The sequence below is a fragment of the Diceros bicornis genome, chromosome 1 (assembly GCF_020826845.1).
Source record: "Diceros bicornis minor isolate mBicDic1 chromosome 1, mDicBic1.mat.cur, whole genome shotgun sequence".
In the NCBI taxonomy this organism is placed as follows: Eukaryota; Metazoa; Chordata; class Mammalia; order Perissodactyla; family Rhinocerotidae; genus Diceros; species Diceros bicornis.
In genome coordinates this window covers 66,152,374-66,296,552 of record NC_080740.1, presented here as the reverse complement: position 1 = coordinate 66,296,552, position 144,179 = coordinate 66,152,374, and the positions used below count along the sequence as shown (strand labels likewise).

The 144,179-nt window shown below is 43.8% G+C and overlaps 1 protein-coding gene across 5 annotated transcripts; it reads left to right on the top strand.

Moving 5' to 3' along the window:
* Positions 1-33,908: 33,908 nt before the first annotated feature.
* Positions 33,909-93,597, top strand: SH3TC2 (SH3 domain and tetratricopeptide repeats 2). Of its 5 annotated transcripts, none has more exons than XM_058543647.1 (17): positions 33,909-34,069; positions 43,603-43,701; positions 47,195-47,304; positions 50,814-50,919; positions 52,594-52,737; positions 53,873-54,095; positions 54,883-54,956; positions 56,199-56,394; positions 64,309-64,442; positions 67,221-67,262; positions 67,387-69,084; positions 69,192-69,372; positions 82,899-83,049; positions 85,168-85,290; positions 86,519-86,669; positions 88,896-89,092; positions 90,732-93,597. In XM_058543647.1, exons 1-17 carry the CDS (start codon positions 34,018-34,020, stop codon positions 90,921-90,923), a joined length of 3,873 nt encoding a protein of 1,290 aa, XP_058399630.1. In that variant the 5' UTR covers positions 33,909-34,017; the 3' UTR covers positions 90,924-93,597. The 5 variants fall into 5 exon arrangements, with proteins under 5 accessions (XP_058399630.1, XP_058399639.1, XP_058399619.1 ...); XM_058543656.1 differs by having other exon boundaries at positions 47,195-47,322; positions 53,894-54,095; XM_058543636.1 differs by having other exon boundaries at positions 47,195-47,322.
* The last annotated feature ends 50,582 nt before the right edge of the window (positions 93,598-144,179 follow it).

The window sequence follows — 144,179 nt, the reverse complement described above, 5'->3', positions numbered from 1 at the left end:
GTATTTTTTAATGATTGTATTTACTTTTTTTTTTTTTTTTTTTTTTTTTTTTTTGTGAGGAGATCAGCCCTGAGCTAACATCCACCAATCCTCCTCTTTTTTTTTTGCTGAGGAAGACGGCCCTGGGCTAACATCGGTGCCCATCTTCCTCCACTTTATATGGGACACCGCCACAGCATGGCTCACCAAGCAGTGCGTTGGCGCGCGCCCGGGATCCGAACCAGCGAACCCCGGGCCGCCGCAGCGGAGCGCGCGCACTTAACCGTTTGCGCCACCGGGCCGGCCCTAGATATACTTTTTTGACTTACAGTTTTTAGTGGTTGCTCTAGGGTTTGAAATATACATCTTTAACTTATCAGAGGCTACCTTCCTATAATATCATACCACTTTATATATAGTATAGGCACCTTGCCCTTCAAAATTGAAGGAGAAATAAAGACTTTCTCAGACAAACAAAAATTGAGGGAATTTATTGCCAGTAGACCTACCTGGCAAGAAATATTAAAAGAAGTTCTTTAGATATAGAAGGAGAAAGGAACAGAAAAGGACTACTAAAACACTGAGGAAAAAAAAGTTAAAAAATGGCAGTAAGTACATACTTATCAATAGCTACTTTAAACGTCAATGGACTAAATGCTCCAATTAAAAGGCACAGGGTGGCTGATTGGATAAAACAATAAGACCCATATGTATGCTGCATACAAGAGACACACTTCAGAGCTAAAGACACTCACAAACTGAAAGTGAAGGGATGGTAAAAGATACTCCACGCAAATGGCAATGAAAAGAAAGCTGGGGTAGGAATACTCATATCAGACAAAATAGACTTTAAAACAAAAACTGTAAAAAGAGACAAGGGCACTACATAATGATCAAGGGAACAATCCAACAAGAGGATATAACACTTGTAAATATCTACACACCCAATGTAGGAGCACCTAAATATATAAAGCAATTATTAACAAACATAAAAAGAGAAATAGACAGTAACACAATAATAGTAGGGGACTTTAACACCCCACTTACACCAATGGATAGATCATCCAAACAGAAGATCAATAAGGAAACATTGGCCTTAAATGACACACTAGAACAGATGGACCTAGTAGATATATACAGAGCATTCCATCCAAAAACCAAAGAATACACGTTCTTTTCAAATGCACATGGAACATTCTCCAGGATTGATCACATATTAGGCCACAAAACAAGTCTCCATAAATTTAAGAAGACTGAAATAATACCAAGCAGCTTTTCTGACCACAACAGTGTGAAACTAGAAATCAACTATAGGAAGAAAATCAGAAAAGCCACAAATATGTGGAGATTAAACAAAATGCTACTGAACAACTATTGGGTCAATGAAGAAATCAAAGGAGGAATCAAAAAATACCTGGAGACAAATGAAAATGAAAATACGACATGTCAGAATTTATGGGATACAGCAAAAGCGGTTCTAAAAGGGAAGTTTATAGCAATATAGGCCTATCTCAACAAACAAGAAAAATCTCAAATAAACAATCTAACAATGCACCTAAAGGAACTGGAAAAAGAGGAACAAACAAAGCCCCAAATCAGTAGAAGAAGGAAAATAATAAAAATCAGAGCAGAAATAAATGAAATAGAGACCAAAAAAACAATAGAAAAAATTAATAAAACCAAGAGATGGTTCTTTGAAAAGATAAACAAAATTGACAAACCTTTAGCTAGACTCACCAAGAAAAAAAGAAAGAAGGCTCAAATAAGTAAAATCAGAAATGAAAGAGGAGAAATTACAACAGACACCTCAGAAATACAAAAGATTATAAGAGAATACTATGAAAAGCTATATGCCAACAAATTTGACAATCTGGAAGAAATGGATAAATTCTTAGAATCATACAACCTTCCAAAACTGGAGCAAGAAAAAATAGAGAATTTGAATAGACCAATCACCAGTAAGGAAACCGAAACAGTAATCAAAAACCTCCCCAAAAATAAAGGCCAGGACCAGACAGCTTCCCTGGTGAATTCTACCAAACATTCAAAGAAGACTTAATACCTATCCTTCTCAAACTCTTCCAAAAAATTGAGGAGGGGGGGAAGCTCCCTAACTCATTCTATGAAGCCAACATTACCCTGATACTAAAACCAGACAAGGATAACACAAAAAAAAGAAAACTACAGGCCAATATCACTGATGAACATCGATGCAAAAATCCTCAACAAAATACTAGCAAATCACATACAACAATACATTAAATAGATTATACACCATGATCAAGTGGGATTTATTCCAGGTATGCAGGGATGGTTTAACATTCGCAAATCAATCAACGTGATACACCACATTAATAAAATGAAGAATAAAAATCACATGATCATCACAATAGATGCAGAGAAAGCATTTGACAAGATACAGCATCCATTTATGATAAAAACTCTGAATAAAATGGGTATAGAAGGAAAGTACCTCAACATAATAAAGGCCATATATGACAAACCCACAGCTAATATCATCCTCAATGGTGACAAACTGAAAGCTATCCCTCTAAGAACAGGAACCAGACAAGGATGCCCACTCTCAACACTCCTATTTAACATAGTACTGGAAGTCCTAGCCAGAGCAATCAGGCAGGAAAAAGAAATAAAATGGATCCAAATTGGAAGGAAGAAGTGAAACTCTCACTATTTGCAGATGACATGATTTTATATATAGAAAACCCTAACGAATCCACCAAAAACTTTTAGAAGTAATAAATGAATATGGTAAAGTTGCAGGATACAAAATCAACACACAAAAATCAGTTGCATTTCTATACACTAACAACGAAGTAGCAGAAAGAGAAATTAAGAATACAATCCCATTTACAATTGCAACAAAAAGAATAAAATACCTAGGAATAAACTTAACCAAAGAGGTGAAAGATCTGTATACCGAAAACTATAAAACATTGCTGAAAGAAATTGAAGAAGACATAAAGAAATGGAAAGATATTCCGTGCTCTTGGATTGGAAGAATTAACATAGTTAAGATGTCCATACTTCCTAAAGCCATCTATAGATTCAATGCAATCCCTATCAAAGTTCCAACAACATTTTTCATAGAAATAGAACAGAGAATCCTAAAATTTATATGGGACAGCAAAAGACCCCAAATAGCTACAGGAATCCTGAGAAAAAAGAACAAAGCTGGAGGTATCACACTCCCTGATTTCAAAATATACTACAAAGCTATAGCAACCGAAACAGCATGGGACTGGCACAAAAAGAGACACACAGATCAATGGAATAGAATTGAAAGCCCAGAAATAAACACACACATCTATGGACAGCTAATCTTCGACAAAGGAGCCAAGAACATACAATGGAGAAAAGAAAGTCTCTTCAACAAATGGTGTTGGGAAAACTGGACAGCCACATGCAAAACTGTAAGTAGACCCTTACCTTACATCATACACAAAAATTAACTCAAAATGGATTAAAGACTTGAATGTAAGACCTGAAACTATGAAACTTCTAGAAGAAAACATAGGCAGTATGCTCTTCGACATTGGTTTTAGCAACATATTTTCAAGCACCATGTCTGACAGGGTAAGAGAAACAATAGAAAAAATAAACAAATGGGACTACATCAAACTAAAAAGCTTCTGCACAGCAAAGGAAACCATCAACAAAACGAAAAGACAAGCTAACAATTGGGAGATGATATTTGCAAACCATACATCTGATAAGGGGTTAATCTCCAAAATATATAAAGAACTCATGCATCTCAACAACAAAAAAACTAACAACCCAATTAAAAAATGGGCAAAAGACCTGAACAGACATTTCTCCAAAGAAGATACAGATGGCCAACAGGCACATGAAAAGATGTTCAACATCATTAACTATCAGGGAAATGCAAATCAAAACTACAATGAGATATCACCTCATGCCCGTCAGAATGGCTATAATTAACAAGACAAGAAACAACATGTGTTGGAGAGGAAGTAGAGAGAATGGAACTCTCATACCCTGCTGGTGGGAGTGCAAACTGGTGCAGCCACTATGGAAAACAGTATGAAGATTCCTCTAAATATTAAAGATAGAACTACCATATGATCCAGCTATTCCACTGCTGGGTATTTATCCAAAGAACTTGAAAACACCAATGCGTAAAGATACATGCACCCCTGTGTTCATTGCAGCGTTATTCACAATAGCCAAGACTTGGAAGCAACCTAAGTGCCCATCCAGGGACGAATGGATAAAGAAGATGTGGTATATATACACAATGGAATACTACTCAGCCATAAGAAATGATGGAATCCAGCCATTTGTGACAACATGGATGGACATTGAGGGTATTATGCAAAGCGAAATAAGTCAGAGGGAGAAGGTCAAATACCATATGATCTCCCTCATTAAGTAGTAGATAATAACAACAACAAACAAACACATAGAGACAGAGACTGGATTGGTGGTTACCAGAGGGGAAGAGGAGAGGGAGGAGGGCGAAAGGGATAATTTGGCACATGTGTGTGGTGATGGGTTGTAATTAGTGTTTGGGTGGTGAACGTGATGTAATCTATGCAGAAATAGAAGTATAATGATGTACACCTGAAATTTATACAATGTTATAAACCAATGTTACTGCAATAAACAAAAAATTAAAAAAAAAATAAATAAAAGCATCATGTACTTTCTGCTCTACTGAATACAGAATCTGAGAAAGTCAGAGCCAAGGTGCCTTTGGAGATCCGCTGACCTCACTCTGTCATTTTAACGATGAAGACACTGAAGCCCAGAGAAGGGAGGGGCTTGCCCGGGGGCAGCTTTCTGGATGCCCAGGCCAGCCCCCTTTCCCTGCAGGGCCATGGACCTCACAGGCAACTCCTAAGGGGTATGGAGGTGATTGGTCAGGGCCTTGCAATCCAGCCGCCTCCTCATGCCCAGCTGAGCTGAACAGAACTTCTCCATAATGACACCAAAATGTTCTGCTTGGTAATTACAGACTCAACAGGCAGGATGAGCCACAGCACATATAGAAAAGGCTACAAAAAAGCAGTGACAGCATGACACAAGAAAAGGCTCCCCCTACCCCCCCAAAAGAGTTGGCCAGCATTCACTCTTAATGTTAAATGATGAATTCTTTAGACAGTCACATATTTCTTCAAGATAACTCTGAAGGAACTCTGTGATAATTTGGCATCAATATCCAACTTATGTTACCTAACATATTTTAGCAGCGACAACTCCCTGCGTGCGATATTCTATATGGACAGATCTACGGTGATTGGTGAAGTACAATATGTACAAGTACAAATGTTTCTAGGAACAGACCTTTATGTAAATACGTGATATTTTATACAGAATCCATGCTACCTACATACACAGGTTGCTGTAATAGTTGTGTAAACAGATTTACCTTGGAGAAGATAATGTTTGTCCTTAAAATGAAAAAAAAAAAAAAAGAAGTTCTTTAGAGAGAAGGAAATAATGTAGGTCAGAAACTTGGACCTACATAATGAAAGGAAGAGCACTGAAAAAGAAATAAGTGAAGGTAAAATAAAACCTTTTAGTTTTCTTATTCTTAATTTATCTAACAAAAAATAGTTTGCTCAAAATAATAGCGATAACGTAGTCAATTATGTATGCTTATGTGTATATCATATATATGCTTATATAAAAGTGAAATGAATGATAGCAATGATACAAGCAACAGGAGGAAGGAATTATGATTATTTTATTATTATAAGGTACATTACCTGTGAAGTGGTATATTGTCATATGAAAGTGGATTTGGATTAGTTGTAAATGTATATTGCAAACTCTAGGGAAATCACTAAAAAAAGTAAAAAAAGAAGTATAACTGATATGATAAAAAAGGAGAGAAAATAGAATCATATAAAATGCTCAATTAAAACAACAAAGGGCAGAAAGAGTGGAAGACAAAAATAGGAATAAAGAACAAAGGCAGCAAATAGAAAATGAATAGTAACAAATATGGTAGACATTAATCCAACGATATCAACAATCACTTTGAACGTCAATGGTCTAAATGCACCAATTAAAAGTCAGGGATTGTCAGAGTGGATTAAAAAACAAAACCCAATTGTATGTTGTCTACAAGAAGCCCACTTTAAATATAAAGTCACATGTAGATGCAAAGTAAATGGATGGAGAAAAATAGACCATGCTAATCCTAATCAAAAGAAAGCAGGAGTAGCAATATTAATTTCAGACAGAATAGACTTCAAAGTAAGGAAAGTTATCAGGGATAAGGGCATTACTGATAAGGAGGTCAATTCTCCAAGAAGACATAGGAATTCTTAACATGTATGCACCTAACAATAGAGAGCCAAACATGAAGCAAAAACTGATAGAACATCAAGGAGAAACAGACGAATCCACTATCGCAGTTGGAGATTTCAACACCCCTCCCTCAGAAATGGACAGATCCAGCGGATAGGAAATCAGTGAGGACCTAGTTGAATTCAACAACACTGTCAAACAACTCGATATGATTGACATCCATAGACTAATTCATCCAACAACAGCAGAATACACATTTTTCTTCAGTCCACATGGAACATTCACCAAGAAAGACCACATTCTGGGCCATAAAACATACCTCAACAAATTTAAAAGAATAGAAATCATACAATTTCTGCTATTAGACAACCATGGAATTAAACAAGAAATCAATAACCAAAAGACAACTGGAAAATCCCAAAATATGTGGAGATTAAACAACATTCTTCTAAATAACACATGGGTTAAAGAAGAAATCTCAAGAGAAATTAAAAAATATTTTAAACTAAATGAAAATGGAAACATAGCTTATCAAAGTTTGTGGGATGCAGTGAAAGCAGCGCCTAGAGGGGAATTTATAGCATTGAATGCACATATTAGAAAATAAGAAAGATCTAAAATCAATAATCTAAATTTCCACCTTAGGAACATAAAAAAGAAGAGCAAATTAAATCCAAAGTAAGCAGAAGGGAAGAAATAATAATAACTAGAGCAGAGTGAAGTTGAAAATAGGAAATCAATAAAGAAAATCAACAAAACCAAAAGCTGATTCTTTGAAAAGATCAATAAAATAGATAAGCCTCTAGCCAACTATGAAAAACTAACTACAAAACTATGAAAAATAAAACCTAACAATTAAAAAAAAGAGAGAGGACACAAATCACTAATATCAGAAATGAAGAGGGAATATCACTACAGATCTCATGAAAATTAAAAGGATAATAAAGGAATACAAAAGGATACTAAAGGAATACTATGAACAATTCTATGCCCACAAATTTGATAACCTAGAAGAAATGGGATAACTCATTGAAAGACACAATCTGCCAAAACTTACATAAGAAGAAATAGGTGATCTAAGTAGGCTTATATCTATTAAAGAAATTGAATCAATAATTAATAATCTTCCCAAACAGAAAACACCAGGCTCAGATGGGTTCACTGGTGAATTCTACCAAACTTTTAAGGAAGAAATTAAACCAATTCTCTACAATCTCTTTCAGAGGATAGAAGCAGAGGGAATACTTCCTAATTCATTCTATGAAGCCAGAATTACCCTAATACCAAAACCAGGCAAAGACATTATAAGAAAAGAAAACTACAGACAAACATCTCTCATGAACTTAGATGCAAAATCCTCAATAAAATGTTAACAAATCAAATCAAAAAAAGTATAAAAAGACTTATACAACTATGTGGGATTTATCCTAGACATGCAAGGTTAATTCAACATTTGAAATCAATTAACGTAATCCATTGCATAACACATGAAAAAAGAAAAATCACGTGATCATATCAATAGATGCATAAAAAGCATTTAACACCCATTCATAATAAAAACTCTCAATAACTAGGAATGGAGGGGAACTTTCTCAACTTGATAAAGACTATCTACAAAAAGCCTATAGCTAATAACATACTTAATGGTGAGAAACTTGAAGCTTTCCTGCTAGGATCAGATACAAGGTGAGGATGTCCCCTCTCACCACTTCTTTTCAACATTGTACTGGAAGTCCTTGCTAATGCAATAAAGCAAGAAAAAGAAATAAAAAGTATACAGATTGGGAAGACTTAAAACTGTCATTGTTCACAGATGACATAATTGTCTATGTACAAAATCCAAAAGAATTGACAGAAAAACTCCTGTAACTAATAAGAGATTATAGTAAGGTTATATGATACAAGGTTAATATACAAAATTCAATTGCTTTTCTATATACCAACAATGAACAATGTGAAAATAAAAGCACACTACTATTTACATTAGCACTCCCAAAAGTGAAATATTTAGGTATAAACATAACAAAATATGTATAAGATCTGTACGAGAAAAACTGTAAAACTCTGATAAATGAAATCAAAGAAAAACTTAATAAATGGAGAGAGAGTCCATGTTCATGGATAGAAAGACTCAATATTTTCAAGATGTCTGTTCTTCCCAACTGGATCTACAGATTCAGTGCAATCCCAATCAAAATCCCAGCAAGTTATTTTATGGATTCTAGGGTTTATATGGAGAGGCAAACGACCTAGAATAACCAATACAATATTGAAGGAGAAGAACAAAGTTGGAGGATTGATGCTACCTGACTTCAAGACTTACTATAGAACCACAGTAATCGAGACAGTGTGGTATTGGTGAAAGGATAGACAAGTAGATCAATGGAACAGAATAAAGACCCCAGGAAATAGACCCCCATAAATATAGTCAATCAATCTTTGACAAAGAAGCAAAGGCAATACAATGGAGCAAAGATAGTCTTTTCAACAAATGATGTTAGAACAACTGGACATCTGCATGCAAACAAAATGAATCTAGACACAGACATTACACCCTTCACAATAATTAACTCAAAATAGATCACAGACCTAAATGTAAAATGCAAAACTATAAAACTCCCAGAAGATAACATAGAAGAAAACCTAGATGACCTTGAGTATGGTGATGATTTTTTAGATATAACACTAAAGACATGATCTATGGAAGAAACAACTGATAAGCTGGATTTCATTAAAATTTAAAACTTCTGCCTCTGTGAAAGACAATGTCAAGAGAATGAGAAAACAAGCCACAGACTGGGAGGAATATTTGCAAAAGACACATCTGACAAAGGACTGTTATTCAAAATATACAAAGAACTCTTAAAATTCAACAACAAGAAAACAAACAACCCAATTAAAAAATGGGCCAAAGACCTTGACACTTCACTAAAGAAATACAGATGGAAAATAAGCATATGAAAAGATGCTCCACATCACATGTCATCAGAGAAATGCAAATTAAAACAACAATGAGGGGGCCAGCCCCGTGGCTTAGCGGTTGAGTGCGCGCGCTCCGCTGCTGGCGGCTTGGGTTCGGATCCCGGGCGTGCACCGATGCACCACTTCTCTGGCCATGCTAGGCCGTGTCCCACACGCAGCAACTAGAAGGATGTGCAGCTATGACATACAACTATCTACTGGGGCTTTGGGGGAAAAAATAAATAAATAAAACAAAAACAAAAACAAAAAAAAACAACAATGAGATACCATGATACAACTATTAGAATGGCCAAAATCCAGAACACTGACACCACCAAATGCTGGCAAGGAGCAACAGGAACTCTCATTCATTGCTGGTGGGAATGTAAATGGTACAGTCATTTTGGAAGACAGTTTGGCAGTTTCTTACAAAACTAAACATACTCTTACCACATAATCCAGCAATGGAGCTCTTTGGTATTTACCAGGTGTTGAAAACTTATGTTCAGACAAAAACCTGCACACAGATGTTTATAGCACTTTTATTCATAATTGCCAAAATTTGGAAGCAACCAAGATATCCTTCAGTAAGTGAATAGATAAATAAACTGTGGCACATCCAGACAATGGAATATGATTCAGTGCTAAAAAGAAATGAGCAATCAAGCCATGAAAAGACATGGAGGAACCTTAAATGCTTATTACTAAGTGAAAGAAGTCAATCTGAAAAGGCTACATACTGTATGATTCCAATTATACGACATTCTGGAAAAGACAAAACTATAGAGATAATTGTGGGGTGGTGGTGGTGGTGATGAATAGGCAGAGCACAGAGGATTTTTAGGGCATTGACAACACTCTGTATGATATTACAATGATGGATATATATCATTATACATTTGTCAAAACCCATAGAATGTACCACACCAAGAATAAACCCTAAGATAAACTACGGACTTTGGGTGATTATGATGTGTCAACATAGACTCATCCTTGGTAAAAAATGTACCACTCTAGTGAATGATGTTGATAATGGGGAGGCTATGCTAGTGTGGGGGAAGTGGGTATATGGGACATCTCTGTACCTTCCTCTCTTTGTTGTAAACCTACAACTGCTCTAAAAAAAATCAAGTCTTTAAAAAAAATGAACAGAGCCTCAGGAACATGGGAGACAATAACAAACGATCTAACACTCTGTAATTGGAGTCCGAGAACGAGAGGACAGACAGAATAGGGCAGACATTTTCTCAAAGATACAAATTCAAGAAGCTTAGAAGATAAATTAGAAGAAAACTGTATTTAGTCACATCACGGTGAAAGTGTTGAAAACCAAAAGTAAAGAGAAAATATTGAAAGAGCTAGAGAAAAAGACACACTACACACAGTGGAATATGACAGACTCTCCTTTGACCAGACTTGAATCAAGCTCCTCTGAGTTCTCCTTCTGACTAGGCCCCAACCTCAGGCTCTGTTCCACTCAGCCTGGTTTTAGGAAGACTCCTGCTGAGTCAGTTTAGCAAAAATCTCCCACTCGGTATCTGATCACCCTTGGTATCTGATCGAATTCCTCATCCCCTACCCTCAATATCTTATCACCCAGGCCTGCCTTCAGCAAGAATCCTGTTGAGAGGGCTAGCAATAATCCCTCTATCGCTGATGTTTCCTCTTAGTGATGTTTCATTACTGACCCCCACCCTGCTCCACGGCTGTGAATCTCCACTCATCCTTGTTGTATTTGGAGTTGAGCCTGATCTCTCTCCCCTACTGCGAAACTCCACTGCATTAGTCTCTTCTTGAATATCAGGTCTTCCTTATCATCTTTAACAAGTGTCATGAATAATTTTTCTTTAAAAATATCAATTCCAAAGACCTCTGACTTCTCATCAGATACCATGGAGGCCAATTATAGTGTTGTAAAACAACACTATAATTAAAAGGGAGAAATTGTCAGAATTGATTTTAAAAAAGTGAGATGCAGTTGTACGCTATTCACCAGATATATACTTTAAATAGAAAGCAAATGAATTGAAAAAGATACTATGTAAACTGTAAGCATAGGAAGGCTGGAGTGGCTGCCCGGTACAAAAAGGACATACAATCATTAACGTGTGTGCTGAATAATAGATCTTTAAAATATACAAAGAAGCAATTGAGAGAATTAAAGGAGAAATAGAAATACTACAATCACGGTTGGGGATCTTAACACTCTCTCTCAGCAATTAAAAGAACAAAAAAAGTCACACACAATTGAAAGAACATAAAAAATCGGTAAAAATAAAGATGATCTGAAAAACACTCAATCATCGTGACATAACTGATATTTATAGAGCACTATATCCCATAACTATAGAATAGACATTTTTTTTCTCATGTACATGGTACATTTACCAAGATAGACCAAATTTGTGGGAGAATATGACCCAGCCTCAAACTCACACCTCATCTGCAGATGGTCTAGACACCACAACCAAATACATCTTCGCAAGGACGTTAACATTGACCATGACATTTACTTGCTTGCAAATCTTCCATCACTTTCCATTGCCTGCAAGGTTAATTTAAATCTCTTCAGGCTGACATACCTCCACCCTCTCCCCGCATCATGACTCATAATACTCTGTCCATATAATTCTTTTGGCCATAGTTGGTATGGACTCTGTGTTATCTGCCAAACATTGCACATTTGACTGCCAAGTCTTCATCCATTTCTTTCCCACTACTTTTTACGCCCTCCCTCACGTCTTCGCTCAGGATTGGCTGCGTCCTCCACGGTTCAGCTCAGTTATCTTGCCCTTCATGGCACCTCCTCTGATCCCTGAGGCTGGAGGCCCTCTGTCTCTTTACTGAGCTCCGCTGAATTGAGTTTCTGTCACTTGTCACACATTGGTTCTATTGGCTGATTCTTGATGAAATGACCTGGCTTTGAGAAGAAGGGACGTTTGGACCATGGCTAGTTACAGTCAAAAGCAGAAATTCGGGCAAGCACGGAGCAGGCGGGCCAAGAGACAGCCACGTCCCAGCGCAGCCATTCTGTAGGACTTGACATTAAGGAATTAATCTTGCTTCTAAAAATTGCAATAAGTAAATTGCTGAAGAGGATGTGGATGGTTGGCTTTTTAAATATCTCAAGTTGCCTGTAAATAAACCTAAAGCAAATGTTAACCATTCGTCTGAAATGTCATGTGAAGAATTTGGCTTCTTTGTCTCCAGGGAGACCTTTCTTTATTAGATAACCAATCAAGACTGACAGACAGTTATTGATCACCTACTAAAATGCAAGGAACTGAGATAGATGTGCAGTTGATGGTTTTTTAAAAATAAGAAAGTAGTCTTGAGCAAGAGCCAAAGTAGCAGTTCACAGTACAAAATTTGCAGATACTCTATGCCATAGCTTTGGGAAGGCAATGGGGGAATTATCTGCTTACAGCAGGCTCAGGCTGCAGGGTTTTCCAGAAGGTAAAGAAGGACTTTGCGGCACAGCACCTGTAGCACTGTGGTGGGAAATGGTTCACTCACATTCTCCAGGGAGAACAACTCATGATAGGGAAGTTACAGTTACAAAGCAAAACCAAGCAAAGCCAGGAGATGCCACTTGATTTGATGCACATTTTAAATCTTCCAGTAAATGCCAGCTCCACGCAGACTTACACAGGAAGTGACCTTGTGCAGGAGTGGAGGGTCAAGATGGCTCACGGCTGGAAGGAAAAGGGAGTGATTTTTCCACTTGGAGTCCTGGTGTTTTTTTGTTCTTCACCCTAAACACCTCCTCCAGTGGACATTACGGATGCTCACTATTCAAAGTGTGCAACTCAGACCTACTGAAAACAGAACCTGCATTTAACAGGATTTCAGACAATTCATTTGCACGTTAAAGTGTGCAAGAAGCACTGTTATAATACACACCTAAGGGCCACATCTGGGCAAAAAATAGCCAGAACAGAAAGAAACAGGTGTTTGCCTCTTAGAGAGCAAGCCTAAAAGGAGGCAAACATCAATACAGATAAATCGTGATTATAAGTGCGCTTAAAGGACTAGAAATTATTAGACTTCTAGAATTTCATAGTTTTCAGTCTGCTTTTTACAAGAAGACACTTACTGGGCACAGAATGAGAAAGAAGGTAGGTGTGGGCTGTTGAAGTAAATCCTGGCTCTTATGTGTACTGCGTGTTGTCTATTTTATGGGAATTTGAGCCCGAGGCAGGAAATTTTAAGGCAGGCACCAGGAAACTGCACTCAACTCTGTAAGTCTGGAGCATTCTCATCAAGGATGTTTTAGAAGAGGGTGAATTTGGTTCAGACATCTCCTTATTCACGTAAGGAGATCCAGCATGTTAATAAATGCAAAGATAATTTTTAAACAACTTTTAGCTCCAAACTGATACTTAGAAAAGCTCATTCATTTTAGAAATTTTCTACCTGCCCCCACCCCCAACTTTCTCATGTTCTTTTGACCCCAGTTAAGTGGGGTCAGGCTGGGACTGAGGTCTGGCAGGATGACAGGTCCTGGTGCTCCTGATAGCTCTGGAACCCCTGCTGCTCCCTTCCCCCAGAGAGAGGCCCTCCTGGGAGAGGCCCCACTGTCAGGCACTAAGGGTGCGGTTATATTGCTGGTATCCTGCCACATACCCCTTTCCCCATGAAGAGTCCCTGTTGGGCGAAGTACACATACAGGGAGCGACAGATCACCAGCCTGGTGAGTGGAGATTACTCACTGATATAGGTCTGTCTGCTGAAAGCTTAATGTATGAAGACAGCATTGGCCGGGAGACCAAAGAGAGACATTTCATTCTTTTCTGCCTTGAGTCAGAAGGGCTGGTCTGAGGAGCAGATCCATCCATCTGACCAGTCATCAGCAGATGGCCAGCCTGCTCCACCCGCCTTGTCACAGAGGGGTGGAGCTTCGGAATACTGCCCAGTCTCCCTAGGGTGACATTTGAGTTCAGCTTTGCACAATGTCAGATATTTCAGCAGATGCGAAAGGGGAAAGGAGGTCACAGGGAGGAAAGTGAGGGGATGTTGAGGAACGACTCATGTTGGTCGGGAGGCAAGTTACCAGGAGGGCACTGGTACGGCCAAGGCTCAGTGGGGTCATGGTGTGGAAGATGGGAATGCCTGTGCCAGGATGGTCATGAGTTTAAATGGGCTCATACATGTAAAGCACTTAGAATGGTGCCCGGCATGGTGTGTGTGTGTATGATCAATATATGTTAGCTTTTGTTGTGGTTATTACTGATGGTTACCTTTGACAGACAATTTTAATTGGATGGTGGGAGAGGTGTCAGATTTTATAATTTTCTTATGGGCTTCTGCATCTCAGCCAGCAGTTCCTTAACATAATCTCCAAGTTGGCTGTTGGAAGAGAGTTTAGAAACATGCCTGCTGCTCTGTTTGCAGAAGTGAGGCAGCCTCAACCAGGTCTAGTTTCACTGGGGCCTTTTCGTGCTGGAATGGATTGTCTACACTGGCACTCCAGCATGGGTCACCTGTGGGACCCAGTGCACCGGAAATTTCACATTCACTAGGGGAGGGGAAGTGAGCCAGGAGACAGGGAGGGTGGAAGAAGGAGAGGAGAGGGTAACTGGCTTATTGCACACCCCCCAAAGCACTCTCTACATGACAGACATCCCTGAAACACAACAGTCAGAGGAAACCCCCACAAATAAACAGGCCACAAGCAGCAGCCAGTGTCTGGAGTCCTGGGCATCATCTCTGTGTGCTATGCTGGGGTCTGGCCACCAGGTGTCACTCTTAGTCCACGTTCATTTGGTACCAGGTTTTGGAAGAAGGTCCAGCATTTTGGTCTCCATCCTCTTCCCACTGGGTCCCTCCCTGTGCTGGTGTGCCTCCCCTGGAAGGCTTTGCTGACCACAGAGGCAGTACACTGAGAGTGAAATCACCCCAGTAGTAGACTTCTGATCTGCACACAGGAAAGCAGCCTGTCTTGTCACGGAGGCAGAGTCCAGCATCAGTAACTAACTTGATAGCAGCAGTGGTAGCTTGAAACCGAGCTCTTAAAGCATGGAAATATTTCATTATTTTTATCATTCATCATTGTTATTTCCTTCTTTCTTTATTCTTTTTTATTTTGTTAATTAATGTTCTTATTTTTATTTAATTCTTTCATTCTATAAAATTGAACATTTAGATGAAATGGAAATTAAACCCAGAAAGGATTGGGAGAAAAACCTGAACACACAAAATCTTTAAAGAAATAGAATCGTGTTTAAAAAGAGCTATTATTTTTATTTACCCTCTTCAGAACTTGGTGTGCTTTTCAATCTGAAGATTCATGTCCTCAATTCTGGAATATTCTCAGTCATTTTCCTTGTGAATACTGACGCTCCTTCTGGAAATTCTAATAGATTATGTTGGGCAGCTCATTCTATTTTCCGTTTTCCTTGGTTAATACTTTCATAGTTTCCAACTTGTTTCTCCATGCCACATTCTGGGTAATTTCTGCAGATCTGCGTTCAGGTTCACTAATTTTCTCCTCTGCTGAATCTTTTGTTTAACCTACCCAGTGAGTCCTTCACTGAAGTGCCCTTGTTTTTTGTTTTTAGGAGTTGTATTTGGTTATTTATCGAAGTTGTCTGTTCCTTTTTCCATAATGCCCTATTCTTTCATTATGGTTCCTAATTTTTAAAATCCTTTAAATTACTTATATTTGCTTATTCTAGTTCTCTTTCATTTCCTTTTCTTTTATTTCCTACTCTTGCAATGATAATTCACTGGCTGGTCGCATCTGCTGGTTTTCCCTCTCGGTAGTTAATTTCCTTGTATGATTTGTATCTCTTTAACTACGAACTACTCGGAACTACTCTTCAACACTAAAAAAAAAAGGGCTTCTCATGAACCCTACGGTGTGAAAGTATCCTCATAGAGTAGTTTTTGTGATCGTTTCTGTTGTCTTCCTAGAGAATTAACATCCAGGGACCAGCGTTTGTCACTCACTCCCGTGACTGGGATTCTTGCAGAGTGCGGGGTAAATTCAGATCCCGTATCTTCTCAAGGCGCAGCCTGGGTGTCTGATTTTCCATACAATGCCTCAGACAGACGCACAGCTTCTTCAGGGTGTCCTTGGAAGGTGGAAGGAAGTTTTCTAATTCCTTGTTGACGGAAGAGCAACGCTTCCAGACTTCAAGCTTTATGCAGGGAGCAAGTTTCCAGCTCCCTGCTTCACACCGGCCCAAGGTCACCTCTAGTAAGAGCGGTGAGCACTAGAAGGCCAGCCCAGCTCCGAGGACCAATGTTCCGGCTGAGAACCCCAGGGTCCCCATGGCATCTGCTCCCACTTACACACAGGGCTCTGACTTCTGTGCTTATTTCTGAAACCCAGGAATTTCCCTTCTTTCTTTAAAGCTAAATATGTTTTAAAAATATTTATCTTTGTCATATTTTATCCTACTTTGACCTTGAGGGATTCAGTTTATCTTCTGGTTTTCTTATCAGAGGTTTTCAAATGGTCATCTGAGCTGTGGGGGAGACAGAGAAGTGACAGGGCTACTGATATCTTCCTCATTCTAAACTCTCTCTTCTCTCCGGCTTTAGACGGGGAAGCCCTTCTTGAGTCCTGTTCTACAACACCCTAGCTGTGTGACCCTGGCAAGTACTTCATCTTTTCATGCCTCAGTTTCTCCATCTGTAAAAAGGGAACCATAATAGTACTGCCTCACGGGACTGTTGTAAGGATTAAATGAGATAATACACACAAAGCACTCAAGTCAGTGCCTGGTTCAAAACAAGCACTCAGTAAGTGATCTTTGTTGTCAATTATTGAGCTCCAAGTTACATTTCTTTTAAAAAATGTTTCTGAACTAAAAAAAAAAGTCTTTTTAGATCTAGATGGGGCTTTAAAAACTATTTGATACATTCTAGACTGGAGACTTTCTAAAAGAACTTCTAGTTTGAAAATTCTTTACTTCTACGTCAACTCCACAGTAAGAACATTCGTTTTAGCCAAGCTTGGCTTATGCCTAGCAGGGTGGGCATAAAGATCTCTATTGTGTATGATCATTTTGTTCCAGCCCCCTGACATTCCTTCAACCCCACTTCCCATCCCTTAGCAATTCTATTCTTTTCTTAATGATTCACAATGAACTTCTTGCAACAGTTGTGCACACTTCCTGCTGACTGGAGTCAGCCTTGCTTCATCGCTTCTCAATGTCGTGTCACCTGTCCTAGATTTTTTGCTGAAATCGCACGACTATAAAGAAATTTTTTTAATGGTCCCTTTCTAATCTTTACATTTATGGTCACCTCTTTCACATTTCCCATGAAAGTGGGGACCACGTAGTCTCAAGGAAAGGATAGAGCTAAGGGAAAGACTTCACTTGGTTTCATGAGAGAAGGTGCTATTGGGAGGCCATTTTCATTACCACTTCATTACCACTGAGTACCTGAGTAGGTACTCAGCAATTGTTCAGCCCAGTTCTGCCCTGATGAGCTGGTGACAGCTCTTCTTACTTGGGAGCATGACTACATTATGACCCAATGAGATGATGAGTCAGGATTCAGCCAAGAGCAACGAGGGGTGAGGGTCTCCCACCACATCCCAATGTGAAGTGCAGAAAGTGGCGGGTCTGAGGCCTTACACTGACTCCCTCCCACCCCCTCACCTTGGGCCTCAATTCAGGTGCAAGTACTCTACCATTTTCAGTGGCAAGATGAGATGCTCTCTTAAGGTCCAGGGAAGTGGTAGGAAATCAGAGCGGGCCAGCTTCTCTGCAGGTTACTCACATTGCTCACATTGATATAACATCTGCCTACCGGCTGACTGTATGTTCCTAGTATCTTCTGAAGGCCCAAGATAACTAGGGCCTTTTTAATTGTGAATAAGGTTGTTCCAATCTTATCCATGAATTTGTAGCTATGGTCACAATTGAATTGATGACTTGGATAACCATTGATTGGTACAACTGGTATGAAAAATTCAGGGTGACATAGAGCATGTTGTTTTATGGCCAGTGGAAGTAGGAGGAACAGTGAGCCAGGCCCATCCAACCTCTTACCTCTGCTGAGGTTTGAGGATATAATGTGGTTGAGAGGAGGACAGGGGTCCCTCATCAAGAGAAGGCTGTGACTATTTTACCTCAGCAAGGGAGGATGGTGACCATTTCAGCTTACCATGGAGTTTCTCAGCTCACCGCTCAGTCTCAGCAGCGAGTTTGACATTCTAATACTTGAGAGAGGGTGGTAAGAGCCAGTCCTCGGATGTTATAAATATCATGTCAAAGGCAGGGAAGCAGGGAAAGTCTGGGCCCTTTCTTCCTAGTCCTTTTAAGGGACAAAGCCTGACACTTTCTTCAGAAGCCAATAGCTGCCTCATTGCCAAAATGAATCAGGGCCTCATTAGTCAAAGGCAATGCTATGTTTCCATCACTGTGAGTTAATTTATATGTGTGGTGTGAGATAAGGATCCAACTTCATTCTTTTGCAGGAGGCCATACAATTGTCCCAGCACTATTTGTTGGAAGCCTATTTCCTCCATTGACTTGGCACCTTTGTGGAAAATTGATTTCCCATAGGTATATGGGTTTATTTCTGGACTCTCAATTCTATTACAAGGATCTATCCTCATGGCAGTACCACACTGTCTTGATTACCATTCCGTTATAGTAACTTTTGAAATTGAGAAGTGTGAGTTCCCCAACTTTGTCCTTTGTTTTCGAGACTGTTCTGGCTATTCTGGGTCTCTAAATCTCCATATGAATTTTAGTATCAGTTTGCCAATCTCTAAAAACGAAGCTGCTGGGATTTTGATAGAGATTGCTCTGACTCTGCAGATTAACTTGGGGAGTATTGCCATCTTAACAGTGTTACGTCTTCCAAATCCACAAACATAAGATGTTTTTCCATTTTTTTAGATCTTTAATTTCTTTCAGCAATGCACCTTTTGTAGTTTTCAGAGTATAAGTTTTGCACTTCTTTTGTTAAACGTATTTCCAAGTATTTTATTATTTTTGATGCTATAGTAAATTGAATTGTTTTCTTATTTTCATTTTTGGGTTGTTCATTGCTAGTACCAAGAAAATAATTGATTTTTGTATTTTCTTATATCCTGAAACCTTGCTAAACTGTTTATTAGTTCTAATAGTTTCTTAAAATTGGATTACTTTTGATTTTCTATATATGAGATTATGTCATCTGAGACTAGAGATAGTTGTACTTCTTCCTTTCCAACCTGAATGCCTTTCTATTTCATTTTTTGCTCCGGTTGCCTTTAAATCTTCCGATCTTCCGACCTCACTCATCACCTGGAGGTGAAAAAGCAGTCTAGTGCCAGCTCTGTATCCTCAGGTGCTCTCTCCCTCTGCTGTCCCCTCTCAGCCTGGGCTGAAGCCGTTGGCCTTGAAGGCGACTGGACTAACAGGCGCAGGTGAGAGCAGGAAGGAGGCGGCGGCAGAGAGGACACGGGCGCCCCGGTCCTCTTACCCCTCGGACCCGAATCCCGGGCAGAAGCGGGGCTGGCAGCGCCTGCTCGCGCGCACCCCCGACTATTCCAGCCCGGCGGCCCGGGCGCCCAGAGGGGGTGTGGACCACAGGGAGGCAGGGCGGGGGCAGCGCGCGGGGCGCCGGGCTCCGCTGGGCAGCGCGGCCCCGCCCGGCCTCCGCCAGCAGCGACCCGCCCCGGGACCCACCTCTCGGCCAGCGTCGGGAGCCAGAGGCCCCTGCCCGGGCCCCTGAGGCCGGTTCATGAATCCTGCTCCTCGTCTGGGGTCTCGGATTCCAAGGCGAGCAAAGCGAAATAGCAGAGCTCGCCATCCATGATGCGGGCTCGCGGGCGGCAGCGCGGGGGGCGCGGCCGCTCGCTGCTGCCACCTGCTGGACGCGCCGGCGCGTGTCCGGGCCCCGCCCCGCCCGGGCTTCTCCCTGGGTCCTGGGTTGTGACGCGGGCGCTGGAGGGGCCTCTTGTGTCCTGGGGCCGACAAGGGGGTGCTTGAGGGCCTATTTCCCCTCCCTCAGTACTGGAGTCTAAGGGCTAGACAGCGACAGGGAAATCAAGTAATGTTGGAGGGGCTGTGAAGAAAGGATTGGCTTTGCTGGAAGACGGTGTTCACTTCGAACTCTGCTCCTAACAAGCTCTGTGTCGTCTAGTCTTGAGCAGGTCGCTGCTGTCTCTGCCCCGTCTTCTTCATGTGTAGGAGGTGGCGGCTGGACAAGTGGATGAGACACTGGGGGCTCCTCGAGCCTGCTATCTTATGCCCCCGCATTTTCTACCACTTTACCCTCTCGCCCTTCCACTCCCACCGCCAATTAATTTGTTGCTTATTTATTTCTCTCTTCCACGAGAAGTTAGCTCCATGACAGACTAGATGGTGTCTGTCCACTTTACTACTGTTCTCCTTTCCCCCTCCAACCGGAATTAGTGCTTGCCCCATAGCTGGTGCTTAATCAGCAGCTGTTGAAAGAACCCCCCAGGTCACCTTCAGGATTTCTTCCTCTCTCCATACTCCAGGGCTCCATAAATGTAGGTTGCATTATTCTTTGCCAAAAACAATAATTGGGGAATCTCCATGGTGCCCTGGTCAGGACCCCAGCTCTGGACTCAGCCTGCTGGCTTCTGAGTCCTGGCTCCTATCACATGAGAGCTGTGTGACCTTTGGAAATTTACTCAGCCTCCCAGAGTCTCAAATTCTTCATCAGCAGATGGAGATAATGACAGTACCTACTTCACTGGGTGGTTGTATGTATTAAACAAGTAAATCCATTAACATACTTAGTGTAGTGCATCCATCTGAGGCCCTCAGTGTATGTTAACTATCATTATCATTGTTACTTACACCTCTCCAAGTGACAAGCCCATCATTTCTCCTTCTCCACGTGCAAGCCTGCTGCACCTTTCCACAGCTCGTTCCTTTCTGTTAGCATTTCCCAGCCAGAAATGTATGGTGAGCTCTGTTGCCACGGGAATTTCAGGGTGTGGTCCTTCCTCTGGGCCAATTACAATGATGCTAAATGAGGCTGGGCTGAAGCCCTGTTTCCATGCTCTTGCAAAGAAGTACTCTGGCAGGGACCAGGCAAAGGAGAACAGGCTTCTGGTTGCTTCCGATATCAGTCTCCGGCCCCTCTCTTGCAAATGCAGTAAAAATTTAACCCTGTCTCTTTATTTCACAGGCCTGTGAGGATCTGAATGAAAGTGCTTTAAAGCAGCATAAATTCATACACAAGGGTGATATGGTCTTGAATCCTTTCCCTTTATTCCAGACTGAGATTAATTTCCATCTCTATGACCAAACATTTTCCGCTTTGTGTGAACTCAGTTTAGTGAAACACACACAGTGCTTCCCAGTGCCTCACCATTAACAAAATGCTTCCAGGGATCTTTCTAGTTTTCTCAGCACAGTCACTCTGTAGAGCCCACAAGGCAGGGGTTTCATTGCCATTGGATAGCTGAAGAGCCCCGCCCTTGGACAAGCTGCCCACTCCCTCAGCCTCACATGAGGCAGGGGCAACATCAGGCTTGAATGGGGGGCCCCTCATTTCCTTGTGTCTAGGGTCCTTTCACCTTCCCCAGCTTGATGATGACAAATTAGGCTCTTAGGAGAGACCATTGAACCTTGGACCATTTAAAAGCCCCATATAGCTTCTATTGGGAAAACAATTTTCTTTTCCCTGCATAGTGATGAAGACATGAAGAAAGGGGTCAATAGAAATCAACTGCTACACCCACGAGGACGTCCACAACATTGATGGCCACCAGGAAGGAGCAAGAGGAGGTCTGGGTGGGATTCTCTGTGCGCCCGGGCTGGGCAAGTCGTCAGAAGACGAGGATCCTGGCTCATTCCTCTCAAGGGAATGGGATTGAGACCTGGGAGCAGAGGACCCCTTTGTTTAGAAGTTTGTTTTGGACTTTGTTTAGACTCCAGGAAGGGAGATTTACAACTCTCGCCCGGAAATGGGAAAATATTCCTAGATGTTGGAAAACCATGTGGCGAAACCATTGGGATGCTCTTGTTTTGCCTTTATCAGCGGGAAAGAGGAAACCTTTCTGGGCCAGCTTCCCCGTGGCTGTCGCCTCACCCTCCACAGGCTGCTGCCGGGTGCCCTCGCTGAGGCTCTCTTCTCCACAGGAGCTCCCATCTTCCCTGCTTGAAAGGTCCAGCCACAAGTCAAGTGGAACAGGTCACGTCACAGTGTCATTCTCACAGTGTGGGGTAATTCCAGTGCAGAGAGTGAAGCAGTGAGCAAATTAATATATGTAATAGATTACATATATTAGGTGATCTTATTTAGGTGAACTTATTTAGGAATATGCATATATATATATATATATATAATCTTTCTTACAGATATGAGATCACATACACGTGTGTCTGGAATGCAGACCCGAAGTTCTGGAAGGATACTCCAAATTGCCATTGGTTGCTTTCAGAGAGGGGACTGAGCTTTGGGTAGGGGTGAGGTGGTTTGAAAGGGGACTCGCATTTTTATTTAATATATAGTTTGAGTTTTTCATGCAGATATTACTGCTGCAATGACACCATTTTAAACAGAATGCCTGGCTTTCCTGCAGGACAGTATGTCCCTCACCACGCTCTGCAGGGGCTCCTTCTGGCCCTGCACCATTATAAACGCCATCTCTGAAATTTGCCTCCACACCCTCCACCCAGCGGCTCTCCTACTCCCTGAGTCCTCCTGAATCTGCTGGACTTTCTTCTTATGAGCTCGTGTCACAGTCTGTCCCTGCTCTCAGATGCCCTTCCACCCCCTTGGCCTCCTCATCCAGCCTGACTCCGCGGTCACCCGTTTCAATGACTCTCTCACCAGCCCCCTGGATTCTGTCACCAGAGTGTCCCCCTGCCACACCTGCTCTGCCAGCTCTGAACTGTCTGCTGTCCTTGCTCCGTTTTGAGGCTATTAGAAGAAAGCCGTAAACTCCCGTGACTGGGTCTCTGCGAACTCCTAGCAGCCAGCCCAGCTCGCCCCTCAGTGTGCCCAGCAATCCTCTTACTCCCTTCTAATTGGCTGCTTATGCTGCTGCCTGCCCTGGACCACTTTTTCCGCTTCTCTCTTTTATATTGTGAACTCTGAGGCCTTCACCCGTGAACTGCTCCAGATGCCCACCTCCCTCCTCCTTCCTCTCGACCCCTTCACGCATCACATTCTCCTGCTGGCCCATCTCGGAAGAACCCTGTCTCCAAGATGGGCTCTTCGTTCACACCGTCAAGTCCATCCCAGTTTCCTCCCTCTGAACTCGTCTACATTAGTGTCCTTGTCTCTTGCATCTTTAGTCTGTTCCTCTCTAGTTCATATTGGTGTGGCACAGACTCTATCTTCAGCTTAGCTCAATTTAATAGTTTCTTTTCCCTCAATGACTGAGGAAACAGAAGGCATGCGTGGTGAGTGTTGTGAAGTCTGCCTGGATTCCTACCCATCACGACTGGCCCACTCCTGCCCCAGTGGCTGGAAGCGTTCAAGGTTGACAGCTTTCAGTGGAGTCCCTCTCTGGGGCTTGCCTAGAACTGAAGAGCACCATTCCCAAGTCATGGCCCCTTCTGAGGCAGCCTGCCCTCAATGACTGGTTTTTACAGGGATGTAACCAGTCCAATGATTGGTTGTTACCCTTGTCCCAGTTAGGGACAATTCTGAAGGGCCATGCCCACTCCCTGTAGGAACCAGCTGAGGACTTATTGGGTCTGCATTGGAGCCCACTCCTCCCTCTGCTCAGTCCTCCTTCCCTCATCCCCCACCTATGAGAATCCTGTGAGCATGTGCCTGTAAGCTTCCTGCCTGCAGATCTTTGTCTCAGAGTCTGCTTCTTGGAAACTGACCTGCTACAGCACGGTTTTCAGATTTGGGGAGAAATCTTGAACATGGAGGGGAAAGATTGATAATCAGATTGATTTTATCTGCTTGGAACATAGAGCCCAGACTGAGAAGATAAATCTCCTTGGATGCAAACTTTTGGATTATGTAGCTTAAAGAAAATTCAGTTGTACAAATACAAAATGTGAGCCATTTTGGCAGGCATTTGTTTGAAAAAGAGCTAAGGGGTTCCTTAAGATTTTAGTTCATTCATTCATTCATTTGTTCATATGGGAGTGCCTATTCTGTGCCAGGCACTGTGCTGCACAGTGGGGGTGGGGCAGCAGAAACATGAGGAGGGAGACAATAAGAAAACACCCAGACTTATAATTATAATCTGTGAAGTAAATAAACAGGGGGCAGAAATAGGGAATAAAAGGTACCTCTCAGAAGAGGTGACATTGAAAGTAAGACTGACAAGAGAGCTGCACCACTTTCAGTGGGGACAGATGCTTGGGCAGTCGGAGGGAAGGCACTCAGGGATCTGCAGGGTCACTGCTCCCCTCCCATGCTAACTGGAGGCCTCCAGACATGGAAGGAATGGGGGAGATGCCAATGGCCTCGAGGCTGAGTGTGGTCCAAGGAGCAGCACGCAGGCACCACCAGCAAGCTCCCATTAGAGCTTCTCATCCCTTCCTAGACCGGGGATTAGGATCGGCATTTTACCAGTTCCCAGGTGTATTTGTTTCCCGGGGCTGCTCTAACAAATTACAGACTTAACAGCTTAAAACAGAAAAAATTTATCATCTTATAGTTCTGGATGTCGGAAATCTGCAGTGGGTCTTACCAGGCTAAAATCAAGGTGTTGGTGGGGCTGTGTTCCCTTTGGAAGTTCTAGGGGAGAATCCATTCCTTGCTTTTTCCAGTTTTAGAGGCTTCCCACATTCCTTGGCTCATGGTGCCTTCTTCCATCTAAAACCAGCATCATAGTAATATCTTCAAATCTCTTCCTCTGATTCTGACCTCTGCTTCTAGCTCTGTTGTCACATCTTCTTCTGACTCTGACCCTCCCACCTCCCACTTAAAAGGACCCTGATGATTACATCTGGATAATCCAAACACGCTCTCCTTCTCAAATTCCTCAACTTGGTCATATCAACACAGTCTCTTTAGTTATGTAAGGTAACATATTCACAGGTTCTGGGGATTAGGACATCCTTGGGGGTCCATTATTCTGCCTACCACACCAGATAATTCATATCCATATTAAAGTTTGAGAAGCCCTGGGCCACTGTATTTAAATGGTTTTTCTTTCCTACTTTCCCTGGCTGATCACGTATTATTGGGACTTTGTAAGTTAAGGGCATGGATGATAAACTTGTTTTGCTTGTTGGCTTGACCCCTATACATATGTGGTTCTGTGCAGGTTAAAATCATTCTGATCTTTATTATTAGATAAATGTTGCTTGAGGAAGGGGTTGGGGATTGGGGTTCTGTGTGTGTGTCTGGTTCACATCCTCCTGGATGCCTTAAGTGGTGAAAGCTACTGTATGTGCCGGTGCTGGCTGGAATGTTCGGGAAGATCCATCTCTGCCTATTACTACCAATAAGACCTTGGAGAAATCATCTGACTTCTCTCAGACAACACTTCATCACTTACAAAATGGCGGGTCCAACCCTATGTCATGGAAGTGGTGTGAGGATGTAGTGAGATGGAGGATTTCATGAACGAGGACCCCTGTACAATTACAAGTCGTTCTTTGGTTATGTGTGGATGCGGAACCTTGAGGAATGAAAGAGACCCTCAGATTCTTTTCACTGAGAGCAGGAATGTCCCTACATGTGCTGCCCCCTTGTGGTTAAGGCTTTTAATTAACTTTGGCGTGGGTCAGAAGATTAAGAAAGGAGAGCTGGGCATTTAGACCCCTGAAATCTACACCTGGGCCTGTCCCTCATCCCTGCGAAAGAAACCGTGGCGCATTACTTGCAAAAATCTGGATGCACGTTAGAATTACCTGGAATGGGTCTAAAAGAAGACCTCCAAGGACCCTGCCTCCAAAGAGAGAGACTTCTGAATTTTGATAAATCCCTCTAATTGAATAGAATGTGAGTTATCTCCTGACTTAGGAGGCTGAAGTAAGCTTAGGATCCATTAATAGAAGTAGATCAAGTGGAACAAAGGAGGGGACAGTGCCTTGGAGCTGTGTACAGAATATGCAGCTGAATTGGACAATGGGATGGAGATATGGATACCCCACTTCCAGAGGAACTTGGGCAAAGTCTTCACAGGAGCAAGACTCAAATGGTGTGGGGACGCTCCATTACATAAGGAAAAGGGGAAAGCTGAAGGGGAATGGCTGACTTGCCCAAGGTCACCCAGTGAAATTTGCCAATGAAATCACCTAGAAAAGAAAAGAGAGAGACACACATACACACTTCCTTTTGCTTTTAACAGGTTTATTAGATCACAAAGCCAAATACCATAATGATGAAAATAGTTGAGTAAGAGATTTCATTTTTCTTTCTTAAGTAAACAGCTTGCAAAACTCATGTCTGTTGAAAATGTTGGAGTTGAGGCATAAGGACAAAGATGCAGCTAGGGCAGCCGAGGCTGGGTGCCTTTGCCTGCCGTAACCAAAGGGAATCTTTCTGATTATCTCTGAGGATGGCGGATCTGCTTTTACTTGGATGCATTTCCCTGTAATCTCTCTGGGTGGAACTGAGACTGTGTCTCCGTCACGGTTGATGGGCACATTCTGCTCCCCTAGGGTGCCCTTCCTCCTCAGAGTCCTGCGAGCTCCAGGTGCATGGAAAACACTCCTAAGACAAGTAGAACAGTGATTGCACACGCACACCTGCAAAATTTGCACAAGTAAAAAACAAACACCTATAAACACCTTTTTAAATCCTCACAACCATTTTGTGGGGTAGAACTTTTTTGTTATTGCCATTTAATTATTGTTATAATTATTGTTATTTACAAAGGAGGAAATATGCCAAAAAGCAGACAGCTTGAAAATGGCAGAGCCAGGATTTGAACTCAGGTCATCTGAGCACAAATCTAATGCCTAAATGGACCACCGAGAGGTGAAAACTCATCAGAGGGTGGTAAGATTTCTGTTACCCTAGTGGCCAGGAGCTTGTCTTACCAGTTCTTCTGCCCAGAGAAGACATGCCCAAGGACGGGGAGGTGCCAGGGTGGGGAAGGGTGTGTCCCTCCGTGTCCGTCCATGTAAGTAACTGCAGTCTGCTCTCAGTTAGACTGTCTGAGCACCTTCAAGAAGAGAAGAAACTTCCTCTGCTGTTACCCGGGGCTCCCAGCAACAGTGGGGGCCCTCTAAACAGGTTGCTGGTCAGATGGAGGCACTTGATCAGCGGAGGACAGTATAAAGGCTCTGTCTGGAAGGCCACGTTCACAGAAGACAGTGCAGTTAGTTTCATGGCATCAGCCCCAGGAGGTGATCCTGGTATTAAAAAGTTGCCGCCTCTAGGAGCTGTGACCATCTACAGGCAGTGCTCTCTGAGGGCCATCAAGAAACTGTGGGGAGTTGTGGGACCTTCTATTACGGGAATATGTCTTCTTCCTTCTAAGGTGCTATGGACATCGTGTCTGGCACTCTCCAATTGGTATCGTCCTTCTGTGACGCTCGGTAGGAGAGACCACTCCTCAAGTCAGGTCCAGAGTGTGACAGCTCGACAAAGACCCTGGGCGCCCTCGCATGAGCACCCTGACACACTGTGCTTACGTGGGCATTTCTCCTCCTCCTCCTCCTCTTCCACCGTCTTCTTTTTGCTTATATATTTTTGTATTTATTATGACATCACTATGAAACTTTCCAGCTGGAAATCTTCCAATAACACAGAAGTACGTGAAATAAAAAGACATCATGTCCCTTTTCCCCTTGCCCCCTCCCCCACCCCCTCCCTTCCCCGGCTACAGGAGGGCAGGGATGTTGTCTGCGCTGCTCTCTGCTGCTGCCCTCACCCAGCACAGCGCCGGGGCCAGGGGAGGGCATGCGATGCACATCTGTGGAGAGAATCAACAAATTGCCATCGTCAGGATGATGTGATCCTGTTTCTGTACATTCAAAGTCACGTATAGAGTTTACTTTTGTACATACTGTGTGTACTGCATGCAAGTTTCGTTAGTTTTTGCTTCATAATATGGCTTGGAGATCTTTCCTTGACTCTATACCTAGGCCTGCTTCGTTCTTTTTCACTGCTGACTGAATACACCATCACTATTGGACCACCTCCGTATTCACGGGTGTCTAAGTTCCTTCCATTTCTCACTATGTCCAGCCACGCTGCTGCACGGGCCCGGCGGAGCCCAGGTGCGAGTGTCTCCAGGAAAGACACCTGAGGGGACTCGCTGGATGGAGGGCTCCTCCTTCCTCTCTCATTCACTGCGTCGGATGAATTTCCTGCAAACCTGAACTTCCCTGAGAGACAAGCTGGGCTGAGGAGAAATTCCTTTCCCTGGGAGTGGTGGGGAGTGTCAGTCCTGGGCTTGTGTCCTGTGCTTGGCAAACACACACACACACAGACATACAAACATACACACACACACACACACACCCCATCCTCTCCCAGCATGCTCACTAGGGAACTTAATTGTAAAACATGACCCAATTAGCGGTAGGATGTTGTGTGGAAGCACTGAACTGAGAGTCTGCGGTTTGAGTTTAGTGCAGGATTTGTCACGAACGTCCCAAGAAAATGTAGAGCAAGTGGCACAGCCTCCACGGTCTTCAGTTTCCTCACCCTAAGATGGGTTGGAGGAGAACAACACGTAGAGGAGGGGACACACTACCGTTTAAGCAGCTTTCGCTGCTGACCTTCCAGGGCGAGGCTTCGGTTCTCTGCCCTTGACCCCAGGTTGGCTGTGGGAGCCAAGAAACGAGGAGCTGACGTTTTGGAAAGAGCAGTCGGCTCTCCCAGGTGAGGACAGAGCCAGCAGCTTGGTGACCTCTGCCCCCGTCAGCGGGTCAGCAGCCCCGCCTCCCCCTCTGCCTCCTAGCAGCTTTGCTAATGGCTTTTCCTCCATCTGGGATTCTCTTCTCACCTATTTCCGCCTGTCAAAATTCCATCCTTCAAGGCCTCCAGTCGCATGCTACCTCCTCCACGAAGCTTTCTTTGCTTTTCCCATTGGGATGTGCTAACTTCCTCCTCATCTCTCCAATGTATCTCTATAGTGATGATTCCCAAGTTCATGTTTCCAGTAGAGGCCTTCCCCCTGAACTCCAGACTTGTGCATCCTTCTGCCTAGTCAACGTCTTCAGATGGAGGGTGAATAGTCTTCTCATAATCAACATGTCCACCCTGTCCACTAGCCAAGCTTGCTCCCCTGCAGGCCCCCATCTCAGGTCACGGCTACCCCACTCCTTCCAGGTGCTCAGGCCCAAACACGGCGAGCCATCCTTCCTTCCTCCTTCTCTCACACCCTACATCTCATCCATCAGGCGATTCTGCCTCTACCTCCAAAATAAGCCAGACTCTCGCCACATCTCACTACCTCCACTGCTGCCACCCTGGCCCCAGCCACACTCTCCTCTGGCTTGGATTACCACAATAGCCTCCTACGGCTATGATTCTTTCAAATCCTAAGTCATATCATATCATTCTTCTGCTCAAAACCCTGCAATAGCTGCCATTTTACTCGAAGTGAAAGTCAACATCCTTAAAACAATCTGGCAAGCTCTGCATCCCAGGCCCCTGTTAGCTCTCTGACGTCGTCTCCTACTACTCTGCCCGGCAGGGTTGTCTTCAGCTATCCTTCGAAATCCACTCTCCACTCTTCTCTGCCCTGCTCTGTGCCCCCAGGAGGCTGGCCCTACAGGCTTCCTCAACATTGCTCTCTGAGCCTTTGGCTTCCAGTTGTATTCAGTCGATGGGAGGATGGGAGGTGAAAGGATGGAGTGTTCATTCCTCTGGCCCCTTGCACCCCTGGCCTTGGCTAGGCCCTGGCTGTGTTCCTCTGTTAATGACACAGCTCCTGTCGTCAGCCCCGCAGACAGCTCTTGCTAGGTTCCAATAATCACTCTCTCCTCTTGTCCCTTCACGCTTAGGGGTGTTCATGCTCCTTAGTATTCCTAGCCCTGGGGTGCCTCGCCCTCTCTGCTGGTTTTCTTTAACCCTGCCCACACCTTTGTGAATAGCTCCTTCTTTAAACTCACTTTACTCCTTTGAGGGCACCCTCTGCTTCCCGTCCCTTTCTCACTCTGCTCAAGTTACTCTCTCCTCTGCTCTTCCTCTAGCATGCTGGGCATGCTGCTGCCTCAGGGCCTTTGCACTGGTGCTTCCCTTTTCCTGGCAGGCTCTTTTCCTGGATGCCCATGATCCCCTCTCATGTCCTTTCAGTCACTTAGTTGTCACCTTCTCAGTGACAACTTCTCTCCCTGCCTTTTGAAAACTGCAGCCCCTCTTCTCTAGGAGTCTCATTCTTTTTTTCCCATAACATTTTCCACTATTTATCATATTACATAATTTACTGATTTATTCTTCCCTCACTAGAATGTAAGCTACATGAGGGAGAGATTTTTGTCTGTTTTGTTTACTGCTGTATCCTCACAACTTAGGTCAATGCCTAGATGTAGTAGACGTCTATAAATATTTGTTCACTGAATAATGTGCTTGAATGAGTGACATGTTGTTCTCATCTCTGATGGGGTCTGCATTAGTTTCCTGTGTCTGACCTAAAAAAGCATCACAAACTAGGTGGCTTAAAACAACAAAAATTTATTGTCTTCTAATTCTGGAGACTAGAAGTCCAAAGTCAAGGTGTCTGCCTGGCTATGCTCCCGCCAAAACCTACAGGAAGGATCCTTCCTTGCCTCTTCCCAGCTTCTGATGGCTTGCTGGCAATCCTTGGCTTCCCTTGGTTAGCAGCTGTATCTCTCCAGTCTCTCCCTTCATTGTCACGTGGGCTTCGCCTTGTGTGTCTATCTCTTCACACGGTGTTTTTTATAAGGACACCAGTCACATTGGATTAGGGGCCTACCCTACTCCAGTATGAACTCATCTTAAATAACGATGCCTGCAACAACCCTATTTCCAAGTAAAGTCGCATTCTGAGGTACTGGGGGTTAAGTCTTCAATATATTATTTTTGGGGGCACAGTTCCACCCATAACATCATAAGTGGTTTTCAATTTTTCCCTTGAATTATAGTACCCATGAGCATGTCTTATTATCCCAACTAGATTGTAAATCTTCCAAGAAAACAAATTCAACTTTACATCTGAAGGGGCAAACTGGCTTTTCTTGGGCTGGGTTTGGCCTGCAGGCGTGTGGGTCTGCCCTGAAGTACTGGCCCACACAGTGCTTAGGAAGATTATCTCAATTAGTTTGTGAACATTTAAAGGTTTGGAAACTTCACCTGAAAATCTGGATGTCTGGTTTCCATGACAAGTCAGAATGTCTGGTCACATACCAGAGGAACGTTGCACCATGTTCCTCATGGCCTGGAGCCTAGTGGGGGCTTCTGCTTAGACTGGGCAGTGCCCTCCTCACACCAGAGATTTATACATATCCTATTAGTTCTGTTTCTCGGGAAAACCTTGGCTAATATACTCTTCATTCAATTATATGTCTAATACCTAAGCCCTTCCCACCACCTCCATTGCTACCGCTTTGGTTCAAGCCATCATCATCTCTCTCCTGGATGTTACATTTGCCACACACCTGGAATCCCAGCTGCAGCCCATTTTCCAAGGAGTAGCCAGGAGTCAACCATAAGTCAATCATGTGACTCCTCTATTTACTGTCTTCCATTGGCTCCCATCTCACTCAGTAAAAGTTGAAGTCCTAAGATGGCCTGCAAGGTCCTACACAATCTGGCCTCCTGCTGCTTTCTCTGAACTTGTCTCTATACCCTGCCCTGCCTCACTAGACTCCAACCACACATGCTTTCCCTTAACATGCCACACATGTTCCAGCCTCAGGGCCTTTGCACCTGCTGCTCTCTCTGTCTAGAAAGCTCTTCGTTCTGGCTAATTCATCTGAGCTAGAAGTTGAATAGCACTGGTTTCTTGCATCTCAAGAGAAGCAATGACTTTATCCAGAATGGACCGTTCATTTCAGATTTGCCAAAATGTGTGTCTCAACCAGCTGCCTCGTCAGGGTATCATCTCTGACAGATGGCTTTCCATTAGTTGGTCTTTATCATTTACAATTTCTGATCTCTGTTGCTATACCTGTATAAGAATGGTGTGCAGGCAAGTCAAGGAGACACAATACATCTGAGCATTTGTCCTCATGTGCAACTTAGACCATGGTTTCTCTTCACTGTCTGATTCTCACATACCTCCCAACGTTCTGAGTGGCTGCCTTCTAAAGAAACCCTTGCCTTTTTATCTTAGGCCCAAGAAAACATCCTAATTCATACTTAAAACACTGTGCTTTGGTGAGGGAAAAGACATGGAACACATTATGGGACATGGATACTTTAAACAGATGTGCACAGAGAAAACATCTTCCATGGTGGCACTGTGATCAGAGAGATCCTGTGCCCCCTCAGTCCCTGCCCTGCCCCAGCCCTGCTCTCCTGGGCCTTCCATAAGAGGTCAGCTGGTCCAGAGGGGTCAGTATCAGATCACCTGATCCTTCCTCACTGTAGTCGCAGAAAGAGTGAAGCTCCTGGGCTGTGGAATCAACTAGACCTGGCTAATGCCCTGAATCTGACATTCACAAGTGGTGGGGCCTTGGACATCACTCTTCATTAGTTTCCTTACTTCCAAAATGGAGATGATATTGCCCACGTATGGCGCTGTTATGGGGCTTCAATGAAGTAATGTATAATGAATGCCCGGCCCATAGTAGACATTCAGTAACTGGGAGTCAAGAGGAGTCAGCATTGAATCTGAAGCCAGACTTCAGAGACAAGGGCAAGACCCTGTCACCTGGGGCTGAGCTGGTGTGTGCAGTGGACACTCCTGACCACTCCAGTGAGACTGACCCCTAGCCTGTCCTTCCTAGAATAGAAACTTGACCAGGCCACCTCCCTCCTCAAAATGCTTATGAGACTGCCCTCCAGTCTATCCTCCAAGCGGCCTGCAGGGCAGGTGGTCAGGACCCCACCCTCTCTCGGCCCACACCTCCTCACTCTGTGGACACTCACCACTGAGCTTTGGCATCAGGAAACGTTAAGGAATTAGTGATCCTTGAGCTTGGTTGTCAGATCAGTTTTGTCTCTGTCTAACCTTGTTGGCATTCAGCCATATTTTCTCCATCTCTCTTGGGAGATTTTCTGAAATTCAGCCACACCGTGTCAATTGCATTCCCCTGCTCTGCTCCTTATCCAAAATGGAGGAGGAGTTGGTCTGGTGTGACCAGTTTTTGTGCATACTTGTAGCCTTAACATGCTTGGTCCTCTGTCCTTTCATCTGTAATATGCCGCACTCCATCAGATAACTTCCTGGATTCCTTCTGACCAAGACTTTGGGAGCGGGTGGCTGGGGGCTTGTACGTTCACCAGCGAGGGGTGGGCTCGTTGATGCTGCTGGGGTTGAGGTGAGATTCTTCGTCCACAGCTCCAGCTTCACCCGGTTAGCCGAGGGAGGTGTCTGCAGAGAGGCCGTGTGGGGATCCCTTCCCAGTGGCAGTGTGCGCCAGTCAGTCAGGAGGGAGTGAGAACAGCAGCCTTGATTCCTGGGATGCTCGCTGCCCTCCTCCCCCGCCCTGACCGCCCTCACAGGAACCAAACTGTGTATCTGAATTCTAGAATGTGAGGAATGTACCACAGCCTGATAGGCATGAAGCAATCCGCAGAGAGTCAGGGAGGAGCTCTGCTCCCCAGTCAGAGGCCTGACAGTGCACGGGCTATGGGTCCTGAGGGCTGGGCTGCCCCTCCCACCCTCCCTGGGCCTCCTGCTGCAGCCAGGATATCAAAGGCTGCATTGTGCATTGAGCAGGGGCCTTGGTCCCTTGTGTGTCCGGGAGGAGCTAGGAGGAGGGACACGGTTGGAAGGCTGTACCCTCCCAGAGCTGTTCTGGCTGATATTCCCAGGGGTCTCGGCCTGAGGAGGATGGTGCACACATGGGTGGCTGCTTCTGCATCCCCGGGGAGCCTAGACTGCCCTGGAGCCCAGGTGAGTTTTCTGGGGGACTCTGGCCTGTGGCTTGGCTGAGTTGGCTGTTTCAGTGAAGGCTCAAGGATCTGCTGGGGTGGGGAAGCTGCTCTTCCAAAGATGGGGAGATGGTTGTGAGTGCTGGCTCTCCCCTCCCTCCCTCATTCAGTATTTGTCACTCTGGCTTTGTGAAAAGGGAGTGAAGCCTGGGAAGCATCTACTTTTCCTGAAGAGAGAGGCTTTGAGCTGGTTCTGCGAGGAAGGAGTGCTGCTCTTGGCTGCCACTCCCAGGGTGTGACTAAGCCCTTCCTTCCTTCCTTTCTTCCCAGGATTCCCTAGGTCAGGAAGAGAGCTCAGGCAGTGAGTTCCTCTGGGACCACAGGCAGTCATAAACTTGGCCTCAGTCACTCAACCCTATTTTCATCAGGGTTGCTGTTACTGGAGAAAAACAGGCAGTTTCCTGCCTCCTACCTGTTACAGTGTGATTTTTTTTGGTATGTCCAGTTAAGGCCATGGAGAGTTGTTGCTCTGAGAAATTGTCAAGTCATCTGAGACTTGATGTAGGTGACTAACCATCTTGATTTGCCTGGGACCGAGGGCTTACCCAGGATGCAGTCAGTGCTAAAACTGGGGCAGTCCCATGCAAATCGGGATCGCTGGTTACCCGAATGCAAGCTCCTTGCTTCTTTTCAGAGCAGGGCCAAGGTGGGGCCCTGTGGTCTCGAGGATGGCATTTGTCAGGACGAGTGCTGGCTTTGGGGGAAGGAGATGGATTGGGAGAGGACTTGCTTGGGAGATGGAGAGTGTTAAGCCAAGGGATCATTCCTAACCCTTGTGAGGATTCCGCATCTTCCTGGAGCATCACCACAGTTCCTTGGAAGGGAGCCCAGGAGAATTCTCAGCCAAGGGCTTTCTACTCTCTGACAGATGACTTTTCCCGATAGTCTTGTGACCTGGGCTCACAATGTGAAAGGCACTAGAGATCCTTAAAACAAACCTGAAGCAGCCATGTTCTGCTTCCTCTGTTTGAAGTCCCAGCCTAGGGACCTTGGCACCTCCAGGAGGAGGAGGCTCCCAGACTAAGACCACCCCCGACCTAAAACTATACGCAAATAAAGTCCCACACAATGCCCTTGGCACAAAAGGCACAGCCTTCTGCTATGAAACATTTTGCTTCTCCAGATTTCTGGGATTTACAAACTTTTCAGATTCTCCTCCTAAATCCTGCTGTCATTGTGCCCCATGGGTGCAGACCTAGCACGAGGGTGGGGGAGCCTGAAGGATCACTGCTCTGCAAGCTGAGGACCAGATTCCAGATCTGACTCAGTCTCCCTCCACTGGGGCAGGCATCATTGTGGTTGATCACCTGGCCTTGAGGCCTGTCTGGATTTGATCTTGGTTCTTTGACTTGCCTTGAGCAATTTATTTAACCTCTCTGGGTTTTAGTTTCCTCATCTGTAGATTTTATGATATAATTATGCCTTCCTCATAGGGTTGTGGTGGGGATTAAGTCTACGTGTGAAACACATAAAACAATCTGGCATGCAGTAAAGTAAGCACAATAAATGTTAGCCATATTAATTACATTTCTATGGCCCTAGCATATCACACTCTCTCTCCAGGCCTCTATTTGCTCATCTATAAAGTGAACAGGTTGTAAACTCAGCCTGTGGAGGTGTCTTAGGGAGCTCTGCCCCCACTCCCTGACCCCCAACTTCAGCTGGAGCTCTGCTTCTGTTCAACATTCTGTCCTTCAGCTCAAGATTCCACGTAAAGGAGTTCTGCAGCTCAAACCAACCAACTAATATTGAAGTATCCTCAAAGTTCTTATGACACTATCATTCAATTATTTTATTCTTTCACCTGTTTTTTGCCATTGATAATTAGTTGGCATCCCGGATTCACTTTTTCACCAAAAGTCAGCTTGCTCTTCTATTGAGGCTTTTTGTGCTATCCCCCCTTACTGTTCTCCATACTTGTAGGGCCTTCCCCTAGGGAGGTTGATATGGGTGCTGTAGGTCTGAGGCCAGTTGATATAAACATTCCCTTCTAGGTTCCCCCATTTGTCCTAGAGAAATGGAATGAAGTATGAGACACATCCTGGAACAACTTAAAAGATGTGTGACTTTTGGCAAGTGTCTTTTATTCTTTGAACCTCAGTTTTCCTGTCTGTAAACTGGATCTAATGGTAGTATCTATCACATGGAGCTTTTGTGACTGTTAAATCAGATATTTCATCTCATGGATTGAGCCCAGGGTCCAGCTTCTGAGAACTCCTCCGTAATTGTGGGCTGTTTTATTGTTAGCTAATAGGAACCACTCCCACATCCCTTCTTCCTAATTCTGACTCCAGTGGAGTAGGAGTCTGTGCTCATGTTTCTTTGGCTGCTTCTGCCATTGTGTCTCTTTAAGTGGGAGTAAACTGCGAGGACTGACAGTCCTTGGGTAAGGGAGGCAGGAAAAGAGAAGGCTCTTAATAGCACAGAGCCCTGGACAGCTGCCCAGCTGGTTTGCTGCGGTGTGACACAATGCTGAATGTTGGCTCTGATGACCCCCGGCATGCTGCGTTCTCTCACGTCTGCCTGCAGCATCCGTTCCCCTGTGATGTTTCTCGTCTGCTCACATAAATCTCCCGGTTGCACATGGTGAGAGGGTGGGTGTCTGGCCAACTGATATCATCTCTGACTTTCTGGACCCTTGGAGATTCTTGCCAATGTTTAATGACAAACTATAGCTGCTCATTTAGGGTCACAGAGCACGTCATATCAAAGTTCGTTGGTCTAAAAGCTTCTAGCACCTCCCCCATATCTTCAACGCTTGCTTAAAGAAGTTAGGCAGACTTACACTCTTAAACAGAGGATGTGGGAGAGAAACATTTGCCTCCATTGATCTCTGGTGCCTGTAACTTGACTTTCAACCTTTTTGGTAGACGCGAATCATCAGGATAATAATAGGAGATCGAACATGTATGCCGACAATAGTAAATGATGCTTCACATTCGAGCTTTAAAAAACTTGTCAGGCATTTTGAACTTACTGATAATAGAGAATATTAGAGCAATAAACTCACCACCTAGCTTTAGCAAATTTCTACTTTTTTCCATATGAGATTCAGAACTTCTTTATTCCTTTCTCTTACTTTTTGAAAAAATAAAACATAAGATACAATTAGGATCCCCTGGTAGTTCTTCCCAATCTCATCCCCTCTTTCCCTCCCCCAAATTAATCATTTTCATGAATTCAGTGGTTTTGTGCTTTTATTACATATTCATGTACTCGTAATCACTGCAAAGAATTTATTTTGAAGATTTTTAAACTTAGACAAAATGATATCACTATGCAACTTGGTTTCTTTTTGCTCAACATCGTGATCTGAGATATATCACGCAGATGGACGTAGCTCTAGTTCTAATTTGATATTTGTTCCAGCCAGGACAGTGTGGGTTTACATCATAAAAACTGCTGGTGGTATGCTGTCAGGTTGAAGGAGGAAAAGGTACGTGGGTGGAGAAAAAAGTCCCGCAGGGAAAGGTTTACTGTTTAGTTTTCTTCCTAAAGTCGGAGGTGGTGGTGGTGGGTAGGAGCAAGGAGAGACTGAGAGAGGAGAAATGGGCATGAAGTCTCATTTCCAGCAAGTTCTGTGAGTGATATGCTTCCTGGATTAGAGACTTAAGACCTCAGAGTTCTGAGGTCAGGTTAATGTAGTGGAAACAGCAAGGTCTGTACTCAGTGATCTGGATGGCCTTTGATTCTATCACTAACTTGCTGTGTGACCCTGGTAAAATCACCACTCGTCTCTGGGCCTTAGTTTCTCAATACCAAAATTAGGAGTGGAACTAAATGATCTCTTAAATCTCTTCTAACATTCATTTTCTATGATTATTGCCTCTTCCTCATTGTTATCCCTCACATTCAATATGTGGAGATGCCTTTTCTCTTCTGACTTTAAAATACGTCATTCAGTCTATTCTCTCACTTCTCGTTGATAAGATCACAGTCCGCATTCTCACACTTAGACCCCTAGATTGCCATAGCAGCTTTTCAGCTGGCCTGCCTGCCTCTCTTCCTCCTCTCTCCCTGTCCTTCCTGTGCTACCTCAGGTAGAATTTCCACTTTCATTATGCCACTCCCATGCTCAAGAATGTTTCATGACTCCCTATTGCTTGCTGCATCCATTCTAAGTTCTTCTGCTTGCCTTATAATGCTCTCCCTGTCCTGAGTCTACTGTATTAATTTTAGCCCCATGATCACCTACCTCTCTGGTACATTCAGGCTGGCCTCTGCTGTCTCGTGTGCATGCAAAACTAATCCCTCCATCCTGCTGATCTCTTTCTGGTAATCATGCTTTTCCCCACCCATACAAATCTACCAAGAAAATAAAAAGCGAGCTGCCAACTAGGGATAATATTTGCAAACCACATATCTGATACTTGTATCCAGAAAGTAAAGAAAAGAAACCTCTTATGACTCAGTAATGAGAAGGTAAATAACTCAATTAAAATGGGACAAAACGTTTGTACAGACACTTTCACTCAGAAAATATAAGAATGGCAAATAAGCACGTGAGAAAAAAGGCTCAACATCATTAGTTATTAGGGAAACGCAAATTGAAACAATGAGATAAAACTGTATACCTACTAGAATGGCTACTTAAAAAGACTGATATTGTCAAGTGTTGGTGAGAATGTAGAGCAACTGGAACTCTCTCACATTGCTGATGGCAATGCAAAATGGCACAGCCACTTTGGAATGTGTTTGGCAGTTTGGCAGTTTTTAAATAAATCTCATTGTTTTTTGAATTGAGTGTTAGTAACTTTTTCTGACCAATAATAATAATAAAAATGAAACTAGCTGACACAAAAAGTAATTTATTGATTCATAAATGAAAAGTCTGGGAGCTGTTTGCTTGAAGTATGGCTGGATCAAGATATTCAAATGATTTTATCAGGAAGTTGTCTTTCCTAAGCTCTGTTTGAACTGGGTTGGCCTCAACCTCAGGCAGGCTTTCTTCCTGTGGTGGGCCCCACAGCTCCAGGCTGTCATATTCACAGTTTCAAGTGCCGTGGAAAGAAATCTTCTCTTCCCTAAGAGTGCTGATGAGGGTCCTAGGACCAGTTCTCATTGGCTTAACTTGGGTCACATGGCCATGGCACGGCATAGCCTGATTGGCCTATGCTTGAGTCATGTGCCCACTTTTGGAGGTAAGGGTAGAGTCAGCCCTATCTGAACCGCATAGACTGGGTTCATGTGGGTCACATGGCTAATGAAGAAGCCAGGGATTGAGTCCAGGACTGTCTGACTGCAGAGTCTTTGTTCCAAGCCACTTTTCTACCTGCCTCCAGTGTTAGAAAACAAATGCATGACCATTACAGAACATTTAGAAAGTAGAAAGAAGTCTAGAAAACGTGATTAAAAATGACTCAGCAATAGCCACCATGGATCATTTCGTTGATGTCCTTTCTGTCACTAAAAAAATTGTATATTTTTCCTAAAGTATTTAATTCTACATGATAGTTTTTTATTGCCTTGAATCATCTCTGGTTCTTTTTCAAGGCCCAGCTCAAGTCTTCGAATTCCTTCATGTTGAAATATAATTCCTTGTGTAAAAGAACTCTGTATACTGTAAATCCCTGTGCAACTATTAACTCTTCTTCCTATCAAAGAGCTCACTCTAATTTCTAGGTTCCTTGTTGCTTCTCAAGGAGCCACCCTCTGGCTCGTGGGTCCCAAGGCCTCTGGTGCATTGGCTCTTTCTACTCCAGAGATTCTCACACTCTTGACGGCATCAGAAATCCCCAAAGTGCTAATTAAAAATGCACATCTCCAGACTCTACCCTTAGATATTCTGAGGTAAGGTAGGTAGAGAAGGGTTCTAGGAATATTTTTAATTCATCTTTTATTAAAATTTACCATTCATACAGAATTGTGTATGAAATTATATGTGTACAGCTTGGTGAATTTATACAAGGTGAAGATATCCATTCATGCTGCTTCCTGTGGCTGTAATTCGTTTATTCTCATTGCTGTGTTGTATTTAATTGTACATACTATCCTTTACTTATCTATTCTAGTGTAGAGGAATATTTGAGTTGTTGCCAGGTTTTGGCTGCTCTGAATATTTTAGTAGATTTGTTTTGGTGAACGTATGCATGTATTCTTTTGAGTATATACCTAGGAGTAGAATTGTTGAATCTATGTTCAGCTTGAATTGATACTGTCAAAGAGTTTTCCAAAGTGAAAATTTTCACAATTTATTCTCACACTTGCAGTGTAAGACTTCCAGTTGCTGTGTATCCTAACACACACTTGGCTTTATCTGTCTGCATTTTACCCAGTCTGTGGAGTGGTGTTCCAGTGCAGTTTTAGTTTTCATTTCCCTGGTGAGCTTGAGAAAGTTTTCATAAATTTATTTGGCCATTTGGATATCGTCTTTGGTGAAATGCCTATTTAAGCCATTTGCTCATTTTTATGGCAGGTTGACTACGTATTTCTTAAAGGTTTTTAGCATTCTTTGTATATTCTGGATTCAAGCTCTTCAATGAATATACATATTGTCTATAATTTTTCTATTCTGTCACTTACCTTTCACTTTCTTAATTGCATCTTTTGATTAACAGAAGTTCCTAATTTTAATGTATTCCAATTTATCCACTTTTTTGTGGGGGAGGGTAATGCTCTTTCCATCCTGTTTAGGAAATCACTGGCTCCAAGTCATGCAGATATTCTTCTATATTTTTCTACAAGTATTTTTGTACAGGCATCTTTTACAAAACAAGTACCTAAGTAATTCTGATGCAGACTGTCCACAAATCACGTTCTGTGAAACTCTGTGATTTTCTGCTCTAAACCTCACACATCCTATGTGGGCTGTGTGCCCTGCCCTCTCCCCTCACCTCATGGGCCCTCATTGCCTTCAGGCCATTGTCTCTTCTCATGCAGTCTTACAGCAGGGACACACTCCCAAAGTTTGCCAGGGCCTGGTGTAAGTGAGTGACCTGACAGTGTGGGGACTGCGGTGGCCAGAGAACAAATGCCCTGTAAAGGCGTGGCAACCACTCAGCCCCAGCGGACTACTGCCACATGAGAACGAGGGCCTCAGGCTACAGATCTTCCAGTTTTCAAAGCAAAGCTGAGCATCTGAGTTATGTAAAATATCCCGCTTTCTAAATGATGTCAAGGAATTCAGACTTTAAAAGTGCACTGTGTGGGCGAAAGAAAGAGAGAGAGAGAGAAAGAAAGAATGAAAGAAAGAAAGAAAGAAAGAAAGAGGGGGGTGGGGAAGGAGGGAGGAAGGAAGGAAGAAAGAAAGAGAGAGAGGAAGGAAGGAAGAAGAAAGAAAAGAGATGTTTGTAGGTTTGCTATGGCCTGTGGCCTCTGGTCTACCAGTTTCCAAACTTCGTCCTAGAGTAGAGAAGCAGGCACCACTCCAAGTGTGATCCTGGGACCAGCAGAAGCATCACCTGGGATCATATTAGAAACGCAGAACCTCAGGCTTTCAACCACTGAGGCAGAATCTGCATTTTATCAATATCCCAGGTGATTAATACCCACATTAAAGGTTTAGAAGCACCAATGTAGACATGTGGTTTTCAACACTGGCTCAAATTAGAATCATTTGGGGAACTTAATAAAAATAGCTATGGCTGGGCTGCACTACAAACCACATAAATCAGCTTTGCTGGAGATGAGGCCTAGGCGCCGGTATTTTTAAAAAGCAACTCGGGCGATTCAAAGAGACAGCCAGGGTTGAGAAGCACTAACTTGGATCAATGCCTCATTTATGAGTGGGAAAAGTGAAATCTCAAAAAACGGACAGATGAAACGTCTTGCCCAAGGCCACTTAACTAATGTGAGGGAGAATCTGATTTGTGCTCAACCTCCCATCTCATGATTCCCAAGCCAGTGCCTTTTGGCTACAGTTACTTTTGGTTCCTGGAGGCAGAACCACAAAATGATCTTGTTCAACGATAGCTCATTACTGCCAGCTTTCCAGCTAAGCTGCTTAGCTTTCAGCACTGACCCCTAACAAGATTCACTGGATGAAGAGCTGTGAGCTGGTGGGGCCCTCCTTCTGCCTATTCAGGCCAAAATCTATTTCATTCTCCCTGTACATCACCCAAAAAAGTGTTAACTGCTTCTGCTTTGAAGCATTGGAAGGTCCTCCCCTTGGGTCTCAAAATCTGGCTGCATAGGCACAGAGAGGGACTCCTGGCAGCAGCACGAGGATTTGGGTTCAGCACTAACCAGCAGTGACTGGAGGGAGCATGACTGCTCTGTCCCCTGTTCCTCTCGGGCTGCATCAACAGAAGCACAGGTCCGGAATGCAAACGCGATAGGCCTGGTTGACTTTGACCCACCATCATTTTGCAGTTGAAGAAACTGGGGGAATTAAATGGTTGACTCAGAAGTAGTGGTTGAGCCATGATTCCTAACCCCTCTTTCCAGGACCAAGTAACGCTTTTAATATTCTGACCCCATGGTATGATCCTTGAGCAGTTTCATGCTCAAAAGAACAGAGTAACCAAAAGTAATGTGTTCGGGACTTCAGTTCTCTAGTTGTATTTTGGGGATACCGTGAAGGAGGCCCACATTCCATAGCAAGACTTGTGAAATTCCCTCCTATTCTCTTACATCTTCTGCCTCATGCTTTATAGCTGCACTCTTTTCTCTAACTCTCTGCCATCAAAATAGCCTCCTCCCTCACTCTAGCCTGTGTCATCATCTTCTTTCGTCTCCTTTTCTCGCCAATTCTACAGCTGCAAAGACAGGAACATTTTGAAGAGTCGGGGAGGAGAGAAGTCCCACACAGGACTCTATTTAGTGGCACACAGAAGGACAGTCTGGGGACAATCATACATGTCAGGGCCATTACAACCACACCCCAGTCAGCTCCCCAATGATGCCACTCTCCCTTGCTCTGGTCAAGCACTTCCATTATCCAGCCATTGGCGTTACACCTTGCTATAGTCAGATCTATAATGACTTTGTAGGCTCAACATATACTGAGCACCTTCAGTGTACTAAGCCATGAGACTCAGTCTGACCTGTGGCCGGGAATCTGTTTTTTTTTTCGTGTGTGTGTGTGAGGAGATCAGCCCTGTGCTAACATCTGCCAATTCTCCTCTTTTTTTGCCGAGAAAGACTGGCCCTGGGCTAACATCTGTGCCCATCTTTCTCCACTTTATATGGGACGCCGCCACAGCATGGCTTGCCAAGCAGTGCGTCGGTGCGCGCCCGGGATCCGAACCGGCGAACCCTGGGCCGCCACAGTGGAGCGCGCACACTTAATTGCTTGCGCCACCTGGCCGTCCCCCCTTCTTTTTTTTTTTTTATTAAAATGGAGACACCCAGGCTGCTGAAGGATTGAGATAGCATGTATGAAATTTCTTTGATAACAATTGAGTACTAAATAATTATAAGGCAATGGTGATAACAACTAGAATTCTTCCATGCCACCAGCCCTGGAGAAAAATCGTTGCTTGACAAAAACTTGAAGTCCTTGCTTATAACTTGCTTATCCTCTTACAAATTGATCTTTCCTTTGATCGTCTCCAGGTAAAGAAACTCCTTCTAAGGATCCAACCACATCGAGTGAGTTTATATCTTCATCTGAAGACAAGGAAAAATGTTTCCTGCCACAGAACATGACTCCAGGTATCTAAACCCGCAAAACAAGTCCTATGTAAAACATATATATTTTCCATGTAGAATATGGCAATAACCTCCTTATCTCTCCCATCTACATGATCCCTCCTTCTTATCCTTCTGGGCACCACCAAATGTATCTTCGTAGGCATGACCTTGACTATGATATTCACTTGCTCACAAATCTTCCAATGCTCTCCATTGCCTACAAGATTAAGTTAAACCTTCTCAGGCTGACACTCAAAGCTTTTCACAATCTGGCACATATTAGGAGCTCCATACATATTATCTGTATTAAAGAAAGTGTATTATTGGTTAGATTTTAAGATGCTGAAGGGCAGGGGTGAATTTTTTTGAATAATTATGTATTCTAAATATATATAAAAGGATTATTTGTACATAGTTGGTGCTCAGAAAATGTTTGGTAAATAAACGATGAATAGTTGAGTAAATATGTAGAGGTCATGTCTGTATTCCACATAGTACCTAACATGGTACCTTATACATAGTAGGTTCTCAATAAATATTTGTTAAATAAATGGACAAGTGAATAAAGGGTTGAATATGTGTGGTGAGATTGACTGAGCAGAAGGACATCTGTATGAATCATTCAGAAGCAGAAAAAGATTTTGAAATTAGTGTGAAAAAAATCTTATTCTCAATACACGTTTCTCACAAGGTTCCCCTTCAGAGACCTCATGAAGCTGGCAAAGAGAGTTGTCATTAGAGAGAGCTACACTGGGCTGAACCTTGTACCAGAAACTCTGAGGATGACCCTGTAGATGACTCAGTGTCTGTTGTACAGTAACAGGGACCATTTCTGAGGGAAAACTATGTGCCAAGCATGTGCTAAATGATCCCCACATAGTCTTCTCATCCTCATGTGCTCACCTCTAGGAGGTGGCACCAAACTCACCATTTTGAAGGTGGCAAACAGAGGCTCAGAGAGAGAGGTGGCCTCCCCACTGACACACAGTTAATACTGATGAGAAAGGGACTCAATCCCTGGTCCTTGTTTGTAACCACGATGTTCTATTGCCCTCCAAAAATATACTTCTCTCTGACATACAGAATATAGATTTGTGAAAAAGATTAACATTATGAACATTTTAAAGGACATAATTCATGTAAATAGATATTGTATAAATGTCATACCAGATGCTTTCATTTCCTCATTTCAAATTCGGTCAAACTTCTTGGTTGACAATGAGGAAAACCTTGTCCTTTGTTCTTGCTATTGTGTCAATCTGCTTATCTGTCTGTCAGCTTGAGCCACTCCTGCAAAAAGCTGAATCACCATCTGTTGTTCCATGAACGCAGTGGAGTCAGCATTTAACTAATCAACGCATGAAGGCCAATTAACAAAAGTTCCTGTAGGTGAAATTTAACCGACTGAGGCTGAACTTGTCCATCATTCAGCGTTTTCAGCCATGTTGCTGTTTCCAGGAAGGTCACAGAGTGACAAGGGGAGACTTGGCTCCAGCTGTCAACCTCTCCTTTCTGTGGAAGAGTCAAAGACAGAATCAATCAGACACGTTATCATGATTAAACGACCGGTTTTCAGAAGGATTAAAAAAATGACAAAATGCATTTCACACTAAAACTAGAGTGAACTTGAAATTTATTCCCCGTCTTGTGCAGCTGGTGATGTGGAGGGCGCTGTAGGGTCCGGCAGTAGGCCCAGAGGACTGCTCTGAGTATCAGCTCTTACTAGTTGGATCTCAAAAGCAGTTTACTTATCTGAATCCTGGTCTTTTGAGTTGCATATCCAAGGATTCACGTGGGTGGCAGAGAGCCACACTGAAGGGGCTGTTATTCATCAGGGGCTATTCTGAGTGAGATTCTAGAGGGGAGTTGGGATCAGGCTTTGGAAGGACAAGAGAGGCAGGTTTGGTGAAAAGGAATCACAGAATCAATTTGAGTCAATGTTCGTTACAGGTGTGACAAGACGAGGGAAGCGAGAGCAGTAATTGCTGGAGGACTGGGGTGAGGGTGGGGGGTTTGCAAAGGGCAACTGCTAATGCTTAGTGTGTTTATTGAACATTTAATATGTACCAGGCACTGAACAAAAAGCTTTATATGCATACTCTGATTTAGTAAGCCTCTTAAAACCCCTGTGGGATAGGTACTCTACAAGCCATTCTGCTAACGAGAAAAGTCAAGCGTAGAGAGGTAATGAACTGTTCAGGGTGGCGCACTTAGCAAGGGCACAGCCAAGTCTTGAGCCCTGGGCCATGTGACTCCTCCTCCCCGGGTCACCTCCTCCTAGAGATCAGTGTACAGTGAGGCCACCAGACGGAGGGCTGGACCCGGACTTCTGAAGACGGAGGACTTGGATGAGATTAGGACACAGGCCAGGGAGGAACAGAGTGGAACAAACATCCAGCAATGTCAGGTCAGTTGGGCATGTTTTATTGGAGCTGGTCTGCAGCCACAGCATTGTCAGGACTTTTGGGTTAAAGACAGGCCTTTTAAAGGTAGGAGTCCAGGGCTGCCTTGTGGACCCAGGCCAGCATGACAGGGGCCGTCTCTAATGTGCTCAGGAATTTGCAAAGGCCCTGGCAAGTTAAGGCTAGAAGAGAGACCTCCATGACTATCCAGCTCGATGCCTTCTCGGTTCATTGTGTTTGATAATTATTAACAGGATTGCTACTTATTGTCTAAGGAAGACACGGCAAAGTGCAATTATAGGATGAACCTCCTCAGTGTGGCCTTTCTGGACAGCACTCTGCGAAGGCACACCCCACCCTCCAAGTGCTCCATCACCTTATCTCTATAGTTTTACATTTTCTTCATAGCACTTTTCTCCATCTGAAATTATTGTGCTCATGGAACCGAGTACTTGCTGAGAATACAAGCTCCCTGAGAACAGGGAGCACGTTTATTTTGTTTCCTGCTGTTTCTCAGCGCCTAAAACAGCTTCTGCTCACAGTATTGGTTGAATGAATGTGCATTTTGAAGAAATTAAAGATGGACATTACATTAACCAATTACCCTGACAAACATTAATAAACGCATTAACAGAAAGAAACAGATTAGAAAATGTATATGTGTATCTACAATGCATAAAGTGTATAGTATCTATTACATAGCATAAATTTGACATACTACTACATTTCCATAAATATAGATGTTAGTGTTTGTCTGGAACTTGCACAAATCATCCACAGGAGGAAATATATATCCTAGCTGTTTCTATGTCAGCACCATCACCTCAGCGCCAGGCAGCATAGGAATAAACCCTGTACAAAGCAGAAATAACCAACTAGAGTGCAGGAACTAACTCCTGAGATTCCAGAACATTCCAGACTTCAGCATTTTTTTTTTTCTGAGGGGAAATGTTAAAGAAGGTACTTGGAGAATCATTAAGATCACCTGTAATCTCTAACTAATGAGGACACCAATTTAGGGTTTGGGTGTGGGAAACATTGGGGCATATCTAATTCTTTCTCCCCTTTTATTGCATTTCTAGCCTGATGTCTCTCTCTCTTTTTGCTTTAAGATCTGACGCTCTCCTTCAGTGTGAAGAGCCGCTCCAGGAGGTGTGTAAACGGCCCCTTACAGGAAGCGGCCAGGAGGCGACTTTGGGCGCTGGAGAATGAGGACCAGGAGGTGCGTGCACTGTTTAAGGTGAGCTTGGGCGGAGCGGGGCAAACTCTGAGCCTGCCTTGTGTCCGTCTGCTCCAGGCTCCTCAGCACCTAGGACAGCGCCAGGAACAAAGTAGGCCCTCAAGAAAACATCTGACTGACTGTGTGAATGAATGAAAATGTACACAGTCCCTGCTCAACAAGAATGGGCAGGAACTCAGAATGGGGCAACCACTGGATTTGGACTCAGAAAATTTTGTTTCAAATCTACCACTGTTAGTTGTATGACCTTCCACATTACTTGACTTCTGCAGAATGGGAATCATTACAACATCTACCCTCACTAAGTATACTTTTTTTTAATGTGGCAGATTTGAATTTTATTGTAATAAAATATACATAACATAAAATTTTCAATTTTAATCATTTTTAAACATACAATTCAGTGAAATTAAGTGCGTTCACGTTGCTGTGTGACCATCATCACTATCCATTCCAGAACTTTTTCATCACCCCAGACTGAAACTCTGTACCCACTAAACAATAACTCTCCTCTATCCCCTTGCCTCAGCTGCTGGTAACCACTAAGTGTCCTTTTTTTTTTAAGTACCAAAATTGCCAATCAGAAGTTAATAACTACAAATATTAGAATTAGAGGAGGAAAAGACAATAAAGTAAATAAACCAATTCCTCATCTTTCATAGTGAGTAGATAGTGTCTTCAATTGTTAAACCAAGAAAGAAGGGTATGATCAAATTATTTACAGTTCAGGAGGTACTACTAGGAGAACTAAGTCAGAAATGGTTAAAAGTTGTTGTAGTTAGAGGTGGGGGAAGGAGAATATTGCTTTACATAATAAACTAATATGTTCTGGTTATTTTTAGAGTCTCTATATTAATTTGATAGAAATTAAAGAAAGAAATTTGCTCTATCAATCTGTCTTGTAACAAAAGAGATAGCGTCTGGTTTTTTGGGAGGAGTAAATGAGACAGTATGTTTAGGGAGCTTGGCATTGTGCTTGGTTGGTGCTATCTCCTCCAGAAAGAGTAGGTAAAGGGTGTTTTCGTTTTTGTTTTTAAATCTCTGGAATTCAGGAACTTGGAGGCACTAGCTGCTAATTGGCACCTAGAGTTTCTGTTAATTTGAGTCACTTTTGTCATGGGTAGGGGTTGGGTTTGGTTGACTGAGCTGGCCTGCTGGGCCGAGGCTTGCAGGCCAAAGCAGAGGCCTGGAGGCGGCTGGATCTGAGATCCAATCAGGGTGCCACAGCATACTCACAGGTGACCTTGGGCAAATTCCTTAACCTGTCTGTGCCCCAGCCTCCTTCACTGTAAAACAGGGATAATGCCATTTGGTTATAAAATGCACCATCATTTTATATACCTCCATAAAAGAAAATGAATGCTGCCAATTAAGTATGATGCTGTGCTTCCTTATCTTTTATTTCAGAAATGGTTAAATGTGGTAAAAGTGTATATTGGAATGGAGTAAGTAATGTAATTGTACTCTCTTTATAGGGTTATTGTGAGAGTTAAATGAGGCTCATAAAGCTCTTGCTGAAGTGCCTGGCAATTAGCAAATTCTCTGTAAATCAAATTTTACCTAGAGCTCCTTCCCTGATTACCAGAATCCACATCCCTCAAGGATCTGGCTCCTTTGGGGTCTGGTGTGGCAGATCGCCAGAATTCTGTCTTTGCTGGCCTAGGGCTCTTCCTTTGGATTCTTCTGTCCTCTTCTTCTTCCCCCAAGGTTCTCTCGGGACAGAGTTCCAGGGGTTGATGTTTGATGGCAGGACCTGGCCTGAGGGGAGAGGGACTTTCTGAGCATCACTTGTTATAGTCAACTCTAGAAGCGTGGGCAAGCAACAGAGAAAGATTTTAGGGGAAAACCAGGTCTGGGCAGTGATTCAGGCCTGCTTTTTCAGGTATTAAAAAAAAAGAGAAGGGCTCGCAGGCCTCCTCTTGCTCCGCTTGTGAGCATGTAAGCCAGCATAGCCTTTCTAGAGCGCAGTTTGGCTCTTGCATTTTAGGCTTGAAAATGTGCATATCCTTGCAGTCCCAATTACACTTCTTAGAATTACTTGTGTCAGAACAATCAAGGATGTGTACAAAGATTTAGGTATAGGATGTTTATAACAGTACTGTTTAGGATGTTAAAATAAATTAAAATGACTCAAAAATGTCTAATCATAAGGAAACGTTAAGAATTAATTATGTTAATGCAACAATGGCATATGTAATCATTAAAAATAGTGTAGATTATATAATGACATAGGAGATGGGTCACAACATTTTCTTTTTTTTTTTGTGAGGAAGATCAGCCCTGAGCTAACATCCATGCTAATCTTCCTCTTTTTTGCTGAGGAGGACTGGATCTGAGCTAACATCTATTGCCAATCCTCTTCCTTTTTTTTCCCCAAAGCCCCAGTAGATAGTTGTATGTCCTAGTTGCATATCCTTCTAGTTGCTGTGTGTGGGACGCGGCCTCTGCATGGCCGGAGAAGGGGTGCGTTGGTGCGTGCCCAGGATCCGAACCCGGGCCGCCAGTAGCAGAGCGCACACACTTAACCGCTAAGCCACGGGGCCGGCCCCACAAAATATTGTTTAGTGATAAAAGAAGATTAAAAAACAATTTATGTAATGTGATTCTATTTATATAAGAATAGTTGCATAGAAACTCATGTGTAGGAAAAAAAAATTCAAAGTTAATACACAGAAGTGTTAACATGGGTGATCTCTAGGAGCAGGGATTGTGGATGATCTTTATTTTCGGGTGCTTTGGTTTTTATGTTTTCCAGCTTTATAAAAATAATTATTAGTCACATATTCACAATCAAATTTGCTTCCACGGTGCCTTCTATGAGTTCTCTTCCACCCTCCCCCACACACTTTTTGTTTTACACAAAAGGTAGCATTTTCTGCCCACAGTGCCACACTCTGGTTTCTTTTTGTTGTTGCTTTTGTTCCATTGAGCAGTGTGTATTTGGAGGCTGTATCAATACACAAAGAGCTTCTTCATTCTTTTTTACGGCTGCATAAGATCATAACATTCCATTGTATGGATGAACTGTAATTCATTTTAACCAGGCTCCTACTGATGAACGTTAGGTTGTTTCCTTTTTTTTTTGGTGATGTAAAAATCAATGCCAAAATGGGTGCAGGGGGTCAAAAGGTAAAACTTCTAGTTATAGGATAAATAAGTCTTGAGGATGCAATGTACAGCATGGTGACTATAGTTAACAATATTGTATATTTGAAAGTTGCTAAAAGAATAGATGTGAAAAGTTCTCATCACACAAAAGAAGTTTGTAATTACGTGAGGTGGTGGACGTTAACCAAACTTATTGTGGTGATCATTTCACAATATATTTGTATATCAAATCATTACATTGTATGCTTAAATCTAATACAATGTTATATGTCAATTGTACCTCAATTAAACAAAAAGAAGTTCGTATGAGGCATTTTGTACATATGTGAGCTCGTTAGCAGGATGCTGTCATCCCAGGCTGACACATCGTTCTGTTTATTCAGGACCTCTCAGCAAGGCTGGTGAGTATCCAGTCTCAGAAGGCCCAGTTCCTCATCACTTTCAAGACCATGGAGGAAATCTGGAAGTTCTCCACCTACCTGAACTTAGGTATGAGGCTGAGTGGGCAGGCGGAGGAGCACCTGCTTCACAGCTCGGGAAGTTTGTAGGGCTTGACCTGAGGAATTGATCTGGCTCTGATAATTAGGAGAGGCAGAGCCTTCACATGGATGGTTAAAATTTGAAATATCGCTAACTGCCTGGAACAAAATCTAAAGCAAATATTAACTATTACTGTAAAATGCCATGTGCAACACTTTGTGTTCAGGGAGAGACTCTTTATGAGATAATCGATCAGACTGGCACACAGTTATTGATCATCTACTAAATTCAAAGTACTGAGATAGATTCGAAGTTGATGGTTTGGGAAAAAAAGAAGGAACCAGTCCTGAATAAGATCAAAGTAGCTTCTCAAAAGAGTAAAGTTTTCCAGATACTTTATCCCATGTTTTTGGAGAAGAGTCAAAGAAAGAGATGGGGGAGTTATCTGCTAAAGGGGCCTCAGGTTGCAGATTTTTCCAGAAGGTAAAGGAGGATATTGGGGCATAGCAGCAGCACCGGTGTGGTGGGAAATGGTTTACCTACTCACTCCGTGGAGAATAACTCATGGTAGGGAAGTTATTATTGCAAAGCAAAACCAAGCAAAGCAAGAGGACGCCACTTGAATTCACATGCGTTTTACATCTCCCAGAAAACACTGGGCACCACGCAGACTTACACAGGAAGTGACTATGTGTGAGGGTGGCAGGTCAAGATGGCTCACGGCTAGAAGGTGTAACTTCTCCTCTATTAAGTCATGGTGATTTTCTGCTCTCCACACCGCACACCTCCTTCTGTGACCGTTAGAGATCCTTCCTCACTATTCAAAGTGTGCTCCATGGACTATAGCAGCATCAGCATCACGTGGGGCTTGTTAGAAAAGCGGAATCCCAGGCCCCACCCCAGACCAGTGAACCAGCATTTGTATTTTAATAAGGTCCCCAGGTGATCTGCATGCACATTAAAGTATGAGAAGCACAATTATAGAAGATACTGAAGGCCCAACTCACTACAACGGAGAGTCAGAATGGAAAGAGACGGGTTTTTGCATCTTAAGAAAGAGAGAAAGTCTCAAAAGAAGAAAAATTTTAATGTAAATAATGCACATTTATAGGCATTTTTAGAATACTATACATAACTGTTAGACTTTTACAATTTGCATAGTTTTTAGTCTGTTTTAACAAGGGAGAGCTTACTGGGCCTGGATGAGGTGGAGGGTCAGAGTGGGGAGGTTGAGTACATCATGACTCCTTTGTGGGTCTTGGAAAAGCCCCAGCCGTTGCATCATCAGGGGTACAGAAATTTCAACCTCAAGTCAGGAGAACTTTAAAGGGGGACCAGGAACCCCCAGAGTCAGCATTGTAATCTTGGAGATTCCTCCAGGGAAGTGTTAGAAAAAGGTAATTGGGTTTGGTCATCTCATATTATGAGACTCAAAATATGTTGAAAATGGTAAATATCATTTAAAAATGACTTGTATTTCCCAACAGATGCTGAGAAGAATCAATTCATTCTAGAAATTTTCTAGCTACCCGTCTTATGCTCTTCTAATTCCAGTTAAATGGAGTCAGGTTGGGAATCAAGGTCTGGGAGGGAACTTCAGGAGTGAGCTTGCTCACCCTCGTCTGTGCTCAGCTAATGGCAGAAATCATGTTGTTTAGCATTCTCATTGGCTTGACTTCTTAGGCTACGTATCTGCATGTTTGGAGCATCTCCTCTTTGACCACAAGTATTGGCTCAACTGCAGATTGGTGGAGGATACAGAGATCCAGGTGTCAGTAGATGATAAACACCTGGAATCAATATACTTGGGACTCCTGATACAGGAAGGTGAGCATGGGGTAGTGGTGGGGATGCGGGTCTTATCTGGATATTTATTATTAGAGTCCCTGAAATAATTAGGATAGAAAGGGAAGCAATTGGGTTTTGTCATCTCATTATGCATTTATGGAGACTCATATGTTGAAAATGGTAAATATTTAAAAATGACTTGTATTTCCCAACAGATGCTGTTGAAACCATTCAAACATAAAAATATTCACAAATAAACCCACCTGTTATAATATTACTCCAAACCTCTCTCTCAGTTTAACATTGACATCACACGAACAGCTATGTTGGCCATTCTCACTGATGATCTGATGTTAGAACCACTTGGGGAGTTTTAAGAAGATGCCCATGCCAGGGCTCCACCTAGGCCAAGTAAATCTACAGAGATGGGGACCCAGGCTTTGGTATTTTCTGAAATTTGTCCAGATAATTGTAAGGTGTATCTAAGATTGAGAATCACTTTTCTAAATATATGATATAATTAGATTGTAAAATAAAATTGCAAATCTTGCAAAACCTGCAGGATTTCATGAGATGGAGGAAAGTGGTGTGGGGGAACTGCTTGAAGCATCCACCATTCTGTTTACAAAGAAGAATGTGATCAGGGCTATAGCCAACCAGTTAACAACCGATGACATCATAGACACATTGAAAGAGCCAGATTTGCATAGAATATTTTGCAAAACGATTTTCCTCGTGATTGAATCGCATAAATCATATACGAAGGAAAGAATTTCATACTGTGCCACTATAAAATTTGGTTGGAGAGGTTATATTCACCCAAATCAATGTAATTTGTTCTTTGTTGGTCCTAAGATAAAGTGTGAGGTTGCAATTATAATTGAAGTTCTGTTAAATATATTTTTATAAGTTTTTGTTTCATTTTTTTCAAGGTGAAGTCTCATTTAAACCTTATTCTCACAAATTACTCAGAAATTTTGGTGTTTATTTTAAGTGAATTTCCTCTCAGTGGCTTTTTTTTTCCTGGTGCCAGTTTTCCTGGGATCACAAGGACCTCCTGTAGCATCCCCTCTTGGCTGTGTGATTTACTCCCAGGAAGGAAAGTATTTGGGCTCTGGATAGAAACGTTACATTGGGTGATAATCTCTTTTCACTTCCTGCTACTCCTCGGAAGGGCTTTTCTCATTATCTACAGGCCACTTCTTCTGCAGAGCCATGTGCTCTGTGGCTCAACCAGCTGAGAAAGAAGGGGAGTATTTGACACTTTGCAAGAATGAGTTAATCTCAGTGAAGATAGCTGAAGGCGGATCCGAGTGGGACGGCGTGTCCTTGGTGACGGGTCAGCGGGGCCTGGTGCCCGTGTCAGCCCTGGAACCCCTGCCACTCCCTTTCCACCAGTGAGTAGCCACCCACCTCCTGGGAGAGGGTCCCAGAGCAGACTGAGGTCTGCCCAGAACAGAGTAGGCGTGCTTGCAGATATGGCCATCCATGGCGCCAGGGAAGAAACAAATTCTGGGTGGCTTTTTATTTTTTGTTACTTTTTTTAACAGTCAGGTTTGCGCAATTTGATGAAATTGGAGACAACTCTAAATTGCACATGGACATTGTTCCTAGGAAGAAATATACTGCGTGGTCTCCAATGTAGTGTTTCTCAATGTAGGGACTGGGGACCATTTGTATCAGAATCTCTTGGGAATTTTACTACAAGTTCAGACCCCCTGGTCCTCCTCAGACTCTCTTGGGGTTGGATCCAGGAATCTGCATTTTATACAAGCTCTCCTTAAACATGAGGGGATATTTCTCACATTAAAGTTTGAGAATCCCTGTTGGAAGATATTGTAAACTCAAACATACAGAGTGACAATAAACACTATCCCCGGCTGTGGGCCCTCTGTGTGGCTCTGGTGGAGAATCTGACAGTGAGAATGGAAAGGGATCCTTTGTTAGTTGTTTAACTGACAAACTAATTGCAGAGCTAGAAAACATCCCAGGCCTGCTGAACTTTTCTCCTTTTCACAGTGCCTAATACAAAGTAAGTTCTCAATAAATGTCTGCCATCATTATAATGAGAGTGATAACAAGAATACTTACCATTATCACCATCTGTTACTTTAATGGACTATTCTGTTCACTGTTTTAATTTTATGAAATCCATGTTTGCAAACCTCGTGTTTCCATTGGCAGATGGTTCCTAAAGAATTACCCAGGAAGCTGTGGCCTTTCCAGGAAGAGGGAATGGACAGGCTCCTATCAGATCGGTATGGTTGAGTTGAAGACAGTATTGTTAGGGAGATAATATTGCCCTGCCTCCTAATTTTATCTGCAGGTTTGGAGTCAGTTGATGTGAATTCCTGTCTTGCCTCTGCTACTGACTGGATTTGGGGAAGCCAGTTACCATCTGTAATCATGCTTCCTTGCCTGTGAAATGAGAGGTCTCAATCCTGGGCTGAGACACAAATGCCTACAGTGGTAGGCAGAATGCGCAGATGCATGAGGGCCTGGGTGGAAGATGTTAGGGAGTGGTAGGGACCATAAGGATTTAAAGATATATGGGTGAAAAAAAAGCCAGACATGGGCCACATGTGGCCTGCAGGCTGCATGTTTTCAATCTCTACTCAAAACTCAGAGTTTTATGAAATTAATCTTGAATTTAGGAAGAGTAAGAAGGCCTGGCACATAGTGGGTACTCAGTAATTATTTGTTGAATAAATGAGTGGAATATGTATATGTATAAATACACGCATACATTTTAGGTAATCTCTATTTGTGTGGGTATGTATGTGTATACACATATATGTAAGTGTGTATGTATCTATTGGATAATGAACTTTAATGTTCTCTAGGTATCTACAATATACACTCCTTTCAGTTTCATCCTTAGAGGCCCCCCCACACCTAGTGCAAAATGCAATTTTGTAAATTCTATGCACAAATAACACTTTAAAAAAAGGAAATAGAGGGAATTATGGAATGCAGACATCAGATCTAATCAATAATTGACCTTAAGCAGGATTTTTAGCTATCTGAGGAAGGAAGGCCTTGTAGTTAGGAACATGCGGCTGTAAAGTCTGTTCTGGGTTCAAATTCTAGCTCCACAACTGAAACCCAGTGTGACTTTGGCCAATTCGTGTGCCCTCACTCTGCCACAAGTTCCTCATTAGTAAAATGACAGCATAAGACCAACTTCAAGTGTCGTCATGAGAACTAAACTAAACGACGTCCATAAATCACAGATGTTAAAACATCTTTTCTTTTCTAAAATGATGGTGAAAGTGGATGATAGTTACTTTTGTTGAATGTCCTACTTTGGCAAAAAGAAAAACCAATTACCCTGTGTTATTCCTGCCAATTTGTATTTTTTATGGGTGGAGTTGGGGAAATTTACTGGTCCTTGAAATTCTAAAGTGTGGAAACCCCTCATTTCATATTACATTGGAAGCCAGTGGAAGGCTCAGCTGTTTCTGCCTTATTTAGTTGACCTCTGTGCTGTTTCCCCACAGGCAGAGGAAAATGTAAGGCCTGGAAGGAATATGAGAGGGAAGAAAAGGATGAGCTGAATTTCCACCAGGGAGAAAGCATCGAGATCATCGGCTTTGTCATACCTGGGCTTCAGTGGTTCATTGGGAAGTCAATGCGCTCAGGAGAAGTGGGCTTTGTCCCCACCAGGAACATAGATCCTGATTCCTATTCCCCAATGTGAGTATGACGGAGAGGCCTTGTGGGGTGTCCTGGAGCTGGGCTGCCTCCCCAGTAGTCCTCCCCCCATTCTGAGCAGATTTGCAGATGAGCTTCAGGGTTCCCTGGTGACATGGAGCCAGAGGAGCACATTCTGACAACTGAGGCCGACAAAGGAGTGAGAGGAAGGAGGGGATGAGTGGTCAGTTCAGTTCATTTCAACAGATGGTCATTGAGGCCTTTCTCTGTGCCAGAACAGAAGCACAGCCCAAAACAAAGGGCCTGCTGTCAGCACCCAGAGTGCATTTCGGTCCTTGTGTTCTGTTACTCACCCCATCCGAGGGAGGGGCCCCATCAGGGAAGGGCATACACAGGGCCCTACAGGTTACAGCTTATTGAGTGGAGCGTTCCTCTGTCTGCTGAAAGCTTACTGTGTGGAGTCAGCGTTGGCCAGGATGGTAGAGTGAGTCTTTCCCTCTCTTCTGCCTTGAGTCATCCACGTGGTCAACCTGCTGCAGATGGCTGGCCTGCCCCACCTGCCCTGTCATGGAGGGACAGAGCTCAGGAGTGCTGACCAGTCTCTGTGGGTGAGCTTCCTGCATGGGCCTGGACCCAGGAAGTATGAGAGGGAACGCAGAGTTGGTTGCTAACACAGAGACACCATAGCCCTGCACTCCAGGAAAATGTGGCCCCAGGGCTGTCTAAGGCTCTGAACTCAGACTGGAATCCCTTCTCTTGTGGGAAAGAGCCGCCTGACGAGAGTGGGCCAAGGGCAGAAGCTCCCTCTAAGCCCTGCCCTTTATAGGGAAGGAGACAGAAGGTCATTTTCCCCACACAGAAATGTGGGAATCCAAGTAACTCTACACAAGGAAGATTGCTCACTGAGCCCCTGGAGGGATACAGAGTGCTATGGGAGTTTATAAGGAGAAAAAGGGTATGAAGAGAACTTTCATGAAAAAGGTGACATTTGAGTTCAGCTTTGCACAATGTAAGATATTTCAGCAGATGTAAAAGGGGAAAGGAGGTCACAGGGAGGAAAGTGAGGGGATGTCGAGGAACGACTCGTGTCCGTCGGGAGGCAGGGCAGTGGTTACCAGGAGGGCACTGGCGTGGCCAAGGCTCAGTGGAGTCATGACGTGGAAGATGGGAATGCCTGTGCCAGGGGCCTGACCTCCACCTGGCAGAGAATGGGGAGCCACTGAGTGTCTCTGAGCAAGGGTGACAAATGGTGTGACTGGAACTTCTCTCTAGGAAGCTAACTCTGGCTTTGGGTGAGGCGCGTGTGGGCAGGGGAGAGCCTGGAGGCAGGAGACCAGTGAGAAACTAAGGCCAGCGCTTAGGAAGGGGCAGGGGGAATGGAGAGGAGAGGGTACTGCTGAGGACCCATCAGCAGGAATTTAAAGCTTTCCGGAGCTTTCCAAATATGGATACCCGTGTTCTGCACCACCTCTTCCCTCCCCCCGAAGTTCTATCTCATTGGTCTGGCGGTGCCTGGGCAGCGATGGTTATGAAGGCTCCCAGGTGGGGCTAGTGTGCAGCCAAGGTGAGACCACTGCTCTAAACCCCCTCATTTTACTGCAGGGGGAAGTGAGGGCCCAGCAGTGAAAGGGCTGAACACAAGGCCTTGGGTCTGGAACCCCAGAATCCTGATGTTAAATCCAATGAGTGCTGCAACCGAGGTCCTGGAGACAGGAGGAAAGAATAAAGAGAATGGAAATTGAGTTGGTGGGGCAGAACCTTGGAGGGTGCCTCCATTTGCAGAGTAAAGAAAGAAAGAACATAAGGGAGACAGAGGAACTGGCTGAGAGGAAGGAACCAGCCACGGGGGAGGTGAGGGGTGGTTAACACACCGTTGCAGGCCTCAGAGGTTTAAGCAGGGCGAACTGAGGAAAGGTCTTTGAGCCTGGCCATTGGGAGGTCACTGGGCAGTGTAGTTTAATGGTTGACAGAGTTCCAGAGTTCCAGAGCGCCAGGCTGCCCAAAAGGCATTTGGGGGTCATGTGAGAACATCATGTGTCTCCATTAGCTTACCACCTGTGTGGCTTTGGATATGTTAATCTGCCTCTCTATGCCTCTATTTTCTTATCTGTAAAGTGTGTATAATATTAGGCCCTGCCTGATAGGATGGTCATGAGTTTAAATGGGCTGATACTTGTAAAGTACTTAGAATGGTGCCTGGCACAGTGTCTTTGTGTATGATCAATATGCATTAACTCTTATTATTGCTGTTATTGTTCTGGGTGGTAATCTTTGAGAGGCAGTTTTAATAGGATATCGGGGGCAGGTGTCTGGTTTCATGAATTATATTCGGACTTCTGCACCTCGTACTTTGCCCCAAATGACAATAACTCAGTATCACTAAATTACTTTGATCATCACATTTTAGCTGGCTTAGTTGTAGGGGGGACCTGCTCACCCTGAAGAACATCTCCTGTATTGCAGTGGCGGTGTAAGACCTTCTCCTTATTTCCACAGTGTCCCCTGTTGGCCGACACCTGGTCACCTGTGGGACCCAGTGCACCAGAGATTGCACATTCACTAGGGGAGGGGAAAGTGAACCAGGAGACAGGGAAGGAGGAAGAAGGGGAGGAGAGGGGAACTGGCTCATTGCACACCCCCTAAAGAACTCTCTACATGACAGACATCCCCGAAACGCAATAGTCAGAGGAAAACCCTGCAAACAACCTGGCCACAGACAGCAGCCAGCGTGTGGAGTCCTGGGCATCATCCCTGTGTGCTATGCTTGTGTCTGGCCACTAGGTGTCTCTCTTTGTCCATGTTCATTTGGTATCAGGTTTCCGAAGAAGGTCCCCCATTTGCTGGTCTCCATCCCTCGCACAGGTTCCCTCCCTGTGCAGGTATGTTACTCCCTAAAGTGTATTCCTTCATTCATTCATCCATCCATCCATCCATCCATCCATCCATCCATCCATCCATCCATCCATGCATTTTATCTATCTATTTATTTAACCAAATCAGCAGTATATTGAGAGTGAAATTTCTCAGAAGCCGTTTTCTGAGTCAGATTTAGTCTGTGCCTCTGACACATGGGAAAGAGATGCTGGTTTTCCACGGAAGCAAATTTGTGGGTTTCCTTTTTTACTCAGCACAGATTTCAATGCCAGCTACCTAGTTTCACAGTAACAGCAGCTGGAAAACCAGTTCTTAAAACTTGGGGCAGGCGTTCTGTCTGAATAGACAGTATTTGCATTTGGCCAGAGTGATATTGGGGATCTCAGAGCTTTTGAGGGTCACAGAACACCATGCTCTTCCTTTTTTTAAATGTTTTATGTTTTTTAAAAAAGTATTTGATGTGTATGTGTTTGTGTATGTGTGTGTGTTTTAAGAGAAAAAAGTCTTGTGATATAACTGAAGTGTCCTTTTTACTCTTTCCTACTTTTATCCTCTGATCCTGATTCCCACCCCAGAGGCAAACTCTATTTGAAGTGGATGTGTATCTTTCCAGTCCTCTTTTTGATACATTTTAAAAATAGATATTTGTTCATAAACAGAAAATACTATGGTTTTGTATATTTAAAAATATAAATATTTTTCTGCAACTGGCCTTTTTTTTCAGTTGACATTGTAAATTTAGGATTTATTCACATTGTAATAGATATAGTTCATTTTAATAAAGTGTTACTTAAAGGAAATTTATATACTTAAATGCCTAAATTAAAAAATAAACAAGATTGAAAAATTAATGCACTCAAAACCGGAAAAAAGAACATAGCAGAAAAGCTAGTATTTGTAGTATTAAACATTAAAAAAATTCTGTTTCTTAGATCCCCTCTTTTATTTTTCACACTGTTTATCTGTGTCTTCTTTATAATTCCATTTCTTGTGATATTTATTTATTTATTTATTTTGTGAGGAAGATCAGCCCTGAGCTAACATCCGATCCCAATCATCCTCTTTTTTGCCGAGGAAGACTGGCCCTGGGCTAACATCCACGCCCATCTTCCTCTACTTTATATGGGACGCCTGCCACAGCATGGCTTGACAAGTGGTGCGGAGGTGTGCACCTGCTATCTGAAGCTGCGAAACCTGGGCCACCAAAGCGGAGCACACGCACTTAACTGCTTGCGCCACCGGGCTGGCCCCTGTGATATTTATTTTTGCTGATGAGAAGTTTGCTGTTCATCTCACAGCCATTTCTTTGTAGTTAGGCAGCTTTTTTTCTCACTGGTTGTTTTCTTTTTTTAGGTTTTTGTTACTGATGTTTTGCAATTGGACGATGATACGTCTAGATGTGATATATTCCAGTACATATTTATAGCAAGCTGTCCACCTCCTCCATCATAGTGTATATCTTTTAGTAGTTATTTCGGTGGACATCCGTGAGTTGTAAATACTCTCAGTCTTCAGTCCTTATTTGTCTTAAATATACTTAAAATATTCTCATGGGTGATTATTTAGCTGGGTATAGAATAACATCTTCAAAGTGTGCAGAGAAAAACAACTATTAATATAAGATGTCGAATCCATTTTGCCAGGGTTTTGTCCATTTTATTAGTCTTTCGAGAGAACCAATTTTTTTGTTGGCCATCTTTATTGTTTCTTTGTTTTCTATTTCATTAATTTCATATTGATCTTTATTATTTTCTTCTATTTTCTTTGTTTTTATTTCATTAATTTATATTTTTATCCTATTTAACTCTTTCATCTCATAAGTTGAACACTTAAGTGATAGATAATTGAACTCAGAAAGAAGGATTAGGAGAAAAAGAAAACCTGAAAGGACCTATAACCTTAAAGAAATGGAAATCATGTTAAAAATTGTCTTATTTTCATTTATTTTGTTCAGGACTTGGTGTACTTCTTCAATTTGAAGACATGCTTTTCTTCAATTCTGGAAAATTCTTATTCTCCCTTTGAATATTGCCTTTCTCTCATTCTTTTTAGTCTCTCTTCTGGAATTCCTTTTAGAGGTATGTTGGACTTGTCATTCTGTCCTCAATCTTGCTTAATCAATTCTTTTATATTTTTCACCTTTTTGTTACTCAAGGCTGCATTCTGGGTGATTTCCTCAGAACGATCTTCAGTTTCACTAATTCTCTCCTCTACTGTGACTAAACCTGCTGTTTAACTCACTCATGTAGTCCTAAATGTCCATGCTTTTATTTTCATTTCCAGAATTTGTATTTTGCTATTGTCACATATGCTTGTTTCTGCTCACAATGTTCCATATTTTCATGTAGCTTCTATTCATTCTTTTTATTTTTCATTTTAAACATGCTTATAATTAATCTTCAGATTATTGTTATTTCTAGCTCTTGTATTGTTAATTTACCTATTTGTGCATGTGCTGGCTCTCTGTCAGTAGTTCATTTACTTGTGTGGTTTGTATTTTTTGTTACGTGAACGAATTTTCAAGATTTTAAAAGATTGTCTTTGCATGACTCTTGGACTGAAGAAATCATCCCAGCAGAGGAGTTTTAGCATTTGCTTCCCCTGGGAACTGAGGAACTCAATGATCCGGGGCTGAGTTTTTCTCTTTTTTTGCTGAGGAAGATTGGCCCTGAGGTAACATCTGTGCCCATCTTCCTCTATTCTGTATATGGAATGCTGCCTCAACATGGCTCGATGAGCAGTGTGTAGGTCCATACCTGGAATCTGACCCTGCGAACGCTGGGCAGCCAGAGCAAAGCAGGCAAACTTAATCACTACGCCACCGGGCTGGCCCCTCAGGGCTGGTTTTTTAATGTTAAGTTTTCTGATTGTTGTACCTACACTGTGCAGTGTAAATTTAGTTCCCACACCTTCTAATGGTGTAAGCCCAGGTGTTTGATTCTTTTCCAGCGACTCAGATAGATGGAAAGTATGTTCTTGGCAGGCAAGTTTTCCAATACCCTCTTTATGGAAGTTGCAGCCCTTCCAGACTTCAGGCTATATAGGGAACTCAAAGCTTGTAGGGAGCTCAGTGTATCTTCCCTGCTTCATACAGGTCCAAAGTCACATTTCCTGTCCCTACGGGGAATTAAAAGGTGAGCCCCAGCTCTGAGGGCCAATGTCTCAGCTGAGAACCCCCAGGGTCTCTGGGCCATCTGCTCTTGCTTACCAACTTGCCTTTGGTTTCTTCTTTTGTTTCTGGCTCCCATTTCCCTTTCTTTCTTTTAAAGTTAAAGTAGCTATTAAAATATTTATCTTTGTCACATTTTATCCACGATTTGTCTGTGTATATGGGAAGAGTAGCCCTGTGTGGAGCACTTCAGCCTGCCATATTTCCAGAAGTCCTCCATACTCCTTTAACCCCATTTCCATGCTAGGAAAGCTCTAACGTAATTTATCAAGCTTCTTGGACTCTCTCTACACACCTGGGACTCAGGGCGTTAGCCGATCGTCTGTGAGGCAACGGACACAGTGGCAGAAGACCTCGACTTTGGTCTCAGCTTTACCACTTTCTAGCTGTGTCATTCTGAGCATGTCACTGAATCTTTCTGAATCTTCATCTACAAATATGGATAAAAGTACTTACATTATAGAGTTGTTATGAAGAATAAATGAAGTAGTAAATTCAGAAATGCTTTGTAAAATTTAAGAGTTCTGCAGAGATTTGGAATCATACAATTCTTTTTACCTTAAATGAGTTTAGTTGTAGATTTCAATTACACACTCTTTTGAGGATGGACACTCTCGTGGTGCTGGGGAGAAATGGGAGGTCAGGCCAGAGAGATGAGGGTTCAGTAATTACCATGGAAAGAGCCCTGGGCCAGATGCCAGGACACAGCTTTAGTGACAGTTCTGCCATGAGTTAGTGGTGTGACCTTGAGGAATTCTTATTAACTGATAGTTTTCTCATCACTGGCTTTCAAACTGCCCTTATCTGAGTATAGGAACAGAGTGTAAGTGGCAGAACGTGCCAACTCCATCCCAGCCCCTCCCTCAACTCTGCTTTACCTAGAGAAGCTCTTCTTCTATCCTGCGCTACCACTTCCTAACCACCGACTTCATTTTCCTGTGCCTCGGTTTCTTCCTCTGTAAGACGGGGATAAGAATGCTACCTCCCTCATTGGGCAATTGTGTATATCAAATGATATAATAGTGTCTGATTCATAATAAGCCCCCTAAAAGTATTAGCTGCTATTAACTCTTGGGCTTCCAAGATATTTTTGTTTTAAAAATGGATTCTGAGTTAAAAAAAGATCTTTATTTAGAACTGAAAGAGATCTTAACTATTGTTCAGATAGATACCGGATTCAGTAACTTTCTAAGGCACTTCTAGTTTTCAAATTTTTGGGTTCTCTGACAAATTTCTAATAAGCAAATTCGTTTCAACAATTAATTTATACAATAGAGCGAGTATAAAGATCTCTATTATTTATAACTACTTCTTCCAGCCGCCTGGCCATCCTTCTACCTGCTTCCCATCTGTTAGTATTCTATTCCTCCCTTAATGCTACATAATGCTGTGGTTCTGTGTCATGGAATCCAGTGTCAACATTGCGAAAGGCTTCTTCTGACCATAGTCAAACTTTCTTTATGGTTCCTCTGGATCGTATTACTTGTCCCTAGTGTTTCCTTGAAATAACCTGATAAAGAAACTTCTTTTAATGGTCGCTTTCCAACCCTTACATTTAGGGCAGCCAACTTATATTTCTTTCATTAAAAATAGGCACCACATAGTCTCAAAGAAAGGGTAGGGGTCAAGAGAAGAGTCTTTGTTTTTCTTGGGAGATAGAGTTTCAACAGGAGGAATGTTTTCATCCTCCTTCGACCTATTCAGCTCAGATCTCCATGGATGAGGTGCTAGTAGCTCTTCTCCTTGGCAGCATACATACATTACACAACAGGAAGATGAGGAGTCTGATTTCAGCTATGGCAAATGGGTTGATGGCTTCTCTATGTCCTGCACTACATTCTAGGGTAGAGAGAGAAGGGGTCGTGTCTGGAACCTTGCACTGATCTGTGTCCGTGTCTTTTGCTTCAATGCAGGAGCAAGAACTCCACTTTTTTCAGTGACGAGGAAAGATGCTCTCTGTGGGTCCTGGGAAGTGACAGGAAAGCTGAGTGTGCCAGCTTCCTCCACACGCTTGCTCATACTGACATAACGTCTGTCTACCGGCTCAGTGAGTGTTTGCTCCTCAGACCCCTTTGAAAGCACAGGCTCCTCAAGATGAAGAGGGTGTTCCTAAGCAGGAATAGAATATCTCTAAATTCTAACCCATGAATCTGGGGCTATGACCACTATTCTATTGATGACCTAATCATATTTGATTAGCAGCACTTTCACTTTAGATTTCAGACAATTCTGGGGTTGTGTGGGACGTGTTGCCTAGAAACTATGCAATATGGTGACACCAACTCAGCTACAGCATAGGAGGCCAGCCATATTGAGCTTTCCATTCTAATCTGGGAGAAGAAAAACTTCCTGAGTTGTAGCTGAGGTCCCTTCTTCTATGGCTGAAGTAGGTCCAGGTCCCCAACGATAAAAGTGGGGCCGTAGAATGTTACACCTGGAAGGACTCTAAGAGATGATTTCTCCTCTCCTTTTACTGTTTGGGAAACTGAGGCCCAAGTGAATTAGTACCTGAACGTTGCCCATTTTCTAGTCAGGATAATCCCTACTTCACCACACTGCCCCTGACACAAAATGACATTGGACTGTTGGGTGTGTTAGCCTTGGGTGGGTGAAGGGCCTCAGTGCCTAGCAGTTTTCAGCAGTATCTGAATGATTGATTGAGTGAATGAATGACACTTCTTTCCCTTACTTTGAGAAGGGCCCACAGCTCTGTGTCTGGAAGTACACTCACCCATTGACAGTAGTTCTATCCTATTTTCTATCCTAGTTTCTCCTATCTCTTCAGTGTTAGTGATGTTGTGCCCACTCCTGTGTGGCCAGATTAAATGGAGCACATTTCATGGGAACAGCTAGAAATCCTGCAGAAGGGGTCCTCAGATCAACTCCTGGGAGCAGAGGTGGGAGTTGGAATCTTTCTCCATGCACAAGAAGCATTTGTGAGGAGCACCTAGCTCAGGCATCAGCACTAGCCCTGGCAGAGCTTTCTTGCCACAAACAGATCACACTGCCCCACCAGGCTGAGCCAGGAAGCTGAAGCTATGGGTGCTACCTGGTAGCGGGGAGCTGAGGTATGAAAATCAAGGCCTATTTGGGGTGCATCTTGGAGGGAGGGTCGACGGCAGACTTGGATGTAAAGTATCTGCCAACTGTTGATCCAATGGTTGGGGGAGATCCAGGAACAGGTCCCAGCCAGCCTGTTGCCTCTTCTCTGAAGACCAGGACTGCAACTCTGCTGGGTGCTGGGTTGTGTCTTATGACTGTGCAGTCTACCCCTGGAACCAAGGCAACCAGCAGAGTGGACATCTCATTGGTAAATTCTAGCACCCCCAAGGCCTATGCCCTGGGGGAGTGCCTCTGTGCAATTCTTTCTCCCAGAGGGAGCATCTTTTGGTAACTCATGCACCATTTGTGCTCTCAGTGGTCCTGGCCCGGGGAGAAATGGCTGCAGTAAGACTAGCATACGTCCTCAACGTCGGTGAGGGCCAGGTGCATGAACGGCTCTCCAGAGCACAGAGCTCTAGCTCTTCCGTGTTTGGCTGCAGAGTCTTCTACCCTTTGTGGCTGCAGATCTCAAGGGTCTGCAATGACACTCACGGAAGAAGCCTTCCCCAGAGAATAGCAGGCAGACGCTTGACTTGGTGAGGGGCCTGCTGTCCTCAATGTTCGCTGGAGAGTCCAGAGTGGGCGCACAGGCCGCTGTTGCTTCTCTGCCGGGAAGAGGTAGAATCTTCTCCTTAGCAGTGTCCTGTGGAGTGTGAACCTGGCCTTCTCCTCCACAGCTCCACCGTGGCTGCTTTAGCCAATAGCATTCACTTCTTTGCTGCCAAACGCAAGGAGTCTGCTTGATTCTTACCTCATTGTTTCACTTTTTTGACGTTAGGTGGCTGCACCATCAGGCACCTTGGCCTCTGTGTCTCCCCTTTTCTCTCTGATGGTACCTTTTCAGCCTCCTTCACTGGCTCCCATCTGCCAGTAAATGCTGATGATCCTCGGCTCATTCACAAATCGCCCCTCTCCCCGCCTCCCCCACTTACTTTGCTTCTCCTGAGACTTTGACCCAATCTCTGTGACCTGCTGTGGGTCACAAATCTATATTTGCAAGTCTAAACTTTTCTCTTTGGCTACAGATTTATTTCGTTCTCTGCCTCGAGCTCCTGCAAGTACCGCAAACTCAAAATGTCTAAAACTGGGCTTAAGGCTGTCCCTTCTTCCACCTCGTCCCACAAAGTTACTTCAGGAAACAAAATTAGGACCCTCAGATCTATCTTCTCTTTCCTTTCTTCATTATTCACATTTGGTCACCTCATTCTGTCAAATTTACAAAGCACACTGTACGCGGTAAATCAGTGTCTGATGAGTGGATGGATGATGAACGAATGGAAGAAGGAAGAAGGGAAGATCTGGTACTCACAGAAATGGGAGGCAATGCCGTGTGCCACAAAGCACACTGCCCTTGGTGTTCTGTTCCCAGCTCTGTCGTAAACCCACTGAGAGATCTGGGCCTTCAGATTCCATCATCCCGTCATACCCACACTTCTCGGCGTAGAGCTTGTGTTTCTGGCTTTTCTTCTCTGACTCTGGGTCTCATTTCTACCTCAGTTTCCAGTTGTAAAGTGAATGGGTTAAACAAGATGATCTTCAGGCCCCTGCCGCTCTGAAATGATGGTGAAGGGGAGAATTCTTCCCAGTTCCTTAAAGATAGCTGATGGTCTGAAACTTAAACACAAAATCTCGTAAGAGGCCACTCGTCTGGGGTACACCTGCAGGCATACACACAGTGGCCCATTATGACCTAACATCAAATCTGTCCTTCATCTCTATCCAGGTGGGTTTGAATCCATCCAGAATCTTCCAAATGATCTGAGCGGTGAGTAGAGATCATGCTGAACCTGACCTCCAGTCCTTCAGGACAGCATCCTGTCCTCTTGCCAAGAGCTGGCCACCGTAGTTGCAGGTTCTTAGGGTTGCTCAACTCTGCCTGTCCCTTACAGCGTCCCAGCCCGAAGGCTTCAAGGAGGCCCGGCCTGGTGGAGCCTGGGAGGAGCACCAGGCTGTGGGCTCCAGACAGTCCAGCAGCTCCGAGGACTCCAGCCTGGAGGAGGAGCTCCTTTCAGCCGCCTCAGACAGCTATCACCTGCTGGAGCCCGATGACCTCGATGACCCGGAGCTTCTCATGGACCTAAACACTGGTCAAGAGGAGGACGAGGCTGAGAACTTTGCCCCTATATTGGCTTTTCTGGATCACAAGGGTTACGCTGACCATTTTAAGAGCCTCTATGATTTCTCCTTCTCTTTCCTCACGTCTTCCTTTTATAGCTTCTCTGAGGAGGATGAGCTTGTGGCCTACCTGGAGGCCTCGAGGAAGTGGGCCAAGCGGAGCCACATGACCTGGGCCCATGCCCGGCTCTGCTTCCTCCTGGGCCGGCTGAGCGTCAGGAAGGTCAAACTCTCTCAGGCCAGGGTGTACTTTGAGGAGGCCATCCACATTCTCAATGGGGCATTTGAGGACCTATCCTTGGTGGCTGCTCTGTACATCAATTTGGCTGCCATCTACCTGAGGCAGAGGCTGAGGCATAAAGGCTCGACCCTGCTGGAAAAGGCAGGTGCCCTGTTGGCTTGCCTGCCCGACCGTGAGTCTAGTGCCAAGAATGAGCTTGACGTGGTGGCCTATGTGCTGCGCCAGGGCATTGTGGTGGGCAGCTGCCCCCTGGAGGCCAGGGCCTGCTTCCTGGCCATTCGACTGCTCCTCAGCCTTGGCCAGCACGAGGAGGTCCTGCCCTTCGCCGAGCGCCTGCAGCTTCTCTCTGGACACCCTCCTGCCTCAGATGCTGTGGACACCATCTTGAGTTTTCTGTATGATAAGAAATATCTCCCACACCTTGCAGTGGCCTCTGTCCGGCAACGTGGTACCCAGAGTGCCCAAGGGATGTCCCTACCTATTTGGCAGGTCCACCTAGTTCTCCAGAACACCACCAAGCTCCTTGGAGTTCCTTCTGCAAGCTGGGGTGAAGTTTCCACCCTGGCCTGCCCGACACTCAGGCAGGCACTGGCTGCCTGTGAGGAGCAGGCAGATCGGAGCACCCAGAGGGCCCTGTGTCTCATCTTGTCCAAAGTGTATCTCCAGCACAGATCTCCTGATGGTGCCATCCGCTATCTGAGCCAAGCCTTGGGACTAGGGCAGCTGCTGAGTGAGCAGGAAGCCTTTGAGTCTTCCCTCTGCCTGGCATGGGCCTATCTCTTAGCCAGCCAGGCAAAGAAGGCTTTGAACATCCTTGAGCCACTCTTATACTCCCTGAAGGAGACAGAGAGTGTTACCCAAAAGGGGGTGGTCCATAACCTCCTGGGACTTGCACTTCAAGGTGAAGGCCGGGTGAACAGGGCAGCCAAGAGCTATTTCCGGGCCTTGAACAGAGCCCGGGAGATGGGGGATGTGCGTAACCAGGCGGTGACTTTGGCCAATCTTGGCCACCTGACCCTTAAGTCCTGGGCTCAGGGGCCGGCCAGAGACTATCTCCTGCAGGCCGTTCGACTCTATTCTGAACTCCAGGCCAGCATGGAGACAGACATGGAATTAGTGCAGGTGCTTCTCTGGTTGGCCCAAGTCCTGGTGTACGGACGCCAGCTGGCCAGTGGCCGCCTCTGTTATGAAACGGCATTGCTGTTTGGCTTAAGGCATCGACACCTACAAAGTGAGTATGTCCGGGGCTGCTGCGAAGCTTTAGAGAAATGTGTTAGAGCGCGTTTTGCCTTTGTCCTATCTCAAGTCATCTCATTCATGTCCCTGCTTCACGTTCAGGTCAGCTTCAGGTCACCAAATCCCTCTGCCATTTCTACAGCTCTGTGTCCCCAAACCCTGAGGCATGTATCACCTACCACGAGCACTGGCTAACCCTGGCTCAGCAACTCAGGGACCGGGAGATGGAGGGGAGGCTGCTGGAGTCCCTCGGGCAGCTCTATCGGAACTTGAACACAGCCAGGTGAGTCCAAGCTGAGGGACGGTCCTAGAAACATCTTTTCTTCCTTAAGGAGAAATAGTCTTCTTTCTCCCGGGAAGTCAAGTCCAAATGCACATGGTATGTTTATGGCATCGTGGAAAAGAAGGTGGGCTCTGCAGCCACCACATAGTGCAAACCCAGTGCCATCCCTCACTTATTAACTGTGTGACTTTGGGAAAGTTATTTAATTTCTCCATGCCGCAGCCTCCTCATCAGTTAATGCATGTGGAACACTTGGAACAGTGCCTGATATGTAGAAAGGGCTCAGTCATGTTGGCTTTGTTACAAGTACTTGTGTGTTTCCATAACAATCCATCACGTGACCATGGCTGAGGGTGCATAATTCAGAGAGGTGGCAGTTACACGGAGGACTGTGGAACCCTCAGGAGGTCTTCCTTACCTGAGGACAATTGGTGTTAGAGAAAAGACGCTTAAAGTAAATAAATCCACTGAAAGCAGGTGTATAAAATTTCACGGTAAAAAAAGTTTAATTGGGGCCTTACCTTTAAAATGAAACTGGAAATTATAAAACTAAGTTTATTTTCACCTTTTAGTTAAGAAACTTATGTTATAGTTGCAACTATGCACTAAGTGGTGGAATAAACAAACGGCAAAAGAAGTGTCGATATTTTAGCTTGTATTGACAAGATTTTGTAACAGCATAATGAAACAGCCTGTGTTTTGTGATTGGCTTTCAGCACTCTCTTAGAAAGGCTCATTTTTGCAAAAATATACCAAAACTTAACTGTTTTACCCAAAGGCTTCTTTTAACTTTTTGATATTTAAATCATTCTCATATGAAATATCTTGCCATCTCCTGCTGATTTTCTCTTCTTCATCTCTTTGTTGGTCTCATCTGCTTGATCCTCATTTGCCAGTGGCGTGGCCTGCAGTTCTGCTCTCTAACAAGCCTTTAACTGATTCCATTAAATTCTGCATGGTTTGCAAGATATTCAGTTTCATTTTACAACAAATTAGCTGTAGCATTGTATTCATAATTACAAATGACTTCTAAAATAGACAAGGGATAATTGCTAGTGTTGAGCAGAGAGAGGTGATTGAGGAGAAGCTAATTAAATGACAGTTTTTGCTTTTCTAGGCAATATGATAACCTTGGGCACCTGGGCAATCAAATCAGGTAGCGAATTCTCTCTCTCTCCCCCCTCCACTCTGTCTCCCTCTCCCTCACCCTTTCCCTTTCTTACAAGAATCTGGTGTCCTTCACATCTCCCATTGTCTTTGCCTTCAGTCCCAGGAAGGGGGTTCTGGGTCCTTGCAGCATGTGAGGGGACAGGAGGCCTGGCCCCAGCCCCTCCCTGCTTCCGTTCCAGGACATACTAGGAGTTTGGATGGTTCTGGAGCAGACCCAGGAGGCAGGCTTGAATTAATCTTAGAGATGAAATAGTTCATATGTTCATGGTCAGACGTTGGAGGCATGGGCTTTGGGAAAGCTGGATTTTAAGAGACTGCAGCAAGGATGGCGAATACTTGTCAGGTTTATTGCCACTCCTCCCCGTGTGCAAGTTCAGTCTCAGATTAATTGCTGCTCCCACCCATCGCCTACCCCACAGCCATCCTTTGCTCACCAGTCTTCCTCCCATCTCTGGTTGTTAAAAACCGCTGAAATCCTAAGGGGGAAGCCAGAGAGAAAGCCCTGGTCACTGTCAACACAGACTGCGGAGGCCTCACTTAAGCCGGTGTGGAGGATCACTGTACCTCCTAGGTGAAGGGGTTGATAGAGAGGAGGTAACAAGTGGGGTTGCAGTTGCTCCAAGAAGTGATGGAGGCAGTGGGAAGCTACAGAGCTGGAAGGGGAGCAACCGAATCTGGATTCGCGGTCAGGAAACCTGATCCTTCACGAGCTACTAACGTGTCCTTCAACAAGTGATTTCTCCTCTCGGTTGCCCCATTTCTAAAGTTAAATTGAATGAGGTGCCTTCCAGTTCTAAAATGTTGAGTCTAGGACCAGCCAGCTATGCTATTCTAACACTGGCAGTAGCCCTATTAGTACCAGAATTCCTGCTCCAAATTCCTCCAAAGAGTCTTGAATTTTGGGGGCAGATTCTTAAAGTTGTGGTTCTTCTAGAGGGCTTTTTGGATCAGAGACCTAAGCTTTTGTGGTTTTGAAGGGCTCTGCAGTAAGTTCGGAAGGTCTTGATGTAGTGACCATAAACTCCGTGCAGGCAGACATTATGTTTAGCATAGAACTTGGCACAGAGGAGACATACAATACATGTTTGTGGGGGCAGCCACATAGTTAGTTAGTCCATTAGCTCACAGCCCTTGAGCTGCAGCTACATGCTGACTTGGCTGCTGGAGAGGAGATTAAGATGGAGAACGAGGGAGTCCCTGGTTTCTTGCTCAGGGCTCAGGTAAGGAAAAAGGTGCTTGCAACTTGGAGGCAGGCTCTCTGGTCTTCGGTGACAATTACAATAGTCAGAGTGCTGTCAGTGGAACCTCAGATGCCCCTTCCAGCAACCTGTTGAGAACCTGGCCTACGTAGTACTAGCTACAGAACACAGTGGGTCTTTTCTTAGGGAGCTTCCACTGATAAGGAATCAAATAACAGTGAATTAGAATATCAGAGATTTCCACCCAAATCAGGAATACGTTTTTTTCTAACGTTAAAGGTGTTTAAAATTATAATATTTGCTTACGATAAAAAAAAAAGTTAAACCAGTATTGAAGGTTATAATTTGAAAAATAAAGATCCCCACCCAACTTCCCTTTCCCTAAGACTCTTCAGAAGAAACTGCTTACAGATTTTTAAATATCCGTCAAATATTCCATACATATGAAAGATTATGTATGATACATGTTCTCTATATTAAATATATGTTACATATATAATATGCACATTTTTTAGTTACTTAAATGGGATCATGATAAAAGTTCTGTTACATAATATACTCTTCTGTTATTTGTTTTTTTCATTTAAAAATATCACTACGAAATGTTGATCCAGCATTTTATCGCACTATGAGAACCCTTCTAATGTATTAGGTACTATGGTAGGTGGTGGGGAATTCAATGCTTAGGAAAAAAATTTCCAAAAGAACTCTCCAAAATGGAGTAGTCCACCCTGTGTGGGAGTGAGTGTGTCATCATTACAAGTATTCAAGCAGAGGCTGGCTAGTCACGGATCTTATGGAAGAATTTCCTGAATTGAGATTTTTAGTAACAGCTTATTGAGATGTAATCACATAAAATTCAGTCTGTAAAGTATAAAATTCAGTGATTTTAGTGTATTCACAGAGTTGTGTAACTATCACCACTATCTAATTTCAGAATATTTTCATGGCCCCTAAAAGAAACCTTATACCCATTAGCAGTCACTCCCCGTTAACCCACCCCCACCCAGCCAGGCAATCACTAATCTACTTTCTGTCTCTATGGATTTGCCTATTCTGGACATTTCATGTAGATGGAATCATACAAGATATGGCCTTTTGTGACCGGCTTCTTTCCTTAGGGTAATGCTTTCAAGGTTTATCCACAGAGTCACGTGTGTCAGTATTTCATTCCTTTTTATTGCCGAGTAATATTCCATTGTATGAATATATCACATTTGTTTATCCAGTCATAGGTTGATAGACATTTGCATTGTTTCCACTTTGTGGCTATGATGATTAATGCTGCTATGAACATTTGTGAACAGGTGTTTGTGTGAATATACTTTTCCAGTTCCCTTGGGTATGGGATTCTCTTGGGAGTGGAATTGCAGGGTCATATGGTAACTCTATATGTAAACTTTTGCGGGACTGCCAAAGTAGCTACACCATTTTACCTTCGTGTGGCAATGTTTGAGGGTTCCAATGTCTTCACATTCTCACCAGTACTTGTTATCGTCTGTCTTTTTTATTTCAGCCATCCTAGTAGGTGTGAAGTGGTGTCTCATTGTGGGTTTGATTTACTTTTCCCTAATGGCTGAAGACGTTGAGTTTCGTTTCATGTGCTTACTGGTCATTTGTGTATCTTCGTTGGAGAAATGTCTGTTCAAATCCTTTGCCCGGTTTTTAATTGCATTGTTTGTCTTTTAATTGTTCAGTTGTAAGAGTTCTTTATATATTCTGGATAAAATTCTCTTATCAGATATATGATTTGTAAATATTTTCTCCCAACCCATGGGTTTCTTTTCACTTTCTTGATGGCATCCTTTGAAGCACATACATTTTTAAATTTGATGAGGTTCAATTTATCTATTTTTTTCTTAATTCTTCCCTAATCCAAGGTCACAAAAATTTACCTCTATGTTTCCTTCTAAGAGTTTTGTATTTTCAGCTCTTACATTTAGGTCCATCAGCAACTTTGAGTTAATTTTTGTATATGGTATAAGGTAGGGGTCCAGTTTTATTCTTTTGCATGAATCTCCTGTTGTCCAAGTACCGCTTGTTGAAAAAGTTATTTTTCCCCATTGAATGTCTTTGGCACCCTTGTTTAAAATCAGTTGTCCATAAACGTAAGGGTTTATTTCTGAGCTCTAAATTCTATTCTATTGATCTATACGTCTAACCTATGCCACATTGCACTGTCTTGTTTATTACAGCTTTGTGGTAAGTTTTAAATTGGGAAGTGTGAGTCCTCCAAACTTGTTATTCTTTTTCAAGATTGTTTTGGTGATTTCGAGTCCTCTGCCATTCCATATGCAAGTTAGCATCAGCTTTTCAATTTCTGCAAAGAAACCAGCTGGGGTTTTGATAGAGATGATGTTGAATCTGTAGATCAATTTGGGTAAGCATTGCTGTCCTAACAATATCATGCCTTCCAATTCATGAACATGGGATGTCTTTACATTTCCTTAGGTCTGCTTTAATCCTTTTCAACAGTGTGTTGCAGTTTTTAGGGTATAAATTTTGCACTTCTTTTGTTAAATGTATTCTGAAGTAGTTTTTGATGCTATTGTAAATGGACTTGTCTTCTTAATTTTATTTTCAGATTGTTTATTGACAGTGTATGGAAATACAGTTGATTTTTGTATGTTAGTCTTGCATCCTGCAACTCTGTTTATTAGTTCTAGTAGTTTGTGTGTGTGTGTGTGTGCATGTGTGTGCGTGTGTGTGTGTGTTCCTTAGGATTTTCTGTGTGTAAGATCATGTCACATACAAATACAGTTTTACTTCTTTCTTATCTAGATGTCTTTTATTTCATTTTCTTGCCTAATCACCCTAGATGGAACCTCCAGTACAATGTTGAATAGAAGTGGTGAGAGTAAACCTTCTTGTCTTGTTGCTGATATTAGGGGGAAAGCTTTCAGTCTTTCACCATTAAGTCTGAAATTAGCTCTGAGTGTGTCATAAATAAATAAACTTTATTAAGTTGAGGAATTTCCTTTATATTCTTAGTTTCTTGTGTATTTTATCATTAAAGGGTGTTGAATTTTTTTCAAATTCTTTTTATGCACTTATTGAGCTGATCATGTGGAGTTTTCTTCTATTCTATTAATAAGGTATATTGAATTGATTGATTTTAGTATGTTAAACTGACCTTGCATTCTTGGGATAAATCTCACTTGGTCATGGTTTTTATATGCTGCTGGATTCAGTTTGCAAGTATTTGGTTCAATATTTTTACATCTATATTCATAAGGGATATTGGTCTATAGTTTTCTGTTCTTGTGATGATGTCTTTGTCTGGTTTTGCTATCAGGGCAATACTAGCCTCGTGCTGAGTTGGCAAATGTTCCCCTTTCTATTTTGTGAAGGTTTGTGAAAGTTTGGTATTAATTCATCCTTAAATAGTTGGTAGAATTTACCAGTGAAGCCATCTAGGCCTGGGCTTTTCTTTGTAAGTAGTTTTTTTGATGACTAATTGAATATTTTTAGTTGTTAAGAGTCTATTTAGATTTTCTATTTCTTCTTGAGCTATTTTGGTGTTTTTATCTTTCCAGGAATTTGTCCATTTCGTCTAGATTATCTAATCTGTTAGTATACAATTATTCATAGTATTCCCTTATAATCTTTTTTATTTCTGTAGTTATTTCTGTAGTAGTAATGTCCCCACTTTAATTCCTAGTCTCTTCTCTTATTTTTCTTTTTTTGAGGGAGGGAAAGAAAGAAACAAAACTGTCTTCATTCACAGATGACAGGATCCCATATACAGAAACTTCCTAGTTATCCACCAAAAAACCACCAGAACTAATAAATGAGTTAAGGAAGGTTGTAGGACGTAATATCAACATACAAAATCCAAGTATATTTCCATACAGTTGCAGTGAACAATCTGAAAATTAAAGTAAGAAAAATTCCATTTACAATAGCATCAGAAAGAATAAAATATTTATTTTAAATTATTTTAGTAAGGTGTTTTACCAAATAGAAAGTATTTAAAGTAAAAGATTAAATTCCACAAAAACAGTGTAAAACCTATACTCCGAAAACCATAAAACACTATTGAAAGAAGTTAAGGAAGATCTAAATAAATGAAAAAACATCCTATAGTAATGGACTGGAAGTTTATTAAGATGGCAATACACCCCAAATAATCTATATATTCAATGCACTCTCCATCAGAATCCAAGCTGGCTTCTTTGTAGAAATTGATAAGCTGATTCTAATATTCAAATGTAATTGCAAGGGACCCAGAATAGTCAAAGAATCCTGAAAAAGAATAACAGAGTTGAAGAACTAATGCTTCTCAATTTTAAAACACACCACAAAATAACATTAATCAAAGCAGTCCAGTACTGGCATAATGATGGACATATAGATAAATGGGCTATAACTGAGTCAAGAAGTAAATGCGTGTGTCTATGATAAACTGATTTTTGACAAAGAAGCCAAGATCATCCAATGGAGGAAAAAGTAGTCTTTTCAACAGACAGTGCCGGGACAACTGTGTATACACATACAAAGAAATAAAATTGTACTTCTGCCTCACACCATCTCTTATTTTTCTCGATCAGACTAATCAAAGATTTGCTTTTTCAAAAATCTTTTAATAGAATCAACTTTTGATTTTGTTTTTCCATTCTCTATATCATTTGTATCTGATTTAATGTTTATTATGCTATTTCTTCTGCTTGCTTTGGGTTTACTTTGCTTTTCTTTTTCAAGTGTCTTAAGGTGGAATGTTAGGTTATTGATTTGAGATCTTTGTTCTTTTTTAATATAAATATTTACAGCTATAAATTTCTCTCTGAGCACTGCCTTCACTCTATTCACTCAGTGAGTTTTAGTATGTTGTATTTTTGTTTTCATTCATCTCAAAGTATTTTCTAATATCTCTCGTGATTTCTTCTTTGACCTCTTGCTTATTTAGGAGAGTGTTGGTTAATTTTCACATATTTGTGAATTTCCCAAATGTCCTTATGTTACTGATTTCTGATTTTATTCCATTGTGATGAGAGAACATACTTTGTATGATTTCATTCCTTTTAAATTTATTTATAAGGCCGAAGTTTATTGAGAAAGGCCTAACATATAGTCTATTCTGGAGGATGTTCCATGTGTACTTGAGGAGAGTGTGTATTCTGCCATTCAGTGTAGTGTTCTCTAGATGTCTGTTAGGTCTAATTGATTTATAGTTAAAGTCTTCTACTTTTGTTCTTATGTTTAGTTATTCTATCCATTATTGAAAATGTGGTGTTGAAATCTCCAGTTACTGTTGTTGAGTTGTCTATTTCTCCCTTCAATTCTGTCAGCCTTTACTTCACGTGTTTTCGGGGCTCTGTTTTTAGGTGCATTACGTTTCTAATTGCAATGTCTTCCTGATGGAATGACTCTTTTATTGTTGTAAAATGTTCTTCATTATCTTTAGTGACAATTTTGGTATTTTAATCTGATATTAGTATAACCATTCCAGCTCTTATTTAAAGGTATATCTTTTTCCATACTTTTACTTTTAATCTATTTGTGTCTTTGAATCTAAAGTGTATCTCTTGTAGACAGCATATAGTTGGATCCTTACTTTCTCTTTCTTTTTTTAAATCCATTCTGCCAATCTCTGTCTTTTGACTGGAGTGTTCAATTCACTTACACTTAGTGTAATTACTGTAATTACTATGTCTGCCATTTTGCCTTTGTTTTCTATATATCTTACGTCTTTTTAAAATTCCTCCTTTGCTGTATTATTTTATGTTAAATAGATGTTTTCTAGTCTACCATTTAAATTTCCTTGTCATTTCTTTTACTGTATTTCTTTTAGTTATTTTCTTAGTGGTTACCCTAAGGATTATAATTAACATCTTAATTTATAACAATCTCAGGTGTTTCCCAGGCATGCATACAGTTTTGCACATGAGTGTGGCCTTCTAGATTCCTGGGAATATGTTGGAGCTTTTCAAATCTTCCTATGGACATCTCATTCCCCAATTTTTCCTTTTATTTATTTATTTTTTCTATCTGCTCCAAATGTTTTCACCACCTCAGACAGCCACAATGTTAAACAATTGCTGCTGATCTTTTTGGACAAACACCTCGGGGGAAAGAGCGTTCTACACTGAGTGAGCTCTGAGTCAGGTTAAACAAAAAAACCCCCATGCATGCAGGCTTTCAGGGAACTTCCAGACAGGTCAAATAGTGATAATTCTCTGGGGATAGAATGCTGGAGAACTCCAAACTCATCATGCCCCTTCCAGTGGCTGCTAGACTTCTGGTTTTCCCAGCTACCATGATGGCGAAGCTTTTGGTTTTTAAGGCTGACACAGAGCTGGGGAAGGACATGCTTTTGGAGCAAGTTAAACAGCAACAAAACTCACTATTCTTAACAAGATTCAGCTTTTTTTCTTGAATAAATATTCCTTGAATTATTACAAGCCTTTGCTTAATTTCCAGAGTTCTGAAAAAGTTGATTGGGATGAATTTTTCCAGTGTTCTCATTCCTTTTAAGGGGGAGTGGAATTTTGGAGGTCCTTCCTCCGTCATTCTGGAAGTTGATCTAGATTAGGAGCTTTTAATTCTAGCATTCTATAATTATAAGCTTTGAGATTCTTATTTGTATAATTGGGATGAAATAAACATCCACTTCTCCTGCTTTACCACCATTAAGTGATACTAAGAGGAAGATAGGGAAGTGCCTTAGGTGTCAGAGGATACCTCGGCAAACATATGGTTATCATCCCTTTGCAGAATGCTCGCTTGATCAAGGAGGACATGCTATAAGGTTATATTTATTTAGCATGTATGAATCATCTAGTCCTACAGAGTGCTCGAGAAAAAAAAAAGGAACAAAGACCAGCTAACAGACGTAGATAAACAGGTGTTTCCATGGACCTGAAGGTGGTTACTGTAATTTAGCCTTAAGCTTCCTGGTAGCTGAGGTAAAAAGAGGAAGCCGTATGAGGTTCTCACTGTCTGATAAAAGAACATAAACAAATATATCTGTTGGAGCAAATTTTTTCCTGGCACTGATTTCTAGGAGGAATTTATTGAGTGAGTTTTGATGTAATGGACAAATTTTTTCAACTAAACTTGCTCCAAGGGATTTCCATTCTCACAAAGCGCAAAGCCATAGCAAGCAAAGGCAGGAAGTGTTCGTGGGAGAGATGGCAGGCATCTGCAGGGGCAGGTTTGGAGGGAAAGAAAACAACACTTTCAGCTAAGGGTTGGGAGGCTGTGTCAGGGAAGATTTCATGAAAGGCTAGCATTTGAGGATGCCTTTGAGGGATAAGTAAGATTTGGAAAAGTGGAGAGGAGTAGAGAATAGGATTTGGGGCAGAGGGAATAGCAGTAACAATGGAAAGGTAGGGACACATTTGAAAGGCATTCTATAGGTTCAACAGACAGGGTTTGATGTTCATCTGGATATGGGTACTAAAAGAGAGAGAGGACTCCAGCCTGTGCCCTAGGAGGGGTTGTGGAGGTTGGGTGGGGGTGGGGGGTTGTGCAAGTCACTCTGGACCTACATAGTGAGCATCCATGGTCACAATAGAACAGCAGGCATCCAGGGAGCATGCACTGTTTACCAAGAAATGTGTAATCTCAGGATAACCATAGGCGGTAGAAAGAATTAAGGAAATTGAGAGCTAAAGAAGCCAAGCAACTTGCATGAAGCCACGCAGCAGGGATTGGTACCCAGTCAGAGTCTAGAACAGGAGTCAGCAAACTTTTTAATAAGAGATCAGATAGTAAGTGTTTTAGGCTTCGTGGGCCATGTGGTCTCTGTCACAACTACTCCGGTCTACAGATGTAGCATGAAAACAGCCACAGACATACATAAATGAATGAGTGTGGCTGTATTCCAATAAGACTTGATTTATAAAAGCAGGCGGAAGACTGCATTTGACTCACGGGCCATAGTTTGCCAACCCCTGGTCTAGAGTGCATATTCTTAACCACTCTGCATATATTCTGCATGTTCAGTCAATAATTTTCACCCTAAATAATAGGTGTGGATTATCATATAGTGAAACTTCTTGGAATTGTATGGATGAGAATGGCCTCATTTTTCATCTGGTCTGACCCTTGCCTGCTATAGAGAGTCCAGACTGCTAGCATCAGTTGGTTTCACTGGTATTAGCTAAGATCCTAACTCCTCAATTTAAGGTGGTTTTCACTACCCATGCTGCCTTTCTACTCATTTTAATTCCTCCTATTCGAAAGATTTTCTCCAGGGTTTAGAGGTGGAGGATGGTAGGGGAGGGCAAGTAGATAATGAAAACTTTGTCCCGCTCTGCGAGTTTTTGCCTTGGAATGCTCCGTTTGTCCAATACCTTCAGAGTCTTTCTCTTTCTGCCTCCAGGTGACAACTATAGAATCCAGCTTGACAAAGTTTTTCAGTCTCTCAATGGGAGGGGTCCTTGGCCTTGTCTCCTGTCTCCAGGTGACACAATATAGACTGTACCTTGCTCTAGAGCTGAACCAGGTGGTGTTTATGAGAACTTTGTGGCTGTATTGAATCCATTCAACATATACTGAACGTCTCCTATGGCTCAGGCACTGTGCTAAAAGCTGGACAAAGGAAATATAGTCCTTGAGCTCACAATGCTTATGGACTAGTTCAGGAAATAGACATTATGTACATAATCACTAAAGGTATCATATAAATTATGCTAAGTGCCACGAAGATGTGCATATTATTTTTAGAAAGAAGAAATGCCTTGCATGCAATAGGTCTTCACAAAATAATGACTCTTTGCATGTAAATACAACAGTAGCCTAGAAGTCATACTCCTGGCTTTTATTCTTATTCTTATGCCTCTTATTCTGTGGAACTGAAAAAAAATGCTTCAATGTTTGGTTTTCAACATAATTCATACGACTAATCCCTAACATTTCTGTAATCCTAAACGAGGAAAGAATTGCTTTTGCTGACATGTTCTCATTAGATCACAAGGCTCTGATGTACATGACCACCCCACTTTTGCAGATGAGGAAACTTTGTTCAGGTTTGAGGTAGCTTATGTCCTTCGAAACTTCCAGGTTGTTAAAGTGCTGAAAGAAGCAAAAGCCTCCCCATGTGCTGATTTCTGAGCCAGAGACTGAGTGCTGCTCAAGGGTGTGTGGCGCCTCTGGAGTCAGATTCTCAGGATTAGATCCTGGTCCAAACAGGGGTTATTACCTGGTCCATGTCACTTACTTTTTCTGAGCCTTATTTTTCCCATGTATAAAATGGATATAATAATAGTACTGCCTTCTGAGTGCTATTGTGATGATTAAACGAGATTATGTATGTAAAGCCCCTAGCACATGCTAAGTGCTCAGTAAATGCCAGTGACAATTACTGTCGTTGTTATTATTACAACGACAAAACAGCAGAGATCTCAAAATAAATCTTCAGAAACGAGCAGTGCAAACTTGGACAAGTTTCAAAAAAAACCCACTGCATTTCTTTATTTGCAAGATGGGCTAAGAACTCTCATGGCTTAGGGTTTCTATGGGGATTAAATGAGAAAATGTATATTCAAAATTTGTGTCCCAACACCTGGCACAGGGTCAACCCTTGGTGAGTGGCAGGTCTTATTATGGAAGCAGGACAGGATCAATCAGTGGAGGCAGGGCTCTGGCCAGAGGTCAGACATTCATCCAGGCAGGGTGGGGATCTGGAAAGCCCCAGCGGGGGCTGGAAGGAGGAAGTCTGGGAATGCAGGTGTGTTGGGGTGACCTGGCCACAGGCTCGTGGCTGATGTCCAGGCAGGAAGGAAGAAACAAGGACCCAGCTGCAGAGACTGAACTTTGGGGGCAGGAAAAACGAGAAAAAGAGAAGACTAGAGGTTGGAGAGGAGATAGCCCAGCAGAGCCCAGGCATAGGTGGCCCAGGCATGCACGAGACTTGGGATCAAGGCTGAGCTGATGCTGTTCCACCAGTCGGGCTCCTTACTTCTTTTGATTTGGGAGCTGAGCCACACCTAGAGCCTGCAGGTGGTGGCTGGAGGAATTGGGATGCTGGAACATTGGCGTGAACACAATGGCGTGTGTGGTATCACCAAACTCCCTACTGAGCTAGGATAACCACAGGCCTCTTTTACTATAGGAAGCCCTGTCCTTTTCTTGCCCACTCCGTACCCCCAAACCTCAAGTAAGGTTAACAGGTTCTGCAGGCCTGGCCTCCACCACTCTCCCCATCCCACCGGAACAGTTGATGAAGACGAGACCCATACATCTCATCCTGATCCTATTTCCTGCTCTGTTTTTATTTATGACCATACTCTGTCCTGGGAGACTCTTAGACTCTGGTTGTTTTCTACTGACACCCAGGGAGCAAGATTTGGATTATTACAGAGAGGCCAACACACAGAGCAGGTATTTGCTTCTTGGACCTTTTCTCTCTGAGCTCACTATGACTGTGGACAAGAGGAGATCAGTATTTCTCTCCAGGAAACAACCCATGGGGGCAGGCAGGACGTACGGAGACCCAGCTACTCACACAACACTATCAAGACTCCTTGTGCATGTAGGGTTTTCCAGAGACCACTGCCTCCCGCCAAGACTTAGACCTGATCCATAACCTCCAGTAAAAACAAGTGCCTTATAGTCAAAAACTGTGAGGTGGTCTCCAGCTTCCTCGGTTCTTTTCTATCACAACTCACCACCCCATCTGTCTGTATCTGCCAGTAGCTGTGCTGTATCCCCCACCAGATGAGCCTTGATGATTTAAGTCACTACTATGGTCATTCACTTGTGCATTTATTCAACAAGTAGGCATTTGGTGTCTACTGTGTGTTAGATGCTTATGAAAAAAAATGTTATAGTGTAGTTGAAAGATGGATGGACTGTGGGCCAGTAATAATAACAATGATAACTAACATTCAAACATTCACCAAGGACTTACTCTGTGGTAGGCACTGTTCTAAGCACTCTAGTTCTGTTATCTCATTTAATCCTCACAACAACCCTCCAAGGCAGATACAATTATATCCTCATTTTACAGATAGGGAAACCAAGGCACAGAGAGGTTCTGTACTTTCTCAACACAGCTGGTTGAGACTGAGCCAGGATTCAAATCAGGCCCCGACCTCCCTGTGTCATCTGAAACAACGATGTTCCCTCCCAGAACCTCGGTTTCCTCCCGTGCTGAGTGACTCTGAGGCCCCTTTGAGCCCTCACACCTTATGAGTGCATCTCCACCCCTAGGTCCCTCAGGAGGTCCCTCACCTGCATCAAGGAGAGCCTGCGTATCTTCATCGACCTGGGGCAGAGAGACAAGGCGGCCGAGGCCTGGCTCGGGGCTGGGCGACTTCACTACCTCATGCAGGAAGATGAGCTGGTGGAGCTGTACCTGCAGGTAGGCCTCCCGCAAGCTCATCTGCTGACTTGGGCCATTTGGAGAGGCAGATGTACCCTTCAAATTGACCAGCTGGAACTAGAGAGAGGTGATGTCCTCGCCAAGCCCTTGGAAGAAGGGTCAACAGGGGCTGCTCCCTGGATGCAAGATGGAAACCAGGATGTCTGGCAAGCTGTATACCGGTGGCAAAAGGCCAGTCCCTGAGACCCATATACTGTACACCTGTGAGCTCTCAAAGACCATGGTGGGAGACTCCGTCACCTGTCTCGTCAAGTATATCCATCTTCCCAAAGCTTGACACACACCTTGACTTCAGGGTTTTGCTGCAATTTGAGGCAATTTGAGGTGTGCAGGGTGTTGACATTATTGTTCCTCTATGGTTTTTTTTATTTGCATACCTTTAATGTCTGAGATATGGCATAGCGTAGTGATTAAAGGCCCGGGCTTTGGAGAGAGACAGGCCTGGAATCAAATCACAGGGCCATCGAGAATGAACTGTGTGACCTTGGGCTTGCTTTATGAACTCTCTGGGCCTCAGTTTCTTCATAGATGAACCCTATCTCTTAGGGTAAGGATTAGATACATCACTTGCATGGTAAACACATATGCATAGAAAGCATTTACTAAGTGCTTGGGACTTAGTAAATGCTTAATACATGGTATTTCATCATCATCATCATTATTATTATTACTATTATCTGCACATACTGACATTATGATGGCATGTAAGATTTATTCCATCAAAAATGTGCCCATTATCTTTTCTTCCTTCCCATTTCTTATTTTCTCCCTTTTTACACTCCCTTATTCTATTACTTAAATTCGCACAAACTCATTTCTGGAGAGACTTAATAATGTTTGTGTCAGATTGATTGCATGCTTACTATGCACAGGAGACTTTGTGAAAACACCACATGCATGGTGTAGTGTAATCCTCATTACAAATGCAGCAGGAGTGTCTATTAAAATCCTCATTTTCCAGATGAGGCTCAGTGAGGCTTAGTGACTTGTCCAAGGTGATACAGCCAGTAAGTGGTGAAAATTGCACACTGGCAGTGTGACTTAAAGCTTTCACTCTCAGCCTCCACACTATTCTGATGCAGGACTTTAGAGCTGGAAGGGTTTTCAGAGACCAGACAGTTCAGTCTTGACTGTCACTCTCCGGAGACAGAGGCCCAGAGGGAGATGTTCGGGTTGTTCACTGCTTGGCGGCAGAGCCTCCTGACTCCAGGATTCCATCTCACTTCCCCTCTCTCTGTGTAGCTGCCTATGCAATAACAATGGTAGGGTCTTGCCCCAGTGATTTGCTGGCCAGAACTGGTCCCAGGCCCACCCAACCCCAGACTGCCACCTAACTTGATGTTCCGCAGAGTGTCGTTGCCACTGAAGAGAATCATCTTCACCTAAGGCCTCTACCTGAGGTCCTGTAGCTGTGCTGCAGACGCTGCGGGACATTCTTCCCTCCTCACCTTCCTCATCACGTTTTGGTTAGATGCAATATGAAATAGCTTGCTAGAGATAAGGGGTCATGGGGGCCAGGAGAAGGGTATTGGGCTAAGAAAGTAACTACTGATGTGAACTCGGAGACGTTCCTTATCCTTTCTGAGCCATGGTTTCTGCATCTGGAAAGTGCGGGTGTTGCACGACATCACTGTTTTCCAAACTTCGGTCATTTACGCATCAAGTTTGTGGTTTTGCCATATCTATGTACCTTCTATACCATTATTTGCTTATTTTTCTTTGACTCAACTTCAAATCAACTTAGCTTTTTACACTAAACAGTGCTACCTGAAATCACAGGTTTTGATATATTATTAATCTTTTTTTCTGAAACGTACTAAGATAAATACTTAACTATTAAAACATAAATGTTCGTCTGTGTACTGCTAAAAATCATTTCTAGGGCCACCAAAGTAATGTCTCATACCATGATGGGGAAATGCTGGACTAAAGAATCTCGAAGGCTTCTTACCAGCCCTTCAAGTGTGGAGGACAATTCAGGGTTCCGGGGACTTAAGCAGAGGGTTGAACTAGGTGGTCAGATCTCATTCCTGCCTGTCCTGTGGATGTTCAGAAGTCTTTCTCTCCACCTTTGACAGCCATCTCTGTCCCACTCAGGCCGCCATCCAGAAAGCCCTGAAGTCAGAGGAGCCCTCCCTGGCTCTCAAGCTCTACGAAGAGGCAGGTGACGTGTTCTTCAACGGGACCCGCCACAGGCATCGCGCGGTGGAGTATTACCGAGTAAGTCCCGGGCTGTGCAGCGTGCCCAGCCAGGCCCTGGCACAAACGTGGGCAGGACCACATGGCCGGGGGCTCCTTTTCTCTCTCTTGCTCGTATTTCTTTTTCTTCCATTCCTCATCCAGTGCCTACTTGCTCTCCTTCTGCTCAATCTAGCAGGCCCTTAAAGAACGAGCTAATAAACTCTGTCATTCTCCCCCTCCTGGGAGAACACACCATAATAATTACATCTCTTGGGTACCTAGTACTTTACCGTTTGTAGCACACTTCTACACATACCAAAATGTTCCCATGTACCACTGGTGGTGTCGTGGGAGATGACTGGTCCACAGATGAACACTTTTGTTCTACTATATTTTTATTTAGTACACATTAAAATATATTTTGAAAAATTAAAAATGTATAACACCAGCTTGTCAAACCCACGATTTCACAGATATTATTGCAAAGATGAGGCAAGATAATAAAAGAGGGTTGATTTAAGAAATAATACTAGTTAAATAAATGTCCAGATGTTAAGCAGATTATGTCAAAAAACATAATTGTCATTCATCACTGACTGAAGTTGGAGAAACCTCCATACCTCATTTGATCCTAAAATCTCCCTTATTGAGATATTCATTCATTTGCTTGTTCAGTTGTTTATTCAGTTCTCAACATCTATCAAGGCCCCAATATGTGCCGGGCACTGAGCTAGGGGTGGGGAGAACAAGAAGCACATCGCTGACTATCGAGGTGCTCATTTTCATATGCATTTTATAGATGAGAAAACTAAGGCTCAGAGAAATGATGAGAACTGCCTAAAATTCTATCATAATAAAGAAAATAGAAATAACCATTTATTGAGCACTCTCAGACACGATGTCCATACTCTATATACGTACTTTATAGATTAGCACTATGGGTGCTGGGGGAGCACATAGCAAGGAGGTGTAACTTCCCAGGTGACCTTAAGAAAAGTCATCTTCCCTTTCCAGCTCTCAGTTTCCCCAGTTTTAGGAGGCCTGATGACCTCTAGTGCTTCCACCTCTAAGATCTGGGCAAAGCAACCAAGAGCAAGGACCAGGAGAGCGAGTTGAGCAGAACCATGCATAGAGACAGGGCCAACCCCCTTGGTTTTAATCACTGCCATCCCCCCAAGCCCTGCCAGTGGAACCGAAGCCTCCTTGGAGTATGGTGTGTAGAGATGATTCTTAGCTAGACTAAGTTTCCTTGTGCCTCTGTTCTCAGGCTGGGGCTGTTCCTTTAGCAAGGAGGATGAAGGCGGTGAGAACCGAGCTCCGGATTTTCAACAAGCTGACGGAGCTGCAGATCAGCCTGGAAGGCTATGAGAAGGCTTTAGAATTTGCCACCCTGGCGGCCAGACTCAGCACAGTCGCAGGTAGGGGGTCCTAATTGTCTGGTGCATTGAATGGGGGCAGGTAAACACTCCCCACGGAGGGACAACAAAGCAGTAACAGCATAGGCTCTGCAGTTAGACTGCTTGGGTTCAAGTCCCGGGTCCAGCCATCAGGGAGACCTTGATTAAGCAAGATGCTTACCTTCTATAAGTCTTAAGTTTGCTACTGGCAAATCAGCACCCACCTCATGCAGTTGTTCGAAGACTAATGATTATCCAGGTAAACCCACAGCACAGCGCTTGATAAGCATTATCTGTGCCACACTAATTATTAGATTACAGTTGGTATTATTCCCGAGTACAGGGCAAGTGGTATTTTATCCTATGAATAGGCAATGCCCCCCAGCCCCCCCCTTACAAAAGCACTGTGCCTTAAATTTTTAATTAGTTGGTTATTAGTCAAAAGCACATTTTCTCCATGGAATTGAAATGTAAATGAAGGTCACATTCTTATTAACTCACTACATAGCTGAAATAGCTTGCATTTGCCACAAAAGCTAGTGGGAAACTATATGTCGTTAAAACAGAAAAAAGGCAGAATAAAAAATGATAAAAACCAAACATCATCTTGAGTGATGGTGCACGAAGAAAAGCAGGTTTGATTAGAGGAGGCTTAATTAGATGTACGGGCAAATGGAGTCTTCTGTGATGATCTAGAAGGGACTTCTGGTCATTCTCAATGGCATGAGAAGTAGATGGTACTGAACTTTATTGTGTCTAATTGCACTTCAGAGCTGTCTCGCTCCTTTTCCTACATTTTTTTTCACCGCAGAAAACCTTATCTGAGCGACTGTCTCCTAATCTCAGGAGAGGCCTTGAGGGCCCCAGACAGAGCCCTCTCGGAGCACTCTTTATCCTTCCATGGACAAAAGCTGAAAGGAGGCTATATCTACCCTTTCACGTACTTCCTCATGACTGGATTTTTCCATATCAGAGAATTTTCTCTCCCTTGGATTTTCTTTTTTAATTATGGCTGGCTCTTGAAGCTTAAAAGTGATGTTTTTAGATTGCATCAAACAGCCACCTTGCGAATATTCCAAAACCAAAATTGGAAGCCTTTGTTCTCTTTAAAAGGCCACTTTCTGTTAAGGGAGTTAGTTATTGAAACAACATACCCACCAAAAACCAAAACAACAAGTCATAGACCCGTTAGAAACCAAGTTTCTAAAATATGGGTTAAAACTGGACGAGTCTATGTAGTTTTCTGAGACCACGAGCTGAGAAAGGAGCAGAGGGTTCCTGCTACTGACGGCAGTCCCAGAGAACTCTCTGAGGAGAGAGACTTTTATGCAGAGAAGACATTTGTTATACAGAGTTTTTCATTGTAAGGAATTCTTAGCTACTCTATCAAGCTAGTCTTGTCGCCGTGTCCCATCACAGAGATTTGGAAATAGTGATTTCCCAGAATCCTGAGTTGCAGTGACCTCTGCCATAATGGGAAAGCTCTCTTTGGGAGTCATCCCGGAACACCTTGACCAGCACACATCCTCCAATTAGTCGCTCTCCTAGAGCCCTGCGTTTTCTTTTGTGGCATTTATCACAACCGTGTCAACCTTAAAAATAAAACAGCTGGTTATTTTATGGGCAAAATGAGTTTATTTAGGAATAGCCGAGGAATCGCAATCCGGGGTGTGCATGCTATGGTGAACCACAGGCAAATCCAACAAACAAGGGAGAGGAATGTAATTTTATAGAGAAAAAGGAGGAAATTAGGAGGGGTTGTTTTGAACAAAAGTCCTTTGGAGAAAAGCAAGAGTTCAGAGTGGGGATGATTTCTCATTGGCTGAGTTGCTGGGGTAGTGGATTTCTGTTGGAATGCAATGTACATTTCTTCCTGTAATAATGATTCTTTCCTTTTGAGATTTTTGTGGGGGTCTGTAATTGACTATCTTTCCCATAATTGACCTCAAGTGGTACTGCGTGGGAGCTCCCCCTTCTGGCCTCTTGACTCCATTTTAAATGAGGCTTCCCCTTATTAATTTTCACAGGTGTAATTTTACCTTTGTTTGTGAGATTATTTAAGGAATATCTGTGTCCTTTGAGACAATAAGCCTCACGAGGGCAGGATCTTTTCTGCTTTGTTCCCTATGTCCCAAGCTTAGTCCCTGACACCTAGCAGACCTTCAAAAAATTGTACAGAATGAATAAGTGAGTGAATGATGCGAAGTGTTGGCTGCAGGATATCTCTCTCAGTCTTCCAATTCCTAGGAGATCAGAGGCAGGAGCTGGTGGCCTTTCACCGTCTGGCTACCGTGTACTATACCCTGCACATGTATGAGATGGCTGAGGACTGCTACCTGAAGACTCTGTCCCTCTGTCCACCCTGTCTGCAGAGTCCCCAGGAGGCCTTGTACTACGCCAAGGTGTATTATCGACTGGGCCAACTCACCTTCTACCAGCTGAAGGTAAGAAGCAGGCTTCTAAGGTCGTGTGAGAGCTACCATCCAACCATATTATCCCCTGACCCTGAGCCTTCAGGGTAGAGTTGAGAGGGCCCAGATGGGGAGTCTCCTCTCGTAGGGTGGAGAGTGGCTCCACCGGGGACACGGTGGCTCTTTCCACTTAGTCCCGTTGGAGACCTCAAAGGGGCTCCTCCTCTGCAGAGGAGACAGACCGTAGCTCCTCTTTCTCTTTGCCCTGCTGTGATTTCTGTAGCCACTTTATCTATTGGGTACTATGGGCACATTGCCTAGTGCCTGTGAGCTCCTCAAGGGCCTCTGAAAATATACGGGACTCAAAATAATACATATATAAGACCCCAAAACAGAAGAACTATAAGCTCCAAAGTTAAACTCAAACTTAATGCTTAACTCGGTCTACAAAATGTTGTAAATTAAGCAATAAATTGCAACTCATTTCTTATAAAGTTACATACAACACATTTTGGGAGAAATCTGAGAATATGTCTGAAATAACGAGGTCTTGGGGTCTTCGAATGTAAGCATGCCTTGGTCCTAAGAAGGCTTTAGCTCTGATTCTTCTGGTGGCGCTGCTGGAGTTGACTCCAGAACTTCTTATTTTTCCAGCCACTTCTAGAACTCTGCTGGTTTTCTGAAATTCTGTAACAATTCTGGCCCTTGAACCATGTCCCTGGGCATTGACTTCTCCTTCCCAGAGGCCCTGTCTGCTCCACACAACCCTTAATCTCTTAATACAGTGGCTTCTGAGTCACGCTTGTGTTTGGCCCCCAGGGGACCCTCAGGACAGCTCTGCTGTCCCCTTCTTATTTGCCAGACGTTTTTTCTGGCCTGAGTTAATTATTGACTTAGGAGGGTTAACGGGAACCAGACATCCCTTTTTGAGTCTCACCCAAAAAAGCATCTGTTCCTCACCCCTACACATAGTGAAGGACTCCCCAGCCATCTTGCCTCTGTCCCACTGCTCCCAGGAAGTGGCTCAGGGACAAGGTGTGTGTGATCTGATTGCATCAACCATGGGCTGTCGGGATTGCAAGGGGAAGAGCTCAACTCGAATTAGCTTAAGCAAAGAAGGCAATTTATTGGCTCAAGTAACTGGGAAGTTCAGGTGTAAATTGAATTTCAGGTAGTTCTGGATACTGGTACTCAGAGTCATCATGGATTTCCCCCCTTTCTCTGTATCTCTTGGCTCTGTATGTTTCCACTTTTCTCTGTTTCTTGGCCTCCTTCCCCTCCAGCTATTGGCAGGCTCAAACCCACGTCTACAAGGGTGAAGGACCGTTTTCTCTGCTAGGTCACGCTAAAGGTCCTGGGCAGTGAGTGGGATAGGTTAGCTTGAGTCACTTACACATCCCTGAAGCAGTGTGCCCAGGGCTATGCTGCTTCATGATTATCTGAGCCTGGGTAAGGTGCCACCCTGTGCCTGGGGCGGAGGGCCACTGGGGTTTGCAGCTTCACGGGAGTACAGCAGAATGGGGGAGGAGCTTCCCCAAGGAAGTGGGAGGAGGGAGTGGGAAAGTATGGGCAGACAAAGCTGGAGTTCTCAGAGTTCTGGCACTGCCTCCCAGCCTCTTCTGGAAATGTTTGCTAATGCTGTCTCTTCTTTGCCCCCATGCCATGGGGTTAGGATGCCCACGATGCCACTGAGTACTTCGGGCTGGCCCTGGCAGCAGCGGTCCTGCTGGGTGACGAGGAGCTGCAGGACACCATTAGAAGCAGGCTGGACAGCACCTACCGGAGCCCCCTGTGGCACAGCAGCCCCTCCGGGCGCTCCTCAGAGCGGGCGCGGTGGCTGAGTGGCGGGGGGCTGGCCCTCTGAGGAGAGCTGTCCCGTCTCTGACAATGCCATGACCAGAAGCCGCCTCCCTGCCCTGGGCTCCTAGACACTAACCTGGAGGGTCCGAGCCACCACCTGGCCCAGCCCTCTCATCTTACAGTGGGAGAGCACAGTCCAGAGGGAGCGGGGCTCATTCGGGCCACACAAGGCGTGGATGATGGAGCGGGGATTAGAAGTCCTGGCTTCACGTCTAAAGCCTTTCCTGTGGCCCTTCCACACATACAGACTCTGAAACACACTTTCTCAACACGCAATTCTAGAGAAAATGAGACACCTTGCCCCCGGAAAACCTGTCTCCTTTCCCCGGGGAGGAAATCAGGCATGCCCTGGAGAGAAGGCACGCAGACTGGACTTCCTTCCCTTCACTGACTTTGCTCAGGGAAAGACCCCTCCCCTTGCCAGCAGAGAAACTGGTAGTTTCTTTCTTCTCTCTCTTCAGCCAGGACCAAAGCAGGTGCCACTCCTCCTGCTCCTGGGGGCTGGCAGGCGGGAATTCACCATGCTCTTAGCTCGAAACACATGGCCTCAGAATGGCCAGCTGGAACGCACAGGGTGTGAGGTCTGACATGGATTCAGGATTCACCGTCTCCATCCTGCCCCGAGGTTCTGCTCCCCCATAACCTTCCAGAAACCCTGGGTAACCTTTCCAAGGGCCAAGGCATAAAAATTGGGCACTAAGAAAATTATGACATAAATTACGTGTGAATAGTGTATATTATTAAATATTGCCCAATTACATTTATACACTCATTTGTTTCCTTTATAATAGGGAGAGATGAGATAGGAGACTTGAAAGATGGGTTAAATACCGAGGTGTCCTATTGATTTCAGGGTAGCTCCTTGACAAAGCATCTCTATTATCTGTCACTGCAGAACACACGTAGTGGTTTAAAACATTTATTATCTCACAGTTTTCTAGGAAGGCAGGAATCCAGGTGTGACTTAGCCAGGTCCTCTGGTTCAGGGTGGTTCACAAGTCTATGGTCAAGGCATCAGCTGTGGCTGTGGTCTTCTCCAGCTCAGCTAGGGAAGGATCCACTTCCAAGCTCATTCACATCATTGTTGGTGGGAATCAGTTCCTTGCTGTTGGCCAGAGGCTGCCTAGAGGTCCTTGCCATGTGGACCTCTCCATAGGGCAGCTCACGACGTGGCAGCCTGCTTCATCAGGGCGAGCAAGCGAGAGGAACAAGAGTGAGCGAGAGACAGAGGTCGCTATCTTCTCATCTCACCCGACCCAACAGACATCCTATTAGTTTTGCCAATTCAATTCATTATAAGTGAGTCACTAGCTCCAGCCCACACAAAAGGGGAGGGAATTACCAAGGGTGTGAATATCAAGAGTCAGGGAATCATTGGGGACTATTTCAGAAGCTGCCTACCACAGTACCTGAGTTCTTGGAAAATGGAATCAGGAATTCTCAAAGGCAGTGAACTCAAAGTAGGGTCCACTGACTGGACCAGCAGCATCAGTGTCATCTGTCGGACTGTTTGAAATGCAAATTCCGGTGCATTTCAGAGAACTAAGACCTCTGAATCAGAGTCCCTGGAGCCTGGGAGCCCTAACTTTACCCTGCTCTCCAGGTGATTTAATGCACATTAAAGCATGGTTCTCAAAAAAATCACCTGGAGAACTTACTGAAATGAAATTTCTTGTTCCTACCCCAATAATTCTTATTCAGTAGGTCTGGGAGACATCCCAGGAATGTGGATTTTTAACAAGCAACTCCAGTGATCCTGATGTAGGTGTTAACCCTTGCTCTGAAATATGGGAACATACAAGAAGATCTAGCCGTAGGGCTAGCCACATGATGCCCAGCAGCTTAGAGTTTACTGTCATACTCTCTGCCCTTGATTTCTAGCTTCTTGGACCAAGCAGATGGTTGGTGGGGTGGTGCGGTGGGAAGTGGGTGGTGAGTTGAGTCAACATTGCATCTTCTAGTCACCAAGCTTGTCTATACATCAGTACATCTTATTTCCTCTTAGGTGCTTTGTTGTTTGTCAAAACACTCTCTACTCTAGAGAGTATTCTTTTCCAGGAAGAAAATGAAGTAACCTAATCCACCACCATGTAAAATAGGTGTGGTTTTGCTCCCATCACAAACCATAAAATCCGTGAGGGGGAGGGATGCTGTGGATGAGCTAACCTCCGATGCAAGTCCTTTCAACAACATTCCTGGGAGACAGACAGGGGCACATGCATTCCAGAACACTTATGCATCTTGTATTTGAAGAAGGCTTGCTTGGCCCTGGAACCTATGCCATGACCCGGTCCCCAAATGACTCAGGTTATAGACCCTCTCCCTTTTCCTGCCGACCTATTACTTTCCTCTGGCCAGATGCCAATTTCTGTTCTCTGACAGTGTGGTTCCCATAATTGCACCAGGCTTTTGGTGTTGGCTGGGGGGTGGAGAGTACAGAGGAATGTTACCGTACTAAATGTAATTTAATATTGTATTTTAATGTTGCATTATGATTTTTTCTTCTTCCTAGCAGCCACATCTTGCTATTGGCTCACATTGAGCTCATGATCAGTTGAAACATCTTCTCACCTGAGCTTCTGGTTGGTCAGATCTTTCTCAATTGCTACAAATATACATATAAATAAAGAAAGAAATATATACATATATATTTAAATAAATATATATATTTAAGTGAAGGGCATTATATCTACTCATTTTACATTTCATTGGGAATTTTGGTTAAAATTTTCTGATTCTGTACATTTTGGTTCACCTATAAATCTAGTAAATTTGCCTCTAACCAGGTTAGTTATAAAAATGATCAGCACATTTCCAAAGATAAGGATAGGACTATTTTTTGCTTCTTTTTTTTTTTTTTGTGAGGAAGATCAGCTATGAGCTAACATCCATGCCAATCCTCCTCTTTTTTTTGCTGAGGAAGACCGGCCCTGAGCTAACATCTATTGCCAATCTTCCTCCTTTTTTCCCCTTTTTCTCCCCAAAGCCCCAGTAGATAGTTGTATGTCATAGTTGCACATCCTTCTAGTTGCTGTATGTGGGACGCTGCCTCAGCATGGCCGGAGAAGCGGTGCATCGGTGCGCGCCCGGGATCCGAACCGGGGCTGCCAGTAGCAGAGCATGCGCACTTAACCGCTAAGCCACGGGGCAGGCCCCAGGACTATTTTTTTCTAAAAAAACATTGTGCTCTGTCATTGTAATGACTACAATCTGTATGCAAATTGCCCTGCTAAAATAGTCTTTAAAAGTGTTTAAAAATCCCATTTTAAAAATGTGGTTAACTATTCCCTTTGAAATCGTGTTGATGCTACTTTTTCATGATCCACAGAGAGTAAAGTGGGGATTGGGTCTGTTCTCTATTTAAGCAGGTTTTATTATACGTATATGGTGGCCAAAGATGTATTAGTTACCCTCTTTATCCTAATCCTCCCCCCAAACTTGCGTGACCTGCCTGACTCCGGCTCCCGGTGTCTGATCTGAATAAAGAACAGGGAGGAAATTACAACATTGTGGAAAACCCTGTAACATGTTTTCTCAGCTTTTAGTTACTTACTTCCCTTTCCAATATTGTTAATACTCTGAAATCCAATATCGCCTTTATCCTTTTCTTATTTGCTCTTCTGTTATTTTAAGATGTCTTTGTATTGTGTCTCTGTGTGCATGTGTGTGTGTGTGTGTGTGTGTGTGTGTATTTGCTTGTGCTTTGTAAGTAAGTAAAATGTAACTCTATTGACAGAAATTTCTGGGGAAGGGAGTATGTAGGGATGGAGGGTTTCAGAATGGAGAGGTAGGGGGGAGAAACCAGATCACCAGGGAGTGGGGAAACCTGGATTTTGATCTTGAATTTGACATTAAATTGCAACGTGATCTTGTGCAAGTTGCTTAACCTCTATACACCTCAGATCTCTGATCTCTAATATAAAAGTGTGATCACCTCTGAGTTCCTTTCCGGCAATGTTATTTCCATACTGTATGAGCAGGAAGAGAGATTTGTATCTGGGAGATGAAATCATATATTTTTATGGTCCAGTTTTATTTTCTTCTTTTTACAGGTAAGTAAACTGAGAAACAGAAGAGTAATTTTCTCCCAGTCACATGGATAGTTGGTGGCCAAGACAGCAGTGCCCTGTGTCTTGTGACCCAAGGACTTAGCTGCACTAATGACATGGTTTCTCTCATTCAGGGTGACCGTCAGAGTTGTATGCATGTGTATATGCATGCATCTATCACCACACGCACCACCTGAACAGCCACTTACCAAACTTTTTCTAAATTGATTTACTTCCTTTACTCATATAAATTAATTTTATAGAGGATGACTGGTCTATGTAAAACAAAACTTGTATTGCTTTCCATAAATAGGATTTCATAAACAAAAAGAAATACAATGAAAACAAAACAATGCGCTAAATTCAAGCTAGATTCTGTTGCCTTCTGCAAGTGCCTAGCGTAGGCTTCATCTGGCATTATTTGAAAACAGAAAGATTAACAAGTGGCAGGGAGTGTTGAAGACAGACTGACACCTTTGTCATTGAGAAACAGAGAAAGCAACACAGAGGACTGATCTCCCCACAATGAGAGTCAGTGCTAGTTAATGCCATGTCTGGGTGTGCACATCCCACTTCAGGGAAGTGGGGACTCGGTTGTAGGAGAGGGAAGGGGCAAATGATATAATATGAATATGATTCAGGATGAGAAGCACTGTGATGGGAGCTAATTACAGGGTGTTAGGGGAACTCAGAGGAGGGGACTTAACCCAGGCGTGGGAGCAAGGGCATCAGGGAGGGCTTCCTGGAGGAAGTGACATCTAAGCTGAGTCCTGAGAAAGGGATTTACTTAATTCTAACTGCAGGCCAGGGGGTGCGGAGTTGGCAGGGCATGTGTCAAGCAAAGATCCAGAGGGTAGAGAAGGCCTAGTGTTTTCTGAGAACAGCAGCGAGTTCAGCAAAGCTAGAGCAGAGTCAAGGAGTTAGGGAGGAGAGGTGAGAGAAGAGGCTGGAGAGGGGAGCTGGAGACAGACCCTAAGGGCTTTGGTCTTCACCTTGAGGGTGGTGGGGGGAGCCATGGAAAGGTTATAAGAAGGAGAGAGAGACGTGGTCAGATTTGTGCTTTGGAAGGATGATTCTGGAAGCAGCATGAGAATAGATTATAGGGCAGCAGGAAGGAAGGTGGGAGACCATTAGGACCTGGTTATTGCAACAACACACTGCAGCCTTTATTTGATCTCGCCACTTTCCCCACTAGAGTCCTTTTTGTGATCCAGGATCCAGCCAGGGTACCACACTGCATTTAGTTGTCACATTTCCCTAGACATCTCTGGTCTGTGGTAGTTTCTTAATCTTCTCTTGTTTTTCATGACCTTGAGCATTTTGATCTCCCTCCCTTTTGATAATTGCTCTCATTAGAGCAATTGGAAGGGGAAGGGAGGAAGGAGAAATTGAAGGGGATGGGCGCTGCATTCACTCAGGCGGCAGTTCTGAGTTGGGGCAACGGAATCAGGCATACCTGGGTTAGAATCTGTCTCTTACTAGCTGTGTGACCTTCAGCAAATTAATTAACTTCTCTGAGTCCATTGCCACCAGAATTACATCTGACAGAACATGTAAAAGTACCAAGCACACACAGTGCCTGGCACATAGTGAAAACACTAGATTATCTGATAAAGATGTGTTTACTTTCTTCATTTCGTAGATGAGGAAATGACTGAAGCATATCTATCTTTGGGGACAGGCCTTTACCCAAAGAAGAAAGAAGCCTAATTCAGACTCAAAACAAGTGAGGCTATTTTTAAAGGGAGTTAATCAAATGGTTTATGTTCTAGAAAATGCCTACTATGACCCCACCCATCAGTTTATTTATTTTAAAGTTAAGATTTAAACTCTTTTTCATACTGGGTTTTATCTGCCACTTTGCAATTCGATCACATTTTGTTTCTTTCTTGATGTAAGCCTTGAAGTTCAGAAGGGCAGCCAAACCTGGAGCGGTGGCTGGGAACGCTGGTCAGTCCTGCATTAGGGTCACTTGGGTCTGAAGCCGGCCTCCGCCTCTTCCCCGCTGAGTGACCTGGAAAGTTACTGTGCCCTCTTAAGCCGCAATTTTTCCTCTGCTTGGAGTTTTTCTTGGGGCCTCACGTGTGGATGACTTGGTATGAGCACTCAATTCCTGCAGGATTCAAGGATTCAAGCAGGATTAAGTAGATTCTTAGTAAGCATATGGTATCTGGCTCTGGGTCCCACATCTTAAGAAGGGAGTGTGTCAGGGGTGCTGTCTTCTCCTGGCCTTTACCTCTTGGTGGCAGGCCTACCTTCTGGGTGGGACAGCACATCTTTCCCGGTGTGTACCTCTCTGCTCCCCCTACCCTAGTCAGTTATTTCAGAACTCGGGCGATTAGAGGATGGAAGCTGCTGGCAGTTCCGGCTCTGAGAACAGCAGTTGGTTAACATTCCTTTCAGAAGCGTAGCCTCCCCAGAGAAGCAGAGACAGGTGGCTCCTTAGGGACTGGGAGGCTCTGCCCAGCTGCAATGTGTGCTGGGGTGGAGGTGGCACCAAGGATAGCGTGTGTGGCTGAGACTCAGATCATGGGGCTGCTCAGCTTAGTTTCCCAGGAGAGACTGTGGGAGGAGGTGAGAGGGAAGGACACGGTGCTTTCAAAATTATTTTAAAGGTGAGAACTCCAGCTCCCATTTCTAGTGCTGCCTTGACTCATTGCCCAGGGCTTCAGGATAGCTCAAGGGGTGAGTCGCCTCTAGGTGAGCTTCCAGACAGTGTACGAGGATGATGGCTGAGGTCACATGGGCGATGAGAAGCAAGGCCTTCGCTAATCTACCTTGGTCCTGCCGTGTGAGAAATCCAGAGTTCCAGTAGGGGGCAGTAACGTCTCTCCTAAATAGTGTATCATAAGCAAAGAATGTATTTAATAGCTCTGGGTCAGCCTAGAGCAGTGGCCTTCAAATCGTTCTTTACTGTGACACACAGTAAGAGATGGGGCATCTTACATTATATCCCAGTATGCATATGTACAAACATACATATAACATATATTTGATAAAGCAGCATTTAGTCCTTACAATAGGAAATGCACTTTGATAACATTCTGTTCTATTCATTTTTAAAAACATTCTATTCTAATTTAAAAACATCTGGCTTATGACCTGCTAAACTGATTTCTAGATTCATGCAGTTTGTAAAGCACCGACCTGGAGGGAGGTCTCTCAAAAAGCCCAGGAGGACTCCAGCTTTAGTCTTTTATGTGTGTCATTTGATGGACAGCTTTATTGAGACCAAGATGTGTACATATCAAAATAAAAATAATGGTTGACATTTTTGAATGAATGTTATGTACGAGGCCCTATTCAAAACCTTTCTGAGAACTCTCCCACGTAATCCAACAACATTATGAGGAAGATACTATTGTTTTTATCTCCGTTGAGGTTTAGAGAATGGAAATGGCTTAAGTCCACAGTTAGTATGTGGTCTGGGTGAGATTTGAACTCACGTCTCCCCGGTGCTGGAACTAGAGCCCAAGTCATTACATTACATCATGGGTCTATGGCCGGTGACACATCTCTGGGACAGATACCATCAGTAACGTGATCATAAATAGAAGCAAGATTAAAACTTATTTCAGCGGTCTGGAATATTGGGCTGAAATCAACAGGGTGATTCCTCTGGGTCAAGAAATTAATTAGTCCAGAACAGCATTGGAGAGACCTGATTTTCTAGGAGGTCTGAAAAAAATATGGGGGTTATCATTGGCCACAGTCAGGTAACTTTGGTCTAGAAGAAATGATAGACCATCTTTCCCAAATGGAAAATGAAAGGAGAAACACCAAGCTTATGATGGCATAGTGGCCATAGGTGAGAATAAATTATAGATTAGATTTTGAAAAAGATTCCAGGTGAGGAGCGGAGTGAGTGAAGGGAATTTTCAAGAGACCCCAGAGCCAAGAATAGAGGACTATGGACACCTGAGCAAGTGAGACAGCCAGGTGGAGCCTTGTGGGTCTCATTCATCATGGTACCTGTGGCTTGAATGGCAGTGGCAGAAAGGAGGTCACAGACATGAGAACTACTTTTGATATCATGGGAAAGCTAGTAGGGACACCATCATCCTCCAAATGTGTCTTGTGAAACAAATAGCCTGGGAGAAGCCCGTGCTCACATCAAGTTGCTTTAATTCTTATACGTAAATAGTGTTAGAAACAGTTTTTCACTCACTCATAGTCTTCAGGAATGCTTATCCTCTTAACCTTCCATTTATTTTTATTTGGGAGTGCACATTTTCACCTAAGCAAATTCTTTACCTGTGCAAATTTTTACCTGTTGCAAATTCTTTATCTATGGAAAGAATTTTTAAAATAGGTGATCTCTTCTCTCTTGATTCTAACATTTCAGATCTAAAGTATGATATTTAAACATGATGTATACAACTTGCAACTACTTTGCCCTACTTGCATGGGCCAAATATTTTGTGTGAAGGTGACATTTTTGTTTTTGAACTTTCTTGTAAATTGAGATCTTTTGACGTTTGTTCATCGGGATGTATTGACGTCTGCTTCATAGAAATGCTCATAGGAACGCCTGGCTTCCCTGCACATTGCACCAGACAGCAGTGACACCAATACATCTGCTTTTCTCCCTGGGGAGCTGCAGCAGGCCAGGCTGAAATAACAGTTGCATGGTAATCCCGGTGACCAAAGAGCTACTTATTCATGAAACAAAACAAAATGGGCTTTTGTCTGTTCCAGAACATGTAGCTTTGGGACTCTAGTGGGTGGAGGGAAGGATAACCAAACAGAGATGACTTGGAGGATTTGCATTTTCAGTTGTTTTAAAGTCCCAAGGGATTATATGCACTGATATTCTGAACCTCTTCCAAGTCCAGTGGCATTCCTTTCTTTTCTTTCCAGTTATATAGAGTCTGTCTGTCTGTCTTCTCGTGTTCTTAGATTAGCTCCCCCTTTTTGCATGTGTTCATAGATCCCTGTACCTTTTCTTCAGGGCACTTATCACAGTTTATAACTGTACTATCCCTGTGGCTTTTTAAAAAAGATAATCTCTGTGCACCACCTAGATTGGAAGCTCCACGAGAGCAAGGACCTTGTCTGGGTCACTTACCTCTGTGTTTCCAGAGTTGAGCCCAGTGTCTGACACATGGTAGAATCTCAGTAAAGATCTGGTGAATTTAGGTTAATAAAAAAAATGAATGAATGAAACTTTGGATTCAGGTTGTGACCCCTTCTTATCACTTATGAGAAGGAGAAAGTATGAAAACCATAATCTACCTGCATTTTGCTCATGAACAACTTAGGGGATTGGTTGATAGGGCTGCTCACACTTAGCAGGTGCTCGGTAAAGGTTTATTGAGAATAATAAGGATAATTTTCATTTGTTTAGGGTGAGTTGCTATAGATATGCTGGTCTCTTCCTAGTTTTCAAAAAGGTAGCAGTTATGACTAGGGATAATCGTGGTCATTTTTTTTGAGCATCGGCCCTATACTAGGCATTATGCTAGGTAATTCACCTACAGGACATGACTTGATCTTCCAAATGACCCCACAAAGAGGGTGTTATTATCCCCACTTTTCCAGATAAAGGAATCAAGGCTCAAAGTAGTTAAGACACTTGCAGAGGTTCAAAACCAGGTCTACCTGACCTGAAAATCAGTGCTTTTAATAACTATGTAATTCTGGTTTCACATTTTCTCTTTTAGAACTTAGGATCTTGAAGAGAAATATTTCCCTTGTGTACATTTTATGGTTCCCCTTTGTCTTAAGGAGGGGGAATGACCAGAAAACCTAGGGGCAGGAACCTTGGTTTATTCAAGCATTATTCCACCAAGCATCACAAGAAATTCCTTCAGTACTGAAAGTTCTGTGGAATAAAGGGCACAGGGGACAGGTTATAATTTTAGGATATTTGAGGGTTAAGTGGGAAGAGTATTGTTTCAGAAACCCAAGAGTACTGGGGGTGTAGTAAGATGCAGGACAAAAGACCTGCTCCCTGCCTTTGAGTATCTGCTGATCTGCTTGGAGGAGCCTGGATACACATGTGAGAAGCTCTAGGAGGGAGAGTCTGAGTCATGGGATAGCTCCTGTGGGACAGAGGAAGCGGAGAGACATCCATCCCTCTATCCACCCATGAATCCATCCATCCACCCCTCCTTCCATCCATCCATCTTTCCATTCATCCATCCAACCAACCAACCAACCAACCAACCAATGTTCAACACCTCTTATGTACTAGGCTCACACTCTGGTGAGCAAGCAAGGTAATCATGGTTCATGACCTCATGGAGCCTATGGGCTCCTGGGTGGGCCAGGGTCCTCTAATGAACTTCTCCATCATTCTCACCACCGTAGCTGAGATTTGAGCACCTATACTCAAGACACTGTGCTAAATGTGTGCTCCCATTATATCACTGACTCCTCTTAACAGTCTTTCCCTACCCAGAAAGTAATTGCATAGTATAATTGTTTCTATAGCACATATGAGGAAACAAATTCAGAGAGGTTAAGTAAGAGATCAACTCTTACCCAAAGTGCCACAGGTAGAAAGTGGCAGTGTCAGGATACCAATCTAAGCCTAGTCCATATTGCAAGTATTGCATAAAACTGAAGCTAGATTTTTTCTAAATTTCATAGAACTTCAGCTAGATTGATCTTGTTCACCCAAACGTCCTGCCCAGGATGAATGGTGGTACCATTGAACAATTCTACTGCTCATCAAATGTGTGACCTCAGAAAAGCTTTTGAGGTCTTAGTGCCTCACTTTCATCATTGGTAAAGTGAGGGTGATAATTGTACTTATCTCATGAGGTTGTTGTGAGGGCTAAATGAGTTAATATACATTAAATGCTTAGAGTAGTGCCTGGCACATGTTATATAAGTGGTGGCTATGATTGGTGTTGTATTGACAGACATTTCAGAAGAGTACTTGTTTGGGTGAAGAAGGTAATGAATTGAGGTTGGGACATGTGGAGCAAGCACTTATAGTTTGCATCCAGATGGATGTGAAACCAATTTAATGTTCATATTGTCCACCTGACCTTATATGCCATGAGGTCAGAGATAGTCTGGGTCACCACTGTACCCCCTTCATGGAACATTGCCTGAACCATGGAAGGTGCTCAAAATTGATTTATTGGAGAAATGAATGAACAAATAAATGGACTGTGGGCATTATTTAGAGTATAAATTATACATAGATACAATAATGAAATAAATAAATATGCCCCCTGTAGGACACCAGCATGGCTTGAGATAGAGAGGTATGTGAGGGAGTGTGGGCTTCCTGCAGAGTCTTCGCAGGACGTGCGGCCTCCGGGAAGAAGTGGTGTCATTCTCTTTCCAGTTTTAACATGAGCTGTCATTCCAGGGTTCTGGGGTGTCCCGGGCCAGGCCTTCACAGCATCCCGAAGTTCTCCCCCAGCCAAACTACGTGGCCAATCCCTATGAAAGAAGAGGACGTTTCTTCCTGTCCTTTGACTGCAAACTGGGGTCAAAAGCCTTAAGCCAGTGTGAAAATAAATAAAGGTCCTGAGCAGACAAAGGGCATTCTGAAGCCAGCCCTCACTGTAAACACTGGCCTTCCTTTCCTCTGGCCTGAAGCTTCCAGGCACTTCCCTGAGCCCACCATGACCTCATTTGGCCTAAAGTCTTGGTGGCTGCAGCAGGTCCTGGTAGTCTTATGGGAAGAGATGGGGGACTTCTGAGGGAAGTCAGAGCTAAGTGTCTAACAACTGGTTCTCTGAAAAAAAAATGTATATGCATACTCAAGTTGACCAGAAATTCTACTTTTAAAAAGGATGTACAGCACACAATTTACAAATAACAATAAAATATAAATACTTTTATTGTAAATTTCATATAGCCAATTGATTCTTAGACAATGCATTCATTGATTTATGTGGAACTCTTGTATCTAGAGCCAGCCCTGGTGGTCTAGTGGTTAAGATTGTATGCTCTCAAGGCTGCGGCAGGGTTTGTTTCCTGGTTAGGGAACCACACCACCCATCTGTCCATTGTCATACTGTGGTGTCTGCATGTTGCTGTGATGCTGAAAGCTATGCCACTGGTATTTCAAATACCAGCAGGGTCACCCACGGTGGACAGGTTTCAGCAGAGCTTCTAGACTAAGACAGACTAAGAAGAAGGAACTGACCACCCATTCTGAAAAAACTAACCATGTAAACTCTATGAATAGCAGCAGAGCATTGTCTGATATAGCTCTTTAAGGTGAGAGGATGGAGCAAAATACCTCTGCTGTACATAGGGTTGCTAGGAGTCAGAATCAACTCGACAGCACTAACAATAACTCGTATCTAGAGTCAGTTATGGTTGCAACTGGGTAACAAGTGTAGTTTTGACACGAATGTTTGTTGATATTTTCATTAATAAGTAAGATGAAAGTGAAACAACAAAGAGGTTGGAAAATCACTCATTTGTCAATGGTATGAGGACTTTTTTGCCGAATCCAGAGGAACGTTCCCTCAGTTTTACGTGCTCATCACAATGTAACAGATACAGACTTGACACAGTGTAGAGTATAATCTGCATTATTAACATCGCTTTCTTAAATCCATACAATCAACAAAGCCATAAATTGAGCCCTGATTTGTAGTATTAGCAAATGTCTGTGTTATAAATGCTTCCATGTGGGCTGATTTCGAGCTGCTAATGTGATGTCACTGAATATGGGGCTGGGAAGGATGTGCACACCACTCTCCAGTACTTTCCCCATATAGACGAGTTAGGTGTGAACAACCTCAGGAGCATAGATAACAGCAAAATCGATTAAACTAATTAGGAAGTGATGAGTTTTGATTATTTATTAATGCTTTTTAATGTGATATATTTAAACATAGGTTTATATTCTTTATGTTGTTTAGCTTTTAACAATGGTTGGGTTTAACAACCAGCTCACAAAATTCCTGAAAGGCAACAATTGGCTCTCAGGAGCAGGTATGAGCCAGCTCTAGCACACCACTGACCCCAGCATCGTCAAAGAAGATGAGGAGATGAGTTTGAGAGAGTGATGGGCATGAGGCCCAGAGATCTGGTGGATGAGCCAGTGCCTCACACTGGAGATGACATAGAACAAGGAACTCCAGGGACTGCCAGAAATGGAAGGCAAAGAGGAAAGAGACCCCTTTTGTTCAAGAAGTAAAGGAGATTCTCTGGGAACTCTCCTGCAGGTTTGGGAACTTCTTCATTCACCCCACCCCTAACATTTACTCCTGGTGTTTCGCTTCTTCGTTGACCTTATAGGGTTAAAGCAGGCCTAGAAGCCTGTAGTCTGTGCTCACTGCCTGGCTGTTCAAGTGAGCTTTGCAAAGGCAGTGATTATTTCAGTTTGGCTGCCTCGTCAGAGCATCACCTGCGAGTGATACATTCTCCCTTACCAAGCACAGCTACAGGAAGTTATGTCCTCCCGATGCTGACACTTCCTTTTGACCCTTCTGTTTAGTGTGGCAGACATTTTGACCTCTGTGATTTGGCACTGAAGATGCTTTGATTCCATGCTTATAGCTACAAACATTTATAGCACCAACATGGCCGAGTTTTTGTCAAGAAAGTATTTTTCTTAATTAACTCTCATTAAGCCCTTTTAATTTCAAGATCAATGTTCAATATAGTGCAGTGAAACCATTTCTCATTTTTGCCATTTCCCTTTTTATTTTATCAAAATCACTTTTAGAGATTAATTCTTTTGCATGTGAGTTTTTACAAGGAAGGCTTAGTTTATTGATTGTGATTTATCTGTATCAAATTTAATTGTATCAACTTTTAGCTTCTGCCATTGGGATTTTTCTGTTGTGGCTTTATTTCTACTAAGTCCAGTTCTCCCAGTTCACATTTGGTTGATCTGAACTTAGTCAGGACAATTTGATTCCTCTGTCGATGTTTAGTCATTAACATACGTTGCTTTGTGTCGTTTAGCTGTTGTCAGTTTTATTTTGGACTGATCATCTCAACCCAGACAATGAGATACAAAGGCCCGACCACCTTAAGCATCTATGGAGGCCAGGAGTGGCGCCAGGCAAAGGCAGACTGGACCAGATCTGGGTGAAATGCCATGAGCTAAGTTTTCATCCATAGTGGAGAAGCAGACAGACTGATCAGTGGCAATTATCAATGATAAGAACTTTAGAGAAATGGTGAGATGCAGAGGCCCAAGGTTAAACTCAAAGATATACATGAAACATGATGATTTTCTAAACCATACTCAAAGCCTGTGAGCTGTGCGTGTAATCCCCACTAAGGCATCTTGACCCTAGCAGGCCCTTGGTGCATGTTGGAGGGAACTGAATCAGATTGGTGTGATGCAGCCAAAGAGCCCTGGGCTCCAGGTTAGGTGGTCTGGAGTCTGAACCCACTTTTGTCAATCCTTGCTGTGTGTACTTGGGCAAGTCCATTTCCCTCCCTAGGTCTCTTTTTTACTGTCAAAAGATGGATTGGCTATTAAAGGTTCGTAGACCTCTTTGAAAATCTGAAGAAACCTATGAACTCTGCCCTCAGAATTATGTACACACACCCACATTTTGCGCATAACTTCAGAGAGTTCATGGACCCTTTAACACGTGCCCAAGGATGATGAGTTCAGAACAGCCAACCTAGGTGATCTGTCAGGATCTGCCCAGGGTTGACATGCTAGGACTTAGGTAGGTGATATATATACATCTGCCAGGTGATGCCTGAGAGCTGACACATACATGGTTTATGGACAAAAATGGAGAAATCCAGAAGAGAAAGATCTGGAAGCCTTAATATGCATGGCTGGTTCATTAGTATTTTCACTAATATTATTAATGGTTAAGAGCACAGACTTTGGGGTTATGTTGCCTGGGTTAAAATCTCAGTTTTGTGCATGATCCTGGGAAAGACACCTAACCATTTCTGCATCTGTAATATGAGAATATTAATAGTACCAACTTCATAGGGCTGTTGTATGAAACAGCTAGACATTCAATTAAATTACCTCTTACTACCTCTTAAATGAACAAATGCTAAGGGAATTTTATATCATACAAGTGATAACTGTTATAGCAATGGGCTTTGGAGACCATCTAGTCCAACTCTTTCATTTTACAAAGAGACAATCAGAAAAGGGAAGAGCCTCGTCTGAGGTCACCCAACTCACCTGTGTCAGGGCTGCTCTCTGACACTCGCCTTAGACACTGGGAAAACTTGTCAACTAACATGACGTCACCAGCATACCACTTTCCAATGCAAGAGGAGACCCGTCTCCTTGGATGAGGGCCCATGTGATTATTTGCTGTACTCGTAGAGTTCTCTGACACCAGCTGTTTCTGCTTATGAGTATAGAGTGATTCGGTAGGTTGGACACCAGTGGGTATGATTTCCACAAAAGGAATTTGCAAGAGCCTCTGATTCTACCTGGAAATTAGTCACCCCAATTCTGATTACAAGGCTTCTGTGACCCCAGCTTCTATGATGGGCCGCCCCTCCCGGAGCAGGCATTTCAACCACCCAACCGCAACGTCCGGGAACTGCTTAATGTCACCACCACTGAAAGAACCAGAGCCTCTGGGAAACCCTTCTGACATAATCACCTTATTATCAGGCTCAAGGCAAAAACAAAGGTGGAAGTCTATTCGAGAAACTTCTGAATTCTACTGAGTACTGGGAAATACAGGATAATCCCATAAAGACTGCGGTTAGCTTTGCTGTTAAAGCAAACTGTGGATTATAGAACTGGTAGAATGGCTTGTGTTGCTACTCTCCAAAAAGAAGTGGACTCCTTCCTCAGAGCCCAGCAAGGGGTGCACATTACCCAGCTGTAAGCACTTCATTGCCCTGCTGGTTTCAGCAGCAGGTGGTGGTTGTGGGAAGAGCACTGGGCCCACCACCAGCCCCGTGGGGTCCTGAGCAAGGCACTCAGCCTCTCTGAGTCTTGGTATCCTTGTTTCTATGGTATAACTGTCTTGAGAATTGAATATTAATACTAAGTATAGATAATATTTTGAACACTTAATAATTGCAATATTATTAATAAGAGTATTCATGAAGGGCTTCCTAGATGTCTTGTGCTGTGTCATGCAATTCACAGGAATGACCTCATTTAATCTTCAGAACCACACTTTGAGGAAAGCTGGGTCTCTACTCCCGGTATAGATGAGGAAACTGAGGCTCAGAGAGGCTAAAGGCTTGCCCACAGCTAATGAAGGACAGACATGGTGCTCGACGCCAGGGCAGTCTGACTCCAAACTCTGTCCGTCGTGCTCTCCTGCTGCCTCGCATGTTCTCTGCTGTGTTCACTCCGAGTCAGGCCTTACAAGTACCCTGTTAGCACTTATAATACATTCATCCTCAGACCAGACACGGTGGTGTGTATAAAAGCTTGTGGAGAAGAAAACGTCCTCTACACGTGTTCTTTTTTACCCCAAGTGTTGTCATTGGGCTTTACTAATATAAATAAGCAGTATGAAAATGTCAACACTTTGCAAACTCCCAAACTCAGATGTAAGTCTTTCCCTTAGGTGGTCCCCTAGGATACATAGTTCTGTTGGCCAAACTATGGTTCCTGCCCAATGATTCAATAAGTGAAGTGCAATTTCTGGATGTGTGAGAATTCAGAGACGTTCCCAGCTATATTTCTGCTGTTTGAGAGGTGGACCTATGTTCTGATCTCAGCTCAGGGTACTTAGTATCTGTCAGGCATTAACAAATCACGTCACTGTTCTGAGCCATGGTTCTTCCAACTGTAAATTGGGGGTATATCACAAGGATGCAAAATTAATGAGTTCATGTGTCTAAAGCACTTAGCATGGTGCCTGGAATATAGGAGATACTGCATTATGACCTTTAAAGTTTAAGATAACTTATCTGGGAAAAAACTCTCATAAAGGGAATTCAATGACTACAAAAGGAACCCAGAGAAACATAAAGAAAATAACAGCAAATTCTTCCACGACCCAAGACATTGTTTTGTGTGTTGTGTGTGTTTCTATGAGCGTGTGGTTGGGGTTGGTTTTATTTTTCTCATGTGTGGGAGCAGTAGGGCACAATTGGATTGGATAAATCAGCATCCCAAATCCAAAGAAGAAAGCAAAGTGACAACCTTTGAAAATTAGAGTTATGGGGATTATGTTTTTCGAACCATAAAAGGGAACACGTGACCTGACTTAGGATTTCTGTGCTCTTCTTTGGTGTAAGAGGCAACTTGCAAGAAGCAGATTGGATGCAGAATTGTAACTTCCAAAAAACCCCTGTGATTTATGGAAACAATTATTTGAAATTGGGATAATTTTGAAAAACATGATTATAAGAGCTATAGACCTATAGTCACAGACATGTTATTTGGAGCCAAGTTTATAAAACTAGTTTTATAATATATTTTAAAAAACTCAACTTTTGTTTCACATCCAAAGCAAATCTTTCCAAATTCAATTGGAAAAACATCCTAACTTCAAAATTTAATTTAATTTTGAAGTATTTAAAACAAAACCAGCTATTTGTAAGTCTCTGCTAAGACAGGGCAAAGTCTTGCATAGGTGAGTGTAAATAATTTGTGAGAGCAGCTCAAGGTCATGGAAACTTGTAAGGTAATTTGAAGCAGTGTTCCAGTTATTTATTGTTGAATAACAAACTACTCCAAAACTTTGTGACTTAAAAAAACACCTTATTATCTCTCTTGGTCTGGTGAGTTGAATGGGCTCATTTGGGCAGTTCTTTCTTGGGGTGTCTCATGTGGTTGCAGTCAGATGGTGGCTGGGGCTGGGGTAATCCAAAGACTCAGCTGGGCTGGGCATCCAAGATGGCTCCCTCGCAGGGCTGGCAGTCGATGCTGGCTGTTAGCTGGGAGCTCAGCTGGGGCTGTGCTCAACTGGAGTCCTGAGACATGGCCTTTCCATGTGGCTTGGGCTTCTCACACCATGGCAGCTGGGATCCAGGAGAGAGCATTCCAGGAACTAGCGTTCCAGGAGACTAAAGTGGGATCTGAAAGACTTCTTATGACCTGGCTTCAGAAGTCACACAGTGTCACTTCTGCTGCATCTTATTAGTTACACAGGTTCAGCCTAGATTTGGTGTGAAAGCAGACTACTCAGTGGCATGAATACTGGGTTATATGGTTCATTAGGGTCCATCTTTGAAGATTAGATACCAAAGGGGCTTTATAAGACCAGATAGCACTCCCAGCTAGGATACGATTTTTGAAAATTATTTTAGTTTCCATGGAAAAGGGAGAAAGATGCTTCATTGCCTGTTTTTCATAAAATCCAGCTGGTTTTCTGGACGTTCCACCATGTATCTCCTAGAATGCACACACACACAGGTTTGAGGCTGAAGGAAATCGGCCTTATCTCTAAGAGATGCAGGAAGGATATTAGGCACGTCACCTTCTCTGTCTCCCAAATAGGCAGGCATGATTCTGCTCCTGGCCAGAGGCTGGTGCAACAGCATTCTCAGGCCTTTCTTGTGGGCGTCCGGAGAAGTGGCAGAAGTGGAGATGGGCTCATCTTTGGGTGCACTCAGTATAAAAACTTACTCCGGGCCAAATAGTGGAGACCTTTAAATGCAAAAACTCAGGATCTAAAGAACCCCCTTGGTGTTTGGATAAGGTCTAGAGTGAGGATGTGACTTGGCAAGCTTCACACACTAGCTAAATGGAGTGGGAGTGACCAGAACTTTGTTCTTCTAAGTCTTAATCTGATGATCCTCACCGAATCACTCTGCCTCCCTTGTTTTAAGGTTTCCTTTTGTTTCTGTAGTGGTGCCTGGCACTTTAGTTATTTCAGAGGCTCTCAGAAAAGTACCATAAGTAAGCTGGAGTGGGAAACCCAGCCAAATACATGGAGTTCACATGGAATCTGCTTGAGACCATGGATGTAAAGATCACACAGGTCTGCTCAGGGCCAGGGCTGGGAGCTGGAGGCCCAGTCTGATCTTTCCCTGAACAAGTCATGGGAGGATTTCAACTTGGATAAATAACCCCAAGTTTATTTATGCACTAGCAAATAGTTATTAAATTCCTTCTCTGATCCTAGGACTGCCCCAGGCTCTAGAAATACACCAATGAACAAAGCTCACAGAGTCTTTATCCTCCTGGAGCATACACTCCAGTGAGAATATTCCTGAACATTCCCAATGGTGGTAAATGGAACCATCTTTGTTCAGAGCAAAGATGGTTGGCAATTATGTATTTTTGCCTCCACACGGATGAATTACAATGGTTAAAGTTCAATTTAAATTAAATTTAGAAGCATTTGCTTCCCAGACTTCTAAAAAGTGAGACTAATAAGATGATTATGGAATGGATCTAAAATAAAGAATTTCAAATTGGAGAATTAAGTACAATGAATTCCCATGAAAGAGATTAGTTACTGAGCTAATTCTTCATTTTCCAAAAATCATTTCATAAACAATAGCTCCCTGGTGTGGAACTGGAGTCTTTGAAAACGCTGCCTCTCCTCAGAATTCTTGATATGACCTCATCGTATTACATTGTTAAATAATCTCAACCATTTTGGGTGTAACTGATTTAACAAGTTAACACTTGATGCTGTTTAGACAATGTGTCCCTTAGAGGAGCAAGACGGAGCAGGACTAGGCGATTATGGTATGGAAATGGGATTTAGTCCCCTTGTGTCTGGTTGCCTGAGCAATTCTCGTGTTTTGATTTGGTCTGTGACAACTACAAGTCACCCAAACAAATGGCTTAAACATTTGTCAAAGAAGATATCTGTCATTTAGTCAAACCTGTCGTGAGCATGAAGGATTTGATTCAAGTCCATTTTTCTAATCATCATTCAACACACGTTTATTGAGGACCTATTATGTGCCAGGCAATATAGCTAATGGAGGTCCCTACCCTGGCAGAGCTTAACTTCCAGTGGGGCAGGGAGACAGTAAAACAAATGAGTGAAGGTGGGAATTAGTGCTATGAGGAAAGTGAGACAGGGACATGTGAGAGGGATATTAGGGGTTACTTTAAGTTGAGTGGTTATTCCATTATGGTGGGGACTGACCTAAAAGTTGGTTGTGTCTGATCGCTGTTCAAACCAGCCTTTAGAAGAAGGCAGTGCAGGGCTGGCCCTGTGGCATAGTGGTTAAGTGCACGGGCTCCGCTGCTGGGGGCCTGGGTTCGGATCCCGGGCGCGCACCGATGCACCGCTTGTCAAGCCATGCTGTGGCAGCATCCCATATAAAGTGGAGGAAGATGGGCACAGATGTTAGCCCAGGGCCAATCTTCCTCAGCAAAAAGAGGAGGATTGGCATGGATGTTAGCTCGGGGCTGATATTTCTCACCAAAAAAAAAAAAAAAAAAGGTAGTGCAGGATCACGAGAGCCCTGGGCACAGGGTGAGAAGTTCTGAATTCTCTAACTAGCTTTGCAACTAGTAACTTTGTATGATCTTGGACTTGCAGGGCCTCTGTTTCCTCACTAAGACTGTCATTAAGGGCTAGGAGTTGGTGGAAGATCTTGACGGTTCTTTTAGTTCTAACATTTAATAATCACAGGATCTGTACTATTGGGTTTTAAGAACACCTGGACTTGGTAAGGTTGCCCATAGAAAGCTAAACTCACCAGCAATGTCTGTATTCTTGTTAATGCTTAATGTTTAATTGCCTTCTGATTCCAGTGCTCTTTCTCATACATTTTTCTCTTGATTTTCACAAAAACCCTGTAGAGATAAAGAAACTGAGGTTTAAAGCAGCTAAGTAACACATCCAATTTCACATGAGCAGTAAACATGGGATTTATTGAGCAGAGCCTTAATGAGTGACAGTTGATTATATCGGGTCAAAATAGCCCTACTCAAATGCCGAGATTTCCTTCTTCTTTAAGGCTGAATAATGTTCCATTGCATGTTTATACATATGTGATCTCACACGTTCTTTACCCATTCATTTGTTGACGGATACTTAGGTCGTTTCCACCTCTTGGCTATTGTGAATAATGCTGCAGTGAGCACGAAGAAAATCCTGCCATTGCGACAACATGGATGAACCTGGAGGGTATTGTGCTCAGTGAAATAAGCCAGACATAGAAAGACAAATACTGCGTGATGTCACTTATATGTGGAGTCTAAAAAAATCAAACTCTTAGAAGTAGAGAGAATGGTGATTAGCAGGGGCTGGAGGTGGGGGAAACCGGAAAATGTTGGTCAAAGGGTACAAAGTTTCAGATATCTGAGATGAATGAGTTCTGGAGATCTAATGTACAGCATGGTGACTACAGGTAACAATGCTGTATTGTATACTTGATATTTTCTAAGACAGTAGATCTTAATTGTTCCCACACACACAAACACACACACAAAGATAACTATGTGAGGTGATGGATTTGTTAATTAGCTTGATTGTGATAAATATTTCACAATGTATACATATATCAAATAATCACATTGTACAAAAGTTGTATATACAATTTTTATTTGTCAATTATACCTCAATAAAGCTGGAAAAAAATAAAAAACAAACAAAACACCCCAGCCCTATTCAAAGATGTTGAAGCAGTGACCTTTAATTTCCTTTCAAATACCAAGTTTCTGCATTTGTGTCTTCTTCCAAAACCACTCTAGAGCTGAGACTCTCTGAGTCTCATGCCACAAAAATGATTGAGTGATGTACATAGGTTACTTTGCCCTTACCACAGACATGAAGTCCCTTAAGCCTTGACGGAGATGTGGTGATGTAGCTAAACCTACATAAAATGGCATTCCACCTGTTTACAAATGAAAGTGGCTACATTGCTGCTGGGCATGTAAAATGAAACAGCCATTTTGGAAAACACTTTGACAATTTCTTGTAAATTAAATGCATACTTACCAAATGACCCAGCAATCCCGCTGCTAGGTATTTATACAGAGAGAAATGAGAACTTTGATACACAAAAACCAGTAAAAAAAAATGTTTCTAGTGGCTTTATTCATAGTTGCCAAAAACAGGAACACCCAAATGTCCTTCAACCAGTGCATGGATAAACAAACTATGGTATACTCATACAATGGAATACTACTCAACAATAAAAAGAAACAGATTCTAGGTACACGCAACAAGTTGGATGAATCTCAAATGCGTTATGCTAATTGAAGTAAGTCAGACTCAAAAGGCTACATACTGTATGCTTCCATTGATATGACACTTTGGAAAACTTTAAGTTCAGAAAACAGGCTGCAGGTGCTGAGAGTGGGGGGAGGGATTTTTTTTTTTTTAATTATTTTCATGGAGAAGTTTTCTTTTTTTTTTGAGGAAGATTGGCCCTGCTCTAACATCTGTTGCCAATCTTCCTCCTTTTTTCCATTCTCCCCAAAGCCCCAGTAGATAGTTGTACGTCACAGTTGTACATCCTTCTAGTTGCTCTGTGTGGGATGCCACCTCAGCATGGCTTGATGAGCGGTGCATAGGTCCGTGCCCAGGATCCCAACAGGTGAACCCCTGGCCGCCGAAGTGGAATGTGCGAACTTAACCAATGCACCACCGGGCCTACCCCCGGGAAGGACTGATTATCAAGGGACACGAGGGATTTGTTTGAAGTGATGGGACTGTTCTACATCTTGCTTAGGGTAGTAGTAACGCAACTGAAAGCATTTGTCCAAACTCATAGAACCATGTAACTAAAAACGACGAATTTTACTGTGAGTAAATTACGCCTTCATAACCTGACTGCTTCAAAAAAGTGGTAATGTATATTTGTGTGTGTTTTGATTTTAAAATGTTTTCAGTGAATAGCTTTCTGTCAGAAAAGTAACCCATTCTTCTGCAGTGTCTATTTTCTGAGGATGTCAAATGGGGTCAAAATTAATAAAAGTTTCATCAAGAAGAATTTCAGTTAACCAGATCAGCTTGTCCAAGTTGGGGGAACCGCGAAAACCAGTTTAGAAATAATCAATGAGTAACATTTCGTTGCTTCAATCTCTGGGATTTACTTCTTATCTTCTGTTTTGTAAATTTAAAAATGCTACTTGTACAACCCATTAGATTTTTAGCATCATCATTCATCTTGACCATATACAGATTCAAACTCTTTGAAGTCAGAGAAGTGAGTGGAGCACAAAGCACACAAGGTCACACAAGAAGCAGATTTTTCCTTCAGAGCGTAAGTTCTTAGAGGACAGATACTAGAAAGAAATTTACTTACGGCACCAACACAGTTCTTTGAGAGCAGGAACACCCACTAAACCTCTAAGCAAATGAGGACATTTACCCACGCTGACAAATTCTTTCGCATATGCCAACCTGAAAGACCAAGCCTTGGAAAAGTACGAAACACTGCCCTGTCCATAGAGGGGCAGAGGGTTGAGTCAAAGGTTTCATCTTAGTCAGAGAGAGGCACCATTTTACACATCTTCTTTTTTTACTCTTTCCTGGCAGACCTTCCTCATGAGTCAGGAGCCCAGAGGAGGCCTCCAGGGTTCTTCTCACTATAGTTCTTCAGGCAGTCACTACCAGTCCACTGGAGCTGGCATCTGTATGCAGGTCCTTTCGACGGCAAGAAACAGAAGATGAAACCTAAACTGACTTGAGTAATTAAAACCAAACAAAAAAGACATGTACTGGTTCATGTGGCTTAAAAACCAAGCTGGTTCTAGGAGCAGGTTGACAGTCCCTCAAAGATGTTGCCATCTCTTGTCTCTGCTTCCCTCCATTCTAAGCTTCACGCAGTTTCAGCGTGGTGAGCAGCAGCGCTACATCTTACATCTCCCATCCCCAGGTTTGATTGTAACAGCAAAGAGAACATCTTATTCCCCAGTGCTTTGCACAAAAGGCCTGGGCCTGATGATCATTGTGACAGAGTAGAATTCCACTGTTGGGCCAGCCTGGGACACCTGGTCCCAGGGATGGAGCACATGGACTGGGGACAGTGGGATGGGCAGGAAACCTCCCAAATGGGAAACTCTATTGTTGTTACTGTAAGGTGAATGTTAATTTCAGTGAGATGAGACCAGTGTGTATTACCTCATCTAAAATCTGATTACTCAGAGCAATTCAGTTCCCAGGTATGTGGAAGTGGGAGGAAGGGAGCTGCATTTGGTCTCTTGGAACATCCAGCTGGGTAAACTGAGCCCGGGTGTTCAGCATGCATCTGAGAGGCTACTCCTACTCTGATGAATTTGTTTCTTGTTGTCTTGCACTCAGGACCAGGCCTGTCCTCTCCTCTGCCATATCCCAAACCATAGTCATCTTCATGGCCCAGGTGACCTTCCCTAGCAGAGACATGATGGGAACTTCTTAAAAAGTACTCTTACTAAAAAAGGTAAGTGGCAATTAACAACAACAAAAAAAGGGAAACTAATGAAACAAAGTAAAACAAAATACAGTACTCAAAATGCCCTAACAAGACATATTTTATAGAGCATGTGGTTTAATTCAAATTAAGTAAAGCCTAGTCATAAATTAAATCCCAGAATTTCAAAGCAGCAAGGGACCTTTAAAAAGTCCTCAGTTCACCTTCATTATCCTATAGACCGGGACATTGAGGACCTAGGAAGGGAGTAACTTCTTCAGCAACATCAGCATCAATGTCAATGTCACTATCAGAGCTGGCCTAGCACCAGCGTCTTTTTCTGGCCCAGTTCTGTTTCTAGATATGATGCTTCTGCTGCTCCAACCTCCTAAATTGATCTTTCGTGGGGCCCACACATGTTGAAACAACTCATTTTTATTTTACAAATATGATTTTAGCAAGCTATATGAACAGATAATGCATTCTCAAGGTTTCCAAATTAAAAGTCAAACAGGGCATGAGATAAAAAGTCTCCCTTTTCCCCATCTCCTATTTCCCCTATCCATAGGCAACATTTTTATGCGTTCCTTGAATATTCTCCGAGGAATATTTTGTGCATATGCAAACAACTCAATGACATACTCACTCCCCATTTTTTAAACACAAATTATAGCATACTATGTATTCTGCTTTGCATGTTGATCTTTTCATTCCAGTATTTATCTTGTAAAACTTTCCATATGAGTATGAAGAGCATCCTCATTCATCTTGACAGCTGCAAAGTTTTCCGTCGTGTGACGGAGATCATAGTTTGTTAGCTGGTCCTCTAATGGTGGCAGTTTTGATGGTTTCAAACATTTTGCTGTTATAAACAATGCTGCAACAAATAACTTTTTACGTACGTCGTTTCATGTGTTTGTGATTGTATCTGTAAGATAAATTTCACAAAATGAAATAGCAACATCCTCTGGGTCTGTGCGTTTGTTGTTTTGAGAGACGCTGCTGGATTGCCCTCCACAATAGTCATGTCAATGGAGCTGCCTGTAATATTTGAGTGCTCCTTTCTTCAGGTCCCCTCCAACACAGCCTGTTACCAAATTTTATGTCTTTGCATATTTGATAGTAGTGAGATGGTATCTCAATGCTTTTCAGTTCAAACTATAGAAATATAAACATTAAGAACTGAATCTCTCTTCTTCATTTCTTTGGAATCCCATTTCAAGGATTATTTCTATTCTCTCTCTGATGATCGTGATCTTGTCAGGTACACTTCCATCTTTTTTTCGCTCAAAAAACACCACTGATATTATTTAAAACACACAGATCTGCCTCATTCGTTCAGACAACAGATATTTCCTGGACATTTATCAGATTTTAGGCCCTGGAGATAAAGCCCTAAACAAGACCGACACATTCCCTGCCTTGTGGGGCTTATACTCAAGTTGGAAGACATTTAAAAATGGATAAGCAAATAGATTATCATTTAAGAGCATATTAAGTGCCCTGAAGAATAACACAGGGTGATGTGGGATAGGGGGCCGAGGTAGAGACAGAACGGCCTCCCCCACCCACCCCCGCAAGATGGTTAGGAGCAAACAGGATGGCGGCTTGTAAAGAGAGCAAAGTGTGCTCACAAACTTACTATTAATAGGAGTGATTTTTTATTTATTGGTTTTGGCCTGAGCTGACCTGTTGCTTTGGTGTTATGTAAACAGAACTTAAAGATCACCATTAAGACTCCAGAGGCGCTGAGCTAGGGACAGGAAAAGCCATTCCAGTCCCCTAATGGGCCGGTGCTAAAAACACAAATGTCAGTCTAATCCCCGAGAACTCGAGCCAGAACTCAGTTAGGAGAAAATTATCTCCTCCCTTTCACCAAGCACTCAATAAACAACTCATTGTCTAGAGAATCCCATTTGGATTTGGAATCCAGCCCAGTTTGCGTCACACGGATTAGGTAGTGGAAAGAGCATTGCTCAGAGGATCAGGTAAAGAGAGCTGTGTTTCTGATCCCCACCTCTCGCCGTCTGTGATTTTGGACGAGCTTTAGTGGGAGACCTAAAGACTTCCGGACAGGTAGCTTGATTCAAAGCATAGAGTTAGCTTGCCGCAGTTCTGACTCTGACCTTAGCTGTGGATCCTGGTTCCCCAACCAGATCCCCATCCTGGACTTCAGTTCTGGTATGAGTCTTATCTCTGTATTTCAGTCCTAGTGTCTCCCAGACAGAGACCTTGCTTAGCTTCCTCCTGTCTCTGCCTGAGGCCTTGGCCCTGTTACCTGCTCTCAGACCTGCCGGAAAATTCTCTGGCCACTAACTGCTACCAGGCATGCAGTTCCACGTCCCCAAGACCTGGGGAGTGCCTATCTCCACCTCTTCTTGCTGGATATCTGTCAGGCTGCTCTCTCTCTGACCAGCACCCATCACTGCACTTTCTCAGACACCACCTTCCCAAACGCCCTTCCACCAACTCCAGCTGCCCTCAACTTGGAGACGTGCCTAGTTTCTACCTTCATCACTCTGGCCCATACCATGGCCAGAGTCAGGCTGGACGAGGGTAGTGGCTTCCAACCAACATTTCCTTAGCAGTGGAACTTATTTTTCACATGAACTTTTAAGTGGAAACTCTAAAAAGAAAACAGAGCAAAAAAGCTTACTTAGGCTAATTAATCTTCCTTAAGAGAAACACATCATTGTTTGCTGAACCCAGGAAGCACCACAGAACCCTAGAATTCCTCAAAATTTAATTCAAAACTCTGAACTAGGTGATCTGGTCTATCCACTTCTATTTTCTAGGCAGCCAAGAAAATTAAAGAGCTTGCTGAGGTCACACAGTGAGACTGGTAGAATCTAGTGTCTAGAATGTGTTGTTCCCAAATAGAATGTGAATTCTACCCTCGAGAGGGTAGAGACCTTTGCCACCATATGTCACTCCTATATCCTCAGTGTACAGTGTAAGCCAGGGCCGTTGTAGGTGCTTAATCAATAGTGGTGAATGAATGAATGAGTCTTATTGAGGACTTCTTATGTGCCAGGCTCCCTGTCCTTAGCTCTGGGAATAGAGCCATGAATGAGGCTGACCAAGGTGGTTTTCTTACGGAGCTTAGAGATAAACGAGGACTTGGACCTGAAATAGATGATCACAGCAGGTTAATGAAAGAATTACAACTATCTGGCCCTTTGCAGATGAGAGGACAGGAGCCAGGCGGATCTCAGAGCTGCCCGCTGGAGTGAGGGGTTAAGGGGACGGAGGTGAGGCCTGACCCCTAGGCCCACCTGTCCCCTCCTAAAGCCTTCCTTGTCTTACCTCCTCAGAGAGCTGGGCTCCATCGTCTTGGCTCAGGGTGTGGCAGAGGCCTGCCTGAGGGAAGGCAGTGACCTCAGCTGCTCAGCTGCAGGAGCCCTGCCAGGCTCTGTCACACCTATAGCGAAGCTGTCTGTGCCTGGGGCCCTGGGCTGGGCAGGTACTGAGTCTCTACTCGTCAGCTGTACGCTCTGTTCCCTAAGCCCTCCCACACTGTCAGCCTCTGCCCAAGCTGTTCTTTCTGCCTGGGTGGCTGCTACTGCCTTTCGTTGCCTGTCAAAATCCTTTCCACCCTTCAAGGTGAAGTTTATATACCACCTCCTTCAAGGAGCCTGCCCTGATTACCACCCCCATTTCTTCATTCAGGAGGAAGTAATGACTCCCTCTTCTGACCTCACATAGTGCTCAATATTTCCCTCGTTTGTTGCAGCAACAGAAGCAAATTAAGAGTTCCTTGGGGGTGTGTTAGATCATTCACCCATTCATTCCACAGCTGTTTATTGAGCGTCTAGTGTGGACCAAAGGTTATAGACAAGGTCCTGGATTTTCATAAAGTTTGCTTTCTGATATGAAAATCAGAAAAAAGAGCAAATAAACGAAATATTTTCAGGTTGATAAGGGTTAAGAAGGAAAAAGCATGATAGAGAGATTTGGGGTGGAGTGCGTGTACAACAGTTTAGACAGGTCAGTCAGGGATGGCCTCGCTGAGGAGGTGAAATCTGAGCTGAGGCATGAATGATGAGAAGTAGCCAGCTATGGAAATAACTGGAGGAAGGGCACTCCAGGTCGAGGTGAGAGTAGGTGCCAAGACCCTGAGGCAGGAAAAACTTGGGGGGTATGAGAAACAGGAAAAAGGCTGATGCTGTGAAGATGAGTGGGAGGGGGAGAAGTAAGAAGGGGTCAGGGAGGCGGGTAGGACCAGGTCAGGTCGGGCCTGGTGGGCCATGGTGAGCCTTATGGGGTTTCGTAAATACAGGAAGCCAGTGACAGGGTTAAGTAGGGCAGAGGTGAGAACTGACTCATGTCCATTCATTCATTCAGTGATGACACATGCCTCCTTTGGGACAGACACAGAACTAGGTGCTGAGAACATAAAGAGGAGTGGAGATGCTGCCTGCGCTCTAGATGTGTGCGTGGAGCCAAGGTGCTGAATAAAGTCATCCCAAGTGCAAGGCCTGGTTTTCCGCTTTGCTGATTCAGACGTTGATCTGTCAGGTTCCTCTAGCCCCTCATTGTTGAGAATGTGGTCCATGAGTTCCTGCCACATTACAGGGAGCATGCTAGAAATGCAGACTCCTGGAGCCCACCCAGACTGACTGAGCCAGAGTCTGTATCCCCAGTTGATTTGTATTCACATTAAAGTTTGAGAAGGACTGGCCTAGAAGTAGTCAAGTATGGAGTAATAGACTCCTACTAACCAAACTGAGAGGACAAGAATGAGTCAGACGCCAGTTCAACAATTCATAGCGGAGGCTAATAACCTCTTGCATCAGCATTTCTCAAAACTTTACAGCGCATGCACATCACCTGGGAATCCTGTTGAAATGCGGATTCTGATTCAATAGGTTTGGAATGGGACCCCGAGTTCTGCACTCCTAATAAGCTTTAAGGTGATGTTGATGCTGCTGGCCCAAGGGACAGAGAGCCTCGCATGACACTCGCCCACCATAGCCCACTTGATTTTCACGGTTACCCTATTACGAGATGTTTATTTACATTATATGGATCAACAAACAGACCTATAGAGCTTAACATGGAGCCGTGTGACCTAGGCCCGTTTTCCTCATCTGTGAAATGAGGCTGATGGTACCACTGCCCACATTAGGGGATTTCTTGGAAGAGTTAATGAAACAAAGCCTGCCCTGTGCTTTGCACAGTGCCTGGCTCACAGCAAGGGCTCAATATTTGGCAGCTTTTTTGTTTTCTGGGATGTGATCTAGATTTTCTGACTCCAAAGTTGAGGTTCTCTCCACCAGGTTAGTAGAAACAAGAAGTTAGCTTGGCTAGAAGATGAGACTAGGGATTAAAATATTTAGCAATAGTTGAATATGGGTGGAGTCGGCTGGTGGAGTTCCCAGGGAAGTGTGACAAGTTCACTTCTCCACTCTGAGGGTGTCTGTGTATGTGGGGCTGGTTACCCATCAGAACCTCCTCTCCCTCAGCCTGTGCTGGAGACACGCAGACACATCTTTTGGTCTCTTCTTTTTCCCGCTCTAGACCACATGCTTGCAGCCTGTCAGTTCTGACAACAGTCGTGACCTCAGACCCGTCGCAGTTCAATTGCAAAGATCTGTCCTATTCCAGGCACGGTTTCTCGAGGAGGCGCCCTGATCCCTGGTTGGACTCAAGCGAGTCTCTGTGGCCACCTCCATTTAAACAAAGAGGCCATTTGCTCCATTTGACTCCATTTGCTAGCCTCTCAGTTTCCGTTTTAGATACTGACATTTCTGAAAATGCTCCATATCCTGGGGATATGCTCTGTCAGTAGTTCGTTAATAAAAAAAATCTGTACAGCACTAAATAATTTATAAAGCACTTAATTTTATTTCATTGCTTTGAAAAGGGCATAGAACTGATATTATCCAATTTGCAAATGAGAAAAATTAAAGAGATTAAGTAATTCGCCCACTATCACTTGTGTGGTAACTGCCTTCCAACTCCGAGTTCATTTGTTCAGCCAATATTTACTGAGCAGCCGGTATGGACAGGTCCTGGACTGGGCCCCGAGAATACAATATTGAGAAAAATCGACACATTCTTGCCCTCACAGAGCTCACGTTCTAGTGAGGAAGACCCATGTCAAACAATCATGACGGCAAATGCAGCACCGCCGCTGTGATAAGAGCTGTGAAGGACAGGTTCACGTTGCTGTGAGCACCTGATAGAGGGAGTCTGACATCAAATGGAAGGTTTCCCTGAAGACGTGGCCACTGAGCTGGGATGTGAAGGATGACCAGACAGGGCCCTGACAAGGACTTTTGACTCTATTCTGACAGTACTGTCCAGTCTCTGAAGGATCTGAGGAGGAGAGATGGGTCAGATGTATGTTTTTCATAGAAACTCCCTTAGCACGAATCCCGTCCCAGCTTTTTAACCTTGCCTTCTCTCCTACTTCCCTGGGGCATCCTTGAAGATTGATCAGGTCTTCAGTGGAGTTAGACCCAACGGGATTGCATTTGCACTGGGCAACTCAGTCAAGACCATGGCCATGCGTGTCGTCCTCAGTGAGTGTCTGCAGAACGGAGACAACAGGAGATTGAAGGCAAAATACCCACAATCTAAACAGGCAGGATGGTGAGCTATACTTCGGGTACCCGAGCCTATGCTTGAAAATGGAGACAGCAAAGAATCTGGAACACTCTGTCTTGGCCACCCTTTCATGCACGGTCAGGAAGCCCTCTCCAGTCCCAAGGAATGGAAGGCAGTGATGCATGGGCTCGTCAGACTGCCTGGGTTCAAATCCCAGCTCTGCCGCTTAGCAGTTTCTAGGCAAATCACTTCTCTTTTTATCTCCATTTCATCATCACCAAGTGGGGAAGATAAGGTGTCTCCTAAAGTTGTTGTGAGGATTAAACAAGATGGTGGCTGTGAAGTGCTTCCCCCAGGGCCTGGCACACGATGAGTATTTAGAAGTGCTAGTGATAGCATGAATAAGGGTGCTGGCATAGAGTTGAGTGATTTCATAGAGTGAACCTTGATTCTCCTACTTGTCTAGGTGAAAGACCTCTTGTCTTTCAAGATTAGCTGCCTCCTTCAGGTTTAGTTGATGAGTGACCTCATCACTGTCCTATAGGGAAAAAAAAATAAATACCTCCTGATTATCCAAAGATTATCACCATGGGGTCCCTGCCTGCTTTTTCAGCCTCCATATGCATCCCTTCCCCCTGTACTTCCACTTCCTCCCCACTGCTCCCCTCATGCTTCATGTCTTTGTTTGGGAAATTCTCACCTGTGTAACTGTTCACTTGGCAACCTCCCAAAGTCACATCCCTCTGAAGCCTTTCCTGATTCCCCATGTAGAATAGTCATTCATCCACTCATCAAGTATTTACTGTCAGCACATCTAATCTGTGCCCAGAATGTTCTAGACATTGAGGGTGTAGGGATAAACACAAGGTTCAAAGTTCCTGCCCTTGCAGACACTACATTTTATTCGGGGGAGACAGACAGTATGCAATATACAAATAAACAAACAAGGTAATGTCAGACAGTGAAAAATGCACCCAGGGGGAATAAGGTAATGTGATAGAGGTGGTTGGGTTATATGTGGGGAGGCTACAGGGGATGATAAGATGGTTGTGGAAGACTTCTTCGAGGAGGTGTATAAGCTGAGGCTGACTGACGATAAGGAGCTGGCCAAGTGAAGAGGTGGGGAAAGATGATTCCAGGCAGAGGGAAGAGAAGGGCAACCAGGAGCAGAACGAAGGGCAGGGAGGCCAATGCAGACTGAAGGGTTAAGAGCGTTGTGAGCTGAGCTGGAGAGGCAAGCAGGGGCTGGACCATGCTGCCTGTCTCCATGACTCCCACAGTGCTTTGATAATAACTCTATGGAGTCCTTTCCATGTTGAAGTGCAATCGGGGCATCAGGGGCCAGGCTTTTTCATGTCTATAGCCCCAGCACAGTGCCTGGTTCATAGTCAGGGCTCACTAAATGTTGATTGAATGGGAGCAAATTTGAGACAGGAGTGGAGAGTCTGGGAATGGAGTCTGGGTGATGCAGCGTGTCGGAGGCAGTCTTTGCTGAATCAGCACCCTCAGTACACTTTTCTCCAACTAATTCTGATAGCAACAGGGCATATGCCCCAAATTTGAAAACAGTTACAGACGAAGCCCTGCCTCTGGTTAAGATCAACAGAAATCACCCTCTCTCCCAGATGGAGGCAGACCTGGACACAAGGTATTCTGGAAACGAACATGAGTCGTGGATCAAGACCTAATCAATTTCAAAATAGAAACTGGAACTGGGTGTAAATAACATAAGAGGAAGGACAGAGGCTTGGCTTCCCCAGGAAATCAAATAGGCTGGCAGGACAATGAGCGTCAGCAAAGAGGGAGTCTGATGGCTGAACATAACTGGAAAAAAGTCAGATCCAACCAGAGTGAGAGAGCGCCCAGGAGAGAGGGTCTGAGTCACCACTCATGAAACACCCGGCCACACTCAGCTCTTCCTGCCTGCTTGGTGAAAACCATTTGCTTCAGTCTTGTTCTATTTCAGGAAACGCCAGCTGCACCATAGGAAGTCCTGCTCTTTCCACATTAGGAGCAAGAGTCACTTCTCTTTGCTTTTGGGTGCTCACATGGCACCAGCTCTAGAAGGCACAGGGTCACCATGCTGCTCCCATAAGATAGATAGGTAAAATCTGCCCTGGGGGCTTAGGCAAGCTTCCTTCCCTCAGATAGGGAAAAGCTGAACTTGAGAGTTGTCACCATAAAACATGGATTTCAATCCCTCTGAGGAGCCTTAAAATGTTCCTTGTGCCAGCTTCAAAGGAAAGAGAAAAAAGCAGCTAGATTTCATGAACTGTCACATCCTCCTGAGATGAGCTTTGCAAGCCTGGCCTCACCTTTCCAGAGAAGCAGCATGAGCAAAGATGCTGGAATGCACCTCCGTCATTGACTGATGGCTTCTGTGTGCTCTGACATGCGATTATTTCCCTGGGACCATTGTGGAAAGCTGCTCTTTGGGATGGGTTGGGGGCAGGCAATTTGCAGTGACCTTCTCAGTGAATGAGAGAGGATTTCTCCCTGCTCTATCTCCTCGGCCTGATTTAAAGTGTTACAGTCAATATGTGGTGAGGGTCACTGAGTACAGGATGTGCACACTGAGAGTTTTATAGGATAAAGAGTCCTTATGTGATGGGGCTGGGTCTTTTTCCCCCACTGAAGTTCCTTTTCACAGTAGGTTATCTAAGGATCTTATTTAAACTTTGGGACGTTCAGAAGTCTCTACAAACTTTCTGGGTTTTATTTGGGGTCTTAGTGGATATTTCTATTATAAGAACTTCTATAACATATGGAAAATGAGTGGCTGGAGAAAACAGAAAAAAATGAACAATTTCCATCTTTGCTAATAAGAGGTAGTGTCATGGTTGGCGGTTTGAGATGGATTTTGGTTTCTTTCCATCCAAAAGTAAGGTGGATCAAGACTGGTCTTCAATCACGGTGAAGAGCAAAGATGAGAATTTATTTAGATGTTAGTTTGGTGGTCTGTAGCCCACTGTGGCAGAACATACTGCTCTGGCTAGGAACACAGGGACTCGGGGTTTGGTATCGGCTCTGCCGTTCAGTTGCTGTTTGCCCTTAGTCAAGTCACTACCTGTCTCTGGGCCCCAACTTCCTCTGGAAAATGAGAGGACTAGATTAGATCGTGATTTGCTAAATCCTGTGACTAATTATCACAACACTAAAACAACTAAATCACATAGTAGAACATTGTGTACAATTTAATACTCCTTTAATCCTCCTGATTAAGGAAAGGAGAACTTCTCAGAGTAGTGTTAACATATCTTTAACACTTTTATTTTTATTTTTATTGTTTTTTGCTGAGGAAGATTGGCCCTGAGCTAACATCCATGCCCATCTTCCTCTACTTTACGTGGGACACCTGCTGCAGCATGGCTTGGTGAGCGACGTCTAGGTCCATGCCGGGGTTCCAAACGTGCGAACCCTGGGCCGCCGAAGCAGAGCATGCAAACTTAACCGCTAAGCCACTGAGCTGGTCTCTCTTTAACACTTCTAAACACCTCCTAATGTTACTTTTTCACAAAGTGAGAGCAGACTTCAGGCTCAGAGTCTTCCTTGAACTGCATGTTTCTATTTGGAAAAGAATTTAATCACATCGTTTTTCTTTCATTCATTTATTTTTGTGGTTACCTTTTTTTATGACAAGTGATCCTGGTTTTCCATTTATGGCAGTCATGTAGAGTTTTCTCTTAAAATAAAAGTGTTTATGTAGATGAGAACATTTAAAAAAATCTATGAAGGTGGTCTTGGTATATGGCAAAAACAGTGGGGTTGGTACATACACGAATGGCTGCACTTTGGAAACCCCTGGTCTAGACGACCTCTAAGTGCCTTCCCAGCTCTGAGGCCCGTGGACATGAGGGCTCCAGTCTCAGCATAGAGCACACGTTGCTGGTCTCCAACTCTCTTAAATATAAGCTTTGTGTGTGCAGTGACTGTGTGTGGCTTTTTGGCCACTGTGTCCCAAATATCTGATTCAGTGGGTGGCACATAGTTGGATTTCAATAAATGATTCTGAAGGAACGAATGCATGACTTAGGTAGAAAATACTGCATTGTGACATATCTTTATGTTTGAGAGTGAAAGAGAAAGAAATCCCTGCATTTCAGACCCTGTAGAGTAGTGAACAGGCACAGGTGGGCTCACTCACACACACACACACAGTCACACTCACACACACACTTACAATCACACACACTCACACACACACACACTCACACACACACACACACACACTCTTTATGTTTTGAATGTTAACCCAAGTTGCATTTTTGGAGCAGTCATTGAAATTTGCAGAATTTCATTGAAATTTGCAGAACACATTTAATACTGTTTTTTAAAAGAATAATCTGGCTTTTGACATCTGAGGTCCTCTCTGGAAAAAGGCAAAGTTTAAATAATGAATGAATGAATAAATAAATAAAGTATTTCCTTTTTATTTTCAGTTTTCTTTGTTCCCAAATCTCATTGGCTCTCTGCTTGGAGGATTTTTAAATTGACTGGCTCTTTGGTTCAAATTATGTTTTTTAAAAGTTTTGGCACAGGCTACAGACCTGATGCGGGGGTTGGAGTCTGGGCGTGCCACCACACTGCCTTGGCTGAGTGACGGTTTAAACACAGCCAAACAGCTGGTCCTGCTGGGAGAGTCGTTGGTGGGAAGATTCTGCAGAAACAATGTTCTGGTCTGAGCGTCACTGTCCTCACAGGAGAATCGGAGAGGCTGGTGGTCTCCTCAGGTCCAAGGGAGACCGATGGATTCAGGAGAGCCATCGCTGACTCCCATCCATCTCTGTTTTCTCTTCCATTCTCCACCCAGAGCTGTAGTTGGCTCTGATCTCCAGGAGTTGTTGGGAATTGCTGCCTCTGGAACTGGAGTTGGTGGAACAGAGAGACAGAGACTGGACTTTCTTCTCAGCCTCACCTCATATTTCAGGTGAAGGCTTATCCCTATATGGGGGAAGGAAAGAGGGCTTGAGACCAGCTTTCAGATAGGGCCACCTCTGGTCCCTCAGCCCAACGCCAGCCATTTGGTTTTATTTGTGAGCCGTTTCTGAGGGCAAAGAAACATCAAGGGCAAGATAAATGGAAGCAGAATTATTGCAAAGTACTGAAAACTTTCTAGTTGCTCAAGCAGCACAGATAGTTATTATGAAAAGAATAAAGTGATATACTCCACAGGGCTGTTGTGATGAATTGAGACAATGTGGATAAACATCGCAGCTGTGTCCTGCCCATCAGAGCCAGTCCATAAATAATAGCTATGATTGTTATTTAACTCCTCACACAGTAAGTGGCTCTTAGTGGGTCTCTGTCTACATTTGTTGAATGAACAAATGATGGAACTGGCTGCCTTAGAGGGAGGAAGCTAGAAGTACCCAAGCTGAAGATGTGTGTTATTGAGTTATGGTGTTGATACTCCCATCCAATAACAAAATAGAAATGGAAGTGAGCTCAGAGCTGGTGCTTTAGATCTGCCACCCACCAGCCCAGCTGATGTCCTTCAGGGCAGGATGGCTTTGACTGGCCAGACAACTGCAGAACAACTTTCCATTTACCCTCTTAACCTTTCTGCATAGTTGATTATGAAGTTAGAATGCCTCCAGTTAAGCCAACATGGCTTCAGACACCAGGGGTTTGCAGCGGCCCTTTAATAGAGCAGTTGTGGGGAGCAGTGAAGCAGGTGGGTGTCCCCCGTCTGGCACACGCTCTTAGAGCTTTTGAGCTTTGGCATTAGGGTCCAAGAAGCCTGCTCCTGACTTAGTGGAATACTAAGGAGGAGATAAGGTCTCTGAGGCTGTGTGTTCTCGGAAGGGTTTCTATATCTGCGTTCCTGACCAGAGGGTGCAGAGAAGCTCAGCTGCCAGCACCAAAACCTTTACTCAGAATGATTGGATTAGAGGAGGCAGCACACAGAGCATTATCAGAATAATGAAGAGAATAAAATCCACGAGGAGGTCTCTTTCTGAGCACGGTCTGTCCCATCCCATATTGGTGGACTCTGAGTGGCATGGGCTATGCTTGTGGTCAGTAAAATCTCCTACATTTCCCCAGCCAAATGGTCTGTACTTTCACAGTACCTTAGAACCACGATTCCTAAGGCGGAGGGGTCTCAGTTAGAGGTCATTGCTTCGACAGGCATGCTGTAAAGTGGATATTGCTCCACACAGGAGCACGAGTTATAATCACGGACTCACTGTGATGGAGGGCTTCCTCGGTGCCAGGCAACATCCTTAGCCCTTACATGGATTGTCTCTCTCGGTCCCCTGAGCAGCCCTATGGCAGGTGCGTGGTTGTAGACGTTTGTTGTTTATGGTCGGAGACAGCATTCCCACTTCCCCAGAGCCCAGATTTCCTTTGGCGGTTATCTCACTTTCGGTGTTTATGGTCTTGTTGCAATGGTAAATCAGATGTCTGTCCCTCTCACTAGGGTGCCTGAAGGTTTCCTCAAATGATACTGGTGAGGCAAGGGAAAGTCCAGTTGGACTTTCTCTCTTCCAGGACTTGGAATCTTGAGCTTATCATTAGAGAGTAGAAGAAATCCTTAGGACTTCTTGATTACGGCTCCAGTTCTCGGGCCAGATGGCCAGGTAACTTCTGCTCTCTGCTCCAAGTTTGTCCTAAATTATCTCTTCTCTTCCCTCCTGTGAGTTGCCCCACACCCTCCAGTAAATTTCCTTGTAGCCAGACTCTTTGAGTGTCCAGGGTTCAGATCTGTCTGCCTCAAGAGCCCATGAACCTCACTATTAGGCTATATCGGAGCCTCTCTGTTTCCTCCTGGACTCGACATTCTAAGAGGCTCTGCTTGTGAAAGTCTGAGAACCTACGATTCTAAAATGATGTGATTGATGCCTTTTCTATTCTTTCAGAGCTGATCAGTGTTCACACCTGCAAATCCCCCTCCCAAATTAGCTGTCGCTTGAGCTGTCTGCTGAGTCAGCAGCAGGGCGTGCGAGACCTGTCAGGCTTGAGCTCGGCCCACAGAACACATCCCTTTACTCATGCCGGCCTCTCCCTGCAGGCTCCGCATCTACGGCCCTGCCAGCCCCGTCCCCTTGCTTGTCCGTAAGACCTGGGGTTTACGGTCCCCTGGGAGAAATCTGAACTTGAGTGACAAGGTGAAGAAAGCAGGAGCTGGGATGCCTCTTGCAGAGTTTCTGCCCTTTAGACAGTCCCCTGGGGTGGCCCCGGGGATGGTTTATCCACTAAGCAGTGACGAATAGGGCCTCGTGGCAGCTTCGAGAAATGCTCCACGATCTAGTTGTAGAATGAGAGATTAGAAATGTTCCCCCGTGTCGCGACTTGTCAGATATAAACAGACATTCATATTTAAGCAGCTAAAATGTAGGAATCATCTCCTCGATGTTATTGAACAAAGTAGGTCATTTGAATTATGTGAACAGACACCATTTTCCCGTAGGAGACTCAATAAAACTATTTTTATTTTGAACAAAAATTTAGCACAATTTTTCCTGAATTGCCCTTTGCCAGAAAATATTGCTACCTTAAGCTATCGTCTAGGCTTCTTCAGTGTAGGAGCTTGCCTGCTTCCATCTGTTCTAGGCACAGCGGCTAGCACAGTTTTCAAATTTTTTTTTTTAACAATGGAATCATTTTTTAGATGACGGTTTTATGAGGGGCTAAAATATACGAAATAGGCAAGATGGAGCTGCTTTGCTGAAGTCACCCCCGACCCGTGGCCTCCCCCGTGATCTCCTGCCTGGGTCCCTGAGGCAACTCTGAAGAATCACAGGTGTTGAGGAAGCATTGGAAAACTGCCGTCCCAGGATCTCATTTGAACTGAATTGGATTCCATGGACGCGAGGCTGACCAACATCTGAACTAGGAAGTTTGCATTGTTTTTTTCTTTGCTCTGTCTTGTCCTCCCCTCCCCGCCCCAAGATATGGCTGAGGGAAACAAGAGGGGGGTTTACAGAGAGATGAGAAAAGGCAGGTCAGTGTAGCCCTAAAAGCTGAGGCTCCAGGCAAACAGCAGGGCAGAAGGCAGGAGGATGGAGAGCTGAGCTGGGCAGGAGGGGACTCAGGACACAGCAGATTTACAAGAACTGGGGGGAAGGACAAAGAAGTCAGTGAACAGGTGAGGACAGCAGCTAAAAGACAGCCAAGGACAGGGTGTCACACGCTGAGCTGTCTGCAGCCCGGGGCATTTAGGCGGTGCCCGGGCTTCCTCAGAGCAGTGTGGACATAGCTTATGGGCCTCTGTAACAGCAGGACATCTGATTGAGTCCTTCTGCTTTGCGTCTGTCCTGCTGCTCGGGTTTTTGACCTGTCTCTGAAGAATATACTCATTCTCAGAACCTTTAAGGTAGTGTTTGGGGCTGTGGAAGCCAGAATCCGATCAGGTCGATGTATATGCGGTTTTATGGTTCACAAAATACCTTTTTACACACGACCTCATTGCTCCTCGGAGGTATGTCAGGAAGGCCTGTATAAGGAATGTTACACAGCACCTGATGGCCCAGAACACTGCTGATGCCACCACCGTGTACAGAGAGCAGAGCATGAACGAGGCAGGAAGAGAAATACGGTACAGACAAGCTAATTGCCATCCTCTCTGTGCTCGGCGTGCGGCCTCCCACATACGCCCGGCCACCGGGCAGGACAGTAGCCGTTATGCATTCCATTCGCAATAGGTCAGACTGGCTTTGTGCTAAGTTTCCTGGATCATGTCATTCAGATGTGTCATGTGTACTTGGTTGTCATAGCATGTTGCTCAAGAAGGATGATCTTCCAGGCCAGAGGTCACAAACCGGCTGCCCCCAAAGTGTGCTGGTCCCCAGATGGGTTTTGTCTGACCCGGCATCAGGTTTAAAATTTTGAGTTGGTTGCCAACATTTAAAAATTAGAAGATATAGATCTCTGCGTTTCTGGTTTTCTTGAAAAAATGGAGGACCTGACAACATTGGTTTTCACAACTGCCCGCTTTCCGTGAGTCATGTGTTCTCCGAATTGCCACAGACCCCACCCAGCCTGCTTCACTTCTTTCCGTTATATGTAGATCCTTGTGCTTTTGAGTTTGAGACCCTTGGCTTCATTGTCGTTTTATGTAATTTGCCATGTAGAGCAGGGGTTGGCAAACTGTGGCCTGTGGGCCAAATCTGGCCCTCTATCTGTTTGTATAAATAAAGTTTTATTGGAACACGGCCGTACTCATTTCTTGACATTTTGTCCTTGGCTGCTTTCACACTACTCAGAATGCAGTAGTTGTGAGAAAGGCCATATTGTTTGCAAATCCTAAAATATTTACAATCTGGTCCTCTACAGAAAAAGTTAGTCATCCCTGATCCTGACCATGGCCAGAGGACTGACTTTTCACTACAAAATGACCCATCAAAATGTTTTCTAAACAAAAGTCGTCTCCTCTCAGAGGAATTCTACCATTGTTCTTAAACTACTTTTGTTTTCTTTCCCTCCAGGCTTTATTTATAACCTGCCAGACTGAGAGGAGAAGTTGGTGACCAATTGTTCCCCCGGTCTGGGTTGTTGTGAGGTCGCACACTGTCAGTTTTAGTGGTCAGGGCCACGAGGCAGTTGGCTTCCTTTCATTTTTCCCTTGCCTGCTGTGTCCTTGGGGAAAGAACAGGACTGCCTAGAATTATTGGCATCCTGCTTTTCTGTAGACTCTACCTCTAACCCACAGAGACCAGCATTGCTGGTGTCATTATTTATGAGAACAATATCTTTCACACATGTAGATACGTTTCACAGTATTCCTGCACCTTTTCTCACATTTCCTTCTCAAGACTATCCTACGAGCCGGTTGATTGCCCACTCAATAGCTCTTCTTCCTCCCATCTTCTTGCTGTGGAACCCAGGTCTAGGTAGTGACTGAAAATGCCAGAATCTTTTCTAGCCTTCTACAGTGACTAGGGTGGTCACATGATCTTGTTCTGGCTAATGACAGATAGGGAAAGTTTTCTGGGAGGCTTCTAGGAAATATTTTCCTCCCTTACAAGAAAGCAATGTGTGCCAGAGAGATTCCCATGTCCTTTCCTTTCTGTTTCTGGGTGTGGCTTTGTGAAGATGTGATGCTTGGAGCTGCTGCAGCCATCTTGAGACATGAGGGGAGGCATCAATGATATGCAGAGGATATTGGAAAGATGGATGAGAAAATCCTGAGTTCCTGGAGACATCCTTGAGCCTGGAACCATCGCCCTTCAAATGATTCTCATTATGGAAGATACTAATAAAACCTTCTTGTTAAAGCTACTTTTTGTCAGGTATTCTGTTATTTTATGACTAAAAGTGTCTTAATTCAAACAACTAGGTACTGTTAACTTTAGTTTATATATTTAAAAAAAACTAGCAAAAATGTATATAGTTCTTGCTGTGTGTTACCTGCTATTCTGAGTACTTTCCAAATAGTAATTCATTTAGTCCTCATAAAGACACTATAAAATAGGTATTATTATTCCAACTTTACAGAAGAGGAAAGGGACACTCAGTAAACGCTAATGCTGCATGAGGTCACATACCTGGTAAGAGGCAGAGCTAGGATCTAACCCCGGGCAGTCTGACTCCAGAGGCCCTGGGCTTAATCATTATACTTGCTCCCTCTCTAGGAGAGAAGAAATGGTTTGCTTCATGCCACATGACACAAGTTATCTCACAGCATCTGGTGCCACCCGTGTCTGGGACAGGCACTGGAACAATCTGTACACGCGTCCGTCCGTCTCACCAGGCAGTGAGCTGCCCATCACTATCCATCTTCATCGCCCTCGAGCTTGTCACAGTCCTGGATCTTCGTGGGTGCTCAATCCTAGGACTGGCTTTCAGGTCTCTTTGCTGCTCACCTGCTCCTCTTTCTTCCTGCTTTTCAGCTGCAGTCATCAAACTCTTGCCAGCTTGGGTGAGCTCAGGAGGAGAGTGTAGCAAGGCCAGTACCCTTGGCCTTGTATCCTACTGAGGGACATTGTATGGTGGCCATGGGTACGGGGTTTAAAGTCAGGTGGAGTTAAGTTCAGTTATGGCTCTGCTACTTCTAGCTGTGTTTCCATGGGAAAGTCCCTTCCCCTCTGAGCCTCAGTGTCCTCTTCTGTAAAGTGGAGTAATAATGACCTACCCAATGAGGTTGTTTTGAGGATTAAAATGATAGACATATAAAATGCTTAACAAAGTACCTGGCACCAAGTAATCACCCAGTAAATGGTAGGTACTGTTATTAGTGAGGTTGCTTTTTTTATTCTTACTGTCTCTATGTTTGAGGCTGTTTGTGGACTAAAATGTCTGGAGAACCTGCTGTTCTTGTGTGAGGTGGTCCTGAAATCTTGGGAGTGAAGGATGGGGCTTACTGTGAGAGATGGTGATGTAGGAGTCAGAAGAGCAGGATGCTAGCCCAGCTTTGTGATCTCAGTGGCTCCCTCTTCTCTCTGGGTTTCTGCTTCCCCCCCTGTCCAATGTGTGTGTTCGCTGAGATGACCCCTAAGGGCCTTTTCCAGCTGGGACGGGCCACACTGCGAGATACACCAAACACACAGGCCTGCATTCTCTCTGGGACTCTGCACAGCTCAGGAGCAGTTACCATCACTGAGGGCCTGATTTAGTTTTCTCCAAAATCAGCCAAGGTTGCCCACGGGTTTCCATCCCGTTAGCCACCAGCATGACCAGTGCCCAGTGCCTGGCACGAGGTACGTGGTCAATAATTCCGAGTTGGATGAATGAATGAACTCCATTGACTGAGTGAGTGGCAACTGTGACCCCTGGAGGTTGGGTAGGTTTGGTTTCTTACTGTATAAATATTTAGAATATGACCATGATTATAGTTTTTGGCAACGGTGAATCGCTTACTCACGGTCATGGACTTGAGCTTAACCAAACTTTGAGCCAGCACCAGAATAAACCGCACTGAACCGCTGGCCTCAGAGCCAAAGGGAAACTGACTTTCCACTGACCTGTGAGCCAGGTCTGGTTTTGTAAAAAAAATTTTATGAAGAATCCAATATCTAGCAAACCTGGTCAAACCAGATGCTTGCTTGCGTTTTCTTCTAAAACCCTGAACTGGAACAAAATTAGACCCCAAATAATCCTTGCTCACAAGATTGTACAATATATGCAAATAATAATAATGTTGCAGGGCAATCACTTTGTGCTAAGTGCATTATCTCATTTATTCCTCAAACAAACCTATGAAGTAGGTGCAATTTTTATTCCTATTTTACAAGTGAGGAAAGTTTGACAGCTAAGTAACTTTTTCCAAGGTCACACGGCCGTTAGAAGCCAGAGTGGACATTTGAACCCAGGTCCGCTGGATTCCTCAGCATCAATGACAGTTACGATTTAACGAGCGTGCCTCATGAGACAGTCAGCAGGCTGAGCATTTTGCACGCATAAGCTCAGTTAATCCCTCCACTAGTACTGTCGGGAGGGTACCATTATTAGCTCCATTTTAGAGATGAGGTAACAGCTTTTAAGGGATTATGTAAGCTGCCTGCAGGTTGTTGGTGGTGGAGCCATCCCCATAGAATGGCAGAGGTCAAGAAACTCTCAGGGGCCACAAAAGAGGAGGGACGTTACCAAGGTCACACAGTAACTCAGTGATTGAACTGGGACAGGGCTTCGTGGAAGACTTTTCCCATTCACTGCTGGGAGGGTAGTGTCGCAGCAACAGTGGGAGGGGGGCCCGCCATATGGCTGATCCATCATGACCCTTGCCCTAGAGACAGGAAAGAGAGCTCAGTGGATCAGAATGTATGCTTTGGAGTCAAACAGATCTGTGGTCAAATCACAGCTCTAAAACTAACTTGCTGGGTGACTTTGGGAAAGACCCTTCCTCTCCCTGAGACTCTATTTCCTCTTCTGCAAAAAGGGGCAATAACCATGCTTGCCTCCTGGGGTTACTGGAGGAGTAAATGTGAAAACACAAGTAAAGTGTCTGGCACAATGACTGCCACAGAGTGAACATGGAGTAGCTGATGTTATCATTATTGAAATGGTCCGTGAGCCAAAAGAGGTTTGAGAACCACTGTTCTGTGTAGAGAAGCCCTGAAATCTGCTTCACGATGACGACGTATGCTGGAAAGGAGGCCCAGAGGCTGAAGAGTGTCTGACTCTATAAGAGACATGCATGCATTTGGGGGACGCACACACATACACACACACACACACACATGCACCTGCACACCTGGACACACATACACTTGTATGCATATGTGCACACATGTATGCACACACAATATACACAGCACATATATGCTCACACACACATGTGCACGCATGCATACGCACACACAACATGCCCATGGCTATAAATGCTCACATCCACATATATGTGCACACACGCACTTTGCACCTGCACACACTCCCTCCCCTTCATTGCCTAGTTAACACCTACTCATCCTTCAGCTCTCGATCCAAAGGTCACAGCCTCAGGGCAGCAGCCCTGACTCCCAGGTGAAGCTGGCCCCTCAGGCTGTGCTGTCTTGGCACCTTGCACTTTTCCTCCTCAATTTGCATTTCAATTGTCATTGAATAGTTGTGTAATAAGTTGCTTAATTCTGTAGAATGTTAGTTCTGCAGAGGGCAGGGACAAAGCCTGACTATTCTTCACTGATGGAAAGCACCTAACCCAGCCCGGCACACAGCAAGCCTTCGATAGAGATGTGCCATTGATTGAGCGGAACCACCAAGATCCCTTTTGCATGCAGGCTGGGGAAGAGCTGACTCATGGTGGGGCTCCCTCGTGCAGGGTTTTGGCCTTGCAGTATGATGATTTGTAGGCTCAGTCAGAGATCCAAGCCTCAGAATGCTGTGGAAATTGGTAAGAAGGAAAACCCGACTTTCAAATGCATTCCTAGTCGCCAGGAAAACAAGCATTGGTGGTGGAGAGAATGTCTAATAAGTCTGAAATGCAGAAACCTCCTTACTGCTTCTCACTCCACTTTCCCTGGGGAGGCTAGGGGACACCAGCAGCTGGCACAAGTGAAAAGGTTGAGGAGTCACTGCCTGGGTTGGGACAGAACCACTTTCTTTCTCTCAGGTCAGATTATAGCAGTAAGTAGGCCCCTGTTAGACAAAAAGAGGGCAGAGAATGAGGGGTGGAGGGAAATGAGAAGTGCAATGCAGGGCAGTGAAAAGCACGTGCTGGGGTTAGAATGACTTATTTTTCTTCATTTATTTATTTAAGGAATGGTTCTGGGCACCTTCTAAGGGCCGGGCACTGTGCTAGCTGCTGGGGATACAGGAGAAAATGAGATAGACATAGTCCTTGACCTCCCGGTGCTCAAGTCTGCTGGAGAGATGGACAAGGAAACAGGCAATCAAAATGCAGTGTGATCAGTGCTCCAGTGGGGAAGTTCAGAAGGGGGCCTCCTGGGGAGGATGTGGCTTCTGGAGAGGAGGATGTCTAAGCTAAGACATGGAGAGTGAACCGCAGTTGACCAGGCCAGGAGAATGGGGAATGGGTGGTCTGAGGGGAGAGAAGAGTTTGTGGGCTGGCCCCACTGGGAGAGAGGGCACAACATGCCAAGACACATGGCAGGAATTCCATATGGCAGCTGCTGGTGGGTCCTGGGTGGGATGGCATGGAGGTCAGGGTCCAGTGGGATGCGTAGCTTGTCCATGTAGACCCTGAAGCCCCTGGCTCCCAGGGTCATGGCAGATGGATCCTAGGACTGAAGTACTCATAGGAAGAGAGAACGGTTCCGAAGAGAGGTGGAGGTCCTCAAAGGAAGGGCTTTTGACTGAGGATGGGGGAGCCAGACCGGAGCATCTCTGAGGAGCAGTGAGCTCCTCTAGACCTGGCTATACAGGATGTGGGAGAAGGAGATTTGCCGTTCACTGCCACACAATCCTCCACTCTCTGGGCCTGTTTACTCCCTGTCGAGTGGACAGGGAGGCCTAGGTGACCTTTCAAGTATCTTGCAGCAGCTGTTGTCTGAGCTCTTATCGGGCTGGATGAGTTGTGTGCCTCCCTTTCTCCCACAGGCCATTCCCAGCCTCCGCCTCCCTTCTGTCCCCACGGCTCTTCTATCCTGCCCTGGGACCCCAGCCTCATTTTCTTTATCACTACTCAGAAGCTGTGTCGCTATGAGCAACTCATGTCACTTCTCACATGAATGGGAAACTGATGCGGTGATGATACCACCGACTCCTTCAGCCTCACCTTGTGCCCCTCTCCACCATGCGCCACCTGGCCTTCTCTCTCCACCTCAGGCTCACAGAACTCTTTCTTGCCTAGAATTCTTTGCCTCTTTCTTCCCTCTCACCCCCTGCCCACTTTTGCCTTGCTAATTCTTCCCTGTCTTTCAAATCCAAGCTTAAGCATGATCTCGTCAGAGAAGACTAACTGGAGAGGGTCCGTCACTGGTTATATTTTATATTAACGCTCTGTATATTTCCTTCCTAACGCTCATCCCAGCGGTATTTCACTCAGTTTGGTGTGATTACTGAATGCCCCACCTCCCTCTAAGATATAAGCAGGGAGAGGGGTATATCTGACATGCTCATTGCTATATTCTTTCGCCAGGCACTGTCCTGGGCATATATTAGGCACTGGGTGATTAGTTGTTGAATGGATAAATGACTACCTTCATGGATTTAGTACATTTCACACATATGTAAGTTATTATTATACTCAAGCTAGGCCTGTAAACTTAAGCTCGGTTTTTCAACATGACAAGCTATTGTGACATACCCTGGCCACTAGAGGGCAATATGAAACCATAAAGCTGGGCAGCCTGAGGGACCCCAGCCCCTTTTTGAGAAGTGGAAAAATAATGTCACTTTCTATCCTAGACTTATCAAATAGAATTTAAAAATATAGAGATTGTTATGAGTTGGAAGGCTTGCCAGAGCCTGTTTGGTCCAATCCTGGACACTGAGGCCTGAGGGAAAGTGAGTTCCCTGTGCCTTCACTGGCCCCATGGCACAGACTAGCTCCTAGCCGTGGACAAATCCCTCTCTTTTTCAATGTTCCTATTTCCTGTTGTGTAGGAGAGACCATTGGAACTTCTGTCTGTCCATCCATCCAATAAATATTTATTGATTTTCTACTATGTGCTGGGCACTATGTTAGGTACCAGACATTTGGGTGTACAAAACAGGTGCCTGTCTCTTGGAGTCTGCTGTCTAGTTGGGAAGACAAACATCGAGAAATAATATACAGTTACCGACTGTGATGCGTGCAAAGGAGAAAGGCTGATCTTGGAGACAGAATATAACAGAGGCACCTGATTCTTTCTCGAGCTCATTCTTGGAAGAAGGGCCATTTAGCAGAGACCAGGGGCCTGAGCAGCCACTGGCAGAGGGATCAGAAGACTAGGCCTTCTGGTGCCCATAGGGGCTGCCAGGTGCTGTTGGGCAAGTCCTTTCCCCTCTTTGTCTTCTGTTCCCCCATCTGTATCACTGTACAAGCATTTCATGCCTGAGCTTTTGAATAGGAGGGGCTTGTAGCTTAGATATCTGGGTGCTCAATGCAGGGTTCACAGTCACAGGAGCCTGGGGTCCAGTTAGATGAAAAGCGGCATCTGCCTTGATGGTGTCACTGAGCAGTGGGCCAGGGGCTGAATCTCCAAGCTTCGCAAGCTCTGAGGCAGCTTTGTTCAGCATAGGAGGACTTGCACAGGGCCTCCCTGTGTGGCTCAGACTGCCTGCTTCCGATCACCTGGGGAGCTGGTTAAGTATACAGATTCCTGGGCCCCACCTTGAGAGATAATGATACGGTAGGTCTGGAGGAGGACCCGGGAATCTGCATGTTCATGAGCTCTCCGATGATTCTGATGCACACTAAGTTCTGGGAATCGTTACTCTTGGATCTTTCTATAGAAAGGCTGTATGACACTTAGGCTTCAAATTGTCCTTGATTTATGCTCTATTATGTGTGTTCCCGAAAAGTTGTGGCTAAACTGAATTTTTGTAATTCAGATTATACCCTCAATACAAATAGGGATCTCACTTTAAAGAGTCAACCATTCGTAATGTGAATTTTCACTCTGATGGAGCTCTTTCTTCATTTTCCTAAATGAGGGTCACGCCTATTTGTATTTGGTGACTAATTAATTAAATAATTAATTCAAAACACCTAGAATTCAGCTTTGTGGAGGATGGGCAGTCTTAATTTCCAGCGAGTGGAGAGATGGGCAAGATTTGTGGCAGGAGGCACAAAGAATTAAATTTCAAAGCCCAGAGTTAAGCTCCTCCAGGTTAAAGCATTTATTTATTGTCGGATTTATAATCACTGCCCACCTGGGACAGGTGAGCCCTGACCCAGTGTCCCCTGAATGCAGCCAAAAACCTGATGCCCTTGAATTTGCTATTGTTGAGGAGGCTACCGTTCCATGGCTCCTGCCCAGGACAACCAACTGGGGGGTTAGGGGACGCTCCGATCCCCCTCATTCTGGGCTGACAAAGGGCTCAAGCAGAGATGTCTTGCATCATGCAAATGTCTTGCCTATTGACAAGGAATATTTCAACCAGAACACTTATCTCCTTGGCCTGTAGCTCCAGCCCCTGGCTTGTCCATCATTTTCCCATTCCTGGGGCAGTGGCAGCAGGTGGCTAGGCTGGCCTGAAGCATCATCGAGGGCAGTGGTCCTCAGAGCTGTGGCCACCCTCATGTGGCTGCCTCATCGGAGAGATTGTGAGCAGAGAGGACTAACAAGAGACTCTGAGCCATTCAGCCTCTGCCTGTCCCAGGATGGCCTGAGATCTCTGGGGAAGAGACAGGGAGGTGATGAGGACCAAGACAATGTAAACAAGCACAAAGGTGACTGGTCTGTTTATGCTGGTGGCTACTTCAGGTCATGGCAAATCAGCAGCCCAGGCTATTGGATCAGAGAGGACAATCAGTTGGATTTAGGACCCAAAGACTCCTATAATTTGTATTGATGGAAAAGGAGGGAAATATCATCTGGAGGGGCTGGAAGATGAAATGGAAACAGCGGGAACGGGAGATCCGCATTAATGCACTCATGGAAGGGAAGAAGGGAACAGAGGTTGTTTCAAATGCTAGAGAGAGACATCGCTTTTAATCATAATTCTTCATTTGTGCACGTGGGTTTGTGGACATGCACATTTCATGCCTACTTTATATGTGTAGACGAGTATTGTCCACTGTCTCTTCTTGGGTTCCCCACCAGAGCTATGAGGCAAGCCGGTCATCTCCATATTACCGGTGAGGAGACTGAGGCCCAGAGACAGCTACTTAGCGGCATGGCCAGGAGAAAGCCTGGGTCTGCAAACTCTACGCCTAATGCCATCCCGTTAGTAAGTTTTCCAAGGTTAGCATTATCCAGATGACACTTTGTGTAGGGAGCAATTGTGTAACAAAGATGAAATGGACCCACCGTCTCGGATGCTTTCTCTTTTTTTCCCGGTAACTTTATTGAGATCATAATGGTTTATAACATTGTGTAATTTTGGGTGTACCTTATTGTTTATCATTTTCTGAGTAGACTTCATCATGGTCACCCCAGGTAGTCTAATTATTATCCATCACAGTACATATGTGTCCCTTTACCCCTTTTACCCACCCCCACCCGCTTTCCCTTTTGGTAACCACCAATCTGTTCTCTTTATCTGTGTATTTGTTATATTCCACATATGAGTGAAATCATGCAGTGTTTTCTTTCTCTCTCTGGCTTATTTCACCTAACATCATACCCTCAAGTTCCATCGATGTTGTTGCAAATGGGACGATTTTGTCTTTTTTTATGGCTGAGTAGTATTCTGTTGCATATATACACCACATCTTCTTTATCAGATGCTCTCTTCTTGAGGCCCCACTGTGGAACTCCATTTAGAAGCCACCAGGTTCACTGGTGCTTTGTGGCATGGACCACCCGGAGCCACTGTTGCTCCTCGGCAGGGAGAGGGGTGCTGATTTCTGCAACAGATGAAGGCTGTGCTCAGGGTACTTTAAACTAGTGATGTGCACAGGATGGTAAAGATAGGAAGGGGGAGACTCAAAAGGAAGTTGACAGTTGCAAAAGAGATAAGGCAAGCGGTGCACGTATCTGATCAGGAATCACATTCAGTTGGTCATGAACGAGCCACAGATCCTGTGGTGGGGAGTGGGTGGTCAGCTCCAGGCCTGGAGGAGCAGTGACCACGGTGCCAGGTCAGGAACCCCTTGCCATTGGGGATGAGAGCATGGGCCCTGGCGTCAGACAGACTGCAGTTTGAGTCCCTGCTGTTCCACTTTCTGGTTGTGTCCTTGGACAAGACACATAATCTCCCTGATCCTCAATTTCTTCATCTGTACAATGGGAATAATAACGGTTGCAGGGATTAAATGACATCATGCTTAACAAGCACTGGATACAATATAACCACTCAGTAAACACCAGGTGTGGTCATCATCATTATATTGAATAACGTCAATGGAGTGAATTATATTGAAGAACGTGACTTATACTGAGTGACATAAACGTGATGCTGTCCCCTGCAGTTGACGAACTCTCCCCTTGTCATCTTAAGTCTCTTCTGCCTTTCTCACCTGAATTACTTTTAACATTTCTTTTCAGAGTCCATTCACTGAAGAAAAATTAACCTCATTGTGTGGATAAAGAATCTTGGAGATGTGAAGTAAACTGTTAGGTAAGGTGACCAAGCTCATACATGCTGCAGTGCCGGCACTGTCACTCGAACCTGGGGTCGCCCGGCACTACAGCCAATGAGCTCAGCCACTGCCCTTTAGCAGGGAAGACAGACTTCCCTGTGATGACACAAAAGCACAGTAAACGCCGGACAGGGATGTGCAGAGAGAACCAGCCTCATGGAGGGGATCAGGAAGGCTCCCCTGAGCATTTAGCAATCCTGCAAGGGACCAAGGATTTTCATGGGCAGAATGATGGAGCTGGAGGCCAGCGTTTCCCAAGACACTAGGAGGAATGCTTTTAGGGGTCTGGCATGAGAGAATCTTTTAAAATCTTAATAATCATGTATCCATCATAAATTATTAATGCAAGAGTCTCTCTTTTTACATTTACGAGGTGATAGAGAATTTCCTTTTTAAAGATATAAATACACATAAGAAAACAGTGTGAGGTAAATGGTAGCAGCTGTGGGCGTATGTACCGGAAAAATCGTGACCCCGGTAAGCTAATGCGTGAAGTTTGGGAAACTGGTTTTGTACCACTTGGTTTTTTTACAGAAGAGAAAGCTGAGACTCAGAGTTACTAAATGACTTGCTCAGTGTCACAAAGTGAGTTGGTGACCAAGTTTAGTCATGTGAAAATACATTTCATTTCCCCCCAATCCTAAGATATCACTTTTAACAGGAAGAGTGATACATCAAGTGTGAGTTCCAGGACACGTTTGACAAACGATGCTCCGTTCTGCTGGCAGCCCGATTCTCTGATTAGAATCTTGCTGATGCTTTCCCTGTTATTTCCAGTTAGTTTCTCTTTCCAGCCTTCATCTGTCTCCCAGATCCTCCACCTCGGCTTTAGAGGGAGGATTTGTGACTGAATCACTTCGATCTCCTGGCACTTGAATCTTTAGGTTAAGTTCTGACTGTCAGCTGACCTTACCTGGTGATGGGAGGGACAGACACTGGATTTCATGTCCAGATGGGACTGCAGCCCAGCTCGGCCTCTACCTCGTGTGTAGAGTCACACATGTAGATGTGTGTGACAGCTACAGGCTGTATTCTTCATTAGGAGCCGGACTTCTAGAAGAATTCAGGCAGTTTGCACTCTTTGCCTCTAATACAGACCCCCCCCCCCAGCTTTTATCTGCTTATCTGCTCATCTGATTATTGTCATTATTATATATATCTCTGGTAGTCAGGCTTCCCAGAGAAAGAACCAAGAGAATGTGTGGATAATAAATGTATATATATGTATATGTATATTGTAATGTATATATAACATAATATAGATATATGTGCATATATAATATGTAATATAAAATATGCATATATAATATGTAATATACGTAATATACATGTGTTATGTAATATATAACTATATATGCAATATGTGTGCATACATATATGATGTGTGTAGTACATATGTATATAGAGGATGTGTATATATATTTAGAGAGAGGAAATGTATGGAGAGAGAGACAGAAAGAGAGACATTTATTTTAAGGAATTGGCTCATGTGATTGTGTAGATTGCTAAGTCCAAAATTTGCCGAGTAGGCCAAAAGGATGAAGACCCAGGGAAGAGTTGATGTTGCAGCTTGAGTCCGAAGGCAGTCTGGAGACAGAATTCTCTCTTCCTTTGGGGAGGTCAGTCTTTTTCTATTAAGGCCTTCAACGGATTGGATGAGGCCCACCCACATTATGGATGGTAATCTGCTTTATTCAAAGTCTATTGATTTAAATGTTAATCTAATCTAGAAAATACCTTCACGGCAATATCCAGATGTGTTTGACCAAATATCTGGGTACTATGACCTTGCCAAGTTGACATATAAAATTAACCATCACAATATATAAACATATAATATGTAGAATAACATAGACTAATATTTACTGATCATTTATTATGGGCCAGGCAACATTATCTCACTGAATAATTCCTAATAATGATTATAGCACAATAGCCGACATGTAGATAGAACTAAATGGTGGTTTCAAATGCAGAAGGCAGTTCAGAGCAGAGGTAAAGAAGGGGAATTTGGCATCAGGCAGAGACCTGAGTTCAAGTTCTAGTGCTGCCAGTATCTAACTTGGGCAAATTACTTAATCTTTCCAAGTGTCTTTTTCCTCATCTGTGAAACAGAATTAAAAATAGTACTTACCTCATCAGCATAGCAGGAGCTTGATAAATATTTATGGACAAAATGAATGTTGAAGGAACCTCAGGGGTGTTACGAGAATTAAAGGAGATAATTTACCTAAAGCCCCTCACACAGTTTCCGGCACGTGATGAGAGCACGGCGAATTTAGCTGCCTTGTATTAGGATTATTTTTCCTCTTGACATCTGCACACACAGAGTTGTGGCTGGCAGCTGTTGGGATCCACCTAACAGGACTCGGTGAGGTGTGGCTTCCAGGAAGGTCTTGCCTCTAAAGGCCAGGAGAGAAGAGACATCTCCCTCGCCTGACTCAGAGGCTGGTTTCTCTTACTTCCTTGGCATCGTCCTCGGGGCAACCAGTTCTCCGCTGCTCCCAGAACTCCTTTCTGGGAGCTCTGGCCATGACTGGGCTTGGCACGGAGTGTTCTCTGAAGAACCAGGTAATGTGGTCTGGAGTGGGTGAGCTTCCCACATCTCTGCCAGCAGACTCTGCTCCTCGTTTGCAGCCTGCCATCAACTCTGCCACACAAAGCTCGATTTACTGCTGCTCAAGGGAAAATAGCTGCCTTCTCCTCCTAAGGGCTCCAACCTCCCTACAGACACTCTATTGATTAGGCTAATCATTTCCATTTATTCTAAAATATTTGGCACTATTTATACTTGGAGTAAAAGGATATCAGGAATACCACAAACCAGCACTGTGTTAATTAATTAATTCATCATTTAATAAAATATTGTAGCATATTGAAGGATGGAATCCCAGCTCTGATACTTACCAGGCTTGTGACCTTGGTCAAGTTTCTTAATCTCTCTTATGCC

Coding starts and splice junctions, on each gene's coding strand:
- SH3TC2 (XM_058543636.1), top strand. CDS start 34,018: ATGGGTGGCTGCTTCTGCATCCCCGGGGAGCCTAGACTGCCCTGGAGC. Junction 54,957..56,198: donor GACAGGCTCCTATCAGATCG/GTATGGTTGAGT, acceptor GTTTCCCCACAG/GCAGAGGAAAATGTAAGGCC. Junction 64,443..67,220: donor AACGTCTGTCTACCGGCTCA/GTGAGTGTTTGC, acceptor ATCTCTATCCAG/GTGGGTTTGAATCCATCCAG.